The following is a 144,179-nucleotide window of genomic DNA, read 5'->3' as shown; positions in this document are numbered from 1 at the left end:
AGTAATGATACTAAGACTTATGTGTTTCTTTTGTTTTGTTTTACCATTTCAATCATGCTGCGGTCAGCATCAGCATCTAACATAGAGCAAACAATGCAGTAGTCCTCAGCGTTCCCTGAAACACATTCATGGTTAGGTTTTAATCAAACATTATTTATTGATTAATTGAAAAAAAATAATAGTACATTTTTTCCACAAATACTTCATGGCAAATTAGTCCCCTGAATTTTTTTTAGACTTTAAGAAGGGTCTTATCTGAAAATGTTTGAAAAGCACTATTTGGTACTGTGCTGTTTGAAAAGCACTATTTAAATTGGAAGTACACACTCTAATGTGATAAGGACTTTACTGGACTTACCTCGATGTTCAAGTAGGGTGCAAGCTATCTGCATTCGCTCCAGCACAACTGCTTCTGTAGTGGTTAACACCTCACTGACCTCTCCAAAAGCAAGGTACTGTTCTGCAAACTGTGAGATTTCTCATTATGATTATAATGTAAAGTCCTAATTGTAGCTAACAATAAATGGACTCATTTGAATAAGGGTTACCTTTAACAGCAAAACTCCGCAACTGCTGGAATCCTGTTGCTTGTTGTGTTGCATAGTGTGTAACTGCCACTCCATGGTGTCTTCATGCCCTCTCATCCTCAGAAAATTCCTAGTTGAACAAAAATGTTTGTAATGAAACAAGAAATGTTTTATGTTTAATACCTGAACATAAAACATACAAGAATAATACCTCAGTATCATACATACCTCCAGTTGCGCAGAATTTTCCTGTCATAAACACCTTCATTCCCCATGGGGTCTATGAGCAGTATTTTCTGTGCAGAAATGTTGACAATCGAAAGAAAAAGTTAATAAATTAAAAATTACAATAGTTTTTGCCACTGAAAACCTATTTAAGAATAACACTTTGAGCAAGAAACTGCTTCCCAACAAATTATGCAAATTAATAACTAAATAAACACATACCACAAGAATCCAGTGTGTACCAAAGTTCACAGGGCACAGCCACATGTCTTCAACTGGGAACTTCATCTGTGGGATTGGAAGTGCAGAGTAATTTCGATTTACTTAGGTACCTTATGCCTCAGGGTGTTTTCAAATATAGTCTTGTTTAAAGGAACCGAACTCTGTCCTCAGAAATAGAAATGACTCAACTTTTGGAACACTTCTGAACTTTCAACTTACCTTGGTGAGGCATCTGAACTGCCCAGAAAACAACGAGCTTGCAACTACTGAACAGAGCAGGTGTACAGCATTCTGTATAAGTATACAAAATGTTACAGAACAGTAAATACATTTTTTTGTATTTCAAAATAACTGGGCAAAGGACATTTCTTACTTACCTTTAGTCTCTCAATAACACGGTGCAGGTATGCATCAATGACCTGTTTTGAAAAGTTAGAGTTTATACACCAGCAGCAACAATTTTTGAAATAACTGCTTGAGTGCTGTACACAAAAACTTGGAAAGAAATATAATTGCTGATAAAGGTTCTTTCTGCATATACTGGAACTGGGTATTATGATGTCACAGATGTCACAACATCTGTGTTGTGGTTGATAACAATCTTTTCTATGGAAGTGAATGGGTGAAACCTTATCAGAGTTTTGCTATATAAACCCCCCCAACTACCCGCACAGTTTAAACTATTAATGGTGTCTGCACTGCAAATGCTTCAGAAGGAGAGCACTTCAAAATCAGAGTCAATAATGATAAGTTATCTTACCTCATCAGAAAGCCACCGTGACCCCTGCAGTGTTCGAAAAGAGGAATCAAATAACTTGTATGGTCCAACAACTGATTCCAAGCGCCCAGTATCCTTTGCAGCCCATAGCCTCTTTACTGAAAGAAAAATATGATAAGTTAGCTCAGGCATGCATGAGATTTTTAGTGGAAAAGCTGGGTAAAGGCCAACGGGCCACAACAGGAAAAAAAGTCAACACAATAAACATGCATTTTCACGCAGAGAAATAGGAAAGGTACAGCGGTGGGCAAAAGAGAAAATTACTGACAGGCAGATCCATTTCCAGACTTCCACAAGCTCAGTGCATGTTGCATGTTTCTTTACATCCAATATGAGTTGAAGACTGCAAAATGCAAACAAAGTTATGCAATGGTCAATCAAGTTGCAACGCCAAACTGGCAACAAATGACCAACGGGTCAAAAAGAGTTGTTCACTATGCCACCTTCACTTTCTAAGCTTTGTTTCCGGGAGGGAAGTTCTTGTTCACGCGTTTCTGGTCCTGGAACAGAAATAAACTCCTTGTGGGAGCAACAACTTTTGTCAGCCGTTTTGGGTGCATAATGAATAATAGAGGGTCTGGTATCCTCTGGACTTTGCTGGCACTGAGGGTCAGCAGGAGGATGGCAGGGGGGCATCTTCAGGTCTGTGCTGCTGTTCACTGTCTGACTGTGAGTTGGGTATTTTCATTGTCACTGATATTTACATGGTGGCTTCTTCTGTACGGCTTGATATGGTCAATGCTGTAGTGATTTTTTAAAGTTGCTCCTTCCGTGTTTTTTAATCTCACACATTTGCCAGTGATGTCTTGAATGGTGTAGGGTCCTGAAAAATCTGGATCAAACCTTCCTCCCTTCCTTCCACGTTTCCTCATGTTCAAGAGAAGAACTTCATCTCCAACGCTGTACACAAGGTTTCTGTACTTCTTCTGGACTCGTCTGGCATAGGCTTCCTTTTGTAAGTCTTGGGACTTTGCCATATTTTCCTCGACAGTTTTTTTAACTTGCTCTTGTGCGTCTCTTGTAGAAGATACAAAGTCACCGTAACTCGACTCCTCAGGGAGAATGATGGAGGACAACTAAAATTTTCACATTTTAAATTACAATTAAAATCATAAAGACAAATAATGCATGTGAAACATGAACTGAAAATTCTAGCTATAATAACTCATGTTTAAAAGTAAATATACTATTATAAAGCTTTGAGCACAGAAAGCCACAAAGATAGACTCATATCATTTTTTGTATAGTCACTTTTTCCTCTTGATACACTTCCATAGGTGAACACATTATACTTAAAGGTCTCCTCAACATTTATTACTTTACATAAAGAAACAAACATAAAGAAGTAACTAGTCACTTACTTTATCTTTTAAATGTATCTTGCATATAGAAGTTAAGCAGAGAAGATTAAAGCTGCAGCCAATATCAATATGCACAATTTCAATTAAGATGACATTTAATTTATGCATTATCATAGTTGTTGCATAAATAAAATTCCTTAATAACACTTACTGGGACTTCGACAGGAACTTCAGAAGGATACGTAGCTTCTCTCCCATACATTAAACGGAATGGTGTGTATTTGGTTGTGGTGTGGACCTTGGACCTCAAAGAAAACAGTGTAGCATCCAGATACACATCCCAGTCATTCTGTTGACTGTTGACTAATTTTCTCAGGGCTCTACATGTGGACATAAAAAACCACAATAGTGACAGTGTCTTAAAAGCAAATGAAATGTTACATACAAATAAAACATACCTTTTATGTTGTCATTTGTCTTTTCGTCGAGGCCATTTGTCTGAGGGTGATACGCTGCTGTGACACTTCTATCTATTTTCATTAAGCTGCAAAGTCTTGAGTTGAGCTTCAAAGAAAAAAGAAAATTGTTTTTAAAACAATCACACAAAACCTTTGGCCTGGCAGCTACTTGGCACACTGTGGCCAAGTATTTACCTAAAGAGGTATGGAAAAGTAAACTTAACACTTACCTCGTTAACAAATTCCCTTCCTTGGTCGGATAAAATTCGTTTTGGACAGCCATGTCTATATATGATTGAGCACAACTGATGAGCTACCTCAGCAGCACTTTTGCTTTTTAATGGAAAAGCCTCAACCCATTTTGAAAAATAGTCTGTTGCAGTCATAATGTACTGGAAGCCACTAGACGTTTTGGAAGAGGTCCAGTTAGATCTATTCCGATTAGCTCCCAGACATGTGACACCTGTCAGTGATAAAAGAATCACATTAATATATAATGTACATGATAACATTACTATTTTCTACTAAAATGCTACTGATATTTACCTTTATACACTGCAGTGGTTGCACAGCAGCCAGTGGTTTTCCATTTTTTTGACACTGGTCACAAGCCAGGACCTTAAACATATTGAATGATCTTTATATTATCCAACAATCGCAATTAATTAAACAACAAAATTGCTAATGTTCTATAAAAATACTTGATCAAGTGGCGATACAGTGTTAATTACTGTACATCAATCTGGTACGGGTCTTCAGGATAACTATGCATTCTATTGGTGCACTATTAACATACTATATATAAATGACAACTTTAAAAATACATACCCAATTAACAATGTCAACCGACATTCCATACCAGTAAAATCTGGAACACATTGCAGTTCGAGTCTTAAGTACACCAGTGTGTCCACCGATGGGACTTGAATGAAACTCCTGAAATAGTCCCATGGCTTCTTCTTTTGTTTTTATCACTCTCCTGTTTCCAAACAAGAGCACTCCGCCTATATTTAAAAATGTAAAATAATTATAACATGTATTTAACCAATAATTACATTTAGTTATTTACATTACAATACTGACCCTTCAGCCTGAATTTTGCGGCGATCTCCTAAGGGTTTGCCTCTGGGACTTATCGTATTCAGATGGGTAGGACCCAACAGACAGAAACATGAGCAGTTCCTTGTATTTGTTCTCCATAACTAAGGAGAAAATCGGACAATTTCAACATGGCTTCGGAATCCATACAGTAAATAAAACGACTACACAACGTTATCACGCAATTAACAAGTATGTGGTGCAAAAGTACTTTCTTCGACATAACAACGGAGCGTTTATCCAACATAACAATGGCGAGTGGTGTCCAGTAACTGCAGGAGGACTAAAATAAATTTTAAAAGCACCAACTAAACACTTGGAATATGACTTCGATTGAGCAGCTTAAGGTAAACAATTATCATCTGTAATAAAGAAGTAAAACTTTTAATACAAACCTTTTTTCGAAGCAACGAGATCGGCACAAGATCGGGGTAGGATGAAATAATAGGCGTGTACTATTTAAACCGGAAATATGGCCGTTTTGAATTGTGCGCATGCGCAGTAACAACAAGTAGGACAGCTTGATAGGTAGGACGTTTTGTCAGAACACCGGATCCGGCATCAAGCTGGCATTTCTGACTGACCAGTGTCATGGCAGGGTGTATGTCAACCAGATGTAGGCCAGGTCTGGCAATGATGGCACTATTTATGTTCCTATCTTCCTATTTTAGTTAGAAGACCCAAATGGCATGTTGCAATACTATACTGCTGTGGTAGCCAACGTTTCAAATGCAGGGTTGACAGGTTTGTGAGTGTACACTTTATCCAAAACCTAGTGAGGGTTAACTCATCCTTGCCAGTGGGTGGCTGTAGCTCAAGAGGTAGAGCAGGTCACCTACTGATCGGAAGGTTAGTGGTTCGATTCCTGCCTCCTCCAGTCTGCATGTGTATGGAAGTAGTCAGTGTAGAGAAAGTGTGTGATTGGGTGAATGTGGCATGTTGTATAGAAACTTGAGTAATCTGGGAGACTAGAAAAGTGCTATATAAAAATCATTCCAGAGTTTCGTCATGTTACTTTTGCACTATTATGTTCTGGCACATGTTGTTATTACATGGCTTGATTAAGGTACACATTAGGCTGACATCTGGGGCCAGAGCTGAAACTGTTCTGGGCCAGCACAGGACCACCAGTGTGTCTGCAACTGGCCCATGTGTGGGCCACCTCTGGCAAACCACATCTGGGCCACCAAAGGGCCGTCATTCTTTGCGGTATGTGGGCCATGTGTAAGCACATTCTGTGGGCCAGATCCGAGCCATACTAATTTTGCTATGTGGGCAGATACACTTCAGCACTCATCTGTAAAGAGTGAATTTCTCTTTGAAATGCATCATATGATAATTGGCCTGGATGTGGGGAGTTTTGCAGGGTTTGGGTTGGGTTGACTGAACAAACTCTTTTTTTAAAAAAAAATATAATATACAAATAAACTGATTTGCATTTCATATAGCTGTTTATATGTCTTTTTTTTTTTTTAAATGTGTGTGTGTTACAGCATGCACTGTATGTGTAGATCATATTTGGACTATTTACCTTTTTCGCCAATGCAGTTATACTTTGTCTAACATTTTTTCACATGGGGAAGCTGCTAATGATAAGAGCTTATGGTGGTGCATATTTACAAGAAGAACGCAGTTTTGTTTTCAAATGACAGGGCCTCAACTTCATGTAGAAATTTTAATCTATTTATTCAAAAAGCTATAACAAAAAAGTATGATTATATCGTTGTCACCCTGGAGCAGATGTTACATTTGTTTAATGCAAGATTCTAAAAGAGACTTTTTAATGGACTTTGCTCTTCATATGTGCTGAGAGAAAACTGCTGACATGCCTAAAAGGCACTTTTAGTTGACAAAGATTTTAGTAGCAACACCTGTATAGCTAAATGCTCATTGTTGCGGCTATCAATTATCAGTAAAGTGTATTTGAACACTTACATAAACACATTCTGCTCTGTTCCAGCATCTTAAGATTCAGTCTCTCATAGCCAAAATAATGTCTTTGAGCAGCACCTTGATTAACTGATTGGCACCTTTTGCTGGCATGTGGGCTCAGTCAATAGGCTGATCCCTTAATTAACACTGTGTCTTTCAATCATGCTGCACCAGCACGTGTGGTTTACCATGAATATGCTTTCATTTAATTATTTCCATAACTTTGTTCAGCATTTTGTGGTTATGCCTCTGCAGAGATGCTTAAACGGAAAGTTTCTAGTCAAAATCAGTAAAGCTTAAGATGTTTTTAATCGGTCAAGTCGCAGTGCAGGGCTGACCAACGGATCAACTCAAGGTGATCACACTAGTCACTATTTGCAAAGGGTCACCAGATAGTCTGTGTACTCGTCTAATACTGTTAGTTCCAGAGTGGAGTGAGTGCGGTGAAAAATCATTCCCTTCCTAAAACTTAAATCTGTATTATGAGCATATCAGTACTACATAGTAATCCTTTATGGATTATATACATTATTTTATTTAAACTCCTAGAAATAGCATCATCATTGATTATATCATTACAGCATCTTTTCTTTTAAGTCTATTCGTTTAAAAATGTAATTAAAGTTTTATATAAAGGCTTTCATATAAATCAGTTTGGCTGTCTGTGAGTGTGGCGACACGGTGACTTTGTTTGACCCAAGTATGGTAATATAGGTCCAGGTTCTGGACTCTTTCCCTTCCACCAGTGAAACTTACATTAGACATCACGTAAGGAAAATAATACGTTTGTGTTATCCATCCCGTGGGTAGCATTAATTCTAAGGCAATAGTTGAAATAGTTGTTAAAACCTTTAGCCTTGATTCACAGCAGTTGACTGAGACACACTGGCTCTTATGAGCCAACCTATTAATATGGCTGGAAATTACTGTACTCTAAACAGTAAGGTTAGCACAGCAAGCGGTCATATTAATTGAGATAAGGTCACCTCTTTTTATGTTTTTCTTGTCTTGTTTTTCTCATGAAGTGATTCCCCTAACTAAAAGCAGTCCCTTTCATTTAAAGTCAAGCTTACATCTCAACAAACCTACAGCATTTCTCTAATGCAATGTCTCTAATGAGTGCTGAATTTATGCTTTGCTGCACAAAATTCATTTGCTGCTTTAACTCCAACACAAAATCTCCCACTTGGGTTTCCTTAGGTTCATGTAGATATCGCTTCATTTGGCACTAAACTTGCCACACCGTGGACTCACACAGAGTGTGCGTAGTCATGCATACAGTATATGTTTGTGTTTGTTTTTGGGGGGGGGGCAAGGAACATATGGAGCCACCGTCACTGAGTGTAGCGGTCCAGAACCTCCGGAAGCTATTGATCATCACAGCCCCTCCCTCCTCCACTGCAGCACACCGTTGTTTATGCTCACTCACACACACAGGGACACACTCTCATGAAATGATAGCTAGAGGCCCCTTTTTGAGTGTGTGACAGTGATTTGAGTGTGTGACAGTTAGATGATGAGAGGTATGGGCAGGTAGATGGGACGATGATGATGATGATTGGTGGAGATGATAAGAATGAAATGGTGAGATGGATGAGGGAGAAAAGGGTGGCTCGGGGCAACAACGATCGAAGCTGTAGCTGAGCTGAAGAAAAGACGAGTATAAACTTGGATTTACTCCTGTGAAGACTTATGATACATGTCTGCAACATGAGCTGCTGCGCACTAGCCCAAAAATTGTATTAATGAATTAATAATTAAAAAATAAATCATCTTTTTGCATTGCTTGGAATAGTGATAAAGATCCTAAAAGGAGGTTAGATTAAAACAGATTTTTTTTTATTTTTTCAAGCTAATATTGATACATATAGATACATAAACAACCCTACCTACAGACATGTATTCTACAGACCTTTTTTTTAACTTACTTTTATTCATCCACATAACACATCACCAAACAAACAGCAAAATACACAAATAAACATGTAAATCCCAAAACACAAAATTCCAAATCTCAGTCACAAACAACCATTAAACCTTCTTTTTATATAAATGTGTATATAAATTAATGATTCTCCTCATTGGCGTTGTTAATAACTTCTTACCAGTGTTGGTCAAGTTACTAGAAAATAGTAATTAGTTACTAATTACTGATTACTTCTCCAAGTAAGTAATCCCGTTACTTAACGATTGCTTATTTTCAAAAGTAACTTTATTACTTAGTTACTTTTTAAAAACATGATACACAACCTGAATACATGATAAACCAAAAGACCTCTCCGCCCAATTCTAGTTTTTCTGCATAATCTATCAAATAAAATTGAATCAAATGAAAAAGTCTCTTTATAAAAATTGTTTTATTAGTTTTAATCTTTTAACTTTATGCACATTGCATCAAGCAAAAATTTAATTATTTGCAACTGTCTTTGACTTGAAGAAATGTGCTTAACATTTAAACCTATGTTCTGCATATTCCAGCATATAAAATAAAATAATGTTTTGTGTTTACACTCACTCTTTCAAATAGATGGATGTAAAACATAGAAAAAATAAATAAAATCAAAGACTCAGCTACACTAAGTCCTGTCGCTCTTAAACCTATTTTTACCTATTTAGCAGGTGGAGATTTGCCTGGTGCCACAGCGGTCATGTCAGTGGGGGGATCCGGGGGTTTCTCTGTGAATTTCACATTCCCGTGGCAGCGTGCTAGATACTTGCTCAGATTTGAAGTTAAATTTTTTGCTGTAGAAAGAAGTTTTCTTCCCACACAGAGTGTACTGTGGTCGCTAATGTTTTTGTCATTTTTTATGGAATCAAACTCAAAGTAATGTCAGTACTTCCAAGCTTTAAACGCTGCACAGTCGTCATAGCAGGACTGGCCATCGGGCCGGTGGGCCGACGGTGAATCGTTTTTATGGGGCGACGTTTTTTTGTTTGTTTGGTTGGTTTTTTGTAACGGTTTAAACAATGAAAGGCGGTGGATTGGCCAATTGGTCATGATCGACTCTGGGCTGGACCAATTACAGCCGATGAGGCCGAACTTGAACGCGATTTGTCCTGAACTTCAGCTAGAATGAAAAAAGAAGACATAAAGCTGGAGTTATTCTGTGTCTTTACGCTACACAGCTGCCTCTTCTTCTCTCATCCTCTCCCCTCCCTCTCCTGTTGCTACTTCAATCATGGAACTGATCAATGATCAGCTGATCGGCTTTTGCCTCTTGTTTGTTTATTGTTCACTTTGCGCCAAAAAGACGAAACCAGCGGATGTCGCGCTAAACACCAGCAGCACGTTTAAGCTTAATAAGCTGTTGTTATAATTTATTTAATATTACTTTCTAGTATCAGCTGATGTTTGCTGGAGCCACAGCTGTAAAAGCTGCTGGTCCTGATATCGGTTTGTATATCTGGTGAGAGGGAAACATGAAGATGAAACCAGGAGATGTCCTTACTGAATCATCAGAGCTGAACAGGTGATGGAGAAACAGGTTTACCTTTTAGGTGACATGAATGAGTTGAAGGGAAGTTATGAACTGTTTCTGAGAGACAAATAACACCAGGATCCTTTTCTACGTAGCTGACAGCTGGTAACTGTGCAGGGGCGGATCTAGCAAAGTGTTGCCAGGGGGGCCAGGTAGGGCATTAACAGGGAAAGTAATTAAATACATTCTGTTGAATGTATTTAATTACTGTAAAAAAAATATTTGGTTTCTGTGCATTTGTTTTACCCTGGCAATAAATTAAAGTCGATTACATCGATTAAGCATCATGATTCGGAGGGTGGGGGGTGGTTCCCTATTTTTTTGCTGGGAGTTGGCAACCCATCTAGTTAGGTATATGTAATTATTTATTAGGTTATTTGATATTTCTGGTAAGTACTGTTTAAAATACCAGAAAAGGGAGGATGGTGTAGGTTTAAGTTTATTAGATTGATACATATATACCAACAAGACAGTGTACATCACTGTCACAACAGCATTTGTTCTCATTCAAAGGCTTTATGGCTTTTCCTATGATACCTGGTGGGCCGGTCTCTAGTCAGAATGGCCGGGCTGATTCTTTGTCCCAGTCCAGTCCTGATGGTCGTACTCTCTCCCGCACTCCATATTATCCATTGTTGATCTGCACACATCTGTTGCTGCCAGGGACGTCGCACGCTCGGACGTCATTGTCATGAGACACTCTCATAAACAAAATCACAGTTTATTAATGCAGTAACGCAACATGCTTATGGGAAAGTAACAGTAATCTAGTTACATCTTTGCAATAGTAATCCCTTACTTTATTCGTCACTTGAAAAAAGTAATCAGAAGTAACGTGTTACTGCCCGTCTCTAATGAGTACTATCACCAGAGAAGAAGGCGAAAGAAAAAAAAGTTTAAAAAAAACAACAAAATAAGAAAAACCATCTTAGATCCATTACTGTATATATTGGGCAAATGCCTGGATAATATAATAAACTATTGAGAAATATACTATTGATTGCAAAAAACCCCAATAACAGCTTTGTGGATGAAATCATAATCACCCAGTATGGTGATGTGGAAAAAACGGTTTAGGCGCTAAAACCTCAAAAGCGTGATCAGCCAGGAGACCTTGATCAGATGATCTGACAAGTGGTTTGCAGTGTTTTTCAGTACTGCTGATATATAAACAATGTAGTGTAGTAGTGCTTTATATGTTAATAATAGGATTTTAAAGTGTATCTTACTGGGAGCCAGTGAAGGCAACCAGGAATAGGTTTAGTATATTTTTTGTTTTTGTTAGCAGACTTGCTGCTATGTTCTGCACCAGTGGAGACAAACTATGGAAAATGACTCACAATAACAGAGGCAGGAGGAAATTGAAGCGTGTACTAAAGGTTGCAGATGAAACGTAAAGCCTCAGTCGGAGATAAGGGGTGTCGCAACAGTGGTTACCAACTTTCTCTACTTCTCTGTGTGCTCAAGTAAAAAAACAGTGCTTCAAATGTCATATGACTCCACGCAGCATGATCCCTGTGAGTGCCACCTCATCCAATCAGAGGTGTTTTCAGACAACGACCTGCTCCCAGCCAGGTTAGCTGTAGCAGAAGTCACTGTTGGTTTAGCACAGGAAAAAAAAAACAGCTAAAAAATAATGATGAATATATTTTCTTGATTTCAGAATTTTCAACTTGTATTACTGTGATGTTTTTGGATTACTACTTAGTTACTTCCTGTTTTATTTTATAATCTGCTCTCAGTTTGACTTCCTGTTGTTTTTTGTGTTTTTTCCTGCGTTAAATATTCCCCTAAATATAAGAGATGGTGATGAGATGAAAAGTATTTTGAATCAGATTCATGAAATTACTTGAGTTTTTAGTTTTCTTAGTAGATGTTTTGTGTTCCCATATATATGACCTTTATCTTCTTTCTTTGAATTTTGCCTTGCTCCTTGCTGGAGTACTTACTGACTTCCTCCATGTCTATGACCCCCGCCTAAATTAAAGAGTTGAATAGTTGTGGACTGATTATTGCAGATAATTGCAGTAAGCATTAATGAATGATATTTCAGTACAGACTGTCAGACTACAGCTGTGATCAGAAAAGTGTTTACATGAGTTGCAAAGATTTTTTTAAAGACCACTGATCTAAGATTTTAAATAGGAGGGACCAGGATGGGCAGGATTAGAAATAGGTACATCTGAGGGACAGCTCAGATTAAGCAGTATGGAGAAAAAGTAAGAGAAGCAAGGCTGAGATGGTTTCGACCATGTGCAGAGGAGAGAAAGTGTATGTACTGGGAAAAGACTATTAAAAATGGAGCTGCCAGGTGGGAGGAAAAGAAAAAGACCAGAGAATAGGAAAGGAGGGCATGCAGAGGGCTGGTGTGACAGAAGAGGATGCAAGGATTTGGGAGGATGGAGGCACTGTGCCGAACCCTAAAGACGGAGAAGGCCTTAGTATAGACAGCAGAATGTGCGTGCAGGGCAGTAAAAACTGTGGCTCCTATTATAATCATTAATTTACAGCAGGGCTCAATGACAACGAGACAATGTCTCATGTGAGCTGCAGATATAAACAATGTAAACACACACACACAGGTTTGTGTGTCCTCTTATGCAAGCATAAGCAGCTACGCATGTGAAGCATGCACACACACACACATAATTTCACTGCCTGTCAGATGTCATTTGCCAGATGACCAAACAGAGAAAATAAATTTCACACTTCTGATTGGTAAATTAGCCTGTGTTTATATGTGTTCATTTCTCTGTCTTTAGAAACCCATGATGCCTCGTGGCAGACTAGCTTCCTGAGTCCCCAGCTTCATTGTTATGGCTAGATGTGAATTAAAGTGAAATGAGGGCAATCAACTGATTGTACACGCAATGTTGAGTTCATCTGGGTCGATCTGTGAGAACAGCAGGGAGTTTTTCCAAAGTTTTGATAGAGTAACCCCGATGATGTCATCAAGGCAGATTAAACCTGGAGCCCATGAAGAACATCGGTATCCATATTTTCCATGTTTTCCTGAGAGCTGCTATGGAAAATTTCCTGTTGAAATTTCACATAGAATATATTTCCAGTCAGTAAGTGACAAAAATCACACAGTCACAGGTGAGGAAGGTATTCACATCATAATTCAAAGCAGTGCAAATGCAGTAAATCAAAACTATTTGGGAGTCTTTTTCATTGTTAGATGCATAAATGTCTTAAAAGGGTATGTTGTAAAAAGTGCATTAGATAGTGGCATAACTAAAAAGCCCAAAAAATGCAATGTTCTCAGTCTTTCTTGCTCCATCCTATTTCTTCTGCTTATCTGATTCAGGGTCATGGGAACCTAGCCTAGCTACCATCAGGCAAAGGGCAGGGTATGCTCTGGAGAGGTCTCCGTTCTTTTTGCAGGGCTACCACGGAGAGACAGACAATCATTCACACTTATTTGAATCACCAATTACCCTAACCCCACTAGCTGCATGTCTTTGGACTGTGGGAGGAACCCAGAGTACCCAAAGAGAACCCACACACACAGACACGAGGAGAATATGCGAACAGTGGTAACACTGTGCCTGCTGCTTTTGAAGGTTGTGCCTTGTGTTGAAATCAAATATATTCTCTCGTGTAGTCATATCTAAAATAAGAAAAATAATAAGTAATCAAAAATCATTTGTAGTTCTAGTACTGTGACTCTTTATCTATATACAACAAATGTCTTCTAAATATGAAATCTAGTAAAAACGTACCTGGGAATAATGTTTGGGTGCAGTGGGAAAGCTGCATCTAAGACAAACCCATGTGGACCGGTGGCATCTGTGCCTGGCTGGGTGATTCGTTTGCAGGCACAATGTCTCGTTAAGCATCTTAGACCTCAAAGTGCTGTGAAGTGATAATGGGCATCACATTTAGCTGTCAGAGCAAGTGAGTGACTCTCCTTATACATAAAAAAAGTCACTACTGCCATTTTCCACAGCTCTGCTGGTGACATGTTTTCCATCAGTGTGGCAGCAAGGCACTGTGAGAAGTTCCCCTTTCTGTAGAAATCCTGTGCAATTTCCCTCCTCTGTTGCTCAGAACAGAAGGAGGTAAACTCCTTCGAGACAGTGCAACTTGGCAGTCAGCACCTTGCAGCTCCACTCACCTGTGAACAACCTGAAGCTAAACAGGTAAACAATATTACTGCTAACCTTTCTGGCACCAGCTTGCTATGTTCTCTTGTGTTTGACACATTTAAAAACAGAGTGGGGCAGAAGATCGAGTTTGACAGGCAACATCCTAAAATAAATAAGGTGCTTCTATTTATCCATTTCATACATTTCCACAGATCACAGATCTTCAGTTTTGCTTTTTGCTAGTGTGCCTACAACCCATTCAAGTTAAACTGGTAGTCCAGGATGACACGTTATGTGTGTAAAGGATTCTGACCCAATGCAACGTGTTTCAGTTTTGTTTTGATTTTATTGCACACACAGTTTTATTTTCTCCTGGCTCGGCACTTCCCAGCCAGGAGAAAAAGATTGACTGGAAAGTTGGCTTTCCAACTTTCCAGTCAACTGCGCTATCTCCTTCCCTCTGGTCTCCAACGTCACTGAAAAAGGGAAATCCTCATCAGCACAATCACATCCACCTGTCCCTCCAGCCTCCCTGGCACTGCCCCTTGAGCTCACTGCACCACCCCTCCCCTACAGCTGAGCCAGGGATCACACCTCTGCCACAACGCACCATCACAAGATAGTTTGCTGCGGCTCTCATGTGTGTGGAAGAGCTACCAGGAGATGGACCATTACAGGAGGAGAGCAATACAGGGAAATTTAAGGGTGCCAACCCGAAATCTGATCCTTTGTTCAAGATGGAAAAGGAAGAGCACTGACAGAGCCCTAAAAAATAATCTCCAGTACGTTATTGATGGGCATGTTTCTGATCAGTCTGTCAAAAATACACCATGAAGGGAGCATGAGGGCCACCCTTTGTTTTAGTCGGACTTGTGCTCATACCTCAGCACCCTGCAACACAAAAAGTGGCAGGACAGCCACTGGTACCCTGCTCTCTTCACATATAAAAGCAGGTTCACACTGAGCACATGTGACAAATGTGAAAGAGAACATCATTCAGCATGAGTTTGGCAGTAGATCGTTGATGTGCTGGGGAGGCATATCCTTAGAGGGTCAAACAGACTTCCACATTCTATCCAACAGCACCATGATTACTCAGAAGTTCGTGGAAATCCTCAGACGCCACCATCACACCTTATGCTGGTGGGTCCTGATTTCTTCCTGCAGGACAGTGCTCCTAGAGTTTAATCGACATAAGCAATGACGTCATTGAGCGACCCTTGTGTTTCCCAGACCTGAATCCAACAGAGAACTACTGGATTATTCTGTGTCAGTGAATCCAAAACCAACAAATACTGCCACAGAATGTTCAGGAGCTCACTGAGAGAGCATACTGGCACATAGGGACATATATACACTGAGCCAGCCTATGATTTAGGTTTTAACTTAGATTTTTGGTTTAATTTTGAATCCAGCCCTCAAACGCTTGATGGCTTTAGTTTCCACTGATCATTGTTATCTTGTTTTGATCTCAGTCGGTTACACACTGTCGACCAGTAACGATTTGCAAGATGAATATTTCATTCATCCAGATCTGATGTATGATTTGAAATGCATCTGGACCTGTTGTCCCCCTATAATGTGTGCTCATGGTTGTCACCCTGGGCCCCCAGGTGTGGCCAGGTGTGGTTTTTTAGTTTCAGTGCAGTCAGGAAGCAGACCTAAAGACCCAGTTTGAGAAGACCGTAACCTGACTTTTCTCAACACAGTTCAAATGGCTTTCACACATCAGCTTGATTTATCTGAACAGCTTAAAGTAACAACACCTTGACATGCGTGTGAGAAGAAAAAAGGCTCCTGTCTCAGCAACGTCTGATATGCAATGCTATTCTGGCTTATTTGTCTTCTGTCAGTGAATTGTTTATTACTGATTTTCTCAATGCAATTAATCATGTTTCCATCCATCCATCCATCCATCCTCATCCGCTTTATCCGAGATCGGGTCGCGGGGGCAGCAGCCTAAGCAGAGAAGCCCAGACCTCCCTCTCCCCAGCCACCTCCTCCAGCTCATCCGGGGAACACCAAAGCGTTCCCAGGCCAGCCGAGATATAATCTCTCCAGCGCGTCCCTGGGTCTGCCCTGGGCCTCCTCCCGGTGGGACATGCCCGAACACCTCACCCAGGAGGCGCCCAGGGGCATCCTTATCAGATGCCCGAACCACCTCAACTGGCTCCTTTCGATGTGGAGGAGCAGCGGCTCTACTCTGAGCCCCTCCCGGATGGCCGAACTTCTCACCCTATCTCTAAGGGAGAGGCCAGCCACCCTTCGGAGGAAGCTCATTTCTGCCGCTTGTATCCGCGATCTCGTTCTTTCGGTCACTACCCACAGCTCGTGGCCATAGGTGAGGGTCGGGACGTAGATCGACCGGTAAATTGAGAGCTTCGCTTTTACACTCAGCTCCCTCTTCACCACGACGGACCGGTGCAGCGTCCGCATCACTGCAGCCGCAGCACCAATCCGTCTGTCGATCTCTGGCTCCCTTCTCCCATCACTCGCGAACAAGACCCCGAGATACTTAAACTCCTCCACTTGGGGCAGGAACTCATCCCCGACCCAGAGTGGGCACTCCACCCTTTTCCGGCTGAGAACCATGGCCTCAGATTTGGAGGTGCTGATCCTCATTCCCGCTGCTTCACACTCGGCTGCGAACCGCTCCAGTGCGAGCTGGAGGCCCTCACCGATGAAGCCAGCAGAACCACATCATCCGCAAAAAGCAGAGACGAGATTCTGAGGCCACCAAGTGAAAGCCCTCCGCCACTTGGCTGCGCCTAGAAATCCTGTCCATAAAATTATGAACAGAATCGGTGATAAGGGCAGCCCTGGCGGAGCCCATCACCCACCGGAAACGAGTCCGACTTATTGCCGGCAATGCGAACCAAACTCTTACAACGGTTGTATAGGGATCGAATGGCCCGTAGCAATGGGCCAGACACCCCATACTCCCGCAACACCTCCCACAGGACACCCGAGGGACACGGTCGAATGCCTTCTCCAAGTCCACAAAACACATGTAGACTGGTTGGGCAAACTCCCATGCACCCTCAAGTATCCTCGAGAGGATAAAGAGCTGGTCCAGTGTTCCGCGACCAGGACGAAAACCGCATTGTTCCTCCTGTATCCGAGGTTCGACTAACGGACGAACTCTCCTTTCCAGCACCCTGGCATAGACTTTCCCAGGGAGGCTGAGGAGTGTGATCCCCTGTAGTTGGAACACACCCTCCGGTCTCCCTTCTTAAAGATGGGGACCACCACCCCGGTCTGCCAGTCCAGGGTACTGCCCTGATCTCCACGCAACATTGTAGAGGCGTGTCAACCAGGACAGCCCTACAACGTCCAGAGCCTTCAGGAACTCGGGCGGACCTCATCAACACCAGGGGCTCTGCCACCGAGGAGTTGTTTAACTGCCTCAGTGACCTCGACCCCAGAAATTGGCGGGTCATTCCCTCATCCCCAGACTCTGCTTCCTCCTCGGAAGACGTGTCAGTGGGATTAAGGAGGTCCTCAGTATTCCTTCCACCGTCTGACAATTTTCTCAGTCGACGTCAGCAGCGCACCGCCAGCACTATACACAGTGCAGGTAGAGCACCGCTTTCCCCTCCCGAGACGCCTGACGGTTTGCCAGAATCTCTTTGAGGCAGTCCGAAAGTCTTTTCCATGGCCTCTCGAACTCCTCCCACACCCGAGTTTTTGCTTCAGCCACTGCCCGAGCCGCATTCCGCTTGGCCTGTCGATACCTGTCAGCTGCCTCTGGAGTCCCACAGGCTAACCAAGCCCGATAGGACTCCTTCTTCAGCCTGGTGGCTCCCTTCACCTCTGGTGTCCACCATTTGGTTCGGGGATTACCACCACGGCAGGCACCAACCACCTTGCGGCCGCAGCTCAATGCAGCAGCCGCAATGGAGAACATGGTCCATTCGGACTCAATGTCCCCAGTCTCCCTCGGAATGTTGTTGAAGCTCTGCCGGAGGTGTGCGTTGAAGATCTCGCGGACTGGGGCCTCTGCTAGACGTTCCCAGCACACCCTCACTACGCGTTTAGGTGCACCGGGTCTGTCCAGCGTCTTCCCCCGCCACCTGATCCAACTCACCACCAGGTGGTGATCAGTTGACAGCTCAGCCCCTCTCTTTACCCGAGTGTCCAGAACATATGGTCGCAGGTCTGGTGATACGATTACAAAATCGATCATCGACCTGCGGCCTAGAGCATCCTGGTGCCACGTGCACTTATGGACACTCTTATGTTCGAACAAGGTGTTCGTTATGGCCAAACTGTGTTAATCATGTTTGATCATGAAATTAACTGAGCAAGGAACCACACATATATGCACACAACAAGAGCACAAAAAGGTCACAAACACACCCAACAGAAGGATGCATTTAAGCAAACACCTCTATCATGAACGTAAGCACCGCACTACACACACACACGTGTGCAAACAACATTTTCAACTCAAGCAAGCCATTCAGCTAATGTGGTGGCTGACGAGACCGTACAGCTGCTGGATGTGAAATAATGTCCTAACACACAACACGCACACACACTTCAAATCATGCCCTATCACCATTATATGATATCACATCATAGAAATACACACACACACTTCAATCAGGGCTCAATGAGCCCATACAGAGAAAGAAATGGGCAGAATAGAGAGTTGGGGGTTGGGGGACAGAAAGACGGGATAGGTGACGGAGTGATTTCAGCAGCTTTGAAATAATGTCCGTAATTTCAAATATAACTGTCTCATTTGGTGGAAGTCCATTTTGTCGGAGTGCAAAAGAGCTGAGTGCGAAGCTAAAATCACACACAAAAACATCATGCTTGGTCTTATATGGCATCAGCTCTAACCCGTGGTTTCACTTTTCCCTTTATCAATCAACTGACTTATCATAATAATGACATTAGTGTTTCCATGACCGGGGTAGTGGCTTTTCCTCTCATCGCAGAGCCTTACTGTTGAACAGACCGATCTATAATGTTATTCACTAAGGTAAATGATGAGTAGGGATGGGTATTGATAAGATTTTAACGATTCCGATTCCATTTTCGATTCTGTTTAACGATTCGATTCTTTATCGATTCTCTTATCGATTCTTGTTTTTAAAAAGGAGAACACTAAGGTCGATTAGCTTAGAACTGTTTTATATCTTCTCTTTCAACAAGATAGAAATTTAGGAGTAACATGGCCTTACAAACCCAACAGTGAGATCTTAAGAGATCCACAGCCTACGGCTCTTCCATTGGGGGTCACAGGGTCCCCGGGGAAAATTGTAAACGTAAAATAATAAAATAAATATTCTTCTGTAGCAATAACAAAGTATAACATAAATTATTCTGTAGCAATTACACAAGAATATCCAGTAATGTCCCTGCCTACAATTAAACACATTCACTTACCATCTGCTGTGGCAAATGGCTGCAAGGTTTTGACCACAAACTAGTCACTGCTCGGTGACATGCGGGCCTGAAAAGAGACGCTACAGGTAGACTGCAGCGACAACTGCCAGCGAGCGCCAGCCAGACTCTGTCTGTCTCATCATGGTCACCTAAATGCACAATGGCAGGTTTTGTAATAAAGCAGATCACGCTAACATAATATGCACTGTTAGTTGATTATTTACCTGCCGCATTAACGGGAGATGACGTGCAAACGTTACCGCTGCTGCTGCTGGGTTGAGATTCACGAGTCCGGAGCGGAATTAAAGACATTCATTTAAGTTCATCGCGTGTTTTGTGAGCAAATGCTTTTGCATATTCGTAGTGTTTCCTCCCTTAATGAAATATCTACTTTGCAAGTATTGCAAGTTGCCCTGAACGGATGACAATCCGTTCTCGTAAAGTATAAACAAACTTTTAAGCGTTTGAGCCACTTAGGCGCCGTGTTTCCTGCCAGGTACGCTCCGACGCTCCGCAACGTGGTGGCGCTCATTCGGGCGACTGGAATCGATAAGGGAATCGTTTGCAAAAATGGCAAACGATTCCAAGGAATTGAAACAGTGGGAACCGGTTCTCAACAAGAACCGGTTTTCGATACCCATCCCTAATGATGAGATTGCAGTCACAGAACTGTACCCTAAATGAAAATGAAATTCTGCCCTTTGCCCCTTTGACTGAGTCAGCTAACAGGCATCAACAGCCCAACCGTGACATAAGCAAATGCATAAGTGGTCTGTGTTGCCACATATCTGTCATTCATTCTCATTTTAATTTGTCCAGCGTGATCATGTGAATCATGTGTTGTGCTCATTCTAAGCCATTTTCACCTGTTTGGTTTTTTCCCCTCTCATTTAAAATCAAAGATGTTGACTTTTCTATTTTGGTTTTTATTATTTTATTTTTGGCCATGTTTGTGTAGCACATCTGTCACTGTATAAAAGCGATGTACAAAGTAATGAATGCGATAGGGAGAGAGTTCTAAGAATTTCAGTTAAAGTCTTTGAAGAATCCATTTTTCATTCTGTTTTATGCAGTTAAGAGACCCACTTGAACTTACAATGACTACTACTCACCCTGGCAACACTTTTTTCTCCTTCCTATAAATCAAATTCAAAATCCCCTTTTAGCATATTGACCCTTTAAGTTTGAGCTTCTATAGAACACTATGAAAATTCCCAGTTTGTCTTAAAGTAACAAATAAAACATTAAAACATTCTAGCCACAATGTCACAATCTCTGACAGTCTGACCAGTTAGAAATTAAACAGTGAAAAGGAAATCCAGAATCGTACTGGGGTTAAAAAAGTGAAACAGCATTCCAGTGCAACACTGCATAATAACAGCAGTCTGTCTTTTAGCAGTATTAATTCATACAGTGTTGGATATGGTGGGATTTTTTTTCCAAGATACGAAGTACACATTCTGGGGGCGGGGAGGCAGATTAAAGGAGCATTTCCACAAATTTATTCTTAACCAGCAAAGGTTTTTAGCACTCGTTCTCTGCAACCCAAGCCATGGGTTTTATTTTCTGTGTTTTTATCAATGAGTGTCTCGGGAGATGGAGCTGGTTGTCTACTAACTGGAAGGTCGGTGGTTTGACTGTGGGAAAGATGCTGTACCCTAAATTGGCCCCTGATGGATTCATTGGTTAGTGGGTGTGTGAGTTGTAAAAAGAATAAATAAATAATGAATGTGGCTTGTAGTCAGAAACACTAAAAAAAAGTGCTATATAAATACTAGGCATGTTCCTCAGTGGGTTAGGTTAAGTGATGATTCTAAAATTGCTCATAGGTGTGAGTGTGAATGGTTGTCTGTTAGCCCCGCGATAGACTGGTGACCTGTCCAGGATACACCCCGCCTCTCGCCCTGTGGCAGCTGGGATAGGCTCCAGCCCCCTCGCAACCCTGGTGAAGATAAGTGGAAGAGAATGGATGGATTAATGGACAATGTGAAAAACACTCTAAACAAAGACATTTGAAACTGTTCATCACATTCTTCAGTAATGAATCATACTTTAAATGCTGCTTTAAATGATAACCCATTATCAGTTCTAAACAATGCACATTATACTCCAAACAAGAAGAAAAAAAAACACTTTAAATAAAGTGATGTTAAATGTGATGTGAAAACACGTCATCTAAAATGATAGCAAATCAATGATTCATCCATTTATTCTGCCAGGTCATGGTGACAGCAGCCTAAGCAGGAAATCCCAGACCTCCCTCTTGCCAGCCAGCTCCTATAGCTTATCCAGGGGAACACCAAAGCGTTCCCAGGCCAGTCGAGAGAGGTCATCTCCTGAGTGTGATGTGGGTTTACACCAGAGCCTCCTCCAGGTAGGTCATGCCTGGAAAGCCTCATTCAGGTGGCGAATGCCTCACCTGCCTCCTTTTTATGTGGAGGAATAGCCAGGAGTGCCCAGAGTGCCAGATGCTTTCACTGCTGATGGCAACTCACGAACTAGCAGAGGGGCAGCGGCTCACAAAATGGGCTTCCTGGCAAAATTCTTGAATTCCTAGATGGCTATTTTTTTAGTTCTTCTTTTAACAGTATTGGAGCAAACTAAGCCAATAAACAAGAAGTTACTGGAAACTAAGCAAGCTTATAAAGAAAGCCAATTATGAAGCAGCAAGAGAGAGAAAATGTTGAAATGTTTAAAATGTTTTTTAAAATTATATTTCACGTTAAATTGAGCCCTGAAGTCATTCAAAATTATATATATTTTTAAGAAAATCCTCATTGCTTCATTTAATTAGCCAGCAGTCTGCATGGGCATTTGGTCTCCTTTAAAGAGACCTTTGCAAGCACCCTTTTTTCTATACTTTCCTCCTTTTCAGCCCTTTGATACTTTTCACCTCCCTCCTTTCTCAGCCCCAGTTTGTTTTTCAGGGCTTTCTTCCACTGGATGTCCCACTGGGTGCTGAGCTTCCACAAAGCGCTGACACCAAGAGTGAAGGAGAAAAGGGCTGCGAAAAGAGAAAAGGGAAAAGTGAACGGCAAAGGGAAAATAGAGGGTGAGAGGTCACAGAGGAGAAAAGAGGAGGAGAGCATGCACAGAGAGAGAGGAGGGCTGTAAAGAGAGCAGAGAATAAGAGACAGAGAGACAGAGCGAGGGGAAGACTTAAGAAGACTGAGGATACTGAAAAAAGAAGGCAAATAAAAGGGGGAGCGAAAGAGATGGTCAGGAGTGAAAGAGATAGAACAAGAGGAGGAGGAAGGAGGTGAGGAAGAGAGAGCATAATTGAAAGAGGACAAAGATGTGAAGAAGAGCAGAGAGAGAGAGAGGCAGAGGCTGGGAGGGAAGCAGGGATTAGATTTGGCACAAAAGAGCATCCAACAGAGAAAGGTGGAGATGAGAAAAAGGGAAGAGACAGACTTGATGAAAAGAAATCAAGCTTTGAATAAAGAGGGAGGCAGCGGGCTGGTTGGCGAGCCTGTGTGTGAGGGTGTATTATAGGGGGTGGAGGGTCATAAGTAGCTGCTAAAAGGCTTGTGCCACCTCTGCTGGAGGAGGAGTCCTTCAGAAAAACAGCTCATCAGCTGAATGCGAGTGCGTGTCAGCGTGCAATTTGGAGAGGAAGTGTTTTCAGGCACAAACGGTGCGCTCACGGTTTCACCACAGGATAGGTGATTGCACACTTCCCCATCCCCCGTGACACAGACCCACAAACACACACACACACACTGTCTGGACAGTCCCCAGCCTGTTAACACCCTGGTCTTAATCATCACCTCAGTGTCGCGGCTGGGTAAAAAGAAATGCACCACTGCCTTTCTCAAACTCTGCGTTTTCTTTGCTGCTGCAGGGGTTGTGATGTGTTACCTTTCTCTATAAAAGAATCCCTAAAGTGATCTGTAGGATTCAAGTTGTGCAACACTCTTGTTCAGGCTAGTGTTTTACCCTTTTTCTTCTTTAGAAACTCTCATGAGGTTTTCGATTTGCGTCCTTGTGGAATATTTCCCTTCTTCCAGGCTTCTGCTGACTGGGAGTCTACTGTATTTTGAAATGTCCACAGTACTTAATGATTGCATCCATAAATATGACCTCCCCAACACATTTTCCATTCTAGCAGCCCCATATCGTTACACCCCAACCTCCTAGATTAACTTTTGAAACACTCAGGTTTGCGTAAACATAATGCTGTCTGGTCTCATCTAACCAAAGAATGCATACTTAGTAGTCATCAGAATAATGTTTACATTGTTTAGAAGTCCTACCGCTGTCTACTAAAGCTCATCGTGCTGGTTTTTTGCTAAAATGAAAGCCGTCTATGCGATGTCCTTCGAATGGTCTGAGCTGTCACGGAAATTCACATTTCCTTTGATAGCCACGTTGCCACGTCTGAGGCGCTGTCTCGATTGTGCTAGCGGTGTACTGTCCATGGCAGCATTTTTACGCCATTCTAAATAGCCGCACTGTGGTTCATTCTATACCTCCTGATTACTTGCTTGAAGCGATCCGCTGATTTTTAGTTTGTTCCCGCTGTATCCTTTTCCATCATTGTGAAGTCTCACAGTCAGATCTGTCAGTTCCTCTTAGGACTATTTTTTACATGTCTGTGGGGTCACGGTTTTCAAGTAGAAACATGAAAAGTTAAGAAATGTCTCTTCTTCACCTTTCACAACCAGGCAATTAGACTGATTAAAAACCACAGGTGTATTTAATTCTCATTTAATGTTCACAGTGTTTCTAGTTTTTATGCATATTATCATGAGCTCTCTAAAGTAATGGTTTCTCAGAGGAAATGCCGGATTTTCTCGAGTTAAAAGTGTTTCTGTTATTGAGAGGTGATGCATTTTAAATCCATTTTACATTTAAGTGATGTTGTGCAGATGTGCACTCCTGTTTTATAGTTCACATGCATATTTCGTATTTGCAAATGTGCAAGGTGAGGTTCAGAGTCTGGCTTTGATTAAATACTAATTAATACATCATTTACTGATTGAAATAAAGCAGACATTAGCACATATTTGAATACCAGCACCAAGATCTGAAGTAATGCACCAATTTTTTGTTTTGCTTATGTGGAAATGTGGATTAGAGTAATGCATCATGTGACAGAAGAGCATGAGTGGGCCCTTGGCATCTGCCACCAAGCTCTCCCAACAGAGTGTAGGGACAAGCAGGCGTTCATCAGGCTCTATCCCAGATGGTGTCAAAGCCACACATTAAATTAACTGTCTTACAGAACAGAACTATTTCCCCAAACTGAGAATATTTTGTAATTCTACTTATATGTATTTACATATTTTGGGCATTTCTTGGGTCTTTATTAACAAGATGGCATGAGGTGGCAGGAAAAGAGGCCTTCAAGAGAGGGGAGCTGAAAAGAACTGAGCCAAACTGAAACATGGGCAATTATGATTTTCTTTTATTTACTTATCCAATAACCTACTGCTCATAAGTAGTGGCAGTCCCAATATTTAGGAAGAAGATTAAGACATGGCCTCAATTTGCCATTTTTATTATGCAGTAGCCCAAGGCAATTCAGCGTAATCGTGCCCAGGTGTACTAGGAAGCTGCATCATATCATTATTTTGAAATCACAATGAACAAAATGACAACAATAACAATCCCATTAAAACTCTCTCAATAGACTACTCTCATGGAGAGATTATTGTTAATGTTGATTTGTTGGGTGGGATTTGGCAAACAATGAGACTGAAAGGCGAGAATTTTTATTGTGTCTGGTCTGGTCACACGGGGGGTAATGTACACTACACGCGGAGGTAAAGATCATTATTGTTTTACTGTTTCTCTCAAGGTTTTGGCTGATTCTAGAGTCCAGAAGCATCCTGGTTTCCATTTGTAGTTCACTTCCTGTGAGAGTTCTACTAAAACATCAAAAATGAGCAGGCATTGGTAGCACGGTAGCATCCAAAGAAGTGGCTATTGTCTGATACCAATTTAGCCTATTAACTAGATGGAACAGGATGTTCTTACCTCTGTTATATTAAAAAGACAAACAAAAAAACCTATCACTGTACTGTCACTGTAGTTTGCTGGGTCTGAAATCTGAAGACACGACAGTTCGAAAACACAAGCTAACCATCTTGTTTTAGCCCTATGCCAATCCTACCGCTAAAAAGTTATCTTCTAACTCACTTTGTTGCTGCAAATAATCTGCATATTCTAATCCAAATAGGGATTTGCCAATCTCTTATCAGTACCAGCATAATGGGATTGATATTCAGTTTTTCTACTCTGTGTTCAGTAGGCTGAACCCAATGTATGAAAAAGAAGATGCTAATTTAAACACTGCTACTCTCAAATCTGGCACAGAGACTTTGTGCCTCCCTTTCCCATGCTCTGCTGTGTTTTAGTTGTTGTGCCATCATGTGATTCAGCAACACTGAGCATGCACATGAGTCAAAGCATTACGGCACAATGAACGAAGAGCATCCTGTGGAGAAATTTACCTCTGCCAAGGAGGTCATGTTTCTGGTAGCATTTGCATGTATGTCATAGATCTTTCTTTAAACACCATGGCTCGGAAAGTTTTTAATGAATTCTGATAAAACGTTGTAGGGGTGTAGAGCTGGGTCATGCTAATAATCCATTCAAATTTGGCTTACATCCCCCATGATCTTCAAGTTCAACTTAACGATTTATTGGTTGAAAACTGACAAAAAGCCTTAAAACTGTGATTCTTACAAGTATAATGTATGTTGTCAGCATATATAAAGATTTAAATATCATGTCTTATTTGTCACTGCTGACTGTAACACCTTTCATTAGCAGCTAGCATGCCTCATACAGGCACACCATCCAAGCTGGTTTGAGATCTTGCTGGGAGGTAGTCATAGACACTTGAGAACATGGATATTGTATCAAAGTGAAAACCAGGGTAGTAAATGTGGATCTGGTGGCTACATCAAAGCTGTCACTGTCCTGGGTCGGTGACCAAGTGTTTTGATTCTTGTATTATTATTGAGCTTTGATTTCATCATGGTTTATCATTACTAGTCTTGGTTTATGGTTCTGTATTTCTAGCTCTAGTAGTTCTTTGTTCTGTGATTTCTAGTCCTTAGGTTTTGTTTCTGTGTTCCCTTTGGTCAGCCCATGCCTCTACCTGTGGCATGTTTCCTGTTTTATTTTGATAGTCCCTGTCCTGTGTGCAGTGTATATGGTTTTGATTCCCTTGTCTCGTTTGGTCTGACTTGTCCCAGCTGTGTTTCCCACCTGTCTCCCATTCCCTGAATGCTCCAGCGTATTTAAAGCCTGTGTTTTCCTTGCACTGTGTTGTGTCATACCCTCATACCCGGCTGTGTGTCCAGCCAGCCAGCCAGCCAGCCAGCCAGCTAGCTAGCTCACTCACTCACTCACTCACTCACTTACTTAGTTTGTTTGTTTTCTGGTCTTTTTGCCGTCCAGCAGGTTAAGCTGTGTTCCGAGTTTAATTTTGCTGTCTTGAATCCTGCACTTGGGTCCTTCATTCCTGCCTGCTGCACACAGACCATGGCAAAAACAAGAGGTAACACTGATGCGATCAAAAAGCTAAACATCTGTCTGGGGCTTCTGAATTTGTTATCCTGTCATGTAGTTTGCCAGTACAGTGTCAACAGTCATTCTCTTGTCCTATTCAGCTGCGCCACCTCTGTAGACCACACCGAATAAAGAAATAAAATTCCTCTAAATGCCTTTGTTTTTCTGGAATTTACAATGAAATGGTCAAAAGCCCCAACAGAACACTGTGGTGAAAGAAATCAGTATCATTACTGATTTCACAAACGGATTAATGAAAACATTCATGGTAAATCTAAGAGTTCTACAGTTTCTTCCTGTTGTTTTGTGTGATCTCCTGAAAACAAACATGATCAGAATGCATTCAAGAAATATTGCTCTCAGCAAATATCATATTTCCCTTCTTATAGCCATGATTGACAGCTTTCCTCTATATCTACTGTTCTTTAATGCATTTACCAATAAATTGCTTCTTTTCCACAGACCTTTACACTATATTGGCCTTCACGGTCTCCAAAAGCATAATCCTGAAAGCAGGAGGATATATGTTTGGCAAAATTTAGTTTGAGGCCTTGATGCATATTTTTTTTTTTGTCCTTAATATGTCCCAGTTTCTAAATGTTGGAGTAGTTTGACATTTGTGGAATCATGCTTTCCTTCTTGCTGAGAGTTAAATGATAATAATATGATACTGCATTTGTGTCCATTAAATGTGGTCTTATTGCTGTTGGGTTTCAGCTGGAAATCAAGGGTAACAAATAACCTGGCTTAATAAAAAGGTTTGAGTCTGACATTGTAACTCTGATGTTGTCGGAGAAAACCAAAAATAGTTACTGTGTTGCCGTTTTCATTAAACAATACATGTAAAATGATCATTCTGGAAAAAAGATCTAATACTTCAAACTGAAAAGTAATTACCTACTCAGCAAACGAATATCAGAATGGCGAAATGCTTCATTAGAGACTGAGTGGGTTGTTATGACTGCTTAGATGAATCCATGTGGTTATTACACTGCAAGGACATTAATTGCACCTGCTTCTGTTGTGCAGAAAAGAAAGCAGAAAACTAAAAAAACAACTGCTCATCTGTGGTGTAGCAGGCTATGTATGTGTCCACATGGGAGTGTAATCAAAGTACAAGTCAGCTAGAGAAGGAAGTTCAGGCCGATCACTGCTTAGTGTGTGTGTGCGTGTGTGTGTGTGTGCGTGTGTGCGTGTGTGTGTGCGCGTGCACCCCGGACCGCCAGTTTCTGCAAAGCTGAACAAAGCTGAAAGGAATCACCACAGCAAATGAAAATGTGTAGTTCTGTTGGTAGGTTTCGTCATCCAAACAGATCGGTTAGGTTTAGGGAAAGATCAAAGGGGTGCACTATGAGGCAGAGATTAAAGGTTTAGTGAGCTATGTCGAGTGTAAAGTCAGTTTTCCGTATCACAAAAGTGGTTCTCTTTTTAACTGGCAATATCACCAGGGTAACTTACGCTAAAGTTTTGCTGGTAAAGAGTAGGTAATTTTCCTAATTTTAGTTTAAATTGGCTGGAATTGCCAAATTTCACTGATTCTTTTATTTGCAGCATGTTTTAAGTGCAGTATAGACTCTCTACTGGGACAAGCCATTTCTTACTGAAACCAATGAATGAACATAATCTGTGCATCCCTTTGCCAGGGCAATGAGCATGTATTAATTTGGTGATGAAAAAAATGTACAAATGTTTTTGTACTTGATTCTAATGTGATGCAAAGCTACTAGAACACAGACCAAACACCAAGAATACCTATCCAATCAATAAAATTAATTTCATTTCGTTCTTTCTATAATCTAAAGTGAGTTCCACATCTCTTTTAAAATGAACCTTAACATTTATTGTATATATATAAGTATGTTTAAGTGTATGACTTCGTAAACGTTTCAGAGCTCTAATGTAACCCATCCACATTAGAATTTAACAGCTGCAGCAAGCGTGTACTCAGCCATAAAATTATTAGCTTAAATTAAAATTTTGAGTTTACTGCCCTGTGCGCTAAATACCAAGTTTGAGGATTTTCTCCAGCATTAATCTGGGATAGACAAATTTGTATCATCATTATATTGTTACATTACATTTGATGACGTGTCTGACTAGATCAGGCGGTACACATCATTTTGTGCTGAAGTTGAGCCTGAAACAGAAATTCCTGCTTAACTGGGAAAGTTGATGGACACCGCTGTCATACCAGTTATCTCCAGCAGGGGTTTTAGGTCTCGTTAAGCCAGCTAACACAAAGAAAGCCTGACTGCCTTGAACTTTATTTGTAGTTTATCCTTCAGCATTTGACATAGAGATCATTTGTGATTATCATAGTGTAGTGGTTTATCCATTCCCCTCATAGGCAAACGATCCTTAGATCAGTCGGATACAAATATCTGGGGGGGTTCTGCTGTAAATTTTCAGCAAAATCAAATTTGTGGAGTTATCTGTTTGATGACTCCGTATGAATAAGGGAGCAATCAAAAAATGCTCAGTTTGGAATAATGATAGTTTGAAAAAAGAAAAAAATTGCCAGTAGTTTCGAATGAAAAATGAGCAGCAGTTACCATCATCCATCTTTTCAGGCCATTTGGTGACCCATCCATTCACCCTTAGCTGGACTTTGTGGCTTCATCACTATGTGACTCATTTCTTCTTCTTCTCCCGTCACAATTACCAGCATTGAAGCTGTGGTGGAAATGAAAGGTAACTATGGGTTTTAACAACCTGCTTGTTCGAGCTACCAATGGGGTTGTCTTAAGAGTCTCAAAGTTTCAGAGCCTGTTTCATGATCAAACAGCCCCCTAAACCCTGTTAAACACACAGCCATTTCCAACGGTTCCTGATACTTTACCAGTTGAATGAATTTTGACTTGCAAATGAGTGTTAGGTATCAAAAACTGACTCAGCGTTATTTAAACAATGGCATTAGTGTCTTTATTGTTTGGAAAGTAGTTCTGACCACACCACACCAGAAGCTGGATTTGAAATCAACATCTAACATCTTTGGTTTGACCACACTTTCATTAGTGACATTTCATGGGTGGCGTGGTCATGCAGTAGCTAATACTGTCACCTGACAGCTGCTACTGAAGGTCCTGGGATGGAATTTGCTGGGTTTTCCTGGCTGCCCAGGTCTTTCTCCCAAAGACATTAGGTGAAGTTAATTAGGGATTCCATTGTTTTGACTCTCTGTGCCCAGCCTGAACCCAGACATTCGCCTAATGTCGACTGGGATAGGCTCCAGCATATCCATAACATTGTTTGGATAAGCGGTTAAGAGGGTCGATGAAAAGATGTTTCACATTTAACATTGAAATCAGCCTTAGCTAGAGGTCCTTATCTATCAGTGCAGTAATAGAGAGCCCTGTTCTTTCTATACAGACAGACAAAGGACACAGACATGAAGTGAGAGATAGAAAGGTGGATATTTTTTGCTCTATTGTCCCCCAGTGATGAACCACTCAAGTGGAGTGTTTATGGCGAGGAAACATTTCCCGACCTGTCAGCCCCTTGGTAAGCCAGATTCTGGGAGACAAAAGGCATGTGTGCATGTGTCAAGGCCAGCTGCACACACACATATTATCTGCTGAATGTCTTCACACTGGTGAAGCTGTGTTCCCTCCACCTCCCTGCTTTCACTGGCTACACTGATCTATTTCTATCTATTTTTTCCTCACTCTTCAGAACATGACTATTCTACCTGAGAGAGTGCGTATGTTAGCGTAGGCCGATTGTAAGCTACACAGCATTGGTGTCAAAGCAGCATATGCCTGCTGGGATTGCATATGAAATCAAAGGAATATGTAGATGATATATGAGAAAATGTACACATATGTATGTGTGAGCAGTTTACATTGGAAACGTATGTATTTATGTATTGTGTTTGGATGTAGTTGATATGTTAGGCTTTTTTGTGGAAAACTCTGTGGCAAAGCTGGCGTTACTAAAATTCTGTATTTTAAAATCTAAAAAATGGCCACATGAGGCTTGCTCTGAAAGTGAGACAATCTGCTTCGATTATGAAGACAGTATAAAATGTGGCCATAAAAACCTTATTTGTCACATACACAATCATACAGAGTACAACATGTAGTGAAATTCTTGTGTCCGAGCTGCAGACGTAGCCAGGACTTGGTTTTAGCATGGGGGATCTAGTCGGGACCCTTACTGGGTACCTGGTGGGAATCGAACTTGGGACTCCTGCTCCAAAGGCATGTAGTCTTACTACTACACTATCCAGCTGCCTATACTGAAGCTTCCAGGTCATAAAAAATGAAGACAGTGCAGAAGTGTCTTAACCCTGCATTCTCTGGGAGGCCACCAGACGGCAATAGCTGTGGTTGCAAATAGATTTTTGGACCTCAAAAGTAGAATACCTTTCCGCCCTGACCTCTTTAATGTCATACACACACACACACACACACACACACATATGTATATATATTAAAGATGGCACGATACCACTTTTTTATGTCCGATACCGATATCATAAATTTGGATATCTGCCGATACCGATATGAATCCGATACAGTGTGTTTTTTAATCAATAAAACTGTTTTTTAATATCTTGATGCATTTTGTACAAGTTCATACTCAAGTTTAAATAAACAACAACACTAAAGCTATTCTGTTATACCTGTATGTAAAAAAATACACTGCACCCAAAATATTTTATAGTTCAGCAACACTGATCAATCTAATAAACTTAAACCTACACCATCCTCCCTATTCTGGTATTTTAAAGAGTACTTAGCAGAAATATTAAGCAACCTAACTAACAGGGTTGCAAACTCCCAGCAAAAATAAATAGGGAACCACCCCCCACCCTCCACCTCATGATGCTTAATCGACGTAATCAACTTTAATTTGATGCAGTGTGAAAAAAAATGCACAGAATTAAATTAATTTTCAAGAATAATTAAATAGATTCAACATCTTTCTTCAACAGAATTGCAGACTGCACAGATGGTACCTTCCCAAAGGAAAAAGTACTATAGCTTACTAGGGTATATTAGACTCAATAGTTACTATATACAGTAATGGACTTCTATACATTTGACATCAGATTAAAACTTTGGGTGTAAGATTCAGATAATTATTTATTAAAAGCTACATATTTTAAATCAGAATAAGAAAGAAAAGTATGTCTTTGATCATTGATCAGTTTCATGATTGAAGTAGCAACAAAAGAGAGAGGGGGAGAGAGAGAGGCAGTCGCTCCATATATCGGTTGTTGAGCTTAACGTGGGAACGCTTTACAAACATTCAGAGATGAACTTACACACTTGCTTTACTTCTCTCTGGGATAACTTCCTCGGAGATGAAATGCTGGTTTGGTAGCGAGGCTACAAATACACACAGCCGCACTATCACATGACGCATACTGCTCCTACGTGCTACGGTTATGAGCCGAGTTACGCCGTGTCGCAAGTTTTGTGAGGTGCTTTTTTGATATTTAATGGATCGGATTACATTTTTTATTTCTCTCCGATATCCGATCCAGTAATTTAGGTCAGTATCGGACCGATACCGATACGTAATATCGGATCGGTCCATCTCTAATATATATATCTATATATATATAGATATAGGTATATAAATTCTATATTTTGTAAATCTTGGCTATACTATGTTTCAAAATGGAGGATTAGCTGTGAAACCACAGACTCACTGGCTAATGAGTTTTCAATCACAAGTCATTAGCCAATGAGTGTGTGGTTTCACAGTCAGATCCCCCCCTCTCTTGATACATCTTTTTTTTTGTGGATGGCAACAGCGGAGACTCTCGTCTTCAGGCTTTAAACAAATGATAACGCTATCGTGGCTCCTTCCCTCTTTTATATACAGTCTTAGTGCGCACGGTGAGTCAGAAACACAAAGTTCACTGCCTTGCTCATGGGTAGGTTGAAGGCATGGGGTTTTTTTTCATAATTTTAAGATGAGAATTGACCTTCCAATCATAAACCAGCCTCTCAAACCTCGAGCGAGGCTCCTCAAGCATAACTGCAAACCTGTCATTACAGACACTCCGCGTCTTTACATTCCCTGGACGCTGCCTGCATCTGTACATGTGCCTCACACAAAGATGTCTCAAACCCTTTACAGCACTTTCCCAAACCAAGCGATATTGAGAATGATACCCAATGGATCCACTTTTCTCTTTGGAGTCAGGAGGGAGAAATAGTGAGAAGAGCAGACAGACAGAAAACAGAGTACTGGGGGGAAAGAAGGGCTAATACAAGGGGAAGAAAGAGAGGAGTGGGAGTGACTGCAAGAGCAAAAAAGAATGATTGCCTATTGACTTGATGAGAGCGGAAGCATCATTATATAATTGTAAATCCCAGAAAGATAGGGTGTAATAGGACTTTCTCTCCTCCCACTGCTGCTTTGGTAATTTATCCCTCTCTCTTTCCATCCCTTCCTATCTCTCTCTTTCACCCTCTCACCCATCAATCTTTTTCCAATTACCTGTTCTGTCTATCTACAAATCCATCATCATCATTTCCATGGTAACGGGCCGCATCCTCCATTGGCTTCGGCCTATTGTTCAATATAATTGCACGCCAAAAAGCAGTCTTTAAAAGAGGGAAGGGGATACACAGAGAGGCACAGTTCTGGATATTGTCTCCATGCTCGGCGACTAATGTCTCTCCCACATCTCCAAAGAGTCAACTTCAGAGCAGATCGTCCGCTTAATTTTGACCATGGCATCCATTCATCAGGCATTTTAGCAGCCATTATGTGTGGATTGGCTTTATCCCAGGCTGATGAAACATTTTCTCTGCCTGTGCAATTGTCAGTTATTGTGAAAATGAGGAAGTATAACTGCCCGTGCAAGGTCAGTGAGGAACAATAGTTATATGTATTTGGTAGAAATAAATGGGAGACACGGCTATCCAAAAATCTATTAAGGTGGTTTTATTTCATTTAGCGACTTGTAATTATAAGTTAATGGACACGGTTATTCTGAGTGCCTGAGGCCTGTCTTCTTTTTTTCCCACATAATTACAAAAGAACCACTTTTTTCACCCAAAGAGCGCTAAATTCCTCCCAGCCTCTGAGGTAATATGATTAGTCTACTGACATCAGCACCAAAACTATGTGTGCCGAGTAGATTGTTCTCTTTCCTTTCTAATAAGAGGTACTTTGTCAAGAGTGAAAATGAATCTAATTAAAATGACATGAGGTGGTTTTTCTTTTTCAATCTTTCATTTATTGGATCCATGCATATTATGATGCTTGTGAAGAAACAAAATTGATGGCAAGTCTTCATTTGAGGATGGAAATTCTGCTCTTGCTTTAGTTTCTGTGGTATGAGTAAACGCCACTTTTGAACAGCAGATAGTGGTGCGTGTTCAACCGGTTTTCAAGCCATTCATGCCGGACTGCTGGGAACTGGTAGTTTGCATAAGATGTGGGTCCAGCCTGAGTAATCTACACCCTTCCTGTATTGTGAAACTAATCCATCCGCCAATCCATTTTCTACAGTTTATCCAGGTTTGGGTTGTGGGGGGGTGCATTCAAAACAGAGGTGCCCAGACCTTCCTCTCCCTCAGCTCCGGTTGTTCTGACATGTGTTGTCTCATCTCTGGTGTCTCCTCGTGGTTGAATCTGTAGAAAAACACCTCATCTAGGAGTCATCAAGGATACAGATGCCCACACCACCTCACCTCAACTCCTCACTCTCTCCCTAAAGATGAGCCCAGACGGCCTTCAGGGAAACATTTATGACTGCTTATTCTTTCAGTCACTGCAGCTTATGGCCACAGGTGTTGGTGGTAGCGGAGATCTACCAGTAAACCAACAGCTTTGAATTAACACTCGGCTCTCTTTACCTCAAAGGGCTCGTTAAGCATCGATTTCACTAGAGATGTTGCACTAAACCATCTGCTAATAAGGAAGAGTTCCACTCTTTTCGCCCCTCCACTTGCGAACAAGATCCCAAGTTACCTCCACTTCTCTACCTGAGGAACAAAAAACTGATGGCGGCAATACTTGATGATGCGTCTCCTTTGTAAGGAGCAGCAACACCTGGTAGGTATTTTCTTATACAAGTACATTATGAAACATTTCAGCAACTCAGAAAGTCAACATCAGTGTCTGAGCTTGAACATTTAGAAAAAAAAAGGCAGCCACACCTGAACTGAGAGGGTTTTTCTACACTCCAAGTTCACAGAGCTTGATGAAATTCAGCTTCGTCTGTTTTGTGCAATTATGCAAAACTGAAATCAAAGCATCCCTCAAGCATTGAAACGGAATCGGCTTCAAATCTAAGCATTTATGCACTCATGTACCCCCAATCATGGAATAAAATCAACCTGCATCAGACCCACATTGATCATGAGGACCACTGCAGAATCTGAAAGGGTTATCTAATGTGTCATTTTTTGTATTTTCATTGTAATTCTGCAGGGCTTGTTATTCACTGGGGAAGCTGATAGAACTACATCTCTGTGTGCATCTTTGTTGAGTAACTCTGGCACGTTCTCTCTTCCGTAAAGCATTCCGCATTTCGGTCACAATAACTCATGAGAGACATGCATGCATTTACACTGATGCACTCAATGAGAACCGTCCCAAATCTCATCCTTCTCAGACTATACATGTTGTATAGCTATTGGCATAAAGAGATTGGTCAGAGGAAGAATGACTAAAGACTCAGCAACATAAAAGCGAGCATTTGGCGCTGTTGTGCTGTTGGCTAGACAAGATAAACCAACCTATCATTGATCTTTGTCACAAGAATATAAATATGTCACATGAAAGGAAAGCTGAAACAAACAAAGTAAAAAAATACAAAGAAAAAAGTCTATTTTAGCCTGTATCTTGTGCCTGTCTTTGCTTTTACTCATTAAAAACCCTATAAGAGCAACTTTCAAAAGTGATTTTATCAATACAGCTGCTTCCCAGGATGGCCAGCCTTCGTCACTTACCGAGCTGATAATCTCGCAGGATTTATGCGCATACTTTTAATCTGATTCACAGACGTGCAAAACACTCTTAAACAAACAAGGGAGATGTCAGAGGTCAAAACCTGACTGCATCCAACTGTTGCTTTTTCTTGTCTCATATCAGACATTCCGAATTCAGAAAAATGAAGCTAATTTTGGCTGATACTTTATTCACAACAGCGGGTAGCCGAGCATATTTTGTTTGGCAGATTTTTTTTAAGCAACTCCCAAGGGATTCATGTCTCCCCCCCAGGGGAGTGCTTTGCTTGTGGGGGCAAATGTATAGACCACGAGACTATAAAGCTCAAGTTAAATATAAATATTATTCACAACGGTGTAAGGCAAAGAGTGGTTTTGTCTAACGTCATACTCATATTTAGCACCAGCCATCTGCTACGATCTCACAAGGAACTCCATACACAAAAACAATAAATGCACAAACAGACCCACAACTTCTGCTTAAGGCACAGACAGAAAAATGACAAGCATTCATTCCTGTTATTGTTCTCAAAAATGATGCCGTGATGAAGATATAAGCCCCACTGCGTGCCTTTTAAAGTCCTTAACATTCAGGTATAGCCTCAGGTAAATGAGCAGCAGGCTCCATTGTGATGTGAAATGAGCATTAGCCAGAGTATTAGTTTAAACCCTTTGTGTCCTGCTGTGGGAGGCACACTCGCAACTGCATGCTGGACCCATTCAAATGAATGTGTATTTGCTGATCGGCGGTAATTGATATTTATAGGACACATAACACTGTGACTTTAATTAGCAAAACAGCAACTTTGTTATTCATGTGGAGAAGCTGAAATCGCTTTCTCCACTGGTGGAAAATGCTCACATCAAGGAGCGTGCTGTGGTTTGAAAAGGAAGAGTGAAATAAGGAAGAGACTGAACAGTTAATAGTCATGTATTTTCACAGTTATAAGACATCAAAGCCAAACTTCAGTGAGTATTGCATGTATGTAAGTCATCCATATGACTTATTACTGTTGTTTTATTCTCTTCCTCCGTGTGTGTATTTGCAGTCATTTGTATAATTACTGTCTGAAAGCAAGACAGCAGGTTTGGGACATGAGTCTAAGCTGTTTTCTTATCATTGTGCTGATTAATGATGCGCAGCATTCTCTACCTGTAATCAATCCTTCTCTCTCTCTCCCAGCTCTGTTGCCCTCTGTGCCAGCTAAGCTCGATCAAGTCACACAAACTTACCAGGAAAGCGACAGGAAATCCAGAGTTTTGAGTTATAAAATAAAAGCCCAAAAGACACTGCATTTTCAAATTCAGAGGCAATGCCAGCATCGACTTCTTAACTGAGAATAGGACCAATATTTACCTCTGCAAGCCTTTATACATCCTAGGAGAGCTTTATCTGAGGGGAGAGAGATGAGAGGCAGCTAAGCAAAGTTTCTACGACTCTGGAACACATGCAGAGACAAAAGGGAATGAGGCGCAACTACCCACACATCAGCAGAATGCAATAAAATAACACCAGCAGTGGAGAGTTCAAAGACCTTGAAAGAACTACAGCTTAAAAAGTTTAAAAGAGGCCAGAGAAGCTGAGGAACTAGAAGCACCTAAATCAGGTATCATTACTGACTGTCAGACTGCCACCTCCGAAGCAATCTTCTAATTCTTAAGCATGGAAAACTTTTCCATGTTATGAATCAGAAAGAAATAATAAAAGCTTTAGAAGAAAGGCAGCTACCTAAGTTGAATATTAATGATAAAAGGTATTTGGCTGTCATTGTTTAGTGGTTATATTACATCAGTAAATGTGTTATTTAACTTAGTTTTGATAATATACTATATAAACTGATACTAAGGGTAAATTTATGACACCAGTCTTTGGAACTAATGTGTCAGAATAAGACCTAGATAATTAATAATCTAGATGAATGAATGGCGTGTGTGCAATGAACTTTCAGGTCTTGACCTGATGTCACTTTGGGAATTCAGAATGACAAACATCAGTTAAGCTAAATAAAGCTGAATCTGCCAAAATTGCTTGTACAGCCGCTATGCGATGGATAGACAGATCCAGGCATCCCCTCACCGTTTGTGACGTTTTAATCTAAATATGAGCCCATTGTATTATTTTTCAGCTGGAATGTAAGCGTAAAAGACCTTTTCAAAATGGGGCGTGTTTCATTAATTTCAGATCACAAGAGCCTAATTTTGATGAAAATTCACAGCGTCAGGTCTGTGTTCTGACTTAAATGGGCAGATTCCCTAATTCGCGTACGTGTTTTATTTTGACAGCTGTGACCGGAAGCTCTGCCTGAAATACTTGCTAGTTTGACACGAGCCCCTATTTAGAGTGCTCTGGGAGCACAGAGAGCTCAGTGTGTGTATGTGTGTGTGAGAGTTGTTGGCTTCCTGCTGCTGCTCGGTGTCCGCACACCGTCCGTCTCGTCAGTGTTGATCGGCTCACCATGGCGGAAGGACGCAGAGAACAGTCGCCTCATCCTCTCCTTTCGGTACCACCGGCCAGCAAGCGACCCTGCCTTCGCCCAGCACCCCGAGGTCCCGGGCCGGGGCCCGGCCACGGCAGCGGGTTGCCCAGCTCCCGGTATCGTTCTCCCGAGTCTCTTCTGGACTGCGCTGCTAAAGCAGTAGCGGAAAAGTGGGCCTTCGAGAGAGTAGAGGAGCGCTTCGAACGGATCCCGGAGCCCGTCCAGCGCCGCATCGTCTACTGGTCTTTCCCCCGCAACGAAAAGGAGATATGCATGTACTCTTCGTTTCAGTGCCGAGTCGCCGGGGAGGAAGGTCCGTCGGCGACTCCCGGTGGGGCTGGGGGTGCTGGTTCCGGAGCTACAACCGCCGGTGGCGGTGGAGGATCTACCGCCGGTACAACAGCTACCGTTGGGGCAGCCGGGGCAGTGGGGACGGGAGACGGACTGCCTTTCCGTCGGGGTATCAGACTGCTAGAAACCGGTTGTGTGGAAAACGTTTTACAAGTCGGTAAGTGGAATATTTCTGTCTAACCAAAGCAAAAGCTGCCTGGCACAAACACACTGGACTGTTTTTTGCGAGTCTCCGCTGCGGCTGCTCTTGGACCTTTTACGGGGGATGATTGATGGAAGTTTTTGCTGCTGTCGCGGAAAGTATGCAAAGCGCCTCTTTTCAGCGCACATAAAACCACACACGGTTCTCTCCGTGTTTTTTTACTTCGTTTCAATCTTACTGAGGCATTTGTTGTCGAATTTAACGCTTTTTGGTTTATGGGACCCAAATGAGAAAGGGAAGCGTAGGAAAAGGGGCGCTTGCTAGCTTAGCCGACCAGCTGCTGTTTAAAAATTAAAGGGCTTCCTATTGCATTACTCTGTAGCTGTACCGCTGGCTACTGTCACTTTGCCCAGCGTTGTTTAGCTTAAAGCTTCAACTTGCCTGTTTTTTCTTTTCTTTTTTTTCTTTTTTTTCAAAAGAAAAAAAAGCGGAAGCCATGTCTTGGCAACTATGAGCACTTTTCTGCCTCGGCGAGGGTCAGCGTCGACGGCCGGAGGTGGCTGGAGTCGTGAGACAGGCGGAGGAGGAGGGCTTGACAGACGCGGATACAAAAGGACCCAACGTTATAGCGTCTAGGCTTTATTATCATTTTTCCCCCTCATTCCCCATTGCAGAAGTTTTTTTTTTTTCTTTTGTGTTTTCCTACTCAACGCAACACTGGTTGAGGGTGGCTTAAATAAGGAACAAAGACGGTTATTGGGTCTCTTACTATGATTAATCCAGCGTTAATCCGGGGAAAAATCCCCCTACTGCTTTTTGTTTATTTGCGGCTGCTGCTCGGACCGGACAAAGAGCTCCGACGCCACCAGCGTGGAAGAATAAAAATCCACGTTGGGAGTATTTTTGTAGTTTCTCTAATTAAAGAGAACCCTATTAGCAGACGCAGTACGGCATTAATTTTCGTTATTACCGATGCCGTTTGCCCGCAGCCTCGCAGTCGCGCGCAACACAAAAGGTTTCCAGTTGAAATGATCGATAAGCGTCTCGCATTTCCAGCGCTGCAGAGAAGGCTGTTTCCAAACAAAGGGCCATTCCGCAAAGCATCCATCTCCACTCAGATTTTTCATAGGTTCTCGTGCACGGCCACGAATTTGAGCTCGAACATTGGGGGAAATTGATCCGATGAAGCCGATGGATAATGTTGAAAAAAAGTCGTTTATGGTAACTGCGAGGATTTTTCTTAGACCATATGGTGTGAGAGCCACTGAAGCTTGTCTGGGTTTCATGTTGCTCCAAGGTATCAGGAGGAGGGGGGTGAAAGCTACAAACTGTGTGGCTGCTTCTTTTCTTGCTGACTGCTGTATCTAATTGCATTTCATAAATACTCATTGAACTAAATGAAATCTGAAGCTGGATGCAGTCTGCTTTGATAAGTTTGTCTTATTTATTTTTCTTCCAAAGAGAGTTGAGGACCCAGAGGCTGGTCTCACCTCAGGGATTCAAAGTGTGTGCTTTTGCAAAGATTGTCAGTAAACCGCAGTCTTGAGTTAAAGGTGTAAGTTCTGAGTGATGACCTATTTTATCACTTCCTGCCATTACAAACACAACCACTGAGGTGAAAGTCTGGGTAGAAGGGGGTGAAGGGGATCCTGTCAGGTCTGGTGTCTGCAGGTACAGAGTACAATTACAGTGACTGTGAATTTTGTTGGTATAAACTTGAGTTTTGAAAGTTCAACAGTCAAAACAAAGCGTACACTCCCATAACACAACACCTTACGATTCACCATGGAGCCAGGTAACACCTTACCGAGCCTTACCTGGCTCCATGGTGAATCGTTTCCATCCTCCTCCTCTCACCCAGCCTCCCCCTCCCAAGGTCAGTCAAGGCAGGCAGGCACATGGTTTTGTCTTTCTGTCAACAAAACACAAGACTGGGGCCAAATAGCTGCGTGACATCAAGATAAGACTCGGCTTGCTCGTCACTGTGTGGAGCATGGGAACCGGTAACTGTGGAAGATTTTTTTTTTTTTTTTTTTTTGTGCTGACTGACTTAACAGGAGTACAATTGTCTTCGGGTTGTTTTTCACAGCTAGGTTTGGATAGGTTGGGCTGGCTGGCTCGCACACAATACTTAAGGATCGCGTTGCACAGACGCAAAAAATTTGCAAGTTTCAAGGGCTTGCTTTGGGCCGATGTGTGGCGTGTTTCTAAATGCCACTTATAGTGGTCGTACTTGTTTTTTTTGTTTTATAGGAAAGGGAGATGGACGTGGCTCATGTATTCTGTAATAGCAACTTGCTGGTGAGTGATTAGGAGCTGCGTGCTGACACATGCATGTTGATGTTGCATGGCTTGGAGGGGAAAAGGGGGGGGAAGGAAAGGTGTATCGGGGAATTGCAGTCTGGAACTGCTATTCAGCTTCTGAACCGCGTGGTTTGCATATTAATGGTTTAGAACATACTCTGAGCTACTATTTGTGCACCAAAACAAAGTAATTCAGTTGGGTGTTTTTGATGTGTAGGGTGAGGCTGTGCTGCAACCGTGCAGCCTCGTGTCTGCGTTTGACTTTTCTAGAACTAGAAATTAAGTGCGTTTAAAGTGTAATCTAGTTTTTCTTTTGTTTTGTTTTTGTTTTTTGAAGCACAGATGTGACGAGCCCACAAGCTAAACCATCACGAGATATGCAGTTTTATTTGTATTTATTATTTTTGTTGTTGTTGTTGTTCCTCACAGCTATTACAAGCACAGCAGGAGCTCCTATTCCTTTAATCTCCTGCTCATCTTTTGACTTTTTTGCCCCATGTTTCTCAGAATTGGTGCGCCTAGAGCGAGCTTTCAAGTCGTTCTTGTCTTCTCAGGTAATAATTATTGGGACGCGGTGCTGGGCAATATTCAGCGGACATGGTGTTTCGCTGCTCCCTTGCCTCTAGCTGCTTGCTGGGGTTTTATTGCTTTATCAGCTTGCGTAATGTAACAGCCCCTCGACCGATGAGCGTAATAATGAAATGAGGAGAGAAGGGGAGAAAAAAAGGATCACTTCAGTTGAAAGTGATAACCTTTATTGCCAAAGACACCCATTGATTGATGCATTGACCATTTATAAATGAAATGGCTGGTATTGTTCCCTAGCCCCCCCCCCCAAGTGCACTACGAGTGAGGGGCTTTTGTGGAAGAGCCTCTTTTAATAGTAATAGTGATGGATTGAAGGGACGTGAGCTCATCAACATCTCATTGGCCCATGTGTTTATAATAATGTATTCCTTGCTTCAAGTCATAATTACAATAATCAAAGCGAAGCATGCTTGTTTTTGTAACCCCCCCCCCCCCTTTCGTACACTGCACAGTCGCCCTGAAGCCCCCATGCCACAGCCTTTATAAAGTCCTCAGAGAGCGGGAGGAAGGGATATAAGTGGAGGGGGGGGACGTGTGTGTGTGTGTGTGTGTGTGTGTGTGGGGGGGGGCTTCTTTAGCTTTGAGTCAAGCTTTGGGATTATTGGGTCATGCTTTGTTACCCAGCTGTAGAAAAACTCCTTGTTCACAGAAAGGGGGTGTTTGTGTGGTGTGTGTATGTGGAACGGGGGGTGCTTAGTAGTATGTGTGTGCACATCGCTGTCTCCGCGACGTTACATAAAGCTGTAATGGGTCCCCGACGCCTTTTCAAGCACCGGTGACTCTGACAAAGCTCGGCAGCAAAGTTGAACAGGATTAAAGTGTTCGGGACTGACAGCCAGTGGACTGAAAACCGTTATTGAAGAACCAAAAGTCGATACTTGACAGAAAAGTTGGCTCTGTTTTGTGTTCCTTTACTTGTTCTGGATCAGGAAGATGATATTTGTTCGTCACTGTTTAGGCAGCATTTAACCCTTAATATGTCTGCACTAGTTTTAAGTAGTTGTCCACTTGGCACAGGCCGTGCAGACTGATCAACAAATAAGATGGCATTTACAGAGAGCAGTGGCCCAGAATTTTCACTTACTTTTTGTTCATGTAGGTCCCAAATGTTTGGTTCTAGTATTTCTATAGAAATGTAATTAATTTTTTATTTTTTTTAAATTTCTATATTTACAATGTACTTGTCAGTTCGTGCTCTTCATTTTGCAGAGCGTGCGTGTCCTGCCAGTATTTCCACAGATGTCATTTCCTGGCAGAATGGCTGTGGGGTTCGTTGTTGTAGAAGAGCTTGCGAGCCTCTGGTGTAAACCTGCTCTTGGATTTCTCAAGAACACGTTGCGATAAAAGACGGGGGATGGTGAGCTCATCCTTTGCTTGCCTCATCTCCCATCTTTCTTCCAGATTCAAGTCTCAGGCCCCAAGTCCGCTGACACCTCAAGCTTTTCATCTCTGCTTCCACATCTCCATGAGCACTCTGTCTTTACTGTTCTTTTGTTTTTCATAAAACTCCATGTGTTTTCCATCTATCAGGCTCTTTTATCTCTTTTGCAGCCCCCCCCCCCAACACACACACACACAGTTTTCTGCAACTTTTATCAGTAAAAGATGACTCTCTTTAATTGTATTCTGTCTGTAAGCTTCCTCATGGTAAAGAGCTGCAAGTCTGACCAAAACAAAACCTTCTGTTTTTCCTTTTGCGTCTTCTCTCATCTATTGTTCCATGTCTGGCATTTGTGTGTGAGGCTTCTGCTGGCTGAGTTGGTGGTTTTGCAGGGGGGGGTGGGACAAGCTGGAAAGAGTCAGTTATGACTGAGTAAGAAAGAGGTCATACATTTGATGATGATGATGATGATGATGATGGCGATGATCTCGGTATGCGACTCAGCGGTGTTTTCTTTCTGCTGTGTCGGGATGTTGGCTCATGTTTTGGCTAATCATGTGTAAACTTTAGACCCCAGTATATGGAATGGTTTGGGATCTGCTAATAGTCCATCCCAGTGATGATAATTACTGAAAATATACATTTGTGTCCAGATCTAAAAACTTCAAATGCTTGCTATAATGTTCTTCACATACTGCTTCCCAGCACTTTTGAGTCTTGTTCTGAAGACATTTCACATTATTTTTATCCTGTTTTATGCACACTACTGGTTAGACGATTTTAAACTGTTATAAATTTGAAGTTGTTGCTGAAATTCTTTGTCTTATTGTAGCTTGAAAGGATGACTCATTCACCAGCCGTTCAGGCTTGTGGCATTCTTCCTGCTATGGAAGTTTAAATAAAGTTTTCTCTGCAGACTTTCCCACGGTTGTTCGCTTTTCTTTTGCTTTTCATTCCCACTTTCTGTCCTGTTCTGACCCCAGTTCGGTGGGATTTATGTCTGGCTATGGTGCTGGTCAGCCAGCATTTAAAGCCTTTAGTTAAACTGTTTTGGGTCATTATCTTGCTGTAACATGCAACCCTGACCAACCAGTCTGTCCTCATTTCTTCTTTTTTGCCCTTTTCTCACCCCTCTCATGGTAATATCACAGAACATCACCAAGGAAGAAAAAGGGGTAGTACTGGTCAGTTGATTGTGGAAAGAATGAATGCAAAATTCCTGCTCTTACTGTCATTGTCTGCCATTTGTAATGAGCAAGACTTGCGATAAACATTGTCTAGGGCTCTAGTTTAACAAAAAAACACAAGCTTAACATTAGTGAAGAGGGTTCCACTGGGAAGGGCATTTAAAAAGTGGAAACAAAGTTGTCTAAATCCAATGTGGGTCCTTCCACCATAGTGACCCCATTTAATTAACCAAAGGAAGGTTCAATGAAACTGCTAATGAAAACAAAACTGCATGAAAAAGGGAACTCATCAAATGATTTAAAAAAAAATACTGGACCCACAGGGGCTCAAACCCTCATCTCCCAGGCGAAAGTCTTTTTTTGTTTTTTAAATATCCCAAAGCTCTTATTTAAATGCTCATCATCCCTCTCATGTGAAGTGCTTTAGCCTGCACTGCAGTGGTAACTGTAGAAAAAGATGGATTTTCTTTCCCGTCATGTGCGTTTTGTTGTAGATTTATTTGACTGAGCCCAAACTTTAGCCAGTTAGCTATTTGCTACTCAATGCATTGGGGAAAAGCTAAAAATCAGACAGACAATATTTAATCAGTGTAATTAATTCCACGCCTGCCACACTTGAAAAGGGAAAATCGGTAAGACAAATCGTCCCCGCACTCTTATTAGCTCTTGGAGAGACTCGTGAAAGATGAGGCCATTAGGAGGACTCTCTGTTGTTGTACTCATCAAAGGGCCAGCCACCTGTACGTGTGTGTCTGTGTGAGACAGAGAGAGTGTGTCCTGATTACATAAAATCATTAATCAAAGCTTGTTGTTCTTTGAGAGCTTCCTCCACCATTTGTACATTACATTTAAGGCACAAAAGGAATGATGGAAGCAGAATAGAGGGAAGTATTAATCCACCCCTTCTTTTGTCTCACTGTTGTTGCCAAGTGCGCTACGCTTTTCACTTAAACAGCTGATCCAGTGCTACCTTTTTTTTTTTTTTTTTTTTTTTTTTTGATTTAGCACATGGTTTTGAAATGTTAGTGTCGAGCCGTTCATGCTGTTCACATGCAATGTGTTGTCAAGGCACCACATGAAAACCAGCAAGAATGAGGAGAAAATGACTGGAAGTTAGAGCAGTTCTTTACGTGAGGGATTGTCTAACAATAGCAATTATAGCATCATGCAGCAATTAAAAAGATGTTGGAACAATTATACCTGCGTAAGGGTTCAACATGATCTCCATGGCTTTGTGTTCATTGTCAACAGCCGTTAATGTGTACATGCATTCGTGCTCTGCCCTTACTAAAGATGTAGTGGGCACATGATTTACATCTGATACACAGGAAGGGTGCTCTTGCAGTCAGAGAAGACATTGAAAGCTCCTTGATATCTCAGTGTCCTTGTACTTGTTTTTTGTTTTTGTTTAGTTTTTTTCTTCCTGTGAGGCGGGGCATGTTTCATGTGTTATACACAATTACTTAGTTTATTTTGTTTGTACAACATCATAAATTCTTTAAGAAAACAGAGGGGTTGGCTGTGTTCTTGTGGCGGTGCTGATTCCCAGTTTTGCTTTTATACATAAATTAAGTGTATTGCACAAACTAGTGTTTCAGACATGCGTGAGTCAAAAGTTTGCCCAGGAGACGTGTTTCTCTGTAAGGATCAGAGCAATGAACAGTTTATGGAAACACATCAATGAGAGAATGGCCAGAACCAGCTTTGTTACACTGTAACCAGAATAAACGGCCCTCATTTTAAACACAAAGAACCACTAAAAATGCCACTCGAACTTTTTTTTTTTTTTTTTTAACTGTGATTTCTTACTTTGCTGTTTCCACTCAGGACAGTAGCTAGGAAAAAAGGATGGCATTCTTTGCCGTTGGTATTGTTTGCTCTGCTCTGTCCCTCAACAACGGCTCCTTTCTTACCTTTCTGTCACAGTACCAGTGTGTGTGTGTGTGTGTGTGTGTGTGTGTGTGTGTGTGTGTAAAATAAAATGCAGTGCAAACACATTTTTTAGTGCTTCTGTCCTGTTCTCATGCTTCCCTATCCTGTGTGTTTTCCTCCTACCTAGCTTTTAGTGCTTTTACCTTAGATGGGTGTGCAATTATCAGCAGAGATCAATGGTGGCCTTGTCCTGTTTTTTTTTTTTTTTTAGCTCTTGAAGCTGACAGCTTGCTGTATTCAGTTATTGCACTGTTCCACACCTGTCCTTTATTGGCTTTTTGTATGTGTACAAGCGTGTGTTTACTATGGTTGTCTGTGCACATTTGGCCTCTGTCCCTGTCTCCAAGACAGGCTGAACTTGAATAGGAAGATTAATGCTTGCAGGCCGGACTTTATGTCTTAGTTTGGTTGTAATTGCCTAACAAATTTTGGGGGGAAAGGAGAGACATGGGCTGACAGCGAGTAAAGGGTCATTTGAAATGCAAAGGAGACCCGAAATGAATGCTGTCCTTACAAACAGGTTGTTACACTCATGCAACAGAAATACTCCCCTTCCTCCCCCCCAGTATAATCTCATAACCTTCCCACGTAAGATTAAGTTACACATTTCCATTAAAAATACAAGTAATGCCTGTGGAGGGGAAATCCTGGATGTCTTAAGTGTGGAACGAATGCTTTGACAGGTAGCATTGTTTAAAGAGGGAATGAGGTAAATCTCCTGAGTTTAGACCCGTCTGAAGAGGATGGGATTCCTTTTTGAGTTTTCTTTTTGGAACGCACACCAGCCCAAGTTTAGGCATTGCGAACAGAGTAATGTTACCCCAGATTAAAAGCTGTTCTCATCATATTGACCTCAAACCCATTATCCTTCCTCCTGTCTTTAACTTTGTGGGAAATAGGCAGAATTACTCTCTTCATCTCTGCCCTCCTATTGATTACTTGATGGTTGGATAGAACTCAACCAAGCAGAACTGTCATTCAAGGTGCCCCCCCCCCCTTTCTTTTTTTTTTTTTAAATGAATGTTGTTGCCTTCAAAGCTTAAAGGGATAGTTCAAACTATTTCACATGAGTCAAAATGACTTTAGGTCGTGTCAGTGTGAGTTGTAGAGTAACAATATGGATCCTCGTTCTTCCAGTTGGCTTTAAAAACTGTTTAAATTGCCCACTGCAGCCACTTTTTGTTTCTCTTCGATACTGTTTTGGCTTTTTTTTTTTTTGTCATTGTTCTCTACGTAGTGAACCACATGTTCATCCATTGAGCGTGCGACCTATGCACACAGTTTTCTCCGCTGGCTCTTTGGAAGTCTAAAGCAACTGCCTCTCCTTAGCTTCTCCATTGACGGAAGACCTACACTATGTGGAATTATGACTCCCATATTAGTCATGGCTGGGAGAATACTGTGGTGATGACTAAGGAGGTTTATAATCATAATAAAACAATGTGTTTGTATTAGCAAATTGGCCCTAAATTGGTCTTTTTCCCTCTTGAGTTTTTTTCCTTCATCCTTTTCCTTTTTTCCCCATTCAGTTGGTTTGGTTGTTGATGGAAAGACTGATGTGGTATAGTTATAGTTATAGTTATAGATATGGAGTATCATACATATGTGTAATCTGTGTGTAAGATCTGGGATCCTTTGAGCCAATTAAATTAGGGTTTGTTTGTTATTTTTGTGTGTTTTGCTTTTAACACTGACAGGTTTCTGTAGCTGTGGCCACTTCTGGGTTTGCACAGTCCACAATACAAACTTGCACTGCACGTATATAAAATGCAACAGCTGGAAAGGAATCCCTTTTAAAGTAATATGATTTATGTTTTTGAGCTCCACATCTGTAGCGATCTGAGCACAGCGCTCTGCTGGCTTTGAGTGTGAAAGAAAATTCCTTCTTTCTGCTCCCATTACGCCCCACTTTGTGTTAGCCAGGACTGACTGTTTCTTGATCTCTATGCTAATGCTCCAATCTTTCTTTTCAATGCAGTGTATTTGGCCCTTTATTGTGCTGCCCGTCTCCACTTGGAATGGCCATTCGTAGATCATAGATTTCAGGCACAGATAATAATCGCCCTCTTTTTCGTTTTTTCCCCACCCTCCTCCTTTTGAATACACACAGCTGTGTATTGCAGCAAGTGCCTCTATCCTATGTGCATTTCCAGTCTCAAAGGCACTGAAAGCCCTTCACAACAGCGCTATAACTGCCAGCAAGACAGACAGGGGCCCATAGGAGGCTGTTGTGAGACACAGCCATTAGAGTTGGATTATAAACTATTTCCATACATTTTCAGACTTTGATCTCGGGAAATGGAAGTCAACAAGCATGCCGGATATCTTTGTTCTTGCACCGCTTGGCGTTCTTGTGGCCTGCAGATGTCCTCCTCCTCACCATAGTTCTTTTCTGTTCCCTTCACATGAAAACATTTTCTGGCCTTCTGTTAACAGTTGATATGTAATTCATCAGTGCTGACCTCTTAACATGATTTGAGGCTTTGAAGACTGGTCATGGTTTTTCTTTTTCTTATTTCATCCTGCCATATGTGTCGACAAGGTTTTAAAAGGAAGCACTTAGTTCTAAAACTACAAATAATTGTATCACTCAGGGACCAAGCTGCCTATTATGGTGATTCAGACTGTCAGAGTGCATTAGTAAATGGGCCTGGCTGACTCCCCCCCCCCCGCGGTGTGACCAGAACACCAAACTACTGCCAACACTTATCCCCCCCAAAAAACTTGTCTTGCCCAATTGCAAGCTTTCCTTTGTAAAACTTTCTGCGTTGTCCACACACCCATTTTGACTATCCAGATTTTAATGTAGACTGTAAGAGAGTCCTGTTTGCAGTCTCCACTAAATTCCCCATCTGTCCTGTGTCACTACAACTGTCAGCAATTCTGCATATATTCATGGGGCTGCGCAATGCAACAAACTAACAGCAAACTGAGTACGCAAAAGTAACAAAATGGCCAGTTGTGACACGGTCATAAATTAAAAATAAACACATTAATTTTTTGTTTTAATGAGAAATCACCTGCAAATCTCAGTTAATAAAGAAATTATTATCTGAAGCAGCACAGTGGTGCTAGGAATAGCACTGCTACATCACAGATGATCATGGGTTTTAATTTATTTTTTTCATTTATTTATGTAGAGTCTACATGTTCTGTCCCTGTGTGGGTCTACATATGCTCTGGCTTCCTCCTACAGTCCAAAGCCATGCATGTTAAGTAGTGACTGTAAATTGTCCATCGGTAAAAATGTGTGTTGTTGCTATTTGTCTGTGTGTAGCCCATAGTTTATCCTCTCAAAATAAAATGCTTTTATGGAAATGCGCATAGCCCAATGTCGTTAATGCAGATGTTTTTTCAAATTTAATTCTGTGTGTTAACGCTGCACTGAAACCGTTGCTGTGGCTGTGTACCCCGGGCAGCAGCAAAGGCTCTGAACGCTCACTGCATGTCTGTCAGTGTGCCGTGTAAATGCTGTTGGGTCATATTGCTCCACTATTTGGCCTCTGCTCCTCTAAACAAGCCAGTCAGTTAACTGCCAGAGCGCACAGACACAGTCAAACGAGGCCAGAGAGCAGAAGATGCCTCCTCAGCACTTGTTAATTGAACAGCACATTAAAATGAATCACCCCAGTTACCCCCCCACCCTTTTTTTTTTTTTCTTCCTCTCCTGTTCACAGTTCTGCTGTGTTTCCCCTCCCCTCTTTTCTACGCCTGTCCATTTGCCTCCCTCCTCTTTCTCTCCCTATCTGCTAATAACAGCACTCTGTGTGGGTTTCTTTTGTGGAAGGCCTGCTATGGCCCATTAGGCCGCAGTCTCACCGACAAATGAATGGTAAGACGACTGCAGAGAGTGGAGGAGAAGGAGGAGGAGGACAGGCTGCGGAGGGGAGGGGAGGGGAGGGGGGGTCTGGGCTGAGATGGGATGGATGAGATGAATGTGGAGGGAATAGGGAGGGTAGAAGAGGATGTAATGAAGGGAGAAATGGAAGGAAAGGGGGGGTGAGGGGAGGTGTGAAGCAAGGAAGAGGCGACAGGAGGGAGGAAGAGGAGAGCTGAAAGGCAAATGTACAAAGTACATAACCAACCTGTCACCTCTGGCTCCCTGCACCCCCCCCCCCCTTCACACACACTCCTGTCACAAAAAAGCCAAAGGGGAGGGAGGGACCTCATTAGACTCTCAGCAGTCCATCACACACAGAGAGGGAGACTACAGGCTTCACAGACTGGTGGTGGTGGGGTGGGGGCTGCGTGGAGAGGCAGGGAGGGGAGGGGAGAAATGAAATTGAATTGATAGGAGCAGTCAAGTGCAGCAACACACAGGGACAGGAGGGACAATCGCACGCACACATCCTCTATATGCAACATGATTAATGTGGTCAATAGCTGTGAGGATCAGTGTAGCTGAGACCTCTCACCCTCTTTCTCTCTCTCACTCACACACACCCCTCCTATTCACACACCCTGCTCACCCCAACCAGCCGTCTCAATCCTCTTCTCACCCAAACAAAGATGGAGGAGACGAGCCAGACACAGTGTGTGTTTTTGTTTTGTCCCCCTAACTTAAATGCATTTGATTCATTAGCTTTTGTTCAGTGTAACTGGATGCTATGAAGGCACTGCAGTTTGTCTACACTGTAAACCCAAAGAAGTTCTGCTATTGGTTGCCTTAATTGTTTTTTTTTTTAAGTTTATGAACTTAAAGTTGAAGCTCATCAGAACGCCAATATTTTCATTATATTTGACGTGTACCTTTTGACTAGAATAAAAGTAAAATGTTTAATAAATTCAAAAATATTTAGTAACTACAAACTTTTCATTTGTCTCCCATACTCAACTCCCAACTCTTGAGCGATCGTGGCTCAAGAGTTGGGAGTTCGCCTTGTAATTGGAAGGTTGCTGGTTCGAGCCCCAGCTTGGACAGTCTCGGTCGTTGTGTCCTTGGGCAAGACACTTCACCCGTTGCCTACTGGTGGTGGTCAGAGGGCCCGGTGGCGCCAGTGTTCGGCAGCCTCGCCTCTGTCAGTGCGCCCCAGGGTGGCTGTGGCTACTATGTAGCTTGCCATCACCAGTGTGTGAATGGGTGGATGTCTGGATATGTAAAGCGCTTTGGGGTCCTTAGGGACTAGAAAGCGCTATATAAATACTGGCCATTTACCATTTACCATACTCCTGTACATAGACCACTGTCCTGGTTCTGTTATTTATTTATTTTTTCAATACCTGCTTGGTTAACATTCATATTCAAAACAATGACTATCGGAAATCTCTTGTAGTCCAAAAACAACAAACAAAACAGGATGCTGTGCTGTGATACAGTGATGCAGACTTGTGAGTCTCTAAGTTGGGACCAGTCTAGCAGCTCTGAATGAATACAGTGCTGTTCTGCTCCTTGTAATTATTGTAGTAGTAGATGTAGTGCATAGAGCACTCCAAACATACCAAGACGTTTATCAGCAGTTCTTGGGAGACCTTCACAAAGTCACTTTAAAAGACTTTCACAGGCTGGTAATGAACTGGGTCGTTGTCATGGATTACTATAACAGGGGCCACTGCATCATCTGACATCTGGCTCATCAGACATGAATGAATAAAAGCATAAACGCACATTTATCCACTAATTCACAAGATAATTTTATAGCAAATCATCTCTCCAATTCATTATCGTAATCATACAATACAGCCAAACTACTTAGGTAAATGAATTTTAAACTGACTATGATGAAATGGTAGTTATTGGTTCTTCTCCATACAGTGATATTTGTTCTTCCACACAAGTGTAGGGGTTACTCCAAGTTTTGACCTGCTGCTTTTTCATCAGTTCTGAAATCTTTTAACTTCATCCCCTTAAATTTGAAAGACTTCGTCATAATGTCTGTATATTACAGAGAGCATTGCATCAAAAAAGGGGGGGGGGAACCCTCAGAATAACACATTGTCTGTAATTTAAAAACTTAAGTCTGTCTTGGCTACCTCTGCTCGGCTGAGCTGTGAACTCGCTCAGCTAATTTAGTAAAGTGGCCATGTTAGCTTATTAGCTTATAGCTAACAGTGCCACTGAATGAGCATGCTTTAATGTAACACATTTTCACAGTCAGCAGTGATGAAGACAGAGTCGCATTAAGACTGATGTCTCTAGCTTTTCAGTGAATCTTTAATCCCGCCTGCTCACATTTCAAAAACGAACAACTGCAACGGAGTGGGCAGACCTCCATATTTGACAGGAAATGACCTCACTAGTGAAGTGTTAGAAGAAAATAAATTTAAAAAAAAATCTAAATGAAAAGCTCACTTGACTGTTTTTTAAAGCTTGCTATTGGTGCTCTTTTTCTTTTCTTTTTTTTTTTTTTTTAATGCCCAATGGATAAATTACAGTAAATTCATAACTTTGAAATCGCATTTTTAAATGTTTATGTAATGTTTCAGTAAGAAATAAAAAACAGCTAAAAAAACAAAAACAAGTTGTTAAACTTTGTGCATAATGTTAAGACAAAGACATTTTACCCTTACTCCATTGTCCTCTTCAGAATTGAAATCAATCCAGTTGTTATATCAGACTGAAGACTAATATCTTTTATGTTTGGGGTCAAATTGACCTCAGGAATCAAAACATTCCAAACATGTCTGTCATATAATTTAAATAAATTAGTAAAATGAAATTATGTTTTTATAAGTAGCAGGTACTTGATATCCAAATAGTAGAAGTTGAGGTCATGCTAGGTCATATCTTAACAGTACACTCCTCATCTATATAAGGTAACCTGTTGTTCAAAAATCTACCATGGCCACAGCAAAATACTAATATTGTGGTTTTAACATGTGAAGTCCAGAAGCTAATGAGTTACTGTGGCAGTTTCCATCTTTTATGTGCAGTCTGTACACAAAATCTTCATTTTTCTCAGTGAATAAACAGGAATACTGGTGTTTTGCCTGTGGCTGGGTGACAACATGAGCAACACTAGACTACTGTGAGTTACCTCTTGGCCTTACACTTCTACACACGGGCCTGAGTGCTAGTAAATGGGCAGCATCAGAGTCTTTAGCAGTTGTAAACAAATTTCTACAGCTAACGTAATGAGCAAATGGATTCTGGGTTTTTACCCAGAATCCATTTGCTGTTTGAAGCATTACCTTTGTATGATGGCCTCAAGATGTTTGAACCCAGGCCACTTAAACTGTCAGCTCACATCAGCACAGTAAACTGTCCAGCACAGGGGCATACAAAGGATACTAAATGTCCACTCTGTGTGTGCGCGTGTGCGCGTGTGTGCGTGTGCGTGTGTGTGTGTGTGTGTGTGTGTGTGTGTGTGTGTGTGTGTGTGTGCGCGTGCGTGCGCACACAAATGTGGGCATTTGTCAGTAAATGCAGGGTTTCTAGTACTTGTCATGGTGTAATAGGATTAGGTGCCTTCTCCGCTGCCTTACCCCACAGTGGTGATGTGGTGTGACTGTGTGCACATGGGGTCCACTGGTAGTGTGTTGTCTGTGGGTAGTCTTGGAGTCCTGTAAACTCAGATCGTGTGTTTGGTTTTGTTTCTTGTTTTTTGTTGTTTGGGGGGGGGGGGTTGTTGTTTAGCGTGTGCCCTTTTGAGTTTTTGCTTACTTCCTGTTGTTTATTTGGTTTTACTCTGTCTAGTGTTGAATTCAAGAAAAAATCCAGCACCCTATCTGAAAGCCTCCATTCCTTTTACTCTCTGTTCCTCTCTCGACACACACAAAGCCTGATCTGTATACTTTTTTTTTATTATTATTTTAAAGTCTAATTTTCACCTAGTTAAAGTTTGCCCCCCACAAAAAAAGAGAGCGTGTGGCATGCTAAGCACTTTTTCTGCTACAGCAGCAGAAAGGACATCTTTGTGTGTGTGTGTGTATATATATGCATATATATCGTGTGTGTGTGTGTGTGTGTGTGTGTAAATGAGTGTTTTAAAGTGTTGTGTGTTATCAGTAGGATGAAACACCAGCACGGTAACAATGGGATTAAAGCTGAGCTTATGAAAGAAGCAATTAAATGGTATCTTATCTCATCTGCTTCTAACACCAAAAAGCTAGTTCATGTTTTTCAAGTTTTCTCCTCTTCCTTGTGTCTGTTAGTGTACGGAGCTTCCAGGAAGACACTGCTGCTGATTGGTTGACAACATAACTGCCCTTTGGTCTGATTTTTCCAGCAACACACACTTTGCTAACATGTAATTTTTATTTATTCTGTTGATCAGTTATTCTACAAAGTTGTGTCCCCAAAAACAGTTTTGTTTAAACTGAAACTTGTCAACATTAAGCGTGCTGATAGAATCCAGAGTCTAGCACCTAAAAATACTATTACCAGAGTCTGGCATTAACTTTGTTTCTAATTATTTTTTCTGAGGCTTATATAGCCATTTGACTGACACTTGTGTCAGTTATTGCTACTAGAGAGACCTGCTGGCTTCTTTTATGTGTAAGGATCTGCAAAATTAGAAGATACAGTAATGCAAATATTAAGTGTCTGCATGCAGACTGCTTTAGTGTTTGCTTGTTTTAAATGGTTCCAATCAGCCTAACAAAGGCTGTGGTGGTAAAATCCACCAGTGTTAGATCGGAGTAATTATAAAGAGAACTTTTCTACAGCTCCAGCCCTATTGAGCCAGTGGTGACGAACTATCACCCCTTTACCCATAAACATTGGGTTTGGGCTTACAGTAATGTGAATATCTGTTGTTGCTGACAACTTATATCTTTCACTTCACCAGAACAATGGTCGTGTTTTTACTTAAGGAAATCTAAACTGGATGTAGACTTGCCAAAACGGAGGCTGCACTGAAAATGCCGATACAGCAGCTGCTGTGTGAAGTCAAACACGCTGCATTGCTGTACATTTTAAAAATCCTATATTTTTATTTGTTTTTGAAGAAAATGGATTGATTAGATGTTTTCTGATCCTCTCCTCTTTTTTTTTTTTTTTCTTTTTTTTAGTGGTGATGGGGGGTCGGGGGTGTAACAGGGTGTACTCACAGCTATTACCTTTAATCATCTTTCACCTCTTCATTCTGAGTAGTAGGATGGATGAGAGGAAAGCAAAGAGAGGTAGCGGTGGGGGTGGTTGGATGGCTGATTGAAGAGGGTTTGTCTGGGTAATTCTCTCTGATGGCGGACTGGCCGCGGTGAGCGTCTGAGCTGCTACTTAGATTGAAGTTGGTCTTTTTGTCCTCTGTGTTGGTCTTCGCCCTTTTTCTCTTCTCCTCCTCTGTCCATGAAGCATGAGTCAAACATAAAAGTGACTTTCAGGGAAGGTATGTCCTCCATATATTTATGTAATTTATTTATTTTTAGTCTTCGTAGTTGGTTTTAAGTTGAATTAGATCAACAGATAAGCTTGGGTAAGACAAGTCATTTTTAATCTGAATTTTCAGTCAAACTGAAAGCGAGAACTAAGATCACTGGAGGCAGTGTGGTTGCCTGCAAACAGCAGGTCAGTTCAGTGGAACCAGGAACCCTGGAGATTGAACTGCGGGGACGTCTGCACTCTAACTTCTCTCACCATCGGCTGGAGATCAGAAAGGGAGCGCCCTTTCTGATCTCCAGCCGATGGTGAGAGAAGTTATTCAGTCAAGTCTGAGTTCAGCTCTTTTGCCTTTTGGATCCGGAGTTGGTTTGTTTGTTTTTGTTTTGTTTTTTTGCTCGCAGATTTGGCAGTTATCATGAACAAGTGTAATTCGGGTTACTGACAGTTCTGTTCATTGCTTCCTGTGTGCATGTCTGAGCTGGTTAAGGACAGGAACATTAAGGATTTTCAACACTCTGCTTTCCAACTGAAGCAGTGGCTCACCTCTTTAAATACATTTTTGTTAGATTTGTTGTTCATCTATTTATCCATCTATTGCATCTATGTGTTTTTAATGAATGACGTTTACAAAAAGGTCAGAAGTTGGAACCCTTTGAACTTTGTCACAAATCTAAATTTCTGGGCAAAACCAGAACAATAAGTAAAGTTCCAGAACTACACAATTGGGTCTGAATTGGTGCACAAAGTCAACAGTTGTTAATGTGAGTTTGTAGATTGCTGTTTCTATTGACATACACACATAAAGCCAACACCATTCATGTGTGTCCACAAAAAACAAAAGGCGAAATCACTGAGTGCTGTATGTGAACAGTGACATTGTCAGAATCAGAATAGTTTGTTAATCTTTAAGGGAGTTATGTTGTTACATTTGCTCCAATAAGAACAGTGACAGACTGAACTAAATTAAATAATACAAAAAGTTACAAAATATAAGAAATAGCTCTAATATATCCAGAATATTACAGAGATTAAATATATATGACTGACATTTTACTCTAAACTGTCTAACTTTGCTATTTATTTTCACTGTAGAGGATGTGCAAAACAGTGTAACTATTGTGTCCTGTGTAATAGATGTAATAGATCGTCTCTCTGTCATTCTTCTTTCCTCTTCTGTGCAGAGCTGCACGTATGCAGCTCCACCGGTCAGTCTATGGCACTGCAAGATTGGCATTTTAGTGGGTTGACAGCTCAACGTTTACCAAATCGGTGTGATAGTTCTCTGTGGATTTAATATTTTCTGGCCCTTGGACAGTGCATTTAGCCAGCTGATCTTTTTGCAAATGCATAAAAATAAGTAGTGCAGAAGTACTAGAAAGTGATGGATGCTGAAGGAAAAACTACAAATGTAACCAAACTGTGAAACTGGAGACTTTCAGGCATCTTTCCTAACCATGCCATATGCAGTAGCTGTAGAGGCTGCAGCGGGCAGGCGTTCCCTTGGTTTTCAGGGTCATGAGACAGATAACAGCAAAGGCCCCACAGTAACAGACGCCTGTTCACATTTATGACTATTAGCTGCTTCCCCTGTGGCTGCCACGCAATCCATATATCATACAGCACGCACGCACGCACGCACGCACGCACGCACGCACGCACGCACGCACACACACACACTCACTAACTACATTGGTAGTTTGATACAGACTCTATTTTGTTCCTATTGCACGCTAAACTGATAGTACTTAAAAACACACACTGTCACACATTGTGCATACACTAAGTGACCCTAGCCTACACCCCTAGGGGGGTTCCCATGCTATTTAACCACTGCTTTTGTTGGACCGGTCTATAGCCTAGCTTGGCACACCTTTTACTTACAAAGACCATTTCATTGGAAGGCAGTGGTTACTGAGGCCTGGGGGCGCACTCTGTGTGTGTGTGTGTGTGTGCCATGGTGGGAAAGCCAAAGCACCGTGATCAGAACCTTGTCAATTTTCCAGTTCTTGCTCTTTTTATTGTTTTTTTTTTCTCTCTAACCTCCCACTATATGTTTCTGTTCAAATTAAAGCTGAAGATGTAATGTTCCCTAAAGAACTTTGCATTTTTATTTGTCACAAACAGCCCACTGTGGCTTTTGTTTTATTGATGGGTTTGCTGTGCATGCTAGTTAGGAGAAACTTTGGTAGTCTGACTTAAATTGAAGAGCTGAAGTGAAACCGGGCACTAGTTTTTACTGTGTTGCCAGGTGACTGATTCACCAAGCCCAACAACAGTAGCTGACTGGTGAGCAGAAGACTGAAGAATGCTTTTGATATCAAATACCACAAAGAAGGTGAAAAGTCTTCTTTCTGTTTTTTTTGTCTTCTTTTTTTTCCCCAAAAAAGTGGAGAAAAGCCACTCAGGGCTTGCCTGGAACCAGCTCTAAATGCTGCTGGCACTCAGTGAGTACCAGTCACTTTGTAATGGAGGGCTACATTCCCCATGACAACAAGATGCAGAGAATCCCAGAAATGATTTGCAACCTTATAAACCCCAGAGGTGTGGCCCTGCTGGCCATCTCAGCTGGAGACCAAAGGCTGACAGAGTCTGAGTGCAGAGCAGACAAATTCTGATCTAATTTGTTCTGAGACAGGCTGCTCATTAAAACTTTTGTTTAAAAAATGAGTACATTTAACATGGATGTCAATAATTACACCACAATCAGATTAAGGCAACTGACTGTTGTGCAAAGGTGTTTGTTGGATTAGTTTAACTGCATTAAGCTCATGATCTTCTTTAACATAACCCAATTAACACAGCTAGATTCTTTTTTTCTCCCTGTTTAGCACTCACATGTTCTTCTGATTGATTGTGAATTGTGCCTAAATAAGTTGATCGGTCTGTCTTCTGATGTAACGTGAAATGACAACAAATTTGCTAATAAACATTTTTATCCTTGAGCCTAGGAAAATCCAATTTATTGTTTGTTTGTCTGTTTTTTTGTTTTTGTTTTGTTTTTTAAAAACAGCAATATTGAATGAAATAACAAGGCCATGTGATTGTAACAGAGGTTTCTTAAAGTTACGAAACTAGACCAGAATCACCCCGTCAGCTCTGCATAGCTCTTATCATTTTTCTGTCGTTTTGGTTGCAGAAATGTTCCTGTTTTGGTTTAGCCCAAGTGCCCCTGCCAGCCTAGTTTCCTGGTGCAGCAGGAAGCTGTATTCACTGACAAAGCTCTGATAAAGCATTTATAACTACAGACAGACAACTGGCTGAACAGTTTCCAGCTAAAGAGTGTGTGGGGGAGGGGATTTGTTTATTTTTTCTTTCCAGCAGTGTGCGGTGACCAAAATGGAGTTTAAAAACAAAAAAGGCGGCTATCGATATCACAGACTTGGCTCAAGTGGCGTCTCTGGTAGGAATGAAGATTAGTGAGTGAAATTTTTTTTTAGTGTAACCTGTGAAATGCATCTTACAGATGTGCGAAAAAATGACAATATAGTTACTGTAAAGATGATGAAGGGTAACATTTACCTTGATGTGGTGAGTTAACGTTAAAATAATGTTAAAGTGCATACGTGCAAGTTTCCTCCAGTATGATAAATGTGGTGTAATAGATCCGTTATGCTCTCTCTGTCTGTCGGCCCCTCTGTGTCATCATAGTTGAATCTCTCTCTGCTCCTTACAGCAGTGTATCATTGCTGTCTGCTAACTTCAGGGGGAGATTCCCGATTGGTCTATTTCTTCTCCCTAAGGTCCTCACTTTGAAAAGATGTCTTCCTTTGTCATAAGTGTGTGTGTGTGTGTGTGTGTGTGTGTGTGTGTGTGTGTGTGTGTGTGTGTGTGTGTGTGTGTGTGTGTGTGTGTGTGTGTGCGTGCGCGTGTGTGTGTGTGTGGACAAGACTGCGGTGACACTTTTCTGGTTCAAAGCAGAGAGAGGGGGTGTTTGACTGAAGAATGCAACTATAAGATCTCAGTGTGTTAATGTCACTCTATAAATACACACACACACACACACACACACACACACACACACACACACACACACACACACACACACACACACACACACACACACACACACACACACACACACACACACACACTTTGGAACCTGCCTCTCCCTGAAGCTTGAAATCTTAGAGCTTGTCTTGTGCCACTGCATTGTATGATATTTCATGCCTAGCTAATGATCTCCACATTGACTTTTCATTGTAGAAATGCAGTATGCAATACAATGGAAGATATTCGAGACGCTACATTTACTTACACACAGACACACACAAAATATGTATTCACAGCACTGATCGTGCGTTTTTTTCCCCTGTGGCTTTAAAGTGAGACCGGGCTGGTTTTGTGTCATAAGAAAGGCATTTTCATTCATACTCTGGCAGGTTTGGAACGTTATGTGCACAGCAGCTGTGCATGAACACACACTGAAGTCTAGTCTGTCACTATGTGTGTTTGCAAGCATGTGTGCGCTTCCCCTTTTGATGATGGCACCAAAAAGAGAAAATCCACACCATCATCAAATCCTTCTTTTAATGTCTGTAGTGCCAGCCAAGGGCTTACATTCACTACCCTTATCTTTTTGCTTGCTTTGATTCTTCTTAACAATTAATATGCTTAAAAGTCCTGTAGGGCAATTACTAAGGTCAGTCCATCTCTAGTGTATTTGACAAACTGACTCTCAGTCTAAATCTCTCTCTCTTACTCTGTTAAAACTGTAAATAAGTAAAGGTTTACACCTCAAGGTTTTTTTTCCCATTTGCATATGAATGTTGGATTGGGTTGTGTGCAAAAATCACAAGATCTTGTCTGTCCCTTCTCAGGCACTGATTGAAAACTTAATCTTCCCTTTTATAATAGACACAGCCCACATTAGACCTTCATGTGAAAACAAAATACGCTTCGGATCAAACCGGTAGTCAAAGGACGGAACATACAGCAATGAGTCGAGGATTTGCACACTTGATTTTCTTTTTAAGACTGTAGGAGAATCTGTTGTCGTGTCAATGCCATCTGCATTTTAAAGCACAGTACTAAAGTTGGCCAACACAAAGCCAGATTGAAGTAAAAGACTGGTTACATAAGTCTTGATCTGACTAAATTCACAAGAAATGAGCAAAGCGTTCCTAGAGTTCCTAGAACCGGCCTGGAACCAGACCTGAAAATGAAACTAAACCAGAATCCTGAACTGAATACCCAAATTATACAAAGAACTGTGAGCTTTAAAAGTCTAGTTCTCAGCAAAGTTTGCATTTGTACAAGCTCCCCATAATCTCCAGTGGGAGTGCGATAAGATGAAACTTTAATAGCCCCTGTGGGGAAAGTGGATATGATCACAAATTTACCCGACGCATCATTCTACATTATATTAAATTTAGCATTTACCAGAGGCTTTCATCTGGGGAGACCTGTACCAGCGTTACTAGGTTTTCATAAGCATATAAAGTACTTTTTTTTTCCCCTCTAAGAAACTATGTTGCCTTCACATCTTTTTGAACTAAGCAGGGGAGAAAATGTATAAGTATGCTTGGAGAATCCTCCCAGTGCTTTTTGCTAATTTAAGCATGCGCAGGCAGAGACCTGTGAGCTCACTGGCCTCCATGCAGGGCCATCACCAAGCTCTCTGCACTGTCTTTCCAAGCTCTATTCATTAATTCATTTCTTATTGGGACGGAGATAACAGGATTAGTGCTCCAAGCATCCAGGAGTCAGCAGGGAGGGAGGGGGACCCTTTAACCCTCTTCCCTCCTGCAGACAATGGCTGTGTGTGTGTGTCCTTGCCAGATGGGACCAGTGCCTCTTTCAACTAAGAAAATCAGAAACACACACACTGCATTCTCTAGCCCTCATCTTTCTTTTGGTTTGTGTCCAATCATCCACTCCTCTCTATTGTCTGCTGGCTTCCAGCTGGGCTCTGTTGACACAACCAAGCATCAGTCATTTTGACCAAGTATAGCTTTTATACTAGAGATGATTGATTTGGATGCAGAAAATTAGTAACAGCTTGATGATATGACATATTTAATAGGAATTATGACAGCAGGTTCACTTACAAGAAAACCTGTTATTTAGTTGTTATGTAGTTTTCAGAGGTGTAACTTTTAGCTTTGAGTCATATATCAATGTTATATGCTTTACTTGGGTAGGCCTCCCAGATATATTAATAGTATTCCTTTTAGCTTTTTTTTCCCTTTTTTTTTTTTTTTTTTTTTTAACTTTTTGTTTGTTTGTTTGTTTGTTGTGTTTTAATCTGTCACCTGTTATTTTTAAAACTCCAGTGTTGCGGCATTTTACAGTATCATTCTGCTGGTCTGCTCTCTTTTCCTGCCATACTCCAGTGACGCAGTGACGCAGTCATAGGTCCCAATTTTCGGCTGTCCACGGTAGTCCTTGTTCTGTTCTGAAGATGTGCTGCAAGCTGGAAGGGTTCTCAAAGCAGGAGCTGAAGCAGGTTCACCACTGCTTCGTGCACCTCTGCACTGAGCTTGCAAGCGCTGCTAGGCCCGTCCACGGGATCTCCTGGATGCTGGGGATTATTGTAATGTGCCATTATTTATTTGTCTCATTGATGTTGGTCATTAAAAAAAAAAACAACAACAACTCATAATTGGCGTTGTTTAGTGTGTGTGTGTGTTGCATCCAAGTGTGTTCGAAACATAGTTTGGAATTAGTATTGAAATTATTATTCAGTAGTTCCTTAGAGTAATTTTGTTACATAAATTACATAATTTAATGAAGGTCCCGACTGACTGCAGACTCTCCATGCAGCATAAACAGAACTCTTTAGACATCAGTGGCTGGTTTGGGGTTTGTGTGGCTCTCAACAGTTTTTAATGTATCTTGAAAACATCTGTTCTCTCTCGACCTGACAAGCTGACATAACAATGGTATGTAATGTGTATGTAATGGTGTGATGCCCAATGTGGTACCTCTTACAATTCTGCAAAAACTATGAGTTAAAGGTTGTTTGCTGGTTTGCTCTTTTGTTTTTTCTTTCTTTTCTCTCTCTGCAACAGCGCTTTACCCCTTCTTACACATTCCCAGTCCCTTCCCACCCCTTCTTTCCTGCTGCTGAGACAGACTCCTCTCCCTCTTACTGTGGAGAAACTAGTAGCATGCGTCCCAGGAATGCAAGCATACACCACATTCCTACGCACACACACTCACAACCACCCCGTGCCCTGCCAGCTTTGTGGGGTCATTGTATTTGGCACGTGGGCGCGCTCTCACTCGCTCACTCTCTCTCTCACTCTCTCTCTCTCATATGTACACAATTTTATACACACACACACACACACACACACACACACACACACACACACACACACACACACACACACACACACACACACGCAGTCGCCCCCTGCCTGACTCCTGCCTTGGCAGACAGCTCCTGCTGAGTAAGGAGGCCCTTGCGCTCGCTCTCTCTCTCTCGATGCTTCCCTTTATGTCCATGCAGTTGCCTCATCTCTTCCTACAAATTTAACAAGTCCTCAACCACATGCAGAATGAATGAGTGAGTAAACCCAGGGCACTCCCATCCTCACCCGTTATTTCCTGATGCCAGTTTCTGGCTTATCAAACCCTTGAAAGGGTTTTACCGTCAGCCATTTTCCAGCACTGCTAAGCCCCGCCGCATCCTTCTGAATTTACACGTCGTAACTGGATGTGAAGATTAAACTCTGGCCATTAGTCACGTCTTTATTCTCCTGCTGGCAGTAATGTCTCAACAAATAAGAATTAGAGGTGGGGCGTCTGGGATTCAGGCAGTTACATTTAGCCTTAAGCTACAGGCAGTGTTTCACAATAGTAGCTAGTGTATAGCCGGGCTTGCCCGGTCCCCTCGTTGTGACTCATATGAGTTATCAATGGAAGCTGCTGCAGCAAAAAAGAGAGTTAGCTTAAAATGGACAACGTCTATATGTTGGAACAGTTGTGTTAGCATCACTAGGGGGAACACACTGAGCATGCACGCTGACAGTTGATTACAGGATTTGCGCTCTGAATGACATCTGAGTCACTGGAACAACTGTTAAGCTGCTTTCCATACAATCACTACTGTCCTGTAAGCCATATAGATAATAACAGTATTTAGGGCTAGTGAAAAGAGGGCACAGTGTGTTTTCTTTAAGCCGTGGCACTGTCTCCTATGCACTAACTACACTAACACTATATGAAAGCATAGCTGTGGTGTGAAAGGAATGGGCAGAACTCCTCTCAGTTCATTCTTTGGTAGGTTTTGCAGGGATCGAGGAGAGGGTGCGTGTAAGGCATGAGGTGTTATTCCCCCACATAGCAAACAGGTTGATTTGTCGGTTTCTATCACCACTTTAATCTTTTTGGCTTTTCGTTTTGATTTCTACTCCAGCGCTGATTTCAAGGTTTTTGTCTGAGAGGCGACACCTATGATTCAGGAGAATACTGCAGCGAGTACTTGCACCATTAACGCTAGTATGAATGGTACAGAGCTTTGACGTCACTGTTTGCACGTCACACGACCAATGTGAAGAGTATAATGGGCCCCTAAGAGGTAGCCATTCACTGAGTCATCACCAACTGAGTCATTCTTTCAGCTCTAACATGTCTTTTTTCTTGTGGTCTATACATTTACACTCAGGTTTAGTTTCCAGGTAATTGCATGTTCACCTAAAGCGCGCCCTTACATGCCTCCCCATTTCTCACAGTGAGAAATGCACATTTCAAGTTGGAGGAAAAGAACAAAAACAACAAACCTATAAAGAGGGGGGAAGTGGGTGAATCATTCAAGAACGTCACCCCTCTAATAACCAATAACTGGAACCTGTTTGTTCTCCTCTGTATTGCTGTGATTTGCTTTGATAATCAAGGCCGTTTTCAGTGTTGGCTCCACCAGTCATTTAATTTCTTATCGGAACAACTGTGTGATTGACCAGCTGTACAGACCTTTACAAACTGGCTACTTTTATATCAGGTATGAATTCAGAGTTGGATCCAAGTCTTACTGAACATGGTGGTCAAACACGGCTGTACAATGTTCTACACTTGATTATGGTTTGGATCTTGATATTGATTAGTTTGATACTAGCACTGTTTAATGCTGCATAATTGGAGCTGGTGCCGCTTCAGAGGCATTGTAATCTGCAGTAAAGCTGAGCTTCTAATCTATGACTCAGCTGCTGGTCATGTTCCAAATGTTGCTTTCCTCATCAGTTTGGTTTTCCGTTATGAACTCATGTTAAAATGTATGCCACTAAAGTTAGCGACTAAAACTGATGCATCAGTAATTGGTTGACTTCTGTTGCTAAGGATGGAAGACGAAGGTTTTTCGGATAATGGAAAGTGTTTTGATTGAGGTTTGTTTGCCCTTCGTGAGGTTAGAACTTGCCAGGCCTCGACTCAAAAACTTGAAATGTGTTTTGAACCCATCCACTTACATCCCAGTACTGCAAATGAGGTTTATAAAAAAAAAAAAAAAAAAAAAAAAAAGCCCATCCCAAATATCAGTCCAGCTCTCTCCACAGCAGCCAGCTGAGTCTTGTTCAAGTTCCTCTGTGTTTCTTATCCCACTCTTATTTCCGAGATGAAAAGCAGATTCTGTTGCTTCTGTTTTGTAGCCCGGCACTGGCTCTTTTTCACTGGAATCTGACGATCACAACTCTTTAAGTGTCAGGCGTCTTTGTAGCACCACTTTTCTTTATACCTGAGAAGAGAGGGAGAAATTGTGTGTCTTTATATATGTGTGTGTGTGTGTGTGTGTGTGTGTGTGTGCATTTCATTGTCATGCCAAGGACAAGCGGGCTTGCCCCGTGCCAAGTGGTGCCAAGCCAGCTGGCTGTCGCTCATGCTTTTGTTTTGTGCTATGCTCAGTATTCAGCCCACAACATGCATTGTTGTGAGGAGTCTTTCACTCACTCTCCCTCCCTCGTAGTCCTCCTTCGCGTGTGCGTTTCTGCATGTGTGTCCTTTATGGCCGTGACCTTGATGTGGCGTAAACTAGAAACACAAGTGAGCCAAAAGAATTAGAAATCAAACACCGCTGCATGTAATTGCCAGCTTAGTTGCCACTGGTGTTTAACTTCGGACATACAGTACCTCTGATTTCTGCTCGTGCTACACCAAAGAGGTGAAAGGTCATGTGTGACTTAAATTGTGTACAGAGTATTAACACAAGAAGCTATGAAATAACACATGCTTCTTCAGTGGCAGTGCTAGAGCACTACAGTAAACTTTTCTCAGTTCTTGACTGTAAGCAAAGTAAACTCCACATTTCGTGTCACCATATTTAAAGTTAATAAAAGAAAAGAGATTTGGCACCTGAAATGTATACATGTGTTAGCTCTTCTACAAAGAGTCAAATGTGGTCAAAAACATCCAATTTAAGCACATCAGAGTCTAAACTCCAACCATGCGACACAGTGAAGGTCTCCTAGTCACACTAGGAGAAAACGGTGATTGGAGATTGCAGCACGACCAAAATTACTGTGACCGTGTGCAAAGCACATGTGATCTGGTTGCCTTCGAAGACCAGGACCAGGTCTGGGACCATTCTTATTAACTCATCAGCTTCGAGCTCAAGTTTAGAGTTCTGCGGAAAATCTACGTTCCTCTTGTGGAGTAACCGGAAACTCCTTTTATCCCTACACTGCAGAGATAAAAGACAGTGTAGGGTTCCGTAGGTTGTTACAACGTAGGGTTAAAATGAGTTTCCTGTTATTGCGCATGTATTGACTAAGATCTGGTGCAGAAGTATAATTCAGGGGTCAGTTGTCAGGGGATTGTTTGATTGTTGGGATTTTCTCTCTATTATAGCCCCTTTCCACTAATACCTACTCTGCTTCTCTCAAGGTTATTTTTTAGTACCTGGTCCGCTTGGGTTCCAAGCGAGCTCGTTCATTCTAAAAATGTGATGTATATAGACTGCATGCAAGTCTATATCGGGGGCAATCCCCCAGAGTCTGACAGAGTCGGGGGCCACAAAATCCACAGACCGAGCAGCAGGTACACCATCACCTCAACGTCCTCCATTGTTGTGTTGTTTGTGTTGCATACAAATGACGTCACAGGACTTTCAGCCGCGTTGCTATAACAACCCCCAGCATGTTTGGTGGTACTCAATTATTATGGGTAAAATGTATGGAGCCGAGCCGAGTAGGTACTAGTGGAAAAGAGACTTTATCTCAGGGTCTTTATCTTACACTAAAGAGCTACTGCGACTGTTGTGATTTGGTGCTATATAGATAAAACTGAACTGAATTGAACTACTTACATTCATAAGAATCACAACCGGTTTTCCCACTCACAAGAAGGTTCTGTTTTTCCTCTAGTGCCATTACAGAGCATGTGGTTTTAGAATGGGAGCTACATTGGGACTACTGTTAACACTATTTCCTTTCTCACCAGCAGCCTTTGTTTGTACTAGAGTGTTTATTTCCCCGTCATGTTTTGGGTTTTACAAAGCATTATTCATAAAAAAAAAAATTAGGGTAAGAAACACTCTCCAAGCTAGCTAACTGGGAGCCTGATTGTAAACAGGACTCCGTGTTACTGAAAAGATGTATTTATATTGTTGACTGAAGCCTTTCAAAATAAGTTGCATATCACGTTCTTTTGTGCATTGCAGTTTTAGTTATGAAAACACATCGGTCTCAGGCTTTTGTTTGATAGACAAGGAGTTTTTTTTTAAAGTGTTATGCAACAGTCCTATTTTAAGTCCTTTTTATTGAACAGCATTTAAATGCTCTGGCACTGCTGTTTCCACATTGACGCCAAAAAAACAAAACAGACTGGCTTGACAGATTTAAACTGGGGTGGTAGAAAGAGAATGTCTCAAAAGAAGTTGATTGGCTGGTTCTCCCCATGTGGTGAACCATGAGAGGATATGTTTAAAGTGTCTGTTCATTAATATTCATGAGTGAGAGTGCAATCCTGCAACCCCCTTCGCCCTCCCACCTCCTGCCGCCTCATGTCCAAAGCTGTTTTTAAATCTACATAATTTGGGTTGAAGTGCCTTTCAGATGGCCTTCCCTGTTCCAACACTTGGTGAAAACAAGGGAGAGACACACTTATTAATCAGCCTCTCATTGTATACGTCTGTGTGTGTCTGTGTCAGCGGTGAGCAAGTATAGGTGGCTGCAGAGAAGGAGTTACTAAGAAAGGAAAAGCAAGTTGCACAGAAGTAGAGTGAGACAGAGTTACATGTCAATTGAGATGAGGAAGACTCATGCTGAAGTTACATTATGGCTTAAAAAGGCAAAACCCGCTGACATGGTGAGATGTTGGTCAACCACAAGAGCAAACTGCCACAGTGGTTTTAGAAAACGAGATGTTGAACCTTTCCATGCACATCCGTGCAATTAGTTATTCTCTGGTGTGTCTGATCGCTTTAAGAGAGAGCATACGGGTAATGTATCTCAACTTTAAGAGTTTTTGATTGGTTGAGCTTTTTATTTGAATGAAAAAAACCTGTTGTACCAGTAGCCCACAAGCTCACACATACTCTGTCTATGCAGTATCCTGTAGCCCCAAACTCTGAGAGTGGACGGACCTTCTCCATGGTCTTTTTGGCCATGTCAAGTTTACATCTGTCATTGGTTACCATTAACCACACGAATGCAACTCCAGATATTGATTGGTTAGAATGAAAAACCATGGTCAGTCCCTCTTCCTCTCCTTGACCATCACCAGTAAGGCTACTTACAAGTCAGGCTGTAAGTCTTAACTGAGCCAAATCTGCATTCACACCTGAATTTTTTTTATTCTAATTTCTATTTATTTATCTATCTTTGGCCTCACAATCAGTTGCAAGACGTTGCATGACATCTCCAATCTAATATCTATTATACTTTGTCCAAGTGGAAACCCAACATCATTCCTGTTACTGAAGTCCATTTGAAGTCTGCGGCTTGGGTCACATGCATAGTTGGTGCATTGTAATGTAAAGTTGGCATGGTCTCAAAAAACAGACAGGCAGGCAGATACCGTGCCTCACACTCAACGTCTCACGGCAAAGTCACTGGGACTCGAGCATACCCTAGCAGACTAAACGAAAGCTGGTAGAGCTGGAGTCGTTCCAACTGCTTGAGAAGAAGCTCTCTGGTGAGCAGCTCGGTGACATCAAGAAATGCCACAGCAGCAACCTGTGGACAAATGTGATACAGGAATGGCAGTTGCTAGGTGATTAACAGCTGATGAACTTTGAAAGTGAGGGTAAGGGAGGGATCTAATGGAAGGGGATGTGAAATGTTTGGGTGGCTTCACTCAAAGAAAGTTTGTTAGAAACACTGAGTTATTCTTTTCTTTTTGAGATTTGCTCACCATGATGCAGTCCATCTACTCTGTGCACTCTATTTAAAAAGATAAACATGTGAATTACACTCAAACAGAGGCATCATGTACATTACATTTTAAACAGCACAGGATCCAGAATGGAGCCCTGGGGGATTCCATATTATAAAAATATGTAAAAGTGATTAAAGGTCTATGCCTTCATCAAGTGCTAAAGGGAACATACAGCCATTTGTACATTCCCTTTTTGCAGAGTACAGTCACAGGTTAAATTAAGCTAGGCCTGCAGTTTTTCAACAGTTTTTCTGAAAGCATTTCTTTCAGAAAACTCGCTGAAGCGTAAAAGAATGTAGGTCCAGGTTGCTTTTCTTTAAGACATTTCACAATAGCAGTTTTCATTGCCAGAGGGAAATAGCAGAGGGTAGAGGACGGCTGACAAATACCTGCTCTTGATTTTCTTGACAACTGAACACTCTTAAAAAGCTTGCTGCAGGTCTGGGCCCGGAGAAGAAGGATTTGAGCTGAGATTTATTTTTTAGCCACTGGGAAACGTAGATCTGTCCTTTCACGTTGCAGGGAGTTTTTTTTTCTCTCCCAATATTACTTTTATAATGATCTGTAATTTATATAAGCTTTGTTTGAATGAAAACCTTCTATACTAGCAGTCCACATGCTCACATGCATTCTGTTGATACGTTGTTATTCTCAGCCCTGCGTTGTCTGTACGGAGCCATTTGGAAGGTTTGCATCACTGTTGGTTCAGTCTTAACCCATCCCTGCACTGTGTGAATCCAAGCTATTGTGGTGTGTGTGTGTGTGTGTGTGTGTGTGTGTGTGTGTGTGTGTGTGTGTGTGTGTGTGTGTGTGTGTGTGTGTGTGTGTGTGTGTGTGTGTGTGTGTGTGTGTGTGTGTGTGTGTGTGTGTGTGTGTGTGTGTGTGTGTGTGTGTGTGTGTGTGTGTGTGTGGTGCCATACTGAGTGTGGCCAGCAGGTGTGCTCCCGATCTCTCCTATCTGCCCTATATTACCAGCTTGGAGGAAAATGAATGAGACCCTCATAATGAAGAAAGCAGAGCAAAGGGAAGTGTAATCTGGGAAACAGTTTTTCAGAGCATGCTGATGGAGAAAGGGGGGACAAGACGAAAAAGAGCAATTGAATGACTGAATGGAGGAAGTGAGAGAATAGTCTGCCTGGCATTGTGTGTTCCTCAGTGTGTGTCGTAAAGGTCTGTGTCCCTTTCTCGCACCCCAGTTCTCTCTCTCTCTGTGTGTGTGTGTGTGTGTGTGTGAATGTCTAGTGATTGGAAACCTTTTTCTTTTGTAAACTCAAGTCCCTGCCAGAGAGCATTGTGGCGCATTGTTTACCAGCCTCCACTTCTTTGTTCTGCCTCTCTTTCTGCATGTGTGTCTGCGCGCGTGTGCACGCACTTTGTGTATTCTTGTGACAGTTGACATTATCAGATGATTGCTCCCACGGCTCAGCTGTGTGTGTTCACGCACAAGCATGCCTGTGGTTGTGTATATGACGGCAGACATTATTGGATTGCTGAGTGTGTGTGTGTCCATGAACAGCTGCATGCTTTTGTGTGTCATGGTCGACATTACTGCATGACTGCCGGTGTAAATGTGTGCTTGTTTTCCATTCGAACGTGGCTTGTGGTTCGACACTGAAACGAAGAGTAAGAGTTACCTTGTGTGTCACACATGGTACTGCTGGAGCTGGAAATCTAGTGCAGGGTTAGGCAACCTTTCTGATGGCGAGTGCCATTTAAAATTTCCTCAGAAGTCAGTGTGCCATATGATTGCATTAGCAATAAATTTAATAACGCTCTATATGAACAGTTACACATTATATAGAACCACTTTATAGAATTATATTTGTTTGCAGATGTTGGCAGCTATCAGCGAATAGTTATCAGCTATTTTGAAACAAAAAAAGACACTTTTATTCATAACAAGAACTCCATAACAGCAAATGAACTGTACAACAGAAAATACAAATGCTATTTATGGTCTCCTCACAACAATGATAAGAAAAATAAACTGGGCCAATATAGCATGTTTGATAATAAAGAGACACACATGTTAATGTGATCTCTGGTCTCACACTCAGAGACACAGGTCTCCGAGTGTCCAGCATTCAGACAGCTACCTGAGGACACTCATGTGAGAGAAAATCTGCTCACACAGATATGTAGAGCCAAATACTGTCAATAAGGCCTCTGCAATGTTCTGAAGACAGTTAAACTTGTCAGGTAGTGATGTCCAACAGGTGAAAATGCAAGCTCCATGAACATGCACAGCTGATTCCAGCTGCTTCGATGTCGCATTATCTGTCATTAACTCAGCCAGTTAATGTGAGGCAAATCTAGCTGCTCATTAAAGATTTCTGGTTTGATCAGAAAATAAAACATTGGTCCATACACCTGAAAGTCCCCAAAATGCATTGTGTCTCGAGTCTACGGATGTATCCGTGTATCTCCGTGGTGCTGATGCTGTGATGAGCGGAAAGCTCCTGAAGCTTTTGAAGTGTCGGAATGTGGAAAGCTAACAACGTCCCTCTTACCAGTAGGCTAAGTTATTTTTAGCCAGTTACAAATTTAATCTGATAGCTGGAGTTGTTAGCTAAGATACCGTCATTAAGAAGAGGCACAACTAATGTGTCTATGCGAGCTGATTTGCCATGTGCACTGCTGGCACGGCCATTTATTTTTTGATGCACCTTCTCAGATTAATTCACTGCGTGCCGTGCCCAGGGCTGGACTGGGACAAAAAAAACGGCCCGGGCATTTTGACTAAAGACCGGCCCCCCAGATATTAAAGCCATAAAGCCTTTGAATGAAAACAAACGCTGTTGTGACAGTGATGTAGTCTTGTTGGTATATGTATGATTTCTATTCATTTTACGTCAGATAAAAACTTTGTTTGTAAGCTTCAGATAATTATTTAATAACAGCCAGACATTTTAAATGAGAATAAGAAAGAAAAGTATTTCTTTGTGACCCCCTTTCCCTGTTAATGCCCTACCTGGCCCCCCTGGCAAAACTTTGCTAGACCCGCCCCTGCACAGTTACCAGCTGTCAGCTACTTAGAAAAGGATCCTGGTGTTATTTGTCTCTCAGAAACAGTTCATAACTTCCCTTCAACTCATTCATGTCACCTAAAAGGTAAACCTGTTTCTCCATCACCTGCTCAGCTCTGATGATTCAGTAAGGACATCTCCTGGTTTCATCTGCATCTTTCCCTCTCACCAGATATCCAAACCGATATCATGACCAGCAGCTTTTACAGCTGTGGCTCCAGCAAACATCAGCTGATACTAGAAATTAATATTAAATAAATTCTAACAACAGCTGACCAAGCTTAAACGTGCTGCTGTTGTTTAGTGCGACATCCGGCGGTTTCCTCTTTCTGGCGCAAAGTGGGCGATAAACAAACAAGAGAGACGATCAGCTGATCATTGATCAGTTTCATGATTAAAGTAGAAACAGGAGAGGGAGGGGGAGAGAATGAGAGGAGAAGAAGATGCAGCTGTGCAGCATAACGACAATAACTCCAGCTTTGTGTCTTTTCCATCCTGGCTGAAGTACGGGACAAACTGTGTTCCTTCTCAGCTCAACACGAAACGTGTAATATTTTCTCTGAATGCAGGACGATTCCATTTGTACGGGACAGTTGGCAACTCTACTAACTAACCTTATGAATAAAATAAAGTTCACTATCAGTAACATCACAGCACCCACCCAGCTGTGTAGAAACTCCGTCATGCTAGCTAGTACGCAGTACGCGTTATTGTAACTGACGGTAAAAAGTCAGCACGTCAAAAATAAACTGCACCTAAACTTGGTTTATATCTGACCCAGATAGACTGCAGTCATAACTTCTTACCTGAAGTTCAGTTCACCGGACACTCGGACCGGCGGCTGCCTCGGGTCTCTCCTCCTCCTGCCTCCCCTCTCCCTCATCCACCTGCTGGCCTCCACCACTTAATTTTACTGAATCTGTGGATGCTCCGCCATAGCCACCACCAAACAACTGAGTTATTTTTACACACCGACCAGCATCTGGACAATCCACCACCTTTCATTGTTTATGCCGTTACAAAAAATTTTTTTTTAAAAATCATCGGGCCACCGAGCAAAGGCCCAGGATGCCCAATGGCCAGTCCAGCTATGGTCGTGCGTGCCATCAGTTAACCCTTCGCGTGCCAACGGTGGCACGCGTGCCTAGGGTTGCCGACCCCTGCTCTAGTGTGTTGTAGTGCTGTTGTCTGGCTTACTTTGCTCTTTTAATCCATGTAAATCTCTAATGCCTTTTTCATTCAAAGCTTGTGCTCTGCAGCCAAACCTAAGTCAAAGCAATAGACTTGTTTTTAGATTGTAGGGTAGAGCCTAAAAATGTGTCGCAGCTGAAAGGACTTGACTTGAACACAAGGATAAGGAAAGAACTGCATTTCAAGACATTTGTAACAATTGTACATTGTGTTTGTAGAGCTGTCTCCCTGAGATGAGCATATTCATGGAATCCCCTCTCTGTTACATCATATGCTGATCCTGTCAGCTGGTTGTGGCAGATGGCTGCCCCTCCCAGAGGCTGGTTCTGCTGGAGGCTTCTTCCTGTTGAGCGTTTTTCCTTCCTACTGTCACCAAAGCACTTGCTCATTGGGGGTTGTCTGTATTATTGTTGGGTCTTTGTTGTTATGACTTGCCTCTATATAAATATAACTGAACTGAATGCATAGCGAAGAGCAGAAGGAAAAAAAAAACAGCTGCATGAAGCAGAATGTTTAAAGCAGTCTGAAGCTTGAAAATGTCTTGTACTTGAGCAAAGATCATTATTTCAAACCTTGGTCAGGTTTAATATGAGCATTCACCATTGTTAACAGTATGTAGCTCCGTATTTGGACAGTTTTTGTCATTTTTGGCTCAGACTTTCAGCTTTTATATAAGGAGTTTAATAAAAGAGCTGCGAAACAGTTAATGCAGTAATCTTTTAATGTATAATCCACCATGTCTAGAGTTTCAAAATAATTGTACAAACCCATGGACATAATAACACTGAACAACATAATAAGAAGTACTTTATAACTATAAATGGTCTATAAAGTTTTGCGGCTTTTGAAAGTTTGGTTGATCTCGGCCCTGCCACATGAAACTTCAGCAAAGGTTGCTGTGTTGCTGAAATAGCAGACAGTATTTTTATTTTTTTTAATTTTCTTAAACAGTGCTGCTTTCTGTGTGAACACTGTAAACCTCAGAGATGCAGCCCGGCCGCACTGACAGATGCTCCTATTTGAAATAAATAAATGAACCTCCACTGGAGGATAAAGCTCACTTTGTTAAGCTTGATCCCAGCTTTAGATGGCGGATTCAATAGAGTAGACAGCCTGTGTCCAGTATGATGCTATAGTGGCTTTGTGAACAGAGCTTGCATCATTCACACATCCCTTTTGAGGTGGTTAAGCTGCTCCCCCTCTTCTGTTAGATATTGTTTTTCTGATATGATGTTTATGGTACTTAGTTTCCACTTTTTATTCTCTTTTCATCTCTCGCTCATCTGAGAAATTGGGTTTAAATTGCAAAGTAAGCAGCCCATCTTTTGCCATCCTCCTCCCTTTTAGTAACTGCTTGCCTCACATTCTCCCCCAGCTTCCTCCACAAGGCCTCCTGGCTGTTGCCTGTCTGCCAGCCGCTTCTCACCCATTGTGGGCTAACAATGGCAGGCGAGGCCCCAGCCTCGAGGCCTGCAATGTGGACCTTTTTTTTTTTTTTAGAGGGGGTTGTCGAGGTAGACGATGCTTGGGGAGAAGGGGTGTGCGCTTGCCTGTGAAAGGCTGACTCTTTGGGGGCAGCCAGTAGGGGAGGGAAGCCAAGAAAAAGCAGGTCACGCCCAGATTAAGATTCAATGTATGTGAATGTCTGCCTACATCAGCAAGCAGGCCCCGGGTACACGGTGGTGGGTGTGGGCAGGAGAAGACAGATAAGGGGCGCTTGGAGCTGGAATTCTCAGGATGTTCGGGGTGCCATGCTGGCTTGCTGGATACATTTAAGGAAAGGGAAAACAGGGAGGGACATGAGACTAAAACTTACAAGAGTAGAAATGGAGACCTAACAGTGGATTTAGGAGAAATGCTTTTGTGGATATGGAAAGGGGAGGAGGAGGTAGCAATCAGTGCGTCTGGACCTCCTTGTTTGTCTTGTTTCAGCTGTTGTAGCTCAACACACCTTCAGGGTGTCCGTGTGTTTGTGTCCGCGCTAGGGGGAGTCTTAATGGGGCAGCAGTAGTGTCATAATTCATGCAAGACAAACCTGATTTGGTGATGCATGCTTCCTTTGTGTTGTATTTGGGGATGAGCGCAGGGGTGGGTGGCTGGGGGGTCTCTGCAACACACACACACACACACACACACACACACACACACACACACACACACACACACACACACACACACACACACACACTCCAATTCCCCTCTGTTTTGGGCCCCATCCCCATATGGTGGCTTGGCTTGATGAGAGCTTGATGAAGTCAACCAGAAGTCCCCCCACCCGTGTGTGTGTGTGTGTGTGTGTGTGTGTGTGTGTGTGTGTGTGTGTGTGTGTGTGTATCTGTGATTGCTTTTTTGAGCTAATGGATAAATGAGTGTTACACCCTTGCAGAGCCAGTGTGTGTGTGTGTGTGTGTGCGTGTGAGAGAAGGACGTGTGTGAGTCGTAAGCTTGTATACTGGCTTGCAAGCTGTTTTTCTTTTCTTTTCTTTTTTTTGTTTTTTAATTATTATATTTCATTATTCATGTTTCATGCATGGCTGTGCATGGCGAGCAGTGATCAGCTCCACAGGGGTGGAGGCTAATCAGGGGGGTGGAAAGGTTTCTAAACTCAGATGTGGAGACGGTCCAACAAAACCACAAATGTCATGACCTTTTGTGCGAGACAAAATCGTTCCAGTTTTTTTCCAACACAACTGAAGAAAATCTTCTCGCAGAACTTGAAGCCGAACGTAACTTCAGGGACTATTTATTTTCTGATTTGCGAAAACCTACAGCGCCAGCAGGGATTGAACCGAGTCCATGTCTGAATTTCTTTTGTTAGGATAGGAGCCTCAGCAGGACTAGCTTGTTACTATGGTAAATGGGCAACCGAATTAACCAGTAAACCAGCAGCACTCACTTTTATTTCCCCCTGGCTTGCTCAGATCCAAATTCAGATTCTTTGAATCTTAACATCTAAAATTAACTGACACGACTGGCTTCAAAGTCGGAGCGTTTTTGCACCGTTTTTGTGAGAATTAAAGTTGAAACACAGCAGCGTTTGCCCTGAATGCTGTTGACGTGCTGTACTGTACTATGCAAAGCATCAAAAACTTATTTAATTATTCATACTGTGTGTGTCTAGTTTTTGCTTTTGGGGGGTTTTTTTGCTAATTTTGTGCACTTGTGTATCCAGCACACTTTGCTTCAGAAGCTCCATGAGAGCGTGGCATGTGTTTGACAAGCCTGGGTCAACACTCACCACTTCTAAAAGTTACTTTTGCTCAGCCTTCAGACGCCGATCTGGCAGCTCCCGTCACACTTTTGGCTTTTTAACCGTACAGTAAACAAAACGCACAGATTAATAAAGCTGGATTTGTATTTGAAATGTTCCGCTTTGTGCTCAATTGTGTTTGTGCGCTAGCTACAAATGCTCGGCTTTGTGCCTCCGTTCCTTCTGTGTGTGCATACACAAACAGCATCACAGCAAGCTTTTTCTTTCCCTTTCTGTTTTTTTTTTTTCTTTTGCCACCCCACCGTTCCTTGTGTTGTGTTCGCCAACTCAGAATGGAGCCATTTTGTCTCCTTCAGTTCCTGAAATGAAATATAAGCCTCTTAAATGCATACTTATCTTGCCCTGCAGACTGTGCATGAAGAACAAATACACACACACACAACCACACACACAAGCTAAAGAGGCATTGTGATGCCAGCCCTTGTTGTTCCTAAGACAGCCGCTGCATGCATATGGCAGATGGTTGTTCCTTTGCTTTGCATGCCGCCATATTAAACAAAAACCGTGGCTAAGGCCACAGCAGGTTTAGGAAAAGGGCAAAGTGCGCAGGGAGACTGAGAAAGAAGAGACAAAAGGGCAACAGAGGGAGAGACGCAGAGAACAGCCTCTGCATACGTAAACATGAGCAGGAAACCGTGCTTGTTTAAATGTGCGCGTGCGTGCATTAATACTACGTGTGTAGCTTACGTAGATGCACACATTTTTATGAATTTACCTTAAAGTATGACACGAGTATTCACAAATTTTGCCACAGGCGAAGGTTGACTATATGCCTGTAGCCCATATATGTAATCCAAATCATAAGTCCAACATACCTGTGCTGCATGTGTACACGAGTATATACAGAATGTGTATATGTCAATGGTAACTAAAGAGTGAATCCAGTGCAGTAACAGGTGTGTGTGTGTGTGTGTGTGTGTGTGTGTGTGTGTGTGTGTGTGTGTGTGTGTGTGTGTGTGTGTGTGTGTGTGTGTGTGTGTGTGTGTGTGTGTGTGTGTGTGTGTGTGTGTGTGTGTGTGTGTGTGTCCCATTGTGCGTGGCTTTTGTTTTCAAAAGCAAGTAGAGAAGGGAGCAGACCGTTGTAGTTACATTTTTTTTTTTAAATAGCCTTAAGTTGTAGTAAAGTACCTCTGTAAGTTTTAGAGGTGTCACAGCCAGTTTATGGCAAGATGTTCTTTTACAAATGAGAACATTTGGAAACCAGTCCAATCAAGGAAGTAAACCATTTCATCTTCTAAACCAGCCAATCAGACAACATTAGGCCAGATTTGGCTTGTTTTTAAAGGGGAAAAATCGTTTAATTTCAGTTCAGACACATGGTAAAGTGTGTGTGTGTGCCTGTGCGCGTGTGTTAGAAGCAGGTGGAATTAATTGAATTTCTGTACAATGGGTTTCACAGGAAGTGGCATGGCTCCCCAGACAAATATTTACTAGCAGAACAGATACGAAGGAGGCTGTTTGACTGATTTTTATTTTTTTTGTAGCCTTCAGGCATGTCCCCACTTTAGATTGCACTGAGCAGCTTATTTACATATTCAGTTCTGAGTGGCTGATATGACACTTGGGTGCTTTAGTTTCTGTGGGAATCTACGCAAGTCTGACATGAGGTGCCGCCCAGTGCGCTGTGGGACGCTTGTGTAAAGGGAAAATTTGCTTTGCATCCTTGCAACTCCGATGCCTCGTGTGGCTGGTTAGTCCCTCTACGGCGTCTGTAGCTCTTCTCGGTGCGTGCACATCGATCAGTCATAGTATTAAGACCACTTCATTATGGTACCTGTTAGTGGGTGGGATGTATTAGGGAGCAAGTGAACATTTTTGTTATCAAAGTTGATGTTAGAAGCAGGAAAATGCAAGGCAAGTGTAAGGATTTGAGTGAGTTTGACAAGAAGCCATATTGTAAGGGTAAGACGACTGGGTCAGAGCATCTCCAAAACCGCTGCACTTGTGGGGTGCTCCTGGTCTGCAGTGGTCAGTGTCTATCAAAAGTGGTCCAAAGAAGGAACAGATATACCAGCTACCTAAGCATTGTTCCAGACCATGTACACCCTTTCATGGAAACGGTACTCCCTGATAGCTGTGGCCTCTTTCAGCAGGCTAATACGCCTGCCACAAAGCAGAAATGGTTCAACAATGGTTTGAGAAGCACAACAATGAGTTTGAGGTGCTGACTTGACCTCTGAATTCCCCAAGTCTCAATCCAATCAGGCATCTGTGGGATATGCTGAACAAACGAGTCCGATCCTGAGTTGGGAGGTGCAGGCCCCACCTCCCAACTTACAGGACTTGAAGGATCTGTTGCTTCTTCTAACCCAGATTTGTAGGCTTCACCACATGCAAGCAAGTGACTTGACTCACTAAGTGTTTGCAGTGTGATAAATTGCTTTTGCTCAGCCCTTTGTAAGACAAGGCCACAGCACAGTAATGCCGCTATGCTGAAACAGTGCAAACAACAGGCCACAACAAAACTGTGCCTTCCTTATCGTTAATGTAGCCTTGAGTGAACTGGGAACGCTTCAGCGTATGACACTGTACTAAAGCCCTTTAACTCTTCTTCACCTCCACACAGTTTCAGCTTTGTCTTCCCCACAATGGTTGTGTGTGCATGTGTGTACGTGTGCATTTCTGCTCTCAGGTTTCTGGTCCTGTATCCTCCTGAAAAGCTGAAAGCACCATTTATAGCGTTTCTCCTCGCCAAGTAACCTTCGTTCTAGTGTCGCTCACAATGCTATGAATCAACCAAATGACTCTCCATTAAAAAGCGGAATGTGTTAGAGTCTTGAAATGGACCGCTTTAGCTTGCTTTCAAAGTAGACAAATCGAGTCCTTGATTGAATTTCACGCACGTCAAGCAAAGGATGTCAGCCATCCATCCACACAAGCTTTTATCTCAGTCAAGATGGCTCTAAAATAGCACGCGCATGCTCTGCCTTATGTGTTCTTCCTCATTCTGATGGTTGTGACCGGTCTTTGTCTGTCTTTATCTCTTTTCGGCAAGTATTTTACAGAACACGCTCGTCCCTTCAGAGCAATCCAAGTGCTACCTCTCCTCCCCCTGAATTTCTTCTCTTCGGTTCCTCAATTTTTTTTCCTCCGTCTTTCTTTGTTGCCCTATGCTCAGTCAGGTTGAGGACTCGTCAGCTGATTTCCACCCTCATCTGTTCTGTCAGATCTGCATTTTTTTTTTTTTTTTTTTTTTGTTTTCACAGTGACACATCAGCTGAAAAGGACTTGATTAAACCTTTCTCTCCCACTTCTTTCTCTTTCTTCCTCTTTTTCTCTTCCCCCCACAAGTTGCAACAGAATGGAGCAAATCAGGGAATCAATTCAATGTAATCATGACAAATGAGTCCCGGCGGTTCGTGTGCGTTTGTGCGTGTGCGCGCTTGTGTCTGTGTGTGCGTGTGTGTGTTTGGGACAGAGCTGCTGGGAAATCACAAATGAATCAATCAGCTGTTATCACATCAGCAAACACTGCAGGAGGGAGGGATGGAAGGATGCATGCGTGAATGATGGATGGATGGATGGTTTGATAGGCAGAGGGGAAGAGAAGATCGTGTACTCACTGTGTGTGTGTGTGTGTGTGTGTGTGTGTGTGTGTGTGTGTGTGTGTGTGTGTGTGTGTGTGTGTGTGTGTGTGTGTGTGTGTGTGCGCGGGCAGGAGGGGGGAGCTGTGTTAACCTTGGAGCTGTCAGAACAGATGGGAAATGGGGAGGGCCACAGGCTCAGAGGGATGTGTTGTCTGGTGGAGGAGGACGAATCCTGGGCTACTTTAGGAAAAGGGGAAGTAAGATGGCACAGGGGGTGAAAGGTGGCACCAACATGCATTTTTTTTTCTTTCTTCTTTTTCTACGGAGCATACTTCTGCTGACATGCAGTTTCCTGATAAAAGTTGCAAATCGCAGCCGTGTCATCACAGACTGGGAAGGAGAGTGAGAAATGACAGCAGAGGACAGTTGGCATGAAGAGACGAGGAGTTTGTGGGTGGCAGAAAAAAAAGGAAAAAAAAAAACAATAGTTAAGATGGTTAGTAAACCAAGCTGATGCTCATCAGCAGGAATCGGTACAAGAACAGACTAGAAATGCAAGCTCAAGGTCTAAAAATGATCTGTTTTTAAATTCTGACACTACTGGATGTTTTATCTAACTTTTAATCCATGCTTCTTCATGCTTGTATGAAATGGCATGTTGTCGCAAGGCAGTTATGTTAAAAGCGCTTTAATGATAAATGGTGGTCAAATGTGGCAGGGTGCCATCCATATCTGAGCTTTTGACATTTACTTTCCAGTTTTCCTGTAAATGTTTTTTTCTGTAAGTACCGCCAAAGCAAGTCTCTCATCCTGTGGAAGCTCCGCTCTTTTGCATCGCTGTTGCCAGTGGTAGTCTGTGCCTTTGCTCTGCAGCAGCCTCCGACAGCTTGGAGTAAGCATGAATGACTGAAACACTTCTCCACCTTCTGCAGGCTCCTGTAGGAGGACCACCGTTGCTTGCTCCAGTCCGAGACGAGCCTGTTCACACAGAGACATGCTGTTTGATATGGTGGTGGGGGAGAGATTTTCCCTTTAATTAGCCACCCATCAATATCACTCTGCCAAATGCTGCGCCTTCATTTTGACGCCCACACAGGATTACTGCACACCCCCCCCCAAATTTGTTAAAGTGTTTGTAGTGTCGGCACAGTGCTTTGGGGGAAAGAAGATGAATGGAATCAAGGATGGTCTCCTCCACAGCTTTAAAGTGCGGTGGGAGGGGTGGGCGGGGTTTTTCCCCGTCTATCTAAATCGAGGCTTTTGGTTGAATACGGCTAGAGTGTGCTTGTGTGTGAGCGCACATGCACCCGTTGGCTCGGCTCACAGCTCCATAGACCCAGCTGATTAAGGGTTAATGGCCTAGCATAGGGAGCTCTTGGCCTCCTGATTGGCTGATTTGTTTCTGTGGGTGGGGTTGTCATCAAGTGACAGATGGTGTATAACAGGGAGGCAAGGTGCAGTGGTGTGTGTGTGTGTGTGTGTGTGTGTGTGTGTGTGTGTGTGTGTGTGTGTGTGTGTGTAAAATATATACATATAATATATAGATAGCTACAGGGTGTCTCCAAGTATAATGGAAAGATGTACACTGGAGGTCCCTCCAGTCTCTTCACGCTTTGTGGTTTTTCTTACGCACCAATCATTTTAAAACTCTGCTTACACACTATAAACAAACCAACACAATTCATTCTGAAGTCTTACACACATGCTGTACATGGTGATGGAATTGTGTGTAATCCAAATTAAGTTCATATTAAGTTCATCACATTTCATCTTTCCCTTCTAGACAAGCACAGCCTGCAATCAAAGTGTTAATAACCACAAATGCCACACAAGACACACTTTTTAAAAATTTTTCTTCTTTTTTTAAAGCTTGAAAGATGTCAGTAGTAGAGTGTGTGTCTGTGGGTTTTCGGGGCAAGTGTGCCTACCTACATTAGAACAGACACGCATGCATATATGCATCCACAGAGGCATTTTTTTTCTCCTCTTCTTCCCCCTAAGGATTTGGCCAGATCGTTGTAGTTGGCAAAATTCCCAGTTTACACACATCACACTCCTGATTCACCTTGTTAGAAATTCATCTGTTTTGCTGATCCAGGCTCACAACTAGCATGCATGAAGTGTGTGTGTGCGAGTGTGTGTGTGCGAGTGTGAGAGAGATTAGCGATATCTTCTATGAATATCACTGAGTAGTTTGCACCGTTTCATCTTTCTGCTCAGTGTGGCATTAAGAACAAAAGCAGACAGGCTCTGAAAAGGTTGCTTTGTTCACCGTGTTTACGTGTGTTTGTGTGTTCTTGCAGACGGTCTGATGGAACGTCTTTGTACCAAGTATCGTTGCATGCCCATCTGCTGAAGACACCCTCAGTGTCACACACAAAGGATTCTATATGTGAAAGCAACTGGGGTAAAAATGGGTACGCCAAGCAATGCTTCACCCTCCGAGGTCTGAGTCGTCATCATCAGCGATGACCCCAACTCTGCAGCCTGATTTAGATTTCTGCAGGGAATCTTTGTAGAGCTGGCGACATAACCTACTGAAGTGGCCGACATCGTTGCCCACATTTATGCATGTGCGGGTGTGTTATCTGTTAATTAAAGTGTGGTTTTGTCCCAGTGTTTTATATGCAGTACCAGCCAGCTGGGACCTTTCCCCTCCGGGGTCTCCGCTCTATGCTGTGGTCACTTTTTCGGGGCTAAAAATATATATATATAATATCATTCATTTTGATAATTTAAGCGATCTCCTTGACACATGAGTCCTCATATTGTTTAATATTTTTCCTTATGCTGAGATGATGATTGTTATTCTTTCAATGATGTACTGAAAACTGCATCGAAAAAAGTATGCACTGGACAGTGCTGAACAGGCCAGTCACAAAGTAGCTGCAGGCTGCGTCAACCTGACGTGTAGTTAGGGCGAAAGGTTTCTGAGGTATTTACAGCTGAGATGTAGCTTTGGTGTTTCCAACTGAAGAATAAATACATGGCAATTCAGAACATGTAACTTTTGCTTTCATTAAATTGTCAGCCAAAATATCAGGTTAATGTAAGATTTGAGTCACTGTCACTGCTTTCATTTCAATCCTGTTGCCTGGACTCGGAGAAATCAGGAATCACATATTTTAATAGGGTTAGGGGTACTTAAACCTCATGGTGATGACGTTGTTTGGAAAAACATTTCCCTGTTTATTGCTGTTGTCTTTTTGCCCAGATCACATTTGTATTTTAAATAAAAGGCTACATAGCGAGGTTAGCTTAACATGAACCATGGAAACTGAGAAAAACTGAGTTAAAATTTGCCTGGCAATTACACACTATCATGTTTAATTTTTCGACTCTTGACTAGAAGCAATGACTTCTTAAGGAGCTCTAATTTGCTGAAGGACTGCTAGGGATTTATTCTTTTTCTTTATTCAATCCACCAGTCACAAGACTGTTAAAATCTCTCGTGAGTTTTACCTACTTTGTTGCGACGGACGTAGCAAGGTACGACTGCCCCAGAAGTTTCTAACTTAGCCAGGTAATTAAACCTAACAATGATGAGAGAAACTGTCAAAAGATAAAGGGGCAGACAGACAGACTGTGACCTGTTTGTGAGCCATTTCAGACTTGATTGAAAGTGAAAAGAGCAGCAGTGTCACCATCACAATCATCCCAGAGGGCTGAGTAACAATAGGCTTTAACCTGACAGACGTAGAAAGAATAAGGCGGGGGAGTCAGCGGCACTCCCGGATTTGGAAAGACCAAACCTCACATGCCATCAAAACTTCTCTCTTCATCTGAAATGCTAAGAGTAGAGTTTTTACAGACAAGCGCAATAGGCAGTGATGACTGACAAGGCATTGTTTAGACAGCTCAGAGGGGAAGATGGCTCTCCAAATGTTCCCCCGATGCTTTTAAGAAATGCGCTCCCCTGATTTTTGCCTGGTCATTGGCGCTCCGCTGCGATGAGTTCAGCACTGGAAGATCAAATTTGGATTCCCTGACGCTAAGCTATGATTAGTGCAAATTGATTTTACAGGTATGTCCATTATAGAGACTGAGGGGAGGAATAGCGAGCCGTTTATGACATTTACAATATTACTGCGCTGCAAGACACCAAGATTGGTTAGACAGACGGACTCAGCGGGAGGGAGAAATTTCAACAGTTTGGAGGACTCTCCATGTCTATCACTGACAGATGCATCAGCCTCGCTCTTCCCTCTGTTCTCAGTGTCTCACTTGTCCTTCCTATCATAGTCAGATGGCCCGTTTGGCTCAGCGGACAGTTTGGTCAGTCATGTAGAGTTTTTAGATCAGTTGGTGTGTCGGTTAGTGGGCAATATTAAGACTGGTCAGTAGGCAGTAAGCGGGCTGAATGGTTTATAGCCATCCAGGGCACTGTGTCAGATTAATCAGCGTGGCTTTGGTGGTTGCTGGGTGTGTTGGTATATGCATGTGGGTGGTTCAAGTGGTTTGGCCACATGTAGATTGAAAGTAGATCTGCACTGCACATACCGCAGGGGGCAACTTTGGCACGAGTGTGTTGCTACCATGGACAGTAGCAACACACTCAAAGATGGATGTAGGTTCTGCGTCTGAAAAGTGAAGCCAATGCAGAAATGCTTCAAACCTGCATTATTCCTAATGGCTGTCAGTAAACACATTTCAAAGTCTCATTGAGTGCAGCAGGCTGTTAATTTAGTAACTTATAGGCCCTATTGGAGTCAAATAGAGCAGAGTGTGACTGTCAACTGCCTGCTCGCCATCTTGCAGTTTTTCTTCAGTTTCTCAGTCAGATCCACCCCGCATTTTCCACATCTGCTTATAAAAGTGCAAGATGGCAAAGGCAAAAATATGAAGCTTGAACCTATTCCGACAAGACCGTGACCATCTGTCATAGAGAGAGATGTCGTAGTTTGTGTCCTCTGGTCCGTCATCAGTGAGTTTGGGGTCTGTGCATACAACTGCACTTTTGTTTTGTTTCCCACACCACGTGGACTTGTCCAGAGAATTTATCACAGTTTTAAAATAAATATAACAGGAATGACTAAGCAGTCGTATTATATAGAGTCTGATCAAGTCTTGAAAGGATAAAATACAGTCCAGTAACAGTAGACACCAGGAAATAGGCTGCTCAAGAAAGTTATTAAGATGGCAAATGCACTTAGGACAAGTAAAGATGGACAGAAACATCAGCCTTTTCTCTTTCTGTCAGTTTTGAGTGTAATTAGTACACTTATACACTTTTCATACTCTGAGGTATTCAGTGTACATGTATATAGAACCTGCAGGGCAGCATAGGATTGCATCGGTTTTTTGTTTCGAGGCCTCTGAACGTTGGAGAATTGCAGTATTAAGTGTTGTGGCTTTGTGTCTGCGTTTAACATGTGTAGTCCTTTGTCAGCAGCTTGGCTGTGGATTGAGATTTCGGCGTAAAGAGAAGGCTGTTGGCTTGTACATTTGAAGGATGTGGTGACTTGACCAGTTTCATTTTGGTTCAGACAGTTTTGTGAGTTGGTTGGCGAGACGATACGCGCTCTCAGTGTCGTCGTCACTCTCTTCACTCGCTCTCTCGTAGCTCCTTATCTTCCTTTGTCTCGGTGAAAGCAGTTTACAGTTGATTGGATCTGGCTGTGTTTGCGTGTGTGTCTCTGTGAGCTACCTTGTGTTTGTGCTCGCAGCATTTGGTTTGGAAAAGCCTATTGTGGGATTTTTGCCAGGGGAAGGCTTAAAACAAGCTTATTAGGCCACTCCGCCATGCTGGCCCACACCCCAGAATTTAACTGTGTGTGTGTGTGTGTGTGTTTCCTTGTGTTTGCACCGATGTTTGTTGGTGTGTCAGAGTTTTAGTTATGTACCTACCACATAAACCACCACCACCATGACTAAAATAGCCATACTATTGTTTTGCACTTAGCTTGTTTTACATCCCCTTTATGTTTTTGTTTTTTTTTTTTGTCTCTGCCTTTTGAACTTCTAGGTGTAAAAGAAGCGGTAGGCTATGTTTTGTGACATGCACTAATCCAAAGTGCATGCATACACACACCTACACACACTCTTTACCTCATAAATAATTGACCTGTCAGAGTGAAATGACATGACAGACCAAATTTCTCCCCCTTTATCCCCATCTAACACTTGACATTAGTCTGGTTGTAGTTCCTGACTTTGTGGATATGTTTGCAACAGCTATGTTGTATTTAAAAGACTTTTTGTTTAAGCATTTAAATATGAAACAGAAGAGGATCAAAGAAGGAGCCTGGACTTACTCTGCTGCTCTTGCTTTCATCTGTATCTAGACTCTGGGTGTCACATGGGGTTAATCAATAAAATCTCATGAGTGGCTACAGTGATGTCATTCATTTCTTGTGCGGTTGTTTTTAGCCTCATGCTACTCAATTAGGTGCAGGTTTGGAACTTGTTTGTAAAATTGGCCAAATGGTTACATCGAGGCCTGAAATGCCTTTTAAAAAGTACAGGAAATGCTCATCTGCAGACAGCCGACAACAGAGGCCAGCACTAAATGGTCGGCCTGGTGTGTCAGGGCTAAAGATTAACCATGCAAAGTGGACATTTATTTTGCCAACTGCCTTACTATCCTGTGGGTGTAGGTCTGGGTGTGTATGTGAGGGCAGGAAACGATCCCACCCTAGCAACCTTCCTACTACACACGCACACACAGATGCACTGAGCCTTGGACAGAGAGACCCTGAGTATCAGATGGCTCAGTGTCCTGTTGAAGCCTGATGTGTGTGTTTTGTACTCAGTCTTCACTCTGTGTTTGTAGAGGCTCAGGTTACCACAGTTTCTCCTGCCTTTTTTCCTTCTTCTCCTGCTTCTTTATTTTTTAACACAAAACTTAAACAAATTAAACTGTGTAAAAGTTGCAATGAAGTTGAATTACTCAAAAAAAAATGCCCGGTTGCATTTTATCATACTGTTGTAAGACCATTTAAAGCTCACCCGTCTCTTTTGTCCCTCATTTGTGTCTCTGCAGGATTTCACCTCAGTGGCACAGTGACCGAACCCGCCACATCGTCTGAGCCGGAGGTCACCCACAAGGTAGCCATCAGCTTCGACCGGTGCAAGATCACCTCTGTCACCTGTGGCTGTGGGAACCGAGACATATTCTACTGCGCGCATGTCGTGGCGCTCTCACTATATCGGATTCGCAAGCCCGAACAGGTAATAACCACAACTTTGTGATGCTTTCTTTCCATTGGGTTAACATTCCCTAACCAAAATATGCACACACACACTTATGTTTATCAATGCTGGTTACATCACCCAAAACACAGTAGAGGCTGTAGTGCCATGAATCAAAGTGGCTCTATGCACATTTTCAGCTCTGTGCTCTTAAATTTGGACTCTACTTGGGTAGCTTTGCATCATTCACCAGTCAAAATGTATCGATTACACTTTTAGGCTACCTTTGTTCCAATTGGTTCCCCTGCAAAAACACAAGGTGAGCCGCAGCTGGGTAGAGTTGCATTGCTCACAGTCAATGTTAAGTGCCTGTGATGACCATATTAGGGGATTCTGACATCATACAGAGCCAAGAGTTGGAAAAATAAACTGTCTGATAAGCTTTTGATTCACCGGGATTATTTGTACACATTAATTGAAACTTTTTCCAAGCTTAACACGAGCATCCATCACTGTGACATTATGCAAATAACTGTGCAAATAACTGAGAAATCCAATAAGACATCCACCACAGTTAATACAACGTGGCTCTACATGCCTTTGTGTCCAGATCATAGACGGAGCAAAAGATGGACGGAGTTTCCGGGTCTGAAAAGTGAAGCCAGTGCCGAAGTATCTTAAACCTCTATTCTTTTTTTAATGGGTGCAAACACCTCAGAAACATGACCTCTTTAAACACTTTCCTAGTAAGTTTATGGCTTCAATCACTGAATTTGATTATATATTGAATTAAACATTTAGTCTAACAAAGTGTCATAGTCGGACCTGCTCCTCTTTCGTCACATGTGGTTTTAAAACACTCATCTCGAGGCTTCAGAACACTTCATCCATCTTTTTTAATATGTTCTACGGACCAAATTAAATTCAGTTTATTAAAAACTGCTCTGAACATTCATAGTACGACTGGATAACTGTATTTTAAGGTGCATAAATCATGTCTCATGAGCTCAAAGACCAAATTATTTTTCCACCTGGGACTTTGCGTTTAGAAAACTTTACAGTAATAAGATGCAGTTGACACATTGGACACCCACTTGTGTTTGTTGCAGGTGAAGCTACGGCTGCCTATCTCAGAGACTTTGTTCCAGATGAACAGAGATCAGCTACAGAAGCTGGTGCAGTATCTGATCACAGCCCACCACACCGAGGTGCTGCCCACTGCTCAGAAACTGGCCGATGAGATTCTCTCTTCCAACTCTGAGATCAACCAGGTCCATGGTGAGAGCACAAACCACATTCCACGCCAGGTTTTCATTGCCGTAAATTCCTGACAGTCATTCGGAAAGTTACAGCTCTTTCCTTAATTCTTAAAAAGTTCTTGCTCTGTGGAGGTGCTGCCCATCCCTCTGCAGCGATATCTTCACAGCAACAGGCCACACTTAAAAGCCTCGCAACTTGAAACATGCTGCATGCCAGCCTACAGGCTGTCATACGTCAGAGCCCCTGATTACTCCGGCGAAGCAGCAAGGCAGGCTTCAAATGGCTCGTTTGATTTCTCTGTTCCCACTCTCCAGTCGCTACCTCCTCCCACTGGCAGGGGTAGGTTGAAGGAAGCCCAGAAAAAGGGACTCGAATGATGAAATGGATGCAGGAGAAAGGGAGAGATGTGTGAAGAGGAAAGGGACATTGAGAGGAGGAGACAGAAGAGATGGCACTCTGGGAAATGGAAGAGAGGAGAAGGAAAGATGAAAGGGCCGGAGAAAGTAGAGGGAGATTAAAAACGAGGAGAGCCAGAACAGCTCCACGTCGGGGAAACGACAAACTCTACACATCCTTTTGCCAAACAAACCTCTTTATCTCCTTCTCTATTTCATCCTGCCCGCTAAATGTTGACACACTCCAGCTCCCTCGTCCAGGAAGCCCCGCGCTGTGCTTCCTGTGTTTGACAAGGGGGATCATGGGGGTTGAAGTTCAGTTGATCCCAGGCGTGAGTCTGGCTTTGATGGAGGAATGTTGCCGTTCGCTGCGGTTTTCTTCCAGCCAGTTGGAAATGCATCTCTGGGCTTTCCTCAGCTCACTTCCTGCTAGATCAAAGCCCCCCCCCCCGAATTTGGTGCATATCTCCATTTCCCTGTGGTATCAGTCAGACACACACAGAAGAAAAGTAAAGTTTGGTTAATCATGCACTCGGGAAAAGCTAACACAAGCAGCATTTCTTAGGTGTCGTGTAGGTGCGGTGCAAGTTAAACGTTAAACAAAGAGGCTTGAGAGCAGAGAGGATCGGTGCCACGATTCAGAGAATTCAACTTTATTTCAGGATAAAAATTTCCAACTATCCTTCAGCACTGAGGGATTTGAGATGTAGTGTGTTTGTACTGAGCTTAGAAAATGGTGTTGTTGCAGCTGAAGCTGTCTTTAAGTAAACTCCCTTTCCCATGGCCACTGTCTGTTTATCTTTTTCATCCCGGGGTGTGGATTGAGGACAGGAAGGAATGACGTTTTCATATGAATTCAGGGCTTTTGTTAGAATCCATGTGCTCTCTTTTTGTATTGTTGCTGTGTGCATGCATTGCAGACACTGTAGGATTCACTGGCCCAGTCATTTATTTGTGTGTGTTGTGTGTCTGTGCGCTCTCAGGTGCCCCGGACCCAACTGCAGGCGCCAGCATTGATGATGATAACTGCTGGCATCTGGATGAAGATCAAGTCAGGGAGCAAGTCAAGCAGTTTCTGTCGCAGGGAGGTTACTACGGCTCTGGGAAACAGCTCAACTCCATGTTCGCTAAGGTTCGTGTCACTGCTCCCTTCCTCTGCATGGTTTGAACATTTATTTGTTTCCTCTGTTTTCGCAAATCTAAGCAGGAAAATAACTACGTGAATAATAGGTTTCTCTGCAAACATAGTGGAAATCTGCCCACTGCTACCATAACAGCTGGCTAGAAGATGGTGAACATAGCAGAGAATTTGACAGCAATTTATCCACACCTCCATAAATGTGGGCAATCGCTAAAAATAAAAAGTGTGCTGCAGTTAATTCAGTTTTGAAATGTGTCACCAGAGAAAACCCCAACAACCCCTATGAGAATGCATTTAGCGACAGTGGGAAGGAAAAACTCCATTTAGGGAGGGGCAGCCATCTGCCATGACCAGTCAGGGGGTGGGGGGATAGAGCCAGGAGAAAGGACACACTGTGGAAGAGACCAGAGATATAAGTATGGGCTCAAAATGTGGTCATAAATATTTTGTACTTGTAAATCAGGATTTGTATGTGTAAAAAGAATTTGTGCGTGGACTTAGCCAAAACCCCCCTGCAAGTTACAAGTACGAATTTTGACCCCATTTTTCTTCCTGTCATCTGATTGGTCAATGTCATGTCAATCACAAATGTAACAATCCAATCAGAGAACAGATGGGTTTGGCTGTCGGAGGGGCACTTTTTTGAACTGCAGGTCCTTGAAGGGTAATACAGTTTGAAGCTGGAGGATCTCTATATAAATATCCGATAGCAGCTAGGTCCCCTTACTTTCAGCAGCTGTTGAAAGGATAAAGTTGTGGTATATCAGTGGTTAGAAATACCATTATTACTTTAGGATTAGTTTAACACAAAGTCAGGGTTGACCCGGGACCATTGCTGTGAGTCACAGTGCGCAGCATAAAGGTCCTTTCACATCGGACGCAGGATGTGCTGCTAATGCTAACTGCTAACTAAAAGCAAAGGATCCAGAATTTCTTGCATTGGCTGCTGAGCTCTGTGGGTTTTTGCAGCAGCTCTACCTGTACTAGATGCACCTGCTCCTTGTCGTTTCTATCTCTGACTTTATGTCCTCTACAAGAGTTTCTGGTTTTTTTGCTAGTTCTTCAAATGTTCAATAAAAAGATGTATGCTAATTCATGACGAAGAAAGCTTTGTAATGAAGACTGTCATTTCCAAAACACTGCCCCCCCCCCGCGGTCCGCAGCGCTGTATTAAACATGTAGACCTGTGACACAAACTCGGACGACCACAGACTGTTTTCCTTCGTGGTGATGAAGGAAAACGCTGGGTTGGCATGTAAAAGGGCATTTATTCCCTTCAAAGACCTGCAGTTCAAAAAAAGTGCCCCTTCGACAGCCAAACCCATCTGTTCTCTGATTGGATTGTTACATTTGTGATTGACATGACATTGACCAATCAGATGAAAGGAAGAAAAATAGGGTCAAAATTCATACTTGTGACTTGCAGGGGGGGTTTTGGCTAAGTCCACACACAAATCTTTTTTACACATACAAATCTTTTTTACGCACGCACAAATTCTTTTTACACATACAAAACTGATTTACAAGTACAAAATATTTATGACCACATTTTGAGCCCATATATAAGAACAAATGATTAAATGTGTGTGTAAACACAGAGTGAAGAAGAAACACTCTGGGGAAGCCTCCAGCAGCCTGGGCCTATTGCAGCATAACTAAGGAAGGGTTCAAGGTCACCTGGTCCAGGCATCACTAAGTTTGATCAAAAAGGAAAGTTTTAAGCCTGAACTTAAAATTTAAGACCGTGTCTGTCTCCTGAATCCAAACTGAGAGCTGGTTTCACTGAAGGTGAAGGCTCTGCCTCCAATATTACTTTTAAATATCCTAGGAACCATAAGTAAGCCTGCACTCTAAGAATAAAGTTGGTTGTGGATTTAACAGGGAACCAATGAAGATAAGCCAGTATGGGAGAAAAATGTTCTCTCTTTCTAGTCCCTGTCAGCAATCTCACTTGGGATCATGTGAAGGCTTGTCAGGGAGCTTGTAAAACAACCTAATGATAGTAATGAATTACAATCCAGCATAAAAGTAATAAAGACATGAACTAATTTTCATCATCATTCTGAAATCTGATATCTGGCATTTAGTTTCTAGTGGTTTGTAAGTATGTAAAAATGTTCTATTCAAGTAAATATATGTGCCTGCAACACCTGAGAATAACCTTTTAATTAATATCTGCTTGACAGTATCTTTGTTTTTCTCAATTAGGCCTGAACAGCTTTCCAATTGTGGTTAAATATGAGTCTGTGCAGATGTTTTCTATGCTTTCTCTTTCCTGACTGAAACAAGCCCACCTAACACATTCTGATAAGGCCAAGTTCTCAATTTCAGGGCCAAACTGTTTCTTTTATTTGGTTTTAATTGGTATTCAGAATGTTTTGTATAATACATGCAGCATGAATCGCCAAAAGCCATGCTCTCTTTTGTATTAGTTCGAATTTCAAATTAGGTGTCCTGACTCCATTTCTGGGTTTGAGACTCTTGCTGATGGGTTTTAAAGGGAGGGGAGGAGGGGGGGGGATATGATGCCATCTGAAATGGTAAATGGACTGATTCTTGTATAGTGCTTTTCTACTCTAATGAGCACTCGAAGCACTTTATGCAACTTGCCTCATTCACACATACACACCTATTCACACAAGCACTTTTTTCTGTGCTTCTAATATGTAAGTGCTTTCTATCTGACATTCACACACATTCACACTCCGATGGATGCATCAGAGAGCAACTTGGGGTTAGTATCTTGCCCAAGGATATTTGGCATGCAGACTGGAGCAGACGGGGATCGAACCACCAACCTTCTGATTAGTAGGTGACCTGCTCTACCGCCTCCACAGCCACCCCGACACAATGTAAATGTTTAATGTTCTAAACTGAAAGTAGTAAGTGGTTTTCATACCCAACTTCCAGTAAGAATGCAAATGTGCACAAAAACTTTCTCTATTGCCAAGTATGTTAACTTGAGATGTGTTCTGTCTTTTTCTTTGCCTCCACCTTCTGCTTCAGCCTGTGTGATTATTCTAAGGTGCAGGAGGTACATGCTGCTCAGTCAGACTGTTGTGTTACTCACATTTACCAAGCCTGTGCTCTTTCCAGGTGCGAGAGATGCTGCGAATGCGGGACTCCAATGGTGCCCGAATGCTAACGCTCATAACGGAACAATTCATGGCAGACCCCCGACTGTCACTATGGAGACAACAAGGCACGGGCATGACGGACAAGTGCAGGCAGCTCTGGGATGAGCTGGGTAAGAACAGTTAAACACACACACACACACACACACACAGAGTGCGATGTCTGACAGTTTTAGTTTGGAAAAATCAGAAGGGATCGACTGTGTAGTTGGTGCAGTCACAGCCCTAAAGAAGTCTTCCTTTTGTTGTTCTGACAAATTTCTAGTCACTGTGTCAGGTAAACATCCATCTACTCAGTAAGCTATTAGGTTATCCAGTCAGCTGCTCCTCCTCATGCCCGGGCCTCTCTCTCCACCTGCACTGAGTGAATGATAAAGGCTGCCAATCAATATGGCTGCTCAGCTTCTCCACAATCAATCGCAGTATTTAGGAGGTCAATAAGAACACTTCCCGGGTGAGCTGGGGAGATCATGACACAGACGCAGACAAGAATAACAGCCAGACAGTCGCAGTGTGCTGCCTGATTTTTCTCTGATATGTGAAAGCCTGCTAGTTAAAACGCTCAGATACACTTAATTTTTTTTTTCTTTTTCTTATTTTTTTTGAGAATTGTTGCAGAAGAAGAACTGCTGTTTTTTTTAAAAAGCTGGTAAAGTTTTTCAGGACCGCAACCACCCAGATAGTTTTGAATCATTAATGCAGTGTTCATTTTCTTGCTTAGCTTAGTAATTTACACTAGGTCTTAGTGCAGATCACCTTAAGCCTACTTTCTTCTGATTGGCTGCACCTGGTAAACAAAATATTTGAGTATTAGGTCAGTATAGTTTCAAAGACATGACCATATTAGGGATCCCCCCCCCTTAAAAGCTTCTGTCATTAAGTGTCTGACGTCTGATCCCCTTACTGTTCACAGGTGCATTGTGGGTGTGTGTGGTGCTAAATCCTCACTGTAAAAGCGAGGAGAAGAGTGGCTGGTTGAAGCAGCTGAAGAAGTGGGGGGACATGGACATCTGCCCACTGGAGGACGGCAACTATGGCAGTGAACTTCCCAACATTACCAACGCTCTGCCGCAGAGCAACCTCGCCCAGGGTCAGCACCAAAACCACAAATGTGCACGCATTAAATTCTGAGCTTACTGCAGTTGCAAGCAAGAACTGATCTGGATTAGCAGAAAGATTCTACAACTTGAACAATATAGACTGCACGTGTCTCATTTCTACCAGTAATCATGATGTTTGTGTGTGTCGCATCAGACTCTCTGTCCAGGCCACGGAGGACTGTGTTCAGTCGGGCTGTCGAGGCCTGCGACCTCCACTGGCAGGACAGCCACCTGCAGAGGATCATTAGTAGCGACTACTACATGTCTCCGTCCTACCAAAGAGAAGGGGAGAGCCTGCTGTTCAGCCCGCAGGGCTTGCCACTCTGGCTAGGTAGGGTTTCATTACTCAGGTCCAGGAAAAGCAACCGTATTTACCTTTTGCATCATTTACAGTCTGTGATGTGTAAAAGTGCACATTCATGATTTAGTCAAATAATATAGGCTACAAACATGCACTGAGGAGCAGACAGTTTCTCCATTACAAGGGCATAGAAAAAGCATCATTTTTAGGACGAATGACAGTGTTTGTGTGTCAGCTTGTACACACACAATCTCAGATTCAGCTAAAAGCCAACACACACACACACACACACACACACACACACACACACACACACACACACACACACACACACACACACACACACACAGTAATTCTGCTGATATTGAGGCCAGTATCTGCAGTAAGCAGCTTCCAGCTAAGATCTGTCAGATTCTGCAACTTAAGCCAGCTATCAGACACACAGGCTTTCTGCTGAGACTGCACTGTGAGTTTGAGTCTGCGCATGCCATTACCAACTGCATCATACATCCTGTAGTGTGTGTGTGCGTGTGTGATTAAAGTGCAATGTGTGTATAGGAAGGAGTTTGTGTGCTTGTGAAGGTGTCCTGACCTCATCTTATTTCTGTGTTCACCACACAGACCACGTCCCAACGGCATGTGCTCGCGTCGACGCCTTGCGCTCACACGGTTATTCCAGAGAAGCCCTGCGATTGGCCGTCGCCATCATCAACACCCTCCGCCTACAACAGCAGAGGCAGATGGACATCTACAAACACCAAAAGAAAGGTAACGGCGTTGTTGGCTCTCTGGAGAAGGTGCAGCGTCTCAACTGGTGATTCTAATGTCGGTCTCTCCCCCTCCTGTACCTTTCTCAGAACTTCTCCAGAGGGGTGTTACCTCCACCACTAACCTGGAAGGCTGGGTGGGCCATCCGTTAGACCCAATTGGCTGCCTGTTTATCACGCTCACAGAAACGTGCCGTGTTGATGACGACAACACCATGGACACTGGAGGTACGAAAACAAAGGCACCGTTCTTACCCTTTTTATTGTATTCAAGAGGTCATCACAGCTGGGTGTCTAGTTTGATGGCAGTTTGCAGTCCGTTGATCACAAAGATCTGCAAAGATATACAAGTATATCTTTGACTATATGAGGAACATGTCAAATGAAGCTTTTACTGGATTGTGTGCTTTACTTATTGGATTTAAATAGGACGATATTTCTAAATAAGTGAGAGCAAAAAATGGCTAATAATTATGATAAAATGGCTAACAAACAAGTAATGGCTAAATATTTTTCACTATAAGGACATCTAAAAATCATTTCATACAGAGAAAGGTGCTGAGTCATTATTGATGAAGTATACTAGACTGTGGTGTACAGAGTTTAACTGCTGAGGCAGCATGATTGCATAGAATATCTTTACAGTCAAGGGCTATAAAAGTGGACTCCTTTATGGTTAGAAGACAAACACTGCTAATACTGAATGAAAAGCCAAGTGTGATATTTTTTTTTTTTTTTTCCTAATTTTCTGAACCATCCCAACTTAAATATCTTTTCTGTAAGCCAAATTCCTAGGTATTTGTAGGGCTCAGAAAGAGTTATGTGGGTGCCGTTTACAGTTTTAATTGCAAGGTAGTTGAAGAGTCAGAGGCAGAAGTAGATCATCTAATCATTATCTATGGATCTAAAATGAGTCTGTAATTAAAGAGTGATGACTTGAAACTGAAGATTGCAGACTGAAGGTTAAAGCCTTGGGCATATAAAATGCATCACTAAAACTAAAAAAGAATGAAGGCATACACTGAAACATAGCTTAGAAGTAATAATATAAACTACAGTGGACTTAGGATAGAACCCTGAGGCATCCCATTTTTGAGTGTAAGATAGCTTCAGCAACAGCTGCATGTTCTCCTTAAAACCATTTATAGTTTGCGGTGTAAAATATGATGGGCAATCATATCAAATTCTTCAGAGATTACGCTGAACACAACTGTTTCATTTCCAGTTTACAGACGGCAGTTGTGTACTGTACCTGTAATATTTGTAGTAAGTCAATACAGGCACATAGTTTTAAATTAATTAATGATTTCTTAATTTTCAGATTCAGTCTCTTTGCGTCTGCTGTTTAGTCTGCATCACTGTTGAGCCAAGCTTCTATCCAGTACATCTACACAGCAAACCAACGTCTTAACATGCACCTTAGCAAAATACATACATACCCATGAGTCAGAGCCCAGGTTTCTTACACAACTATACAAAGAGCCCATTTATGAAACGCAAGGTATAATTTCAGGCCCACATCACCAGCTGATGCAGTATATAATCCTAACCAGAGGTGATCGGGTTCACCAGCAGTGACTCATCACACAACAGACGCCATGGTCTTATATGAGGACTAGGCACTATTGTGCTGCAGGCAGCCATAAACTACGAGAGCATGAATGGATTGGGCTGGAACACCCTGCTCATTTAGTCCAGACCACACTCCTGTGCGTTCATGCATTTGTGTGTGTGGGGTATGTATAGAATGTATCACCATTTGCATTTTCTCACTGCCCAGGGATTTCTTTTTTTTTCCCTTTTTGCACCAGTGGCTATTGCAACTGAACAGAATAGGGGTTGGGTTTTCTCATTGTTACCAGGCTACAGGGAACTATTGTCAGTTCAGACAATGCTGACCACTGGCACACTCATCTGTGTGTGTGTGTGTGTGTGTGTGTGTGTGTGTGTGTGTGTGTGTGAGTGTGAGAGATGGAACAACAGAAAGAATGATTGTCTTGTGTTGTTTGGGGAATTTGAGGAGAGTGGTATGATAATTTTGCGTGCTTGGGAGTATAGCCTGGTCACCATGTTTTCATTCCCCATGTGAGACAGCTGGGAACATCTGTTGTAAAGTGGGTGGATCTAGACTATGTCTAACCCAATCGAAATACGATTCCTTCTCTGGCCGTTTCACATCAACCAATCAATCTAGAGGGAGAGGAAACAACAGCAAGTTGGCTAAGGGGTTAAGTCTGTAAGCCCAGTTTCCACTTTTCTCTAGATTACTACACATATATACACACATCCCTAGAATAAACAGGATTTGGGGTCGGGGGGGGGATCTCTTGCTCAGACGGGATTTAAGCAGAACGATGGGAGGGGGAGCAAGAGAGAACAAATGGGCACCAATCAACAGCTGAGGCTCTTGTGGCATCTGTTCTTAGTTATAATTGTCAAGCATTAGTGTAGAGCAAGCAGCCATCTTAGATATGTGAACAACCTACTGTGTAAGCCACACTGATATAAATGCTATGTAGCTTTTCTTTAATACATATATATACAAAAAAAATCTGTGTATTTTTGTAAATTTGTAAATTTTTGATGTTTTTTTTTTTTTTTTTTTTTGCTATTGTTGTATTTTCCTCTTTAAATGCTAGTCCTACAACAGATTTTAACAAATTTTAATATGATATGGCAGTGCCATTATATATGCACCATGTAGCCATTCCTATAACCCATTAACTGTATGGTTTAGTAATGTGCTAAGCTTGCAGGCTCTGACTATCTTTAACAGTAATCTTTTATATACTACTAGGCAGATAAAAGTGGTTTTGGTTCATATTGTGATACTTTTCTATTTTCTACACATTTGAAATTAAACTTTAAATTCATCCCAGAACAAGCTTTTATGCTATGTTTTATGAAAATCCTGCTGCTGGAGTTGTTGTATTGATAAAACCAGAGCAATATTATGTACTTTACTTTTGCTTATGCTAATACGCTAATGGGGTCTAGTGGAGTTTCTCTGAATTAGCCAAATTAAATAGCTTGTAGACTTCTAAAGTGAGTTTGTTGAGCCAGTTTGGGATGTTTTTGTGCTGTGAAGGTAGTGTACCACAGCAAAAACCTCATCTTCTCTTTGAAGTGATAAAACTAAATTTAAGAAGAAACGATATTTAAAGCTTTTTTCCCATTTAGATTATAAACAAGGTGATTGGAAGCTGCTAGGGCAGCATGTCAGTATTGGATAAGGTGGACTTCTGAAACTTTGCTGTTATGAAAGGAATCTTTGCTGAGTTGGTGTCTTTGTTTTTCTGTCTCCTTGGATTTCTTATCATTCTGAAACCAGTATAGATGATGTAAAGTTAATGACTTACATTTTTGGGGGAATCTTTCCTTTTAGACTGTGACCCCAGACCTCCAGTTTACCATCATGTGCCAGTGTGGGGCAGTCCAGATGCAGGGGAGTCCTACTTGACTCTGGCCTTAGAGGTGGCTCTGATGGGTATGGGTCAGCAGAGGATCATGCCCGAGGGACTGTACGCCCAGGATAAGGTAACAATTTAATATCACCTTAAAATCATAGAGAATATAGTAGAGTGAGGATCCTTGAATTGCTAGTGAAAACTGAAATACAACTATGGCACACTTTTATTATATAAAGAGGTTTGTGTAAATTTGTAGATGTCACCATCGCCATCAGTAAATCACTGTAATTTATGATTTTGTTTAAAGTAAATGTCATGGAAAGAGAGGGAGAAGGTTGAAGCATTTGTTTCCTGAAAAACAAGCAGAAAGTCACAGTACTTAAGTTCACTGTGATTTAAAATAAATCCATGGAACATTTCTTTGTGTAAATGCTAATCTGCTTTAGAGGGCTTAACACTACTGCCACAGACCTTTCCTAATGTCACTGGAATTAGCTGCAGCCTCAATGTTTCAACCAAGAATTGCATTTAAAACCAGTCACATGCACACACAGACCTTTTTACTAGATTTTTTTTTTTCCATCTGTTGTTACAGCACAGATTTTTTCTGTGCTGTAACAACAGATGTGAACAGATGCAAGTTTGTAAGAACGTACTGGTCATTTAATGTCCTGGGGTCAAAATCCTTTCTTAAAAAGGTATTAAAACTTTTTTCTTGTTTTCTGTCGTGTCATTTTTCATGCTGGCGGGTTGATACACATTTTTTTTTCTTGAAATTCTTGAAAGTAGTTGAATTCCACTGAAAACACTTAATAGCTAAATGGCTACTTCAGAACTGAAAAGGGACTTATAGTTAGAGTGAATGCTATTTGTGTCTTCAACGTGTTCTAGGTGTGTCGTAATGAGGAGCAGATTGTTGCAAAGCTTCAGGAACTGGAGCTGGACGATCTATTGGTTCAGACCCTCCGGAAGCAGGCCATACAGCTACTAGAAGGTACGGTGTCTGCAGTAAATTTGATAAAATTCATTTATTTATTTTTTCCAATATCAATAACATTGATCAGATATTGAAACCTGCACGGTTTTGAGTCCAGAACGTGAAAGGTTTTTGTTGTGACGTTTGTAAAGTGTAGCTTGAAAAGCTTCACTTTGACTTCAATATTTATTCAGTGCGAATCACATTCAGGCAGTGGAGCCCATACCTAGCACAGTGGTTCTTTTGGCACGTTCTTGAGACAGAAGGTAAAGAATATTTTGTTTTTCTCTTTGCTCCAGCTGGCCCATTCAGCGGTCTGGGTGAGGTCATCCACAGGGAAAGCGTTCCAATGCACACCTTTGCCAAGTACCTGTTCTCTGCCCTGCTGCCGCATGACGCAGACCTGGCTTATAAAGTGGCTCTCCGCGCCATGAGGTCAGACTCCCCATTTACTGCAGCTTCAAACAGTTATTGATGAAAAGTATTTTATGTTGCGTGTGTAAATGATGGTCATTTTGCCTTTACGCAAACAGGCCCACAGTAAAACCAATAAGGGCCTCTATTTCATGACATGGCTTTTTTAATCTGAATAGTATTCCAAATTAATTCAGAAGATATGACCTAACAGTTACTTTGTGACAGCCAAAGATTTAGTGCCACATATAAAATAGCCAACTGGCTATTTAAGTGTAGCCTGCTCGCAGTTGCTATGCATCTGCAATATGCTTTGCAACCCACCTCAACACCTTCGTTTATGCTTTATCTGACCTACTCGGTGTCGTATCTGTTGTCACTGACACCAGCTCTGTTCTGTGTAGCTATAACTTCTTTAGAGGTATTGGTGAACATTTGGGTTGAAAGTTGCAGTTTTTTATAGGGCTGTTGTATTGGCTGAGTGCACAGAAGTAATTGTTTTTGTGATGCTTTGGTAATCTGTTGTGTTAAATTGCCGTATGTCCCAGCATAAAGTTTGACATAAAAGTCATACGGTTGCACATACTGCAGCTATAACTAAATGCATACTCAGATCCATATTTTAGTGTTACTCTTGGAATAAATAAAACATCAGGACAAAGTGCCATCTGTCTAAAACAGATCTTTTCCTACATGTGCCAGGTTGCCGGTTCTGGAGTCATCGGCGGGCTCCGGGGATGTCGGCCACCCTCATCACGGTATCTCCATAGTTCCGAGCAGATACCCACGCTGGTTCACACTGGGCCACCTGGAGTCACAGCAGTGTGAGCTGGCTTCAACCATGCTCACTGCTGCTAAAGGTAACGCCAGCTTATTGGATGTCCGCTCGGATGTTACTCAAACAGGCAAAGCTGGTTATTGAGGCATTTCTCCATCAAGATCTTAGTTTGCGTTGTGTTTTTTGCTTGCAGGCGACATGTTGAGATTGCGGACGGTGCTGGAGGCCATCCAGAAAAACATCCACTCCTCTTCCTTAATCTTCAAACTGGCCCAAGACGCCTTTAAAATAGCGACACCCGCAGAGAGCCCACCCGATATAACCCTGCTCAACGTGGCGCTGGAGCTAGGACTGCAGGTACTGTATGTGTGTGTGTGCATGCTTTGGAGAGAGTGCAGTCGAAGTATGAGGGCAAGTCAGTAATTTTCACAGATCATTTCACCACAGCAAAGAAAATCAAATCAGAGCACCGATCGCCAGTCAAAACATGCAACGGTTTCCTTCACCTTGTAATTTTTTCCAGCCCTCTGCTGCCCCACTACAAATTAACAGCAAAAACATCACACAGAGTCTTACCGTTGTTGATGAGAAGAAACCACATAATTAAACCTTTTGGGTCCCACAGTAAACACAGAAAAGTCCTCAGATCATCAGGCTGCAGTGATGCTGTGGCTTCCCCCGTCTCTTTCTGCTGGTATTTAGAGTATCGGCTGAATTCCTGTCAGCAAAACTGCTAATAAAGTGCTCAAAATGGAAGGGTCGCAAATCATCATCTGTGCAATTATGAGCATATTCTGGTTACATCTGTCATCAGAGGAGCCATGTGGTGCCATGCTAACAGCTAAATTATGAAAATCACACACTACGCAAAAATGCTATGATTTCCAAATGCACATATTCATGCAAACTGCCAAGAGGGTATAGAAATGTGTAACGGTTCAATGGCGCTAACAGGGCGCATCATGTTCTCCATGCGTGTTTTGCAGGTGATGAGGATGACTCTGTCCACTCTGAACTGGAGGAGGAGAGAGATGGTTCGCTGGCTGGTAACCTGCGCCACTGAAGTCGGTATGTGCATCCATTTTTAAAGCGGATTCATGCTCTAATTACAGCCTCCGTGCTGCGTTGTGATCTTCAGTAAGTTCAGCTTTACGGCTTCTTTTGAGCTGAAGTGTCTTGTTAGTCTAAACGAGGAGGGATGAACGATGTTTTCCCAAAAGAGACTCCCTCATTTGATCTTTGAAGACGAGAGGGGCTGCATGACATGTTGCACCATTAGTTAAGAACTCAAATTTATGCCTCCATAATCTTTTTAAGAATAGAGACTAAAATTATACCAAGTGTAATGAAATGATTTAATGATTTTAGTAACTTTAGCAATTTGGGACGATTATAGGTCGAGTTACACATGGCTTCATATTCCAAATTCTCCTCAACTGTCTGAAAAGCTGCGTGTGAAGTGCTGCTCTGTTTTCTCTTTCCTTAATCCTTCAGCTCAGTGCACGGTGCTATACAGTCATTTGGTAGTGACCACCGGGCTGCTGTTCGTGAGGCATTTGAGTGTACCATATAAGCTATAGTAGTGCTTGCTCTACATCTGGACAGCATTTCAAAGTGCTGAGCTTGCTGCTGTGAATAGTGAGCGTTTCTGGTCACAAGCACTGAATGGTAAATCTCTTTTTTCCTCTCATCAGGTCTGCGGGCACTGGTGAGCATCTTACAAAGCTGGTATACTCTGTTCACGCCCACCGAAGCCACCAGCATCGTGGCGGCCACCGTCATGTCCCATAACACCATCCTGCGCCTCAGCCTCGACTATCCCCAGCGAGAGGAGCTTGCAAGCTGTGCAAGGACCTTGGCCCTGCAGTGTGCCATGAAGGACCCCCAGAACTGCGCCCTGTCAGCTCTGACGCTCTGCGAGAAGGACCACATCGCCTTCGAGACGGCCTACCAGATCGTGATCGACGCAGCGTCGACGGGCATGACCTACTCGCAGCTGTTTACCATTGCGAGGTACATGGAGCACCGAGGATACCCCCTGCGGTCGTTCAAGCTGGCCTCGCTGGCCATGACGCATCTCAACCTGGCTTACAACCAAGACACTCACCCAGCTATTAACGACGTGCTGTGGGCCTGTGCGCTCAGCCACTCGCTGGGGAAGAATGAGCTTGCGGCTATTATTCCGCTGGTGGTGAAGAGCGTGCACTGCGCCACAGTCTTGTCTGACATTCTACGGCGGTGCACTATGACTGCGCCGGGTCTCGCTGGAATTCCTGGGAGAAGGAACTCTGGGAAGCTGATGTCCACGGATAAGGCACCGCTGCGCCAGCTCCTGGACGCCACGATCTCGGCGTATATCAACACCACGCACTCTCGGCTGACGCACATCAGTCCGCGGCACTATGGGGAGTTCATAGAGTTCCTGAGCAAAGCACGGGAGACTTTTCTGCTGGCACAGGACGGACACATTCAGTTTGCCCAGTTCATAGACAACCTGAAACAGATCTACAAGGGCAAGAAGAAACTGATGATGTTGGTCAGGGAGCGCTTCGGCTGACCTTACTGACCTTCTCTCACAGAGACCCCCTTCTTGGGGGAAGCAGTTACACTTCTGTGTTTCTAATTTAAGTTTTATTTCTTTTTATTTTCACATATTTTGAGCCATTTGCTGACTGAGTTTTTATCCTGTTGTTCTGTTTCTTGAATGTGAACCAGGAAGTGTTCACAGTACATTGCTCTACTTCATTAAGACTGCAAAAGGGGGGAAAAGGTTTGAAATGTCAACTAAGCAACTAGAAAAACAAAGCATTTTGCCCTCTGACTAATGTTAAATTTAGTGTTTAAAAAAGGAAAAAAGTCAAAAGAATGTGATTGCAAAAGCAAAACAAACTTTAGTTTTGTGGGGGTACATGATGATATGAAAACCAAATGATTTAGCTGTATGTACTGTTGAGCCAGAAGATGCTTTCAGCCGGGGTTAAGAAGAAGGAGAGGTTTTCAGAGTGGAAGAAGCATGTTATTCCAAAAAAAAAATCCACTGAGGTCAAAAACACACGTAGTGTTATTGTCATACCTCGACTGTACTCTCAGCTTTAACTTCTTGATCAGAAATGGCCTCTTTGTTTCATTCAGGGCATTTTAGAGTAGAGAGGGCAGAATACAGGACTCCCCATGTGGTCTCTCTGTGGGGGAAGTCGGTACCTGCAGATTTAAAAACCTTCACCTGCTGGTTTCTGACAAATATCTAAAATAGGAAGTCCAACGATGCTTCACAGGGTGTGTTTTTAAATCCAGACGTCTGACAGTGACGTTCAGGCTGCTGCTTTAGCTAAGGTAGGGTAGTCGAGTCTCTATATATAAATACAGTATATCTGTTATGCCCTCCTATAAGCTTATTTACAGTGACAAAATACAACTGTGAGAACCGGTGGAGTCTCATCCACTGCACTGCTCTTCAGCTATTTGTGGCCAAAACCTTTTAAATGTGCAAGACTCCAGCACCCACTTTACCATCACTACATTGAGATTTAGTCAGCAAGCAATATAAATCAAGCCTCTGCTTCGTTTTTATCACTAAAAACAAGTTCACTTTCTGGTGTTGTGCAAAGAAGCTTTGGAACCTGTTGGGGCCTTGTTGATTTCACTAACTGTTAGTTCTGCATGTCGCTGAAGTCCCTTTTCCATCACAAGAACTGGAAATAAGATGCATTACCTCAAAGGAATGCATCCTCAGCTGGTTTAATGATGCTGGCTCAGTAATCATTAAAACCACAGAATGAAGTTTGAGTTCTGTGGTCATGTGTCTTAACCAACACAAAGTGCATTTCTAGTAGATGTCGCCATGCTAGTTTTACTAAGTTGGGCTTAGAAACATCTGCAAATGTTTCCTTTGGCATCATGTCTCATTGTAAAATTTGGCTTAGCAATTGGTTCTTAACTGCGATTATTTCAGCTCACTATTTGAATGGGTTTAGTCACCAGAACCAGCTGTTTAGGTTTAGGTGAACATCGTGGTTTGGGTTCAGATACCACCACTAACAACACATTCCACTTTGAAACAAAATACTAAAGGCAGAGACGCCAAAGGTTCGATACAGAACATACTGGGAGTAAGACGGCGTGTAGTGACATGTTGTAGTAAGAAAACATCTCACATTATTGATTAATTAACATACAGTTTAATTTATGCATACAGTAAATATGACATGCCTGCAATGACTATGTCTACACAGAGCCGCCATAGTGTCACTTTATCAGAAGCTAGCAATGTTATTTATGACAAATTTGAAAGGGACTTTAAATGGGGTTTGAAAAATAACAAAAATCCAATACAATTTAGCCAAGTGGGTGGGGGGATCCCTCCATCCATCCATCCATCCATGCATCCATGCATTTTCATAACAACTTGTCCAGTTCAGGTTTGCAGGGTTGCTTGAGCATATCTCCGCTGTCATGAGTGATAGATGGGACACACCCTGGACAGGTCGCACTCAAATTCACACTAACTGCTATTTCAGAATGACCAATTAATGTCTTTGGACTGTGGGAGGAAGCCACACCACCCAGAGAGAACCCAGGCAACAGGGAACACATATAATGTGCTAATGTCAGTGTGCTGTTAGCGTATTATTGCTGCTTGGTGATAAAGAGATTTCAATAATTGTATAACATTTTATGATTATATATAATATTTTAACTAGATGTGACCCTCTTTGAGTGAGAGCAGGAAGTTGCTTATTCAATTCAATTTATTTATATAGCGCCAAATCACAACAAAAGTCGCCTGAAGGCGCTTCATAAAAATGGCTTATGCTAGCGCTGGCTAGCTAGCTTGGTTTAGCGGCATGCATTCATTAAAATGAAAACAAAATCTGCTCCCAAGAATCTTTTAGTCCAAGCAAGATTTTAAAAAGAAGAAGAAAAAAAAAGACCAGAGCAGCAACAGACTAATTTTAAATGTAATATTTGGCTTGTTGGGTATTTTATTGTGGAACTGCAGTTTGTTGCCCCACTGCGTTGGCGTCATTAGTTAGCTTTGTTTTTAGCTTACTCTGCTGGTCCCACATGGACAAAAAAATATTAACGGTATTCAAGTAGTGTGTTCAGAACCACTGAAAACATAAATAAACAAAATTAAAAAGACATAAATGTAAAATGTTAAATATCAGGTGAACAGCAGTAAATAGACTAGCCCCTGTCATGTTTCCTTCAGTTTCTCGGTCTTGTGATGGAAAAGACGCAAAGTCACCTGTGAAAGCTGCTGGTTATGATCATCATCGACAGTGAAGATGAGACCTCCTTGACTTTCTCACAGGGCTGCAGTGCAAACTGAAAGACTACAGTTTACTTGATGACTTCATTATATGTATTTGAGACCACATATATTGGCCCAGGAAGCCGTTTTCTCTTTATGGGGGATCTCCACGCCCCCTTTTTCTTACCCAGTGGCAAAGTGTTGTTGTTAACGGCAGTAATGCAGTACAGAAAGAGCTTGAATCTTTTACTGGTCAGACTTAATGTCATCGTTTAAAGCACTTCACACGAATACCTCTTCAGTGCGTTCCTGCCTGCTTCAGCATTTATTTATTGGTAGAACACTTTTTGAATGGAGGAACATTTTCCTGTCTGCTTTTACATTCCACAAGAGCTACCTTCACCCAAAACCTGGGTAGTCAGTCACAACTCTGGGCCTTTACTTTCTTTCTCTCTGTCTTTTTTTTGTTTTGTTTGTTTTAGTTTTTTTTGGATCTGAAGAAATGCAGATAGAAGAATGGGAATGAAAAAAGGAAAACTGAGCAAAAAGAAGAGAGGCTAAACTCAGTTCTCAGGGACACGACTTAAAGAAACAAAACAAAAAGTAGTAGCATTTAGCATTTAAGATATTGTAAATACTAAAGTGTCAATTCAGAAAATTGTAAAGTTATAATTATTTATGATAAGTATGTTATGGTTTTGTTCTTTGTTTTTATGATTTTGTCGGGGTGTACTTGAATTGTTTTGGACAGGGGTGTTTGACAGCATGTTTTTTTTTCTTTTTTTTTTAAGAGCAAAGACTTCAAGGCATTTCTCAGGTGCTCCTGTGTACATTTCTTTCAGTTTTTGTTTTTTGGCTTTTTTTTTCTTTTTTTTTGCAATAATAACTATTATTATTTGTATTTTATAGAAGTTGGGGGGAGGGGGGTGTTTTCCAAAAGTGAGCATGTTATTTGAAGTTGAGTAAAATGAGGAAGGCATTCATTTGTAAACGGATTCTTACTAAACCTGACTATGCAGAACCACTTCGATGGTGTTGTCCCCTCTTAAATATACCCCCTCAAAACTGAGTGCAGAGACCTAGTGGGTTGAACCACTATTAATGAGGACGGGGGTGTTGCGGACGAAAAGGAGACCCATCATGCTTGTATTTGGACAGTGCACAGTGGCCGGCCTGTTTCCGCTGCAACGTTTAGAGTAGACGAAAAAGCGAAAGACGGTGGAAAATGCCTTTCTGGTCGATCAATGTACAAAAGTTGTTAATTTTTTATTTGTTTTGTTTGTTTGTTGGTTTTCTTTAATCAGGACTAAAGCCTTCAGTGTCTTCTCAGAGGTGTCGTATTGTGCGGCAACACTGTGGTGAGACGAAACGATACGCAAGTGTCCGGAAACAGCAACTGTATGAACAAAAAAAGAGACGGCCTGTGGATGACCTCGTGCTCATTCCTTTTAACTTTTTTTTTTTTTTAATTGCTTTCTCAGCTCCTTTTCACCTCATTAAACTGGCTGAGTTCAGGTCTTCTATAGTTTTGTTTTCCCCTGATGTTCTTGAACACCTCGATCCCTCTCGAACAAGGAGGACGTCGGATTTAAAGCCAGTTGCGTTTAAGTGCGACCACTTCCTCGAGTATCCTGAAACACGTTGACATCAGTGCGCTACAGTAGCTTGCAGAGAACGAAATAAAGCTGCGAGGTTTATACATAATGAAGATAATGAAAGGATACATTGATTTTTTTGGGGGGATAATATATTAGGAAAATAATTTTGCCGAGGAGCTCCAGTCGGCTGCCTTTATGTGAGGCATTCACTGACAGCATTACAACAAAGTTTTCCTTGCTTTTCTTTTCCTTCTTTATTAACTAACTCAGCCAGTTTCTGGGCGTTTTCTTTGTTGTCCCCGTCTGTCTTTGGTTTGTAGGAGAAGTACTGTTTGCTGGTAGAGATCTAGTTCACCTACTGTTTTCCCAGTTTTTGTTTTTGAATTCTTTCCAACTTAAGGGATATTTGAAAGTGTTTGTTGCCTCTTTGTGCTACTGATTATGAAAAGGTATCTCCAGTATTTGTTGCCACAGAAGTATCATAGCTTATCATCAACACCTTTTCTTTTTTTTTGTAATTTGTTTTTGTTTTTTGTGCGACTTCTTGAGCTACTGTCTATAAAGCGAGAATTTATTACTATTTATGTAACGCTACTACCATTTTATATTGATTTGTGTTGGAATCTCAGTGCTTTTCTATGAATAAAGTGTGAAACACGTTACCAGGATGTTGTTTGTTGAGCCAACATACATTAGTTTAAAGTTTGCCTGCGGAGTCAGCAGTGGTTCTAGTTCATTAAGCGTTTGAATCCTAGGGTATGAGACACTCTTGAATTATTTAATACATCACAAAAGCTTGAAAAGCTCCGCATAGCGCAGCCATTTTTAAAGGTTGCCCTGTTAGTGGAAATTCCCCTTCACTGACCTCAGGACATCGCCAACACAATCATGGAAACCTTTATGGCAGCGTCTCAGTGAAAGTTAACGAGTTCGATAATGTACTCGTCTAGCCACACATCAATTACTGCCTACTACACCTATGATAAAGCTAGATCGATGTATTTGGTTGTAAAAAGTGTATTATTTGGTCCTAAATTATTACTTGGTGATATTTAAAAACCCTCCAACCATCTTAAATTCTTTATACCTGTAACTGTTACCAATACAAGTCCACCCAAACTGTCCAGGTTAATTAATATTTTCAATTCAGTACTAATATCGTCTTTTACTAGTTGGAAATTGCACAAAACTGTTTTTTGAGGTTATTCCTAAGAGAAATGCCATTATGTTCATGTAGTTCCCCCCAAACACCAGGTTCTAATGAATGAGCCATTCACACTGATCTGAACTGAACCCAAGAAGTTGATCAATATGGGACAGAATATGTCGTAATCATCAAAAACAGCAGAATAAAATAATAACAATAAGGCAAAAAGAAAAAAGTTATACAAAGGGGCTACATTCGATTATTTATCTTTGTTCTACTTCTGTGCTGATTCTTTCCAGTTTTGTTTCATCATGTGTTTTCATTTCAGTTCCAAAACAAAGCTTTCGTGGGTGGATATTATGGACCGGAAGTGAAACAAGTGGTAAGACTTCAGTATTTCCCCCACCAACTTCTATTTTTTACCTCCAGAGGAAAGCGGCTCATGCGATGTGATTTAACTGCTCTTTTAAGCATCTCTCCTTTCTTTCCAGTTAGACTTTTGTGTTCCCTTTGCTCATTTCAAACTTAAAATACACAGATAATGAGCAAAACTCTGAATATATAACACCCAACTTGTAAGAAACTTGAATTACATTTAACAAATCTCAAACTCTGTGACAGCAAGTGATCCAAAGTGGCTAAAAGCCTGCATTCTTCCCAGCTGCTGTGGTGCAGTCCTTGCAATTTCACCCATCCAACCAATCTGCCTGAGTGGTAAATGAAGCACACGGAGGCTGATAGAGTTCCATCAATCTTTCACTCATTTTTCTCTAATCAGAATATTTTTCTTCTATCCCGCCTTCGCCGCTTCATTCTCAGTCATTACAGATTTCTGCAGAGCCATATAAGCAGACAATCAGGGCATCAAGAAGCATTTAAGTGTGCTCGTAACTCCATGTATGTGTGTGCACGTCCCTGTGTGTGTGCGTGTGCGAGTGTAAATCTAGATTGATTGGCTGAAGATAAATGAGCAGATTTATATTAATTATCCAGACAGATAGATGGAAGAGTGATTGCTATAAGCACAATCTTTTTTTCGCCTCACTTTCCACTGCCCCCCACCCACGCCACCCCAGCCTGTCTCACTCTGCCCCTCCCGCTCGTACTTATATTTACTCAGACACAGAAACACTAAACACATGAGCAAACGAGCTGCGTTTTAACCAATCACGCGTTTTCTCTGGCGTACTTTTCACTTTGCATACACTTATCCTGTTGGATGACTAAGCTAAGTGCACGTCCTGCCCCAAACACAACAAGACCTGTCTGTGCAAGCTTCTACATTCACTACTTGGATGTGGCTCCTTTACCGTGAACTATTACATCAGTGTGACGTGGTTTCATGCAGCATATCAGCTGTGGCACTGCTAAGCTGTTACTGAAGCCCAGATTGCTTTAATAGCGACCTTCAGCTCATCTTTCTCTTGTTGTATATTCTCTGTGGGGTTCAGGCCAGTCGAGTTGTCTGATCAGTCAGGAAACTGACTGGTAGCAGTTTTGTCACTGTGGGCAGACGTCCTGCTGGGTAAGGAAATCGGCATCTCCATAAAGCTTGTCAGCAGATGGAGGCATGAGGTAGACTGCTGCATTCACTTTGGACTTGATAAAACAGAACGGACCAACCAACCTGCATCCCCAGCAGATGACGTGGCACCCGACAGGCTGCAGAAATCTTGCACTGGACTTCACTGTGGATTGTGTTTCTCTCCAGTCTTCCTCCAGGCTGTGGGAAATTAGTTCCCAAAAGGAATGCAAAACTCGCTTTCATCTGCAACAGTTTGGACCACTGAGCAACAGTTGTTCTTTTTAGCTCAGACCAGCCTAAACTGACTCCTTGTGAACTTTCCATTAATACACACATACAGCGCTCTGAACAACCAAGCTTTTCAGCAACGTCCAGTCTAAGGGGGATTTTATTCAGTCCTGATGACACAATTTAAAGTCATACCATCAGAGCGGTTTCTTTAATGATCACATAGCTTTGGAAAGCCCCTCCTCCCACACCTTCAACTTCATCTTGCTCCATTGATGGTGCGAGGTCCTTTGGGAACCATCCACTCTTATTCAAATGAGTGTGACGCTATGACACAGGATCATTGCGATTAACTTAGTGACAGCAGAGGTTAATATCAACATGGCGTACATGCTGAAATACTAAGGTATCGGTGGCAAAGAGAGACTGTCACAGCTGTCAGCATCTGCATTAGCGTGAAGCATCTCGAGGTCCTCGGACTAAAGCCAGAGTTTCACTTTCTGCCTCCACCTCCCTCCATCCCTCCACACAACCACTATGGTAATAACGCCCATCAGTCTCTGTCACAGTGGGCTGTGTGTGTTCTTTCATGCATGTGCTCATTGAAAAATTGTGTGTGTGTGTGTGTATTTGTAGGGGGGTGGTCACTGATAAAGCGCTGATAGTGTCCATCCATGGCAGATGATGTACAGCCTGCTGTCTCTCCAGGCAGATTGGATTTTCAGGCCTGCTGATTTGCTGAGAGATGGAGCCTGGACCTCCTTCAAAGGCACCCTCTCTCTCTCTCTCTCTCTCTCTCTCTCTCTCTCTCTCTCACTCTCACACACACACACACACACACACACACACACACACACACACACACACACACACACACACACACAGAAACCCACGACCACACATCCACCTGTTCAATCTCTGTGCACAAAATAAGCACATAAAACACACACAAATACACAATGAAATGATTCACGGACACACAAACATGAACACAGAAGCACACACACTTATATATTATTCTCCTGCCAAAGCCTTTAAGCGACCATGTGGAAATTGATCTCCATTTCTAAAGAGCACTGATTCATTGTTACCTTTTCTCTTTGTCTATTTCTCTCTCTCTCTCTTTTTCTCTCTCCCTCACACACACACACACACAGACACACACACACACTCAGCCTGTCACTTTATTCCCAGATGGCCCACTGACACACAGCCCAAGCCTCTTTAGTCTTACCTGTCGACAATCAGCGGTGATTTTTGTTCATTTGTCTTCACTGTTTACGCAATACGGGGGCCACAACAAAAGCCTCCGTGTATGGTGTGTGTGTGTGTGTTTGTGTGTGTGTGAAAGAGAGAGAGTCAGAGAGAGTGTGTTACTACCGCACCCACACAAAGGAGTGAGATGAATGAAAGCCCGCTGCTGTTCCCCCTCTCATCAGCTGCTTTGAGCTTTGTGTATTTTTGTACATATTAATAACACTCACTGCTGAGCAGTCTTAATTATCTGGAAGCTGGATTTCTACTTTTCATTCAGCTTCCATTTTAACAACAAAGGCGCTGCTTCGCTGCTGCACGTCCACACTGGTGCTCTGTACTGGATGACATGTTTCTGCATGTTTTCAGCCAGCCTCTCGCGCACCATTGTACTGCTGTAAATGCTCCCAGGCTCAACAAATTTGTATTATTCGACAGTTAAAATTCTTTAGCTGCAGCTGAATTTGATTTGTAATTTTAACAAACTGTGACTGTTTTTCATTAAAATGATGTGAAACATAAGATATAAGTGTTGGATGGCTAAAGAATTCATCTTTTTGATTTGACCCAATGGGAATCTTTTAACTAATAAATAATATAAATAACTTTCCAGACCTTCCTGTTAGTTCGGAAGTTCATCTGAAATATTAACGGTCAGTCTGTCATCAATTTCTGTTCTTATGGTTAGGTCACTTTGGGCTATGTAAGGGAGCAAAATTACATTTAACAAATACATGACTGGATGTTTTAAAATGTGTTTTCTGGGAAAATTAAAATCTATTTAAAGTGCAGCCCAAATGTAATATTTCTTAATGGACAAATGAACAGATTTTGTCTTAAATGCATTAAATGTACAGTTAAAGGGTATTTTAAGCAATAACAACCATTTATTTTATCAAATTCCCCAAAATGCATGGAATCTGTCCCTCTGAATGATCAAATCCCACTACCCACTAAATAAACTATTAAAGTGCCAGAAATCTTTTCACAATAAAATTAGAATTTTATCAAACCAATACCATCTAAAATGGTTGTTACTGGGATTGTCCACAATCCCAGTAACAACAACCTGGTGTCCCGTCTGTAATCCAGACACTGGTTTGAAGGAAACCCCAGAAGTCAGCACCCTTAAACCGCTCAGTCAGGTCACGTGATGTTTGCTGGAATCCTTCACAACAACAACATCAGCATCAGCAACAACAAATGGATTTACTAGAATCTGCTTATCTGATGTTCTTAGCTGCCTCCTGGACAAAAACACAATTTTGGATTAACTGATCTCTCCTTTGAGCTCCTGTTACGATTAAATAATGATGCCTGTGATTTCTGTGTAATATAATGTAGCTTTGTATTTAGCCCCCATTTACTAAATTGTTAAATTCTAAGAGACTAAAGACCTTGAAGATTGTGATTGGATACTAGGAAATGCTTAGCTTTTTTTTTTTTTTTTTTGAAAGCGCCTGTTTGGCAGCTGAGCTGGAAACAGTTCAGAGGGATGACACCTGATTGGTGGAGATAATGCTTGGCTTTAACACCACTGCCCGTCGCTGGGTGACATTTGAACCTGGAATGAAATAAGCCTAAGCCGGTTCAGCTAAAAGATTCCTGATAGTTCTCTGGACTTCCTGTAGTTATATTAGCAGAGAGTGTTTTTTCTGTAAAATTGTAGTCAACTTCATGACAGAGAAATCCAGCATTTGGTCATCTATTTGGTTTGGAGCAGTAAAGGTGAGCCGTTCAAATCACTGTACCAGCTATCAAGCATGGTGGTGGTAGCATCATGCTCTGGGGTTTTTGTGCTGCCAGTGGTTGTGGTGTATTGCACAAAATAGCTAGAACAATTACAGAGGACTACCACCAAACTCTTTAACTTCAAATCAACAGTTACAGTTGAAGTTTAGACCCAGGTGTTCCAGCAGCTAAATAATCCAAAACACACATCAAACTGGTTTTGAAATGGACAAAGCAGGCTAATGTTACGCCTTACTAAAGCCCTGACATCGCCCCTACTGAAAATATGCTTTAAAGCCAGGTATGTGCCAGAAAACCAAACTATTTTTAAATGAACTCTACCAATTTTTACAAGAAGAGTGGTCAAAAACTCAGTGAGAATTATGCCACAAGCTTTTTGAGAACTATCAAAAGCATCTAGTCAAGGTGCAACTTGCTAAGGGACATTTAGACAAATATCAGTGGGGTTGCATGCATTTATTTGAGGCTGTGTGTAAAATTCTGACCCTGAAGAAAACCCAAATAAATTCAGACATGTGCACCCGAAACTTGTTTTTCAAAATCATTAAAGATGTACGATCCATAAAGAGCTTAAAATTCCAGTTTGAAGAAATCATTAAAAGTCCAAAATATGTAAAGTAAGTATGTTTGTAAGTTTGTAAACTTATGAGCACAACCATAGATCATGATGAACCTGTAAAATGTCTGTAGGTGCCTTCGTCTCTGGGTATTTGAAGTTCTCTCTGTCACATTTTTTAGCCTGCTTGTTCAGTAAAACCATTGAATTTGTTAAGATTTTGAACAACTGGGTTAAATAAAGACAACAATTATCTACAGATAATTAGGATTTTTGCCATTATCAAACATCCCTAGCCAGACGTGACTGAAACCAGTGGCTGTGGAGTGCTAAGTTATTTGCTAATGTTAACAAGGCTGGTTAGCACGCTGCATCCATAACGTATAAGAGCACAACACATGGGCACACATTCCTGCCAGCTGAAAACCGGGGCCATCTGAGAGGTTTTCCCTTTATGACGCTCGGCATATTTATTTTGATGGTTTTTCTTCCAACACTCATTTGCAGTCTAAGAATATGAGCAGACATTTAGGTCACATTTGGAGAGCAGACATAGGCAGCCTGACTTGTCTCGAGGCCTTTTGAAAAACAACACTCAGCTGTGCTGGTTATCACTTAGATTTAACTTCACAAATTGCAGAAACATTCCAAAAGACGCCAAGTCTGAGAAACTGTAACATGTTGTCAGAACACTGTCAGAAGATTTCATCAAGGTCAAGCTGTTAACCGGGCCCACTGCAACTGAGTGGAAAACTCAGACCGGTCAAAACTCAGGATGTGTTGAGTGGAACTTTTTTTCTTTAGCAGCTGACTAATTCAGTTTACTGTGTTCTAGAGGCCACACTGTTCTGTACTGCTTAAGCTGTTTATTTATAAAGATGTTCATTACAAAGCTTTTCTCAAAGGACTCCCGGCTGTCATAAAAACTTGTTTCCACACCTTCAGGCAGGACACTGTCTCACTTTTGTCCCAGTTAGAGAACCAGTCACTGGGACGTCTTTGTCCCATTTTCCAACTCAGACCTCAGCCTTGAATCGCTGTCTGTGTACGTCATCACTGCAAACATAAGTGGTTGTTGAAATATTCTTAACAACTGAATGGCCACTTTTGATTTTGATGACAATAGAGGAATAGGCTATATGATGCTGTGTGTGTGTGTGTCTGTGTGTGTGTGTGTGTGTGTGTGTGTGTGTGTGTGTGTGTGTGTGTGTACTTGTGCATCTAAAGAAAAGGTTTTTATCTTTTAGTGATTTAATTTTTGAAAGGAAGTGCTCATATATTCTATCTACATTATACAGAAAATGAAATATTTCAATATTTTCTAAGATCATTCAATTCAATTCAATTTATATAGCGCTAAATCCCATCAGCAGTTGCCCCAAGGCAGTTTATATTGTAAGGTAAAGATCCTGCACTAATACAGAGAAAACCACAAAAATCAGATTAACCTGTGACCGGCGACAGTGGGAAGGAAAAAATCCCTTTTTACAGGAAAAAATCAGCAGAACCAGGGTCTGGGAGGGGGGGTCAACTGCTCCCCTGACCTCATCAACAAGGAGTTTTCACCCAGAGAACTGCCGCTCACTGGATGTTTTATCTTTATTGGCTCGTTTTAAAACCCTACAGATGGTTCTGTGGGAAAATCTCAGCAGATCGTCCGTGGGATAGTTGATGCCCATTCTGCATCAACTATCCCACATTCAGTCATCTTTCTTCCCCATTCTGATCCTCAGTTTGAAGTTCAGCAGGCTGTCATGACCATGTCTTCTTGCATAAAAGCTTTAAGTTGCTGACCCGTGATTGGCTGATTAAATATTTAGATCAGCTGACTATACCTAGACTTGACTTTACTGGTGCTACATTCTCAAGAAAAACTGTAACCACATCCTACCAGTGCAAGAGAAAGCCCTCAACACAGACTGCTATGTGCAAAACATATATTTATATTCATTTTGTCAGGAGTACCGTTTTGAAGGGCTCATCAAAGTAAGTACAGTTCATCTTCAGATGGGCATGTAGTGGTTGTCAAAGACAAGCCGAGTGGCTGTGGGTTGTATATTTCTCGTGTAACGGAAATCTAAAAACATAATAGAATATAAATTCAGATTAAATCTTTATTTAATGGTGGATGGAAAAAAAGAGACTGCTTCTCCTAATAAACCAGTTTTTCTACACAAAATTCAGATTTAGGGTGAAAATCAGAGCAAAGCAGCGTCTCCGTGTACAGCGCACATTTGTTAAAAGATCTTCTATCAGCAGGAGTAAAAATAAAACTCTTCCTGCTGAGATCCAGCAGGAGATTTGTTCACAGTTAAGATGTTAGATGGAGGAATGATCAACTGCTGCATGCTGACATTTTTCCTTTAAAAATTGATTTTATAACTGCAGCAGAGTGTCCCTTGCTGAAACCCTCCGCCAAATCACCCGTTTTTGTTTTTACAGCAGTTTGGATCTTTTATTTTTTTTAACTTTGGCAGCCTTTGAGAATGAAACTCCTTGTACTGATGAAGAGCTCTGCTTGGACTAAAGAGGTTTACAGATGCAGGAATGCTTCTCCTTTCTTTGAAAGTGCCACAGAGACATTTTACAGAATTGTGATTGGATTTAAAAAATAAAAACATCCAAACGCTTCATAGCACACACCACCAGTCAAAGCTCTTTAGACCTTTTAGATCTAATATTAATACAAACACAATCTCATTCAGTTAAACTGCAGCGTACATGTACTGTCCTTTTCAGTCCAAAGACATAATCCAGTCCTGCTCAGAAAAACATATTACAGCTGAAGAGAAAATCTTGTCTTCGAAAATAATAATAAAAAAAAAAATGAACATGTTTGCTGTGGAGAGCTGTGGCAGATGAGAATGTACAGTACGTGCTGATCTGGATGTTTTCCATCTTAAATTAATATCCACACGTTATTTTTTTCTCTTCCTTTGTTGAAAATAACAGGAAAAGCATTCTCTGTGTTTCATGTGCTGAAAAACAAGTCATTTTTTTTTAGGATTTTTCTGTTAATATTCAAAAGGACACATCTACAACTGTTTAGAGTTTTTAATAAAATAATGCCTTCTTATACATTTTTCTTGCATCACCATCATAAGGCCAGGTTTGGTTCTTCATACAAGACATTTATCTTCATATCTGTTTGATCATCTGTTTGGAGTGCTGGTGCACGGCTTCGACGAAGGCGCCTATGTTCTCCGGCTCCATGTCGGGGTAAACGCCGTGGCCGAGGTTGGCGATGTAGCCCCTTGTGCCGAAACCCTCCAACATCTTCTTCACGATGTCTGAAATGCGCTCCTGAAGAGAAAGAGCAGGTTCGTGTCAGTCGCCGTCAAAAACAAACGATCAAACATAACACTCTCTCGGCAAAACGCATTCTCACGCAGTAAAGCTGATTTTCACTGGGACGCTTAACGGCAACAGCAGGTGGCCAAAGTTAAATGCAGACGTCATGTCCTACAACGAAGGCAAAACTGTTCGTGCTCGCCGTCAGTGACACGACGTGACACATGCGCCGGGTCACAGTGCACAGGTGAGCTGAAGGGTGAAGCTGTGTGAGAGGCAGAGTGTGCGCGAGAGGTGGTGCAGTGTCATTTTAGATGAAATTAGCGCAAATGTGAGGGAACATGCTCACTGAATGATAATGAGGGAATCAGGACAAGGAGTGCAAGCTAATCTCAGCAGATTGTCTGTGGCCACCATAATCAAGAGAAAGACGTTTCAGGTCATCGCTGTGCCAGGAGACTGGAGAGCTTTTCTTCCACTGATCATATCCTACAAGTTCATTTAGAGAACATCTGTGTTTATAGACTTTGTCAGATATCCTAATATAAAAAAAAGAGTCAATGTGTAGTCAAACGTCTTTAGACTGACAGAAACGGGACTTTGGCTGGTCTGACCCACTCAAGATCAAAGTGGGCTCTGTGTGGCCCACAATACAAAGTTTGAGCCTCCTTGCTTACAGTTTAGAGGGAAAAAACAGAAGCTGAGCATTTAAATGTTCGGCAGGTGTTACAGTGTAACGATACACGGTGCAGGAGTCTGGACTTTTCAGGGTTGCAATTAATTTGGCTTTTTTTTTTCAGTTTGTTCAAACAAACATTAAAAAATTAGCAGCTATAATGTTGATACGTTTGGAGTTTGTGTGCTTATTTAATAAAGTATAACTAGATAAGTCAATTAAAATTTGTTCCTATGATTATCACTGCAGGTTACAGGTTTGTGTTGTTACCCATAGACTTCAATGAAACAGCTCATACTCCTCCAAGTTTGTTTTTTTTATATATAAATAGTGATTAAAAGCTCTTAAGTCATACATTCAACGATGATCTGCTAAATTAACAGGAATATTTCAAGCTGATTATTTTCTTTAATCACCACCACAGATGGCGACTGATTATTAGAAAAGTCTTCATTGTGCTGTTTGGTGTCATTTTGTGCACCACACTGAGCAGAAAATCAGATGTTTGCGGGGATGACAATAATCCAATTGCCAAAGCAGTCTGATGTTTGTGTGACCACAGCAGCTGACGTGGATAGCGCCACAGCCAACAACCCGGGGATGTTAGGCTGGGGTCAGACTAAAGTAGCATCATTTAAAAAAACAAAAGATGGAACTTCAAAGACAAAATCTTTCCAGATCAGCAGGTTAAAGTCATTAACAGCAAATGGCAAAAATCAAAGGTGAAAATGAAGTTTTCTTAAATATGAAAAACTATGAAAGTCACTTTTATGAGAATTACCTAAGTATGAGTTTCAGATTTCTATGTGTCGGTTTAAAGCACAGTGAAATTGGAAGTTACCTTTGGAGCATACAGAGCACAGGGGTCCATGTTTCCTTGCAGGCTGACCTTCCCTCCTGTGCGTTCCCTGAATTCACAAACATGCACATCAGAGGACACACGAGTTAATCCTTCAACCAGCAGTTTAAGTATTTGATGAATAAATCAGCCTAGGAACAAGAGAGAGGTCAGCAATGGCCAACCTGGCACTAAAGAAACGCCACAGTATGGCCCAACATCACTGCTATGACCGCCTACATTGGCTTCAAGCATTTGTAGATTCTGTGTGGGCTTCTCACTGTATGCTACTTCTCTATTCAGGCTCACGTTCAAAAATGTTTGACTGGTTTAAAATCTTACAATTAAAACAGAGTCTGGTGCTGCATGTAAAGACAAAACAGTGTGCGTTTTGTGTTACCGTGCAGATAGTGGGTCAATGGTCCAGTCCAGCCCAACCACTTCATAATTAGACTGAGACAGTTCCTCTAGGGCGTAGTGAGCATCCTTTGCAAATACAATCTAAATACACCCACACACACAAAAACACACACACAGAGGGGAAACAACAACAACAACAGATTTTCAAATCAACTTCTTCAGGAACCATTGTTGGTGAAATGCTGCCACCTGCAGGTAGATCCAACAGAACAGTGGTTCTCCTTACACTGCATGAATCCTTAATGATCCCTCCAGGGAGGCAACACAGTGCTAATAAGAATAGAGCCGAGTGCTGACACAAATATAGCAGCTACTAATGACCCAACAAAAAAAATAAAAATAAATAATGAACAGAATTTTTTTTACTACTAGTTGTTTGAAGCATAGCATCTGATATGCATGTCAGGTGACTCTCTTTGCAATGCATTCATGCTGATGTGTAAGTGTAGAAGTCCACGTGTGCTACGCATGTGTGAAATGTGTTTCTGATTATACACTGAGGGACAAATGTCTGTGTGTGAATCTGTTTGGTGTCCCTCTCACCATGGGGACATCCTGTCCTGCCTCCTTCAGTTTGTCTTTGACGCGGCAAGCGATGTCTCGGAGGTAAGGCAGCGAGAACTCCTTAAACTCTGCAGGTCCCAGAATGCCGGCGTGGGACTCAAACACCTGCAGTGCCTGAAAAACACACAAGAATTGTGTGAATGGTGAGTGACAGAAGACGTCAGTGTTATAAACACTGGGATTTCACAGCGCCCAGCAGTGGGGTTAAAAAAAGAAAAAAGAAAAAAAGGAAAACTAAATTTTAAAAGGACTGTCTTTGTGTTAGCATTTCAATTACAACTTCAAATCTCTTCAACTTAAGTATTTTTCTGCTGTATTATGTAGAATATATGCATTAAAATAACCTGAAAGGTGACCGTGCTGACCACTTTTCTTTTCTTTTTTTAAACTTGGGAGACATTTTCTGTCTCAGCGTGTCTGACTGACATCCCTCCCACTCACAGCAGTGATGATAACACTGCAATTTTCGTCACTGTTGCCAGTTAACTGACTTTGTTGCTACATTCAAAGACTTGTCATACTTTTTCTTAAGTAAAAAAAAAAAAAAAAAAAAAAAGCACTTCGCTCAAGCAAGCACACAGACACGGAGCTCTGTCACTGTCTCAGATTGGACACATTTGTTCAAGTCTGCATTACTCTGACACATACTGATTAATCAGACAGTTAAAAGAAAGGTGTCTTTGAGTAATGGTGCTGTTACGTCAGTTCAGTCCAGTTTTACTCATACAGCATCAGTTCTCAAGAAAAAAAAAATTGCCCTCAAGGTATTTTAAGACAAAGATTCTGCAATATTAACCATCATATGATCTGCTATGACCAACATTTGTTGACAGTGGGGAGGAAGAACTCCCTTTTAACGGGAAGAAACCTCTTGCAGAACGAAGGCACCGGGGAGGGGCAGCCATCTGCCACAACCGATTGGCTAGGTGACGGGAAAGAGGACCACACACCTACACACACCCACCCACCCACCCACCCACACACACACCCCTACACACACCCCTACACAATTGTTTATGTACTGTACAAATACTGAAAATTGCAGGATTAAGTAAACTTACTGGAATAATTTGTGCTGCCTCAGCTGTATTTTGCAGTGACACAGAGATTAGTTCACCTCCATAAGGCGTGTGTTCTGTTTATTTATTTATGTCCTTGACTCAAATGTATATGACTTACACTGACTCTGTCCTGTCAAATTTTATTTTATTTATTTTTTTACATCTTTTCTTTTTTCAAGGGAAACTAAAATAATCTTAAAAAAAAAAAAAAAAAAAAAGGATATCAAGTGACATCATAATAGAGGAAGTCTGTTTAGACACAGGAAGCAATGAAGCCTGACCTGAGCTCCAGCTGCCACTTGTCCTAGCAGATACTCCACGATCACATCTGTCAGCATCTTCAGCAGCATGTGGCTGGCTTCGGGGTGCTGATACAGCCAACGCTTTGCCTTAGAGTGAGTGTTGGAGCCTCCACCTTCTATCATGTAGGACATGAGGGTCCACTGTGGTGGAACAGAGAGCTGTTAGAATATCGAAGCATTATTTTCTATACATGTTTCAACATGTGCGCGCCTAACCGGAGCCCCGCTGAATCCTATTAGTGGCACTTTGCCCTCAATTTTGTGTCGGGTCAGTGTGATGGCTCTGAAGACGTAGCCCAGCTCTTTGTCGGTGTCCACTTTGACCTGCAGCCGCTGCAGGTCCTCTGGCTCCTTCAGAGGCTCTGGAAATGTTGGCCCTTTACCTGCAACCATCTGAACATCCATACCCATGGCCTGAAGGGAGGAAGAAGAAACAAAGACTCATTTCAAACCAAACCAGTTAATATATCTGTTCTGTATTACTTATTATCTTCAGGATGCAGGTGGGCTGGAACCTATCAAAGTAAACACTGGGCAAAAACGTGGGGTACAGTGTGTCCAGTCCATCACAGGGGCTCATTTTATTTATGATGTGTTCACAACATAAGCCATCCAAAGGCACTTTATATTGTAAGACATATTAAAGAGGGTAACCCAACTATTAATTGATGTTCTAAGAAAAAAAAAAAAAAAAGCAAGTGTGGAGAGGAAGAACTCCCAGCTAACAGGAGGAAGGCTTTGAGCATAAAGGAAGGATCAGGGAGGGGCACAGCTGTACAGAGAATGAGGGGGAAACAGTTCAGGACACCTGAATATATGAAAAATATATCTTGTTATTTAATTAATTAAGTCATCAAAAGAGTTATTTTGTCAAAAACATTTTGAGACACTGTGTCCACTGTGGAAGAACACAGCAAAGAATGTGGAAAAAGTTATTAGTTTCTTTATTCGTTCCACAGAATGTCTTCTGTACAGTCACCCTCCCCTCACCCCCAACCAGTGTGAGCCTGGTTCTGCTGGAAATTTTTTCCTGTTAAAAAGGAGTTTTTCTTTTTTCTTTTTCTTTTTCTCCCACTGTCGCCAAGTGCTGGTCATAGGGGGTAATCTGATTGTTGGGGGTTTTGAACCGAACTGAAAAATTAATACTTGACTAATGGTAATTAGTTAAATTAACAATTAATACATGTGGATACATCAATACATAGCCATTTGTTACCACACATGAAAATTCTTCTCATTCCTCAAGACATAGCAGACACTGGTTGTACTGTATGTCAGAGGTTATTTAAATATTAATAAATGTCAAAACCCTAAACACACTTTCTACTAACAAAATGTATATTTTTCTGATTACAGAAAACCTCTTTTACTGTACATCTGACAAAAATATAGCAAAAGATTAGCTGTAAACATTTTATACATGGTAACAATTGAGCCTGTTCAGACTTACCTGTGGGACAACTAGAATATCAGAGAAGATTATGGCAGCATCAAAGGGAAAACGTCTCAGAGGCTGGAAGTGGGGGGAAAAAAGAAAAAAATTTGGATACGTTATTCTTGTTTTTCTTGTCGGTACCCTGTGGGTAGTGTAACAACCACTCCATCATCTCACACCACATAATGGTGTTGCTGACTTGATGTTAACACTGTGAAATTAGATTTTTTTTTTTCTCCCCCCTGTGAATCCAGCTCTATACCTGCAGAGTGAGCTCACAGCACGCCTCTGGTGACTGACATGTCTCAAAAAAGTCCTTCCCTGCTCTGGACTCACGGAACTCTGCAGATTACAGTAAAAAGAAAACACTACAGATCAGCACTAAGACTCAATAACAGGGAGTTAGTGGTTATCAGGGATGTGAATCTCATGCAGAAAGTGAAAGACTACAATATGAAACCTGAAAACATGATCACGAATATTAAGGCTATTAAGTGTAGCACATTTGATAGTACAGTGCTATTATTCATGTCAGAAACAAGAGAAGAAAGAACTGATCTGACGTCTGTACCTGGTAGATATCTGCCAGCCTGTCTCATACACCAGACTGGGACATGTTCGGTTTCCTCTCCTCGTGCTGCTCTCAGGAATGTGTCGTTCTTTAGCTGAGGAAAGTCTTTGGGGCTGGGTAGAAAGCACTTCATGTTAGAATCGGTGTTTTCTCTGACCTGGTTAAGAAACACACCAGTTTGGCTGGATGTGCGGGGACATTCACCCGCTGACTCCTCTTATTTACACTGATTATGCAACATTTTAGTGTAGAAAAATAATACAAATTTAGACTGAATTTTTCCTTAAGATATTTGCGGCATGGCCAGAGCACACTGGCAATTTCAATTTATATTACATAGTTGAGGGAATGAAGCTTAGCTGATAGCGTCCTAACCTTTTTACAATACAACTGCAAACTTGTGTTATCTAAAAATAAAGGCCCACCCTTCCCTTTCCCCTGCAATCACTCTGGGCATCCAGCTGAAGGGCATTCACCAAAAGAGTGATTCTGGGAGATAACCGTCCTCTGCTCTCTTATCTTCTCCCAGCAGGAGAAACGACAGTTAAATACAGGAGTGCTTAGGATGGATCAGTAATGTATCACAGCCTTAACCTAATTCAGACTCTGACATGAAACTGTTAGACGGACCACAAAAACATTTCACAGATAGCCAATTATGTTTAGTTTGCTTCACTTAACTTTAAAAGATGCAAATTTGCTGTTAGACTCTTCTTAAGAATTAAACGTCTGGGTTATAAAAACACCCTATCAGAGTGTGTCTTGGATTCTGTATGGGATAATTTAGGAAACCCTGGCTTTCTCGGAGTTGAAGCTAGTTAAATAGAACAAACCAAAAAGATTAATAAGACTTTTACATTATTAGCTATGCCGAATTTATCAGACGATCCACAGAATTTGCTTAAAGCACTAATTCATGTTGCAAAATAAGTTCATCTGTAAATATGAACAAGAGATTATTAGACTGCTAGATTTCTGAATGAGGTTTTTTTTGTAAGAGGAAGCGACTTCGCTCTGGCATTGGATTACGTAGCTTTAAGGAATGAGGCCTGTGTTTCTATAACTGACCCATAATAGAAAGACATGTTTCATAACAATGACAACGGGGGGTTTCATAAGGTCACTATTTAGACGGCTAAACGGCCAAAATTCGAACCTTAAATGTTACAATGTAACAAGCGGCAGTTTGTATCGGGAAACAAAGAAGGAAGTACTCACAGGATTAAATCGTTCTTGCTCATGTTGGCGGTGCTGAGGATGGGACAGCCTTTCAGAAACTCCTATGTCTCTATGCGGGGATGTCAGTTGTAACTTGCTGCTCCTCAACTGTCATTTAAACCCCGCTCGCATGGACACAATCTTCTATCAGCTGCTACAGCGCTGTGGGCGCGGCCATCTTGAAAAACCACGTGACCATAGCAGGAAACGAGATGACGCTTCAAAATAATAGTCGTTTTCTATATTTAGTCGTTATCTACATTTTGTTCCCTTAAACGTCAGTATAGTTTGTATCATCATCATCATCATCATCATTATTAGTAGTAGTAGTAGTAGTAATTCTTAATTGTCCTTCTCTTCACCTTTGTGTTTCTTCAGGAAAGAAAAAAAAAACTTATCGAGGTACAGTACTTACGTTTGCCAAGCACATATAGAATTAATTAACTGAATTATAATTGAATATATTAATTATCTCTAATTTTATAAATTCATTAGAGTGTATACATTTGCCACCAAGGAAACAAAGCTACCTGCTGCATTTATTAAAGCTCTTTTCACATATGTACAAAGGCATCCAATACAGCATAAAATTACTGCACTTTATTTATTAAAAAAAGAAACATAAATCTCCTTTTAGTAACAAAGCCTATTTGAAATGATGATGTGATGAAGAAAAAAACAGAAGCAAGAGCTAGAGCACTTCAATATGAAGTGGGGCATCAACAAGTCTCTGAAACAGTAAGCAACAAAAACAAGATAAGGGGTGTTTTAATTGAGTAAGAGCAGCTTGTGAAGAAGTAAGTTCTCATGCTAAAAAAAAATTGCAAAGTAATCATAATCGTCATGTAAATATTTTTGAAGAGAGTGGTATGGCTGAGTAAAAATGTGTATATTCATTTATCATTCTTCTTGTAAAGTAATATAAATTTATGAAAAATCAATGCTCAAAAACTCATAGAAACTCATCGTTATCGCTTGTAAAACCAAAATATCATCACTTAAAATTTGCACTGCGTGTATGTGTTCTTAACCTACATATCATTGCTTCACAAATTCTTTGTATAATGCCTGCTGTTTGTTCAGTCACTCTCACAAACACCCTAATTATTTAAACACTTATTAACAAGACTCCAGTGTAAAATGTAAAAATAATATGATACAATTTTACTTCTATTATATTCCTGTGTTCATGTTTTTGTAAAATTCATCCAGATCACTGAGGCTTAACTGCACAAAACCTCATATTTACACACCCTAAAAATCTGCAGTAAACTATATTCTGGATCATGCAAACTATATTTTGTCACTGTGAATATATCACACAGCTTACTGCAGAATGTATCATATACACATGAATATAAACAGAAAATACAATCACATATCTAAAGTAGGTCCAAACATAATGCAAACAGCTTGTAAATAGCTTTATGTGCCAAAAGTCTCTCCAGTTTTGTCTCCATCTACGGCTGTTGCTGGTACTGTCCCTCTGTGGCGGTGTAGAAGTCATCCAGGACACTCTGTAGGTAGTCAAATGTGGGCCTGTCTTCAGGTCTGTTCTTCCAACAGGACATCATGATATCATACAGCTCAGTGGGACAGTTGTCGGGCTGAGGCATCCTGTAGCCACGCTGTATCGAGGACATCACCTCTCCTTTAGTCATGCCTGCAGACACCAAATCAGTGTAAATACTGCTGGAAAGGCTTCCAATGAGAACCTTTTCCACAGGGAGTCACATTCCCAACCCGAAGTAGAACACAAAGTCACCAGCAGAGGGCAGTCTTTCTCAGCATAACGCCTCACTGCTTAGTGGGTTATAAAAGTTATGGTTACAGTTAGAGGAGAGGTTTATGAAGTTCAGAACAGTATAATACAATAAATATATCAACACAAACACTTCACTCAGTCACGTAGACACCTGAGTCTCGACAAACATATACCAGAGTTTCAATAAAAAAATAAACATAGGCTTGTGATGCCTATGTGTTTACAGGGTTCAACAAAGGGACTAAAATTTAAATGATTTCCTGAATACTTTCAGTTAGTTTGCTTGTTTTAGTTCATTTTATAAGTGCATAATGATTTAAATTAGCTTTCTTTTTTTCTGAGTACTTGTTTGTAATTTTGAGTTATTTAAAGTGCTTTTTTTACAAGTAGTATCAGCTTTTAGTTTAGCTTCAGTCATCTGTAATAACCATAAATGAAGAAGAATATTACTGGTAAAACATACCTAATACAAACGGTTCTCCATCTGAGCTCTGTATTGTTAAAATTTCTATCATATTATTGAACCCAATATTTTAATTTAATAGGTCAAGGCCCTTTAATCCAAGACAATCCATCACATTTTATACACTCATGATAAAAAGACTAAGGTTTTACATACCAGGACATAATAAAAACTAACCTGGTTATTAGCAGGTCTTAAAGTTAGGTAAACTCAAGTGCGGAAGAACAGCAAAGCATGATACCATGTCGTTATTTATTTACCAAAAACTAAAATGCACAAGCAGTGCATACTTAATGATTCCATATGAATTAACAGGAAAAACACCAGCTGCAGGTTATCAACAGCACTGCGGTGAATATTTACCTGGGTAAGGGATTTTCCCATAGGTGATAATCTCATAGAGCAGGACTCCGAATGACCACATGTCAGATTTGATGGTGAAGGTGCCATAGTTAATAGCCTCTGGAGCAGTCCACTTTATGGGGAATTTGGCTCCTGTGGAATGCACACACAAACAGACATTGTGAAATTGTGAAATTATATTCCTATTATTCCCTCACACAATCCCAAAGATCACCTGTTCTGTTTTTGTAAATAAGGGTTTAGATTCTATCTGTGTAGCTGGATTTATTTCAAAACGTCGACTGCAAATAGTTTCAGCATCCTGGTTCCAGATCAGTGATCACACGGGTTTCATAGGTCACTTGAGAAATAGTATTCAGACACTTCCTTGCACACTTTACTGCACAGTTGCTTTAATTTGAAAAGGATGAATTATGAATGAATTTTTTCCCCACAATTAAAAAAGGCCAAAACAGGTTTTTGAAAAATTCCCACCATATATGTTAAAAGTTAAGTAATGAAAGCGGTCATCGATGACATGGTGGTAGAGTGGTTAGCATTGTTGCGAAGAACTCCACATCCTCAGTGTTTCATTGATTACATTGCACAGACTCTTTTGGTAAATCCTTTCTTCATTATATTAGAAGGGATTCACTCAATACAATGCGCACGACAAGCATCTGCCATCTTTCCACAAATATTCTACTGCATTTCACTCTTGTCTTGGCTATAGTGAAATGGTCATCACCATGCTAAATGGCAAACTGACATCCAAGTCTCAGGTTTCTGAACTCTGCAGGATGTTTCTTCAGAATGTCTGCTGTTTACCACACTTTGTGTTTGTGCTTTCTAAACACTTCGCTCTGTGTTTCAGCTGACGACTCTAATGCTTTTGTAATTCTTGAAATGCACTGTAGGAAAAATGGCAGGGTGTGGGCTTTCTTTAACTCACTCTGGCTTCTGTCTAGCTGCTCTGCCATATCGTTCCCTTATCTATGAAAAAGATTTCTAAAGCTCAGCTGCAGAAGCAGCCCCGTTCTCGGTCACCTCCCTGACCACGCCTAAGTACACAATTTGAGCACTCTCAGAATAACCCTGTTCATTCCAAATGTTTGAAATTTCACAATCACTAAATGGTCAGTGTTTTGGAAATGGTGGTTTACCCCACACATCAGTCTCCTAGCTCGCTTCCTGTCCTCCACTGTCCTCCAGTTCGTGGCATGTTACAGGTGTGAAATCAAAACCATACTGTGTAGGTATATACTTTATGAGCAGACAATTCAGTTTTCCAAAATTTGACTGAAAATATTTCTAAAACTATGTTTAATTTTTGACATTTTATTTATTTATTTTTTCTAATCGAATGATGGGGAAATGTTGGCTGCACCAAAAGGACTCCCTGCTTCATTTTAACCTTGTGGGAGTGTGAAAGGAGGTAGTGTAGTTTGGGGGCATCAGAGGTATTGGTCACTGTGGTGTGATTTCAGTGAGACAAAAGTGGAGCGACTGGTACATGAAACCAAAAGTGTCTGATTTGACATAAATCTTTGCGGGTGCTTCCACTTCTCAAAAGGGGCTTTTTGTTTCGCTGTCACAAGCATCAAGCCAGGGCAGTGTCTCATTTGTGCTGGGAAAGCCCCCTTCCACAGAAAAAGTGGAGACGTGTTCAAATTCTCACACACATACACATAGACACACACACACACACACATACACGCACATACACATACATACACACTTACCCTCTCTGGCAGAGTACTCGTTATCCTCAATGATTCTCGCCAAGCCAAAATCTGCTATTTTACAGAGCAGGCTTTCAGACACCAGGACATTAGCCGCCCTGAGGTCTCTGTGAATATAATTCTTCTTCTCAATGTACGCCATGCCCTCTGCTATCTGTAACAGAGCAAGAGGAAGGTGTGTAGTCTTAAGCATAAGAGTGAAAGGGAAAGAAATCAAAACCTACATAAAACAGAAGAAATGTGAAAAAAATAATCACCCCTGTTACAAACAAATAATAACAATCTGTTATTAGATCATGTGGATGGATGGATGGATGGATGGATGGATGGATGGATGGATGGATGGATGGATGGATGGATGGATGGATGGATGGATGGATGGACACTGCCAGTGTGATGCGGGGACAGAACGACCTCATGTTTGAAATAAGAAAGTTTCTTGGAGAAGTGAAAGCATGCAGGATTCACAGTAGTGAGACAAGTGAGCAGTGAGGTCACGAAGAAGCATATTGGTGTAATCACCTGTGCAGAGAAATCAATGAGCTTGGGCAGCTGCAGTCTGCATCCTGTGTCGCTCTTTAAAAAGTCTAGCAGGCTCCCTGAAGAGGAGACAGAACAGAAAACAGCGTCAGTGCTTTGCATGTCTGCATCTATGCCTACACTGGAGCGTTGACTCTGTGATTATAGGCCACAAAATTTCATAATAACCAGTTCAGTTTTTTTAAAGACTTTTGACATTTACCATTTGCCATGAATTCAGTGATGATGTAGATGGGTTCTGTCTTGGTGACAACAGCGTAGAGCCGCACCAGCCTGTCGTGCTGCAGAGTCTTCATCACGTTGGCTTCGTCCAAAAAAGCTTCAGCCGTCATGGTTCCCGGCTTCAGCGTCTTCACTGCCACTTTGGTTGTGTTGTTGTAGAATGCTGAGTGGAGAACGCATGGGGAAAGAAGAACTTTAAAGCATGACAACCTTTGCTACGTGGCTTTGGACTGTTTTCAATGTTTCCCTGTGTAAACAAATACGTTTCTACAAACAGTTTTGTGGAAACTGAAACAACTAGACCCAATGAATGCAAATTAAGAGAAAGAACGAGAAGGAAAACACTGTGTTTACTGTTTAAAGTTCAGTGACAGGTGAGAAAAATATGCCATGCTGCCAAAAGCTGACCACTGATGCATGACTGGACATATTTGTTTACGTGTTACAGTGTCTGTAAAGGTGGATTTTTGTTTCCATTTTAAGGTGGTTTCAGTTCAGATGTAATGCGGCACATCTGTAAATGAATATTCCACAAAACTGCATAAAGGAAACCCGAATCCACGGAACAAATGTTGGGATCTGCTGCTACTCATAAAACTGCATTTCCTTATATAGCCACTCAGTGTCATTATGAAGTCAGGCATGACACCCTTTCCATCCGTTAAACACCCTGTTATTGGTAAGTCAGGTAGGTGTGACCTGAATACACCACATAACCTCAGCACGGTGACGTTATCATCACTCTTTTTTTGTGGTTTTTTGGGGGGCAACACATATAATATAAATAATTGTATGTGTTGAAGTTCCACTAAAGTGTGAACTCTCGACAGCTAAAAGTGGGACCAAAAAGAAGAAATGCATACCCTTTACAGCAATACTTCTGGCCCACAACAAAAAAACAACTGTTGTTTCCCCTTCACGTCTACTGAAGCCTGTCTGACTGACAAATTCTGTCATACAGGACACGGCAGATCTGGAGTCCGTCTGTTAGCTGTACCTCGGATTCAGGAGCAAAGTGTTTAAACCAGGGGTCTCGAACTCTAGTCCTCGAGGACCGGTGTCCTGCAACCTTTTCCATGTGTTCCTGTTGCAACACACCTGAATACAATTAGTAGGTCATTAGCAAGACTATAGAACTTGACTGCATGCTGAGGTGGCAATTCAGCCATTTGATTCATGTTGCAGCAGCTCATGAGTGAATGAACATGGTGCAATAAAAGTACTTTTAGAAGTACATTTTTCCAAACACTCACATTTACTTAAATTTACATGAGTAGGGTTAGGGGTTGCCACTTCAGCATGCAGTCAAGTTCTGTACTCTTGCTAATGACCTACTAATTTTATTCAGGTGTGTTGCAACAGGGACACATGGAAAAGTTGCAGGACACCGGCCCTCGAGGACTGGAGTTTGAGACCCCTGGTTTAAGCCTTTCATATTAAGTACAAACATACTAGGGTGGTTAAACTCAGTTCATTTAAATTCAATTCAATTCAGTTCAGTTCAATTCAATTCAATTCAATTCAATTCAATTCAATTCAATTCAATTTGACTCAGTTTTATCTAAATAGCGTCAAATCACAACAACAGTTGCTTCAAGGAGCTTTATATTGTAAGGTAAACACCCTGCTAGTTTATGGTATCCATCTATTTTCTTTCATTTGTCCAGTTTGGGCCCAGTTTGGGTGAGAAACGTGTTCCCCCCCTGGACAGGTTGTCAGTCTGCCACCGGGCTAACACAGAGAGACAGACACCCACACTACAGCCAATTTACAATCACCAGCATGTCTTTGGACTGTAGGAGGAAGCCAAAGTACCTGGAGAGGACCTGCAAACTGAACCCAGAATGGGCACAACCGACTGGTGGATTCAAACACCACTGTGCAGTTTGTCTTTTTAGTCTTTTTATCAAATTTGTTTTTTTGCCGTGGACAGTAGATCTCAATCCTGAGCACCCACCCACCCACACACACACACACACACACACACACACACACACACACACACACACACACACACACACACACACACACACACACACACACTCATCATACAAAACCTCTGAAGTTTCAAAATCATCAGCACAGCTGCAGGGCGAAAAATAGGTTAAATGTTGCACATGAGGAAGGGAAATTGTTGTACTAATTATTTTTACATTGGAAGTATATATTATCTGTCACCCAAATTGAAAGTTGCATAACTTTTATTCAGATCCTGGCAGGTGCAGTAACATATCTACATTAGATAATGCAACTGCTGTGCAATTCTAACGATCCTTTGGTCAGGTTGTGTTAGCTTTGTTCTCTTCAAGTTATAAAACCCTGACAAAAACCTCATTTTTGTGACATTGCCTCAACAACAAAGGAAATGTTGTTGCCTTACATAATGATAATAATAATATGATTTGTGAGTTGATTGAATGTCACATTGTAGCATGGAAACTGCATACAGTACGTCAGTTTGAATGCAAAGATGTAAGGTGAGTTGTGGTTTGTTTGAACTCTTATTATAACTCCCTCTGTGTATAATTCACAGAGTTTTATTGTGTTTTGGAGTCAGTTATGGATGTACTGCCAACTGGTAAATTTAGTCAGGAGAGGTTCTGTAATAATAGCACTTGCTTGTTTTTTTTTACACAATTTTATTGTACATGTACAATGACAATAAAGTGCTATTCTATTCTATTCTATTCTATTCTTTTATCCCAGACCCACAGTGAATACACCTCTATAAATTCATCACATGTAGCTTTTTAATATTAAAAATGTCTTTAATACACTGACAATAATTCTCATTTTTATTATAAAATGGTTTGTCAGTGAATCTAATTGTAAAGATGCTGTTAGGAAAGAAGAGTCAGACACAGTTGTCGTCGTTGAAGTGAAAATTATACCTTGAAGTATTGATGTAACTATCACATCATTTCCCACTAACAGAGATGGCACAAATGGCAACACACTTGTTCTCACATACTTCCCCTTATATTTAACGAAGTGAAAAACGCAGTTGCGTAAGTCAGAAGACACAAAAAACAAAAAATCTTTGAAAAAAGCGCTTAAAAGCCGTAAAACAAAGTCAGCGTCGGGTTATATTTAGGTTTGTTCATAAAACTGTGCAATAAAACCTTCTCTGCGGTAGCGCTTTTGACAAATCATATGCATATATTTGTTTGTGATCATTCCTCTGAAACCTCAGACGCAAATCATCCCACGGACTCAAACATTTCCTCCACAGACGACAACACTCATCGACACATGAATGGGATGGTCTGAGCCCAGAGGCAGACATGCAGGCGGTCGAGGTTTTGGTTTTTTTTGTAACAGAGTGCGGTCCTGTACCTCATGGACAACAAAAGTAGGAAGTCATTTTTGTTTTAATTAGAGGGAAATGGAACTTCCTTGTACCGCTCACTTCCCTGCGTCTGTGTTTACTGTAAATCATAGAAGGGAATTAGAAATCTTGTTCCTTCATAAAGGAGCTCATAAAAAGATATGCTCCCTTGTTACTTATCTACTGTCTACCAGTCTTTGATTTTCTCTTGTCAAGTGCCAAATCCGTGTATCTGCCACTTACAGGCCGGTCGCCTTCTCGGAAATAACGCTGGGAATGTCGTGGAATTCATGAGGTAATAATTTACCAGTGATAAAAGGCCACATGCCCTACCTCTCGTGCTCTTTGTAAAACAATACTCTTGTGTATCTTAAAGGGACCTCGTTGTGGTCTTTTTTTGAAGGGCTAGAATGGTCAAATCATTGTGCGTTCCCTTTCTTTGGCAATTACTTCCCCTGTCAACTCTTGGACATAAAAGTCATTTCTACTCACCCATCCAGACTTCTCCAAACTGGCCTGCTCCAAGTTTCTTCACCATCTTAATAGAGTCTTTGGATATCTCCCAGGCATCCTTATCCCAAGGTTTCTGAGCTTTGGGTTTTGCACAAGGACGTTCAAGTTTACGGCACAGGCCATCCGATTTGTCTGGAAGGCACACACACACAGACAGTGCTCAGTCTTCCTAATCAATAACATAGCATGTGGCAACAAGGAAGCACCCAAAGAAATCATACAGTCATTTACATACAAAGCATAATTCTACATAAGGCCACAGCTTGTATGTTTCTAAAACCTGTTTATGTGGACTAAACAAACAGGATATATGAGGTTTATTAGAAGAGGCATGAGCACGCTACACTGTGAAAAGGTTGTTAAGGAAGTTACTGTAAAAGTGGCTACAGTGTTGCTGTTTTTCATCAACAGTATTCAGTATTGCTTTTAATAATAGATTATTTTTTTTATTTACAGTATTTTTCTTTACATTTATAGCATTATTAGGTTGTTTAATTGATATCATTATTACTTTATTTTTATTTGCAGTAATAAATAGTCAGTACTGTAAATGGACTTGCAGTAGAAATTAATCTTTTATTTTCCCATATAAAATAATATTTCACAGATACAACATTTTAGTGTGAAAACAAACTTTTGGCTGCACTGTACTCACTGTGATAGTGTTTAATCATGCTGCTAATATCCCGAAAGGAGATTTTAGGAGAGATGTAGCAGCCGCCATTATCCAGCATCCTGATCTTGTAATGTTTCACCGACTCTGTTCCCTGGGCGTCCACATCTCTGATGGACAACGAGTAACTCCCTGTGGAAAAATCATGAAGAAAAAAAAAGAGTGACTGGTGATTCATGATCATTCAAATCGAGCACACACAATGTCACAACTCCACGTGTTCAAAGTGGAGAATGCTGCTAAATGTATGTCAGTATCTCAGAGCTGCTATGGTAGCCATACCTTTTGATGTTTCACTTTCTCTGATTAGATAAGCGCCTGGCCTGTTCGCTGGTGCCAGCAGCTGCCTCTCTGCATCCTTCCTTGTGATGTCCTTGAAAAACCAACTGCAGGGAACAAAAAACATAATAAATATTTGGTAACATACACAACGTTGATGCTGAATGCAAAAATGAATAATGTAATCTGAATAACATGAAGTAATATTAGGAAACAAGTACATACTCCTCTGTCTCCATGGTGTCAGCTTGGGCCACATAGTTGGACGGGATGAATCCCTCTTTGTTGTTTACCAGAGACTTTGCTTTCCACCACTCACCATGTCTGTCAGTTCATGAATATATATTTACATTTTAGAACAATCGTTTGCATTGACAGAGATGTTCTGAAAAGGTCTTGAAAGATGATTTTTTAAAATTAAATTCCGTCGTTTAACTTCTAATTCCTATATTCAGAGAAATATTATTTCTGAACTGAAATGTTATTTTGTGTCACGGGCCTGAAATACATTCACACATTGCAGAAACCTTTTATAAAACTTATATGACATTTTTTTATAACAAAAATTTAGCATTAACTGTTTAGTTTACATTCATTTTCATACATTCTCAGCCTCATTTTCAGAGGCTCAAATGTTACTGGACATCACAGAGGAAGTAGACATAATACCTGAAATTGATTCACCGAGTTAAACTTTTATATTTTGTCGCTGTAATTTCAACTATGAGGCCAAAAGAGATTTCTTTGCAAGTGAGGGAGACCATCGTTAGTCTGAAAAAACATAACAGGCCTGTCTGAAAGATGGCACAAAACTTTAGGAATGGCTAAATCCCAAATTACTGTGCATGCTGAAAAGATTGTTCCCTTGGTTAAGAAAAATAACTTCACAACCAAGTCAAGACGCAGTGAGGACATTGTATCACTGTCATAGTCTGCAATTGAGAAATGCCTTTCTAAATAAAATATAGAGGGTTCAGAACACTCAGGGAGTGTCACCGGTGGGCTAGATTAGGCTTTGCAAAAAAGCAAAACAAGATTTGGACAGATGAAACCAAATATGGAGAAGGAAGGAACCAGGCCATGATTAGAAAGAATAAAAAGAAATTTGGGTTTTTTTTGCTTTGAATTTTTTTGAGTTAGTGAAGAGAGAAGCCATCTGCCGTGACTGACTGGGGGAGAGGAGAGGGCGACGGGGGGCCTGAAAGCTGAAGGCTTTGCCTCCCATTCTACTTTTAAATATTCTAAGAACCACAATAAAGTGCTTTACTGGGATGATGTGGTACGATGAGGTCTTTAACATAAGACAGGACTTGATCGTCCAGCACTTTCTATGTGAGGAGAAGAATTTTAGATCAGATTCTGAATTAAACAGAGAGCCAATGAAGAGAAGCCAATATGAGAGAAATACGCTCTCGCTTTTTAGCCCCTGATTAAAAATCCAGACTACAAAGGATTTTTATTCAAATAGTAAAAAATAATCTTTATATGTAAAATGATGTCAGTTTGTCTATCTAAAACTGGGGGGCTATATATAAAAGTGGATGTGATTCTTGCCATTTGGAGAAATGATGATGCATTTTCTGAGAATGAATCAGTGTACCAGAAATACCAGACACTCACTCTTCTAGAATTTTCATTTTTTCTCCCTTCTTGAATCCTAAGTCATCGGGATGTGCAGCTTCATATGGGAAAAGGGCAATCACTATTTTACCCACCCCCTTTTGTTCTGAAATAGGAGAGAGAAAATTGTCATCATTTAACACATGCAAATAGGCTCATAGATCAATACAAAGGTTGTGCTATTTTTAAACTATGTAAAGACACGGGGATGACATGTACAGAAACGTCAGACAGAAGCAATTATAGGGCATGCACCTAACTTAACAGTTTACTCAACTTACTTATAAGCAGTGTTGGGACTAACGCGTTATTAAGTAACGCGTTACAGTAACTACGTTATTATTGTGGTAACGAGCACGGTAACTAGTTATTATGCCAAAACCAGGAACGCGTTACTCGTTACTGGGATTTAGATAGGCTCGTTACTCGTTACTTACTGTGGTGGATATCGCGGAGCTTCCACAGATTCAATAACATTAGCAAGTGGTGGAAGCCAGCAGGTGGATGAAGGAAAAGGGAGGCAAGAGGAGAGACCCGAAGCGGCCGCCGGTCCGCGTGTCAGGTGAACTGAACTTCAGGTAAGAAGTTATGACCTGCAGTCTATCTGAGTCAGATATAAACCAAGTTTAGGTGGAGTTTATTTTCGGTATGCTGACATTTTCGTACTGCGTGCTAGCTAGCATGACGGAGTTTCTATACAGCTGGGTGGGTGCTATGTTACTGATGTTGAACTTTATTTTGTTCATACGGTTAATTATTAGAGTTGCCAACCGTCCTGTAAAAAACAGAATCGTCTGGTATTCAGAGAAAATATTACGCGTTTCGTACTGAGGTGAAAAGGAACACAGTTTGTCCCGGACTTCAGCTACAATGAAAAAGACACAAAGCTGAAGCTGCACAGCTGCCTCTTCTTCTCTCATTCTCTCCTCTCCTGTTTCTACTTCAATCACGAAACTGATCAATGATCAGCTGATCGGCTTTTCTCGCTTGTTTATTTCTCGCCCACTTTGCGCCAGAAAGAGGAAACCAGCGGATGTCGCGTTAAACAACAGCAGCACGTTTAAGCTTGATCAGCTGTTGTTAGAATTTATTTAATATTAATTTCTAGTATCAGCTGATGTTTGCTGGAGCCACAGCTGTAAAGCTGCTGGTCATGATATCGGTTTGGTTATCTGGTGAGAGGGAAACATGCAGATGAAACCAGGAGATGTCCTTACTGAATCATCAGAGCTGAACAGGTGATGGAGAAACAGGTTTACCTTTTAGGTGACATGAATGAGTTGAAGGGAAGTTATGAACTGTTTCTGAGAGACAAATAACACCAGGATCCTTTTCTAAGTAGCTGACAGCTGGTAACTGTGCAGGGGCGGATCTAGGAAATTTTTGCCAGGGGTCCATGTAGGGCATTAACAGGGAAAGTAAATAAGGAAATACTTTTCTTTCTTATTCTCATTTAAAATGTCTCGCTTTTAAAAAAATAATTATCTGAGTCTTACAACAAACAATTGATAGATTGATACATATATACCATCAGAACAGTGTACATCACTGTCACAACAGTGTTTATTTTCATTCAAAGGCTTTATGATTTTTCCTATAATGGTGGGCCGGTCTCTAGTCAAGATGCCTGGGACGATTTTTTTTGTCCCAGTCCAGCTCTGTATGCAGCTCATCTGCAGCCTGGTGTTACCTACATCTTCCTATTCAGAAGGCAGAATTTCCGAGTTCTGAGTACAATCAAAAGCACCACGACTGCAGTTTTTGTGTTGGATGTAAAAAGAAGGCTAGAATCATGGCGGTGGTCAACGACGGTGCAGGCGTGGGATTTCTCTCGTGGAAATGTGCACATTATTTTTTCCTTTCTATTGGTAGGTGGCACAGTGCACTTGTGGCAAGTAAGCAAGCTAGAAGACTGGCAATCTTGCTGGGTATCCAGTTACAGAAGCAACACATTAACAAGAGAATTCTGAGTAAAACCAAAGTTACTTTCCCTAGTAACTAGTTACTTTGAAAGTAACGAGTAACTTGAAGTAACTGAGTTACTTTTTTAGAGAAGTAACTAGTAATGTAACTAAGTTACTAATTTAAAGTAACTTACCCAACACTGCTTATAAGTAGCTGTAGTCTCAATCAGTAATGACTAATGATAACTTTATGTTTAAAGTGCAACTTAGTTGGATGTACTTCAACGCCTTTGTGTACATTGATAAGTTAAAAGAGTTTCAATATAATGCGGAAAATTACATGGTTTTCACGTCAAATGTAGTGACTAGCCTTCCTATAAGGATCTCTTTTCTAAATAAAACCTATCATAACTAAGATAAGTCCAGACTCAGATTACTTTCTATTTTAACCTATACTCACATATTTGACTGAATGGTTTATTTATTCTAAGGTTTAGCTTTGAAAGATAATTTTCTTAGTAAATTTGCTAAATTGGTAAATAAACCTTGAAACCTCAAAATTTGCTGGTAAAGTCTCAAAATGGGTCGAAGTTAAACAACTAACAAAAGAAGATGAGGATTTTGTCTTTCATGACTGTGAGGATTTCTGGGGCCTAACTGTTTCAGTATACATACTTTGAGGTGAGTGAATTCCATATTACTACGTACGGTATAGTAGTACGAAACAATGAACAGACAGCAGATAAATAAAGGAAGAAAGGGTCGTACCCTCCATTTTTTGGAACACCTGACCCGGTAACAGGGAGTTATTCTGCAAAAGGAAACAATATTAAAGTTACAGTGTTTTTCTATCGTCATTACTTCCATTATTTTAAGGCAGACATCATTTACATAGAGATTTTTGCACAGACTTTTGTCATTTCCTTGTAATAGATGTCATCATTTGCAAATGGGAAATTCTATTAGGCAGGAAACATTGAGGAACTGTTTTCAAAAACAAAAAGAAAGGTCGCATCTTTGATGTAATATGTAACGAAAACTGAATCATTCTGTTCTTCATTTACAATAATGAAAAACAAACCAAATGACGATTATAAGTCAGTTTTTGATTGAATGAAAACAATAGCATGCTTTCCATTTATGATTTGATTTTTTGTTATCTAACGATTTTGTTGCTGTTAACACTCGACCACACTTGAGATTGAGTGTAAGGTCCACCCCAGTCTTACTACTTACCGTGTTTACTTTTGGATTAAAGGTGGGGTCTCTAACATAGCGTGACTGTTCAGAATGCACAGCGTGTTGGCCCATTTTTTGGTCCACACCTCCACTCAGACCTTGATTTAGCGTGGATTTCATGCAGCCCATTCTGTCTGCACGAGGAAGTGAGAAAAAGGAAGAAGGAAGAGAGCTGTTACAAATATACCATTTACACCTACTGAAAAAAATGACGCGTATAAAAAGTGTGGCAGCAGACACCTGTGACTTTTCAGTTCTTACATGTGGAAATAAAGATCCAAACTGGTGTCATGTTTCCAGTGTTATTTATAAGTTCAACATAAAGGGGGCGATGACAAGAAGCGATAATAAGAAGTTGTTTCACAAAAACAAACTGCTGCACATGTGCAAATGTAACTGTAATAACTCCACGGCAGACCCGAACCTCGGTTTCATGCTTCTCAGCATCTTTATTATCTCGGTTGCTGTCCTTACACGCGGCTGCAGCTTTGCAGCTCGCAGTCACATACACTAACAACAACCACATCAGGACCTATAAGTGAATGAGGCGTGATTGCTCATGCTGTCCAGCTGCGTCCGCCTCCCTCGCAGCCGCACCACAGACCACGCCCCGCCACAGTAATCTTCTGTAGATAAAATATACTGACTGTACTGACTTTTATACTGGCACACAGATTTACATCTTATGGGAATGTCATAGGAAATGTGCAGCACCACTTTACCAGTTATAATAATAATGATGTCAACCTCTAACTGGATTGTTAACATAATAGGGGTGCAAAGGTATGCATTGCTGAGTAATACTCTTTCTATCATACATCAAAAGGTGTAAACAAAATTTTTTTAATCATATTTATATGGGGAAGTATTTCCAGTACAATGGGTGTTTTTTTCACCATTTGGCTCAAAACACAGATTGTTCTGTCTAGAATGCGTTTTAATTTCTTGCTCTGTTTTTAGGGATCTTTCAGTGACCAAGTGAGCTGCTGCTGTCTTTGCAACCTTCAGGAAAAGAGCTTTCAGTAAAAACGAGAAGCAGCCAGAGGGAGGATTTGATGATGCAGTGTAGCCAAAATAGACTTGAATGAGACATTCTGCTACTTCTGCCTCTATATCCATAGCGTTAGCATCTTACAAGACCTGATGAGGTTTTACATGCACAGGTTCTGGACTGAGTACATGCTTTGTATCATTTATATCAGACCTGAGTGGGTTTAAAATACATACAGTCATGTCATTTTCTATGATATAAGCATATCTTCATTTGTGAGCTTTGAATGCAAGCTTCAGGCTTCTGGCAGAGACAAGCTAGCTCTTTCACCATTTTGCTTATTATACCTTATGCTAAGGTAGACTAATGACTTACTGGATTCAGCGTTATATTTAACAAGATTACAACTAGTAACAGTCTTTTGATCTAACTTTCAGCAACACCATGGTAACCAACGTTTCTGGTAGTCTAAATGTCATTAGCCATGGCACTTCTCACACAAACTCTAATATTTCAGGTGAAAAATTCTACGTTTTGTGCCAGATCTGGGTGTTACTGCTGTAACTCAACAAAGATTCGATAAGAATGGGAATGTCTCAAAGTAGTACTTTAGAAAAAAATATGTCGCAATGTCACTGCTACTTCCCTGTATTCTGACATGGTTGCAATTTATCCAATGCTGGTTTCTGTTCAGGGAAATCAAACATGTACGTGTTTGCTGCATTGTTTTTTCTTATTTTGACTTTTGTGTGGGTGGCTGTCTGCTAACCAGCATGAAGCCCACCGCCACCAGTGTGTACTTGCATTCTACATGCACACATACTGACCGCATGCCCACAAAGATGACAAAGTCACAAAGAAAGAAACCCAACAACCTTTTAACTGGTGATGTTGGGTTTTATAAGAGAGAGGTGTTATAAGTTTTAAAATGTATAAAAGTCAAAAACATTAAAAGTATGTATCTCCTATATTGTAGTTTTAAGGACAAACAAAGTGACATTTGTACCTTGATTTTAACAATGAAAATATTTTACAAAGGTAATGTGTGAACATAAAAAGGATTTTTATATAAGAGTCTATGAGGACAAGATGCTCTCAACAGTGAGGACAATTAAAACTAAACATCCTATGAGTGTGCGAAACACCACCTTTAAAACCTTTTACACTTACATTGTCAAGCAATGTGGCTTAAAAGCACAAAAACATAAAGCACTAAAATTAAACCAGGTCAAATAAACTTGAGTGCTTCCCTACAGGGAAAAAAAGGGGAAAAAAAGAACAAAGCATGTTGCTGTAGAGCAGAAGTGCACGTTGGTTTTTAACACCTGTTATTCAAAGTACAATGGAAAAATAAATAAATAAAAAGTTTATGTCGTTCTCCAGGAAACTAAAGTGCGTAGCTGAACCGCAGAGAAAAAGGGAACATGTTCAACTAGTCCTGTAGGTCAGCAAATAGCCTTTAAAATTTTTCAAACAGCTAGAACAGAAGTTCTAAGGAGATGACATATTCTTTGGTGAATTGTGTCAGGACAGTCAGAAAATAAAACAGGGCAAAACAAAAAAGAAAACCCCTACAAAAAATGAATTAGCGTGGGTTTTTTTTTGTTTGTTTGTTTGTTTTTTTAGTGCTAGCTAATATGCTCTACATGCTGGCGCTAACATGTTGATTTTTAGCCACCTTTAGCATATGGTAGCATGCTAATGTACGATATGCTAATTGGAGAAAGCACTGCTTAGGCTGGCAGAAATACTATTAGGTTATTATATTGAGGCATATTAGGTTTTCAACCAAGCCAAACAGCTTAAAGGAAATTTTGACTTGATAACATTACTATCAGTAATAGTAAAGTAATACATGTTAGGGAAAGAATATGACAAATCCCAACAACAGGGTTCATCTGGAGAGGAACACGAATGACTGTTGATCTGAAACTAGAGTACTTCTTTAGCAACACCAAAACCTAGCTTTATGCATGCTAAAAGCATTTACTTCTGTTGCTTCTAGGCTGCCGGTGATAGCATAACACAGCTATCCTACCATATAATGTTAAAAATGGTTAATATCTTATATTTATGTGGAAGGGCTGAGTGCAGAATAAAGTTGCTGGACCTAGCTGGCCTGAATTGAGTTGTTTGACTAAGAGTTAGGGGGGAAACACACCATTAACCTAATGCAAATAGAAAACAAGCACACCTGAAAACCAGCCTACAACACATTTGTGAACTGAGATGGCAGGGAGTAAATGTAAGGAAAAAGGCGAAACCATATTTTTCTTGGTAGAAAAAGGTCAGTGAATGAGTCCATTAGCCAGCGGTTTGGCAGGTTTGCACAGGCTTGTTTTGCACTTTGTTGGTTCAGTGCCTCTGTTATATTTTTAACTTGTCAGCAAACAGCCGGAAACTAGGGGTCTGAACGGCTTAGGGGCACACACGCACGATATATTGGACTATGACACACACACACTTCCTCCTTTTGCAATAGACTGAGGAAAAGACTGGATACGTGAATAAATGCAGTGAATTTTAATGTTTAATCCGTCGCTATACCATATATGAAACCATACGAATAAAACTTTTATAATAGAAAATAAAGCATTGATTTTAAACATGTTGCACTGTAGAGAACTTTCCTTAAATTAATTATACTTCATGTGAGTTATGACAGTGCTTAATTAATAAAGCATCCACAAAAACACAGAACAAACAAACAAAAAATAATTAAATTTAATAAAACTTCTTACATTTACCTTTTTCCTACTAATAAAAAAAGTTACATACACTTTTACCTCTCCTAATGCGTCTGTGTAAATCAAGCATGCGTCTGCCTGATGTCACTTGGACTCAGTATACATTACAGCTTACCTCTCTCAATCTGTATCCCAGGTTAAGAAAACGGTTAATCCAAAATGTAGAACCGTTTCACTCCTCAGCTACGTCCTCTCTGTGCTTGACATGGAAGTGGGTGACACACGCAGTGCGCTGGTGTTGAGGTGGTTTGACAAGTGGGTCAGCTGGCCGACCTGGACTGTTATACCAATGAGTGAATGAGGAACTGGTTGGGGATTTTTCTTTCTTAGTGAAACTTCCTGGTACAATTGTCTAATGATTATTTGCATAATCAGCACTGCGCGCACGCACGCACACACACACACACACACACACACACACACACACACACACACACACACACACACAGAGTGAAAGAGACTGAGAGACACAGCAGACAGATGGTTTTTCAGCGCTACACATATGGAAATACTATACTTGTTTAACCTGAAGTGGAGGAGAATTTTCCAGTGTGTCATAGAGTCCCTTTAATGTAATCCTCTTAAAAAACAAAAACAAAAAAAACATATTTTATTTTCCTCTCATGTCCTTTAAAAAAAAAAAAATTAAATAAATCATTCTATACACTTTCTATCAACTGTTCACAGTTGAAGTCTAATGCATGTTTCATAAATTCTCTCACAGTGCTACCTGCTGGTCAAACCGCAGGCGTACAGCAGCACAGAAGACTTGCATTTTTCCTCTTGTCCAGTTTATTTCACTTTGTTTGACACGGAGAGTAGAAAATACGGTTATGCACATTCAGACAAACAGCTACAAATTTCACAGAATCATGCACCTGCCAAAATCCAACATGCTGAACAGACCAGAGTGAGCCCCGAAACAGTTACATGGCAGTTTACAACCTGAACAGCTGATTGAGTGAGGATTACAAAATAAACAGTTATAGCTACATTATCTTTAGTATGATCGACTTACTGTCAAGCTGGAGGATTACAGGAAGGTTATAGTTAGCAAAAATGGTGAAGAAAATGACAGAACACAGAGTTTTGTGCATGCGTGGTGGTCTGTACAGATGATAACGTCAGCTAGCTATTACACACAGTAGCAGGAACATAGCTCAGGCTCAGTGTCAGAGAAAACAAACAAACAATGTTATAAATCCTGGAAGCTCCACGGAGTATTGCATATCTACATTTAAGGAACAGTTTGACATTTTGGGCAATGCATTTTCTTAGTTAACTGATGACAGATGAGAAGATCAATCTCTTAACAATGTAGCTGGAGCCTGCAAATAATTAGCTTAGCTGTCAAGTATAAAGGGTGTCTATTATGCTAATTTGCAGCTCACTAGTACACTAGAGTGTTGCAAGATTT

General features: G+C 41.4%; 3 protein-coding genes and 2 long non-coding RNA genes across 7 annotated transcripts; 1 reads left to right on the top strand and 4 right to left on the bottom strand.

Annotated features, from left to right (window-relative positions):
- Window positions 1-1,356: 1,356 nt before the first annotated feature.
- On the bottom strand, window positions 1,357-3,435 carry LOC120434214. Of its 2 annotated transcripts, XR_005608996.1 has the most exons (4): window positions 3,265-3,435; window positions 2,021-2,095; window positions 1,735-1,850; window positions 1,357-1,393 (listed from the first exon to the last, which is right to left on the bottom strand). It is a non-coding gene; the product is annotated as an uncharacterized LOC120434214 (long non-coding RNA). The 2 variants fall into 2 exon arrangements; XR_005608997.1 differs by lacking the exon at window positions 2,021-2,095.
- A 492-nt stretch (window positions 3,436-3,927) lies between these two features.
- On the bottom strand, window positions 3,928-4,617 carry LOC120434516. The gene is made up of 4 exons (XR_005609139.1): window positions 4,595-4,617; window positions 4,340-4,515; window positions 4,058-4,129; window positions 3,928-3,974 (listed from the first exon to the last, which is right to left on the bottom strand). It is a non-coding gene; the product is annotated as an uncharacterized LOC120434516 (long non-coding RNA).
- Window positions 4,618-38,406: 33,789 nt separating this feature from the next.
- On the top strand, window positions 38,407-108,218 carry zswim5 (zinc finger, SWIM-type containing 5). Its single transcript, XM_031730734.2, has 16 exons — window positions 38,407-38,935; window positions 86,880-87,067; window positions 88,138-88,306; window positions 89,667-89,815; window positions 92,921-93,071; window positions 93,872-94,048; window positions 94,213-94,389; window positions 94,981-95,127; window positions 95,217-95,354; window positions 98,512-98,663; window positions 99,428-99,530; window positions 99,812-99,947; window positions 100,629-100,786; window positions 100,898-101,061; window positions 101,691-101,772; window positions 102,399-108,218. The coding sequence occupies exons 1-16, from the start codon at window positions 38,407-38,409 to the stop codon at window positions 103,259-103,261; spliced, it is 3,483 nt and encodes a 1,160-aa protein (XP_031586594.1). The 3' UTR covers window positions 103,262-108,218.
- Window positions 108,219-116,114: 7,896 nt separating this feature from the next.
- Window positions 116,115-124,603, bottom strand: urod (uroporphyrinogen decarboxylase). Of its 2 annotated transcripts, none has more exons than XM_039602828.1 (10): window positions 124,395-124,603; window positions 123,177-123,333; window positions 122,868-122,947; window positions 122,621-122,683; window positions 121,387-121,584; window positions 121,150-121,311; window positions 119,787-119,921; window positions 119,224-119,324; window positions 118,827-118,893; window positions 116,115-117,321 (listed from the first exon to the last, which is right to left on the bottom strand). In XM_039602828.1, exons 2-10 carry the CDS (start codon window positions 123,307-123,309, stop codon window positions 117,157-117,159), a joined length of 1,104 nt encoding a protein of 367 aa, XP_039458762.1. In that variant the 5' UTR covers window positions 123,310-123,333; window positions 124,395-124,603; the 3' UTR covers window positions 116,115-117,156. The 2 variants fall into 2 exon arrangements, with proteins under 2 accessions (XP_039458762.1, XP_031586595.1); XM_031730735.2 differs by having other exon boundaries at window positions 123,177-123,289.
- Window positions 124,604-124,899: 296 nt separating this feature from the next.
- Window positions 124,900-143,043, bottom strand: lyn (LYN proto-oncogene, Src family tyrosine kinase). The gene is made up of 13 exons (XM_031730736.2): window positions 142,878-143,043; window positions 139,022-139,158; window positions 138,554-138,596; window positions 135,882-135,987; window positions 134,487-134,585; window positions 134,265-134,368; window positions 133,965-134,114; window positions 133,289-133,441; window positions 129,449-129,631; window positions 129,229-129,305; window positions 128,707-128,860; window positions 126,986-127,117; window positions 124,900-126,057 (listed from the first exon to the last, which is right to left on the bottom strand). The coding sequence occupies exons 2-13, from the start codon at window positions 139,151-139,153 to the stop codon at window positions 125,855-125,857; spliced, it is 1,536 nt and encodes a 511-aa protein (XP_031586596.1). The 5' UTR covers window positions 139,154-139,158; window positions 142,878-143,043; the 3' UTR covers window positions 124,900-125,854.
- Between the last annotated feature and the right edge of the window lie 1,136 nt (window positions 143,044-144,179).

This window comes from Oreochromis aureus, linkage group 18 (genome assembly GCF_013358895.1).
Source record: "Oreochromis aureus strain Israel breed Guangdong linkage group 18, ZZ_aureus, whole genome shotgun sequence".
Lineage (NCBI taxonomy): Eukaryota > Metazoa > Chordata > Actinopteri > Cichliformes > Cichlidae > Oreochromis > Oreochromis aureus.
The sequence above is the reverse complement of the archived record's forward strand: the minus strand, read 5'-3'. Positions and strand labels throughout refer to the sequence as shown.

Coding starts and splice junctions, on each gene's coding strand:
- zswim5 (XM_031730734.2), top strand. CDS start 38,407: ATGGCGGAAGGACGCAGAGAACAGTCGCCTCATCCTCTCCTTTCGGTA. Junction 95,128..95,216: donor CTACAAACACCAAAAGAAAG/GTAACGGCGTTG, acceptor TACCTTTCTCAG/AACTTCTCCAGAGGGGTGTT. Junction 98,664..99,427: donor GACTGTACGCCCAGGATAAG/GTAACAATTTAA, acceptor AACGTGTTCTAG/GTGTGTCGTAATGAGGAGCA.
- lyn (XM_031730736.2), bottom strand. CDS start 139,153: ATGGGCTGCATGAAATCCACGCTAAATCAAGGTCTGAGTGGAGGTGTG. Junction 135,988..138,553: donor GGTGTTCCAAAAAATGGAGG/GTACGACCCTTT, acceptor CTCCTATTTCAG/AACAAAAGGGGGTGGGTAAA. Junction 129,306..129,448: donor CACTGAATTCATGGCAAATG/GTAAATGTCAAA, acceptor TCTCCTCTTCAG/GGAGCCTGCTAGACTTTTTA.
- urod (XM_031730735.2), bottom strand. CDS start 124,417: ATGAGCAAGAACGATTTAATCCT. Junction 121,585..122,620: donor ATATTCTAGTTGTCCCACAG/GTAAGTCTGAAC, acceptor TCCTCCCTTCAG/GCCATGGGTATGGATGTTCA. Junction 121,312..121,386: donor TAGGATTCAGCGGGGCTCCG/GTTAGGCGCGCA, acceptor GTTCCACCACAG/TGGACCCTCATGTCCTACAT.